This window comes from Diadema setosum, chromosome 17, assembly GCF_964275005.1.
Source record: "Diadema setosum chromosome 17, eeDiaSeto1, whole genome shotgun sequence".
Taxonomy (NCBI): Eukaryota; Metazoa; Echinodermata; class Echinoidea; order Diadematoida; family Diadematidae; genus Diadema; species Diadema setosum.
The window spans coordinates 19812211-19956389 of NC_092701.1; the positions used below are offsets into that span (position 1 = coordinate 19812211).

Here is a 144179-nt window from a genome sequence, read left to right on the forward strand (position 1 = left end):
ATACAAACCACATTACTGTGATATATGATGGAAATGTTTATCCTGCCTGAAAACTGTAAGGGTGAAAATGTGCTCCACAGACCAGTATCAATGACGTTGACATCCAATGCTGTTAAGAGTTTTCCTTAGCCACCTTCAGATCTTCTGATTTCTAAGTAACTCTCCTGGCTTTGAAACATTCAGCTGTGAAGAAGTCACATTGCTCCTTCCTTTTTTATTGCACGCTGTATGGGTGTCATCAATGCACATTTCTGGCCTGAAATCCTACCCTCCTTTAATGATTCAATGGTGTCTACTCTGCCTCATTACTGTTGATCTCATGCGCCAGTTTACAAGCAATTTCTGTTGCCTGGCTTTGGCACTACCACATGTACTTCTTAAATTCCCAAGCGAATGTCATAAACTTCTCTTAACCCGTTGAGGACGGGGTGATTTTGCTACAACACGCATTTACCATAAACACCTGCCCGAGTATACTCTGGACTCGTCCTCGATGGGTTAAAAGCGAGATACAAAATTGTACGCTGTTGTGCAATATTACGTTCAAAACACAAACAAGGAAATCTTGGGGGGGGGGGGAGAGAAAAATTTGAGAAAAAGTACATAATTCAGAGACTGCAAAGTAAATTCACAACTTAACGAGGTGAGTCATTGTACATTCTATGCATTTACACAAGAAAAAGGCAACAAAAATTACATTAAATGCATAATTATTCAATAATAGCTATTGTTCAGGCCATCACTGATCAAGAAACAATGAAATTTCAAAAATTGTGACAAAAGTAAAGCCTGTTAATAAACCTTAGGAATTGTCTAGAATTGCACATAATGTAACACTTTCGTTTCATGGAAGCTCTAAAACATGCTTTTCTTAGGGCTACTCTCCTAGGAATAAACTCATTTCCTTGAGAACATTACACACAAGAATCAAATGCCAGTAGAATAATCGTAAAGAAACACATGGCCAATATTCAGCAATCTATGCATCTCATGCCGTCTTCACTATACATGTCTTAAATAGTACTCTGGATAATAACGTTGAGAGTAACACATGTACTCATAATAATATCTCTCGAACGAAGTCAGTTTATTGTCCTTATCACGGACAGGAAAGCATACAAGTGAAAGTGAAGCAGTAACACACAGAAAAAAAAACACAGAAAAAACAGCAGGTTTTAGATTAAGTAGCATGAGCAAGGGGGAATATGATATTCCTAGCTCAGATACAGGGTCTTTTTGTGGATATTTTATTTAATTTATCCTGTTTCTATCTCTAAACAGATGTAGGGTGCTTTTGGAACACAAATTCTTCCACTAGCCATTTGAGGTTGGGGTGCCTTCCTTCTCTGTGCATCGATTACTGTATAAGCCACATATTTCGCGAGTCTACATTTTCACGAATTAAGACTTCCCGACGATTTCGCGAGTGGTTAAATTCGCGATCATGGAGTCCTGTACTGAATGGAGAAATGTGTACACGTATGTCACATTCATATCAGGATCAGAGTCAATATTTTCGCGTGTTTTTAATTTCACGAATACCAGCTGACTCGCGAAATTCGCGAAAATAAGAACCTCATGAAATATTTGCCGTATACAGTACCCCGGATTCCTCTGGTGGTTGCCTCGCAACCTGTGCTCTGGGGCACTCATCACTACCAGAACTAAGTCTGCCCTCGACTTGAGTGTACAGAAGCATCCTCCCTTTGCAGCCTAACTGTTCCTGGGCAAACCTAGACTTGAGTCTTGCCATAACAAAGATTTATATTATCATCAGCCACGGCCATGACAGCATCTTCAAAAAGGCGGTAACTTGTATTTGGCTGTTGATATGGCAGTGACTATTCTTTTTTTTAAAACGACTTTATCATTTTTTTTTTTTTTTTTTTTTTTTTGCATTGCTAGTGCATTAGGACCTCGGTCTAATACAAGTAACTCAAACGATGAACCAAGCATAATGAACCACCCATAATATGAGCAGTAACTTTGAGTTCTGGGGGGGGGGGCAGGGGGGTAACGGTGAAGGCACAAGACAGGTGGAAAGCATGAGTACATCACACAGAGAGACTTGATCAGATTTTGGCTTCCTTTGCTTTGCTCCTTCGCGGTTTTACCAGCAGTCTCCTCAATTCTTCAGCCACTCAAGGATGTTTGGGACAAAATATGTGATGATGATGTCTGCGCCTGCAGTGAGAACATCAAGAATGGAGATTTTCTAGCGTGATGAAAGAAAACTTGACTTAAGTTACCTCATTCAGAAAGTGGGGGGGGGGGGGGATAACATTTCCCATTACTTCTCATAAAAATAATATTTTGGGAGAATCTTCCTTTTAATTTTCTGCCCATTGTTTTCCATGCATGACACCATGAAGTGTTGTAGTCTTCTAATCCAATGATGCTGGTACTAAAACTTTCAAAAATGACTAACTTTTCAATGGATTGTCCAATTTTCCTCATATATTTGCCATGTGTTCTACAAAATATTGCTGCACTCACCCAACCAACATATATATTTTCATTCCCTTTCAAGGGACTGCCACCATTCGATAAAAGTGTAAAGTTGAAGAGAAAATTTCCCCTTTTTATCCAATCTAGGGCATGGTTGTTGAACAAGTCCATTATGGTTTTCTCCAGTTTTTTTTTTTTAAGGTTTTTGTTTTTTGCGGGTACCCACATTATTTTCTATGATGGTGTTGTGAGTGGTCTTCTCTCTCTTTCATTTGTTTGTGTTGTGTGCTGGTGTGTGTACATGCTTGTCGAGGTGTACTTGCGAATGTGGATTGCATGTTTGTTCTCTATTCACTTACCTGCTCTCCTCATTCCCTGCATGGCCTCCATAACGGCCCGCGGCAGCTCAAAGGCCCCTTTGCTGGCCCCGTGGTAGAGCATGGCGTACTCCCCTGACACGTGATACACAGCGAGCTTGAGATGGGGGTGCTGTTTGAATTCAAGTGATAATGATAAAAAAATAACATACCTAGAAATTGTGTCTTTAATTGTTTTAATACTCAAATAGGGGAATACTCAAATAGGGGAGGCCAGCTAGGAAAAAATTGCCCATCAGCGAATATGTGCATTGAAGCGTACGTTCATCAGTAACACTGAGTGCAGTCAAGATTCTTTGGCTGTAAATGTACCAACGGTACTTACATAGATATCAGTGATAAAGCGCTGCATAATTCCTTATGGGGGATTCTAGAATATATCCGAGCTAGACCAGCCTTCTCATTGCATGGTATCCCCAAGGTACAGGGTCTTTAAAGGACAAGTTCACCTTCATAGACATATGGGTTGAGTGCATGCAGCAATATTAGTAGAACACATCAGTGAAAGTTTGAGGAAAATCGGACAATCCGTTCAAAAGTTATGAATTTTTGAAGTTTCTGCTCAGTCACGGCTGGATGAAAAGACTACTATAGCTTGTGATGTCACATGTGTACAACGTTATATAGAAAGAATAAAGAAAATTCAACATATTTCCATTTTTCTCGCATAACAAAAGAACACACGACTTCTCTCTTTCAGAAGGCAGGGGGAATAATATTACCCTTAACATATGTCAGTAACAAGTCGAAGAAATGTGCACTTTATTCAAAAAGTAAAGTTTTGTGAAATTCTCTTTTTATTTTCCTTATATTGTTGTACGTATGTGACATCATACACTGTAGTAGTCTTCTTATCCAGCAGTGACGGCGCAGATACTTTAAAAATTCATAACTTTTGAACGGATTGTCCGATTTTCCTCAAACTTTCACTGATGTGTTCTACTAATATTGCTGCATTCTCTCAATCCTTATGTATATGAAGGTGGACTTGTCCTTTAAATGCTCATGAGCACAATACCACTGGACCTACTGATTTAGACCCCCTCTGAAGAACTGGGCTATGGGTATAAATGAACTTGTTTTTGGAAGGGCACAGCCATATATATATATATATATTTTTTTTATTATTATAACAATAAATAGTCATATTTTATGCATTGCTAAAAGTACCACAAACAGAAAGTTACCCGATAACTTGTATAACATACAGATACAGTGTATGTGATTTTAGAAAGCTACATCATAATATACTGCAAGTCTTCAGAATGTCTAGAGACAATTTTTACTTCAGGCTCAGAGAATGTTCCATGAATAGTTGGAAGGTTGATTAGAAAGCTCCTCCTCATACATCAAGAAGAAGAGAAAGACGGACCTTGTTTTTGGTTTCCCTGACGATGTCTAAGTACGGCATGGATGGTTTCACCATGAGGTAATCGGCACCCTCAGCAACATCTCGGTCCTACAAGACGTATAGAATACAAGAAAGTGATATCATAAACTTTTCACCCTCATGAATGTTTCATTCTTCTTTCAGTGGCTGACTAAAGTTACTTTGTGCATTTTTTTTGTGGGTGTACTCAAAATGTTGTGATAATTGATATAATATTATAGAATCTATACGAGGTACTTCTCAAACAGGGTACTGTAATCATCAAATTCCTCTTATTGACAGCATATTTGAAAGGTCACTCATCTTTGAAAAGAGTTCTGTTCCTCATCTTCGTGTTATGTACATCCTGAATAATGTTTTGGTTAGAAGCATTCATGTCAAGGTAACCTGATTATACTACACAATGGGTATAAGCATACAATATGCCAATGTAAGACTGATTGGGACAGAAAAAAAGAAAAGAAAAATGTGGTACACTGTAAGTGAAATAATGATAATTTTGTTCAGGACTAAAGTACAAGTGTATAGCACACTACCAGCACTGATGGTTGGTGTACATGGAATCACAAGAGTTCTTTTTCTTTGCATTTCAAGCAAATGTGATGTAAATGTAATGTAAAATGATTGTTGCAAAGTAACTTTCTAGTTGACCCTCGTTGGCATACATTTATGAAGTCTTTCATTACACCGTTATAAAACTTTCACAAATTTGTGTCGTTTTTCTGGTCATTGTCCCTCCCAACACTACACTTCAAAGCCAGTCCGTTCTTTTGTGGGGGCCACATTTGAGAACAGAATTTCAAATTCCCGTCAAAGCTAGGCAACTGACACATTTTCAATCTTACTTTAATTGCCACATTACAGTGCCAGATTACAAATGGAAACATTACAAGTAAATAAGTTCCAAAAGAAATCAACTAATCTTTTACTAGCATCTCTCACATCTTAAGCTACACATTCCAGCACGAGACATGCTATGTTTAAAGGCAGAACTACTCACCACAGCTCGCATGGCAAGACCCCGGGCTCCGGGGGGAAGCTGATAGCACCTTCTGTCACCAAACGTCGGTGCGGATTTGGCAGCATCCCGAAAGGGGCCGTAGAAACACGACGCAAATTTGGCGCTGTAGCTCATCACAGAGACCTAGAGCGATGTCAATAACAATGTAACTGTAAAAGTGGAAATTTTAGCACAATTTTTTTTTTTTTTTTTTTTTTTTTTTTTTTGGGGGGGGGGGATCTTGTCAGGGATAGAAAACTGAGCAAGCATTTCAAAAGCTCATCGCTGCCACAGCGGTATAGGGCTTTGGCAGAGCAAACTGCAGAGTAAGGTAAATGTTCTGCATGATGATAGCACTAAGCAGTGTCATTCATGCTGCAGGACTAGCAAACAGGAAAAAAACTAAAAGTAACAGTTAAACTCCTACCACTGACATACCCTGATATCAAAATATGAAATAGTACTACATATAACAAGCAATATTATCACAATTTTATAATTGCACTAGTTTCGTGGCAAGCAAAATGTGTGAAACTTTTCACACTATAGCTGGGTTACTCACAACATAAAATCTTCTTGAAAGTAAAGGGTACATTTATGATTATCACAACTGATGCACTGATGTATTAGTGCTATGCCCGATATACATACAGCACAGTTGGAAAATCACCTCTGGGCAAATAGTTTTAATCTTGCCCCTCGAAGCAGTTGCTTTCTGTAAATTATTCTGTGAACAGACATCTAGCTCACGACATAAACAGTTCAAATACTATGTTTATGTATATCAAGAGTACAATGTGTAAGGCATGCTCAAATCCATGTATCCTTGACAAGATGTTTATTACTTTTGTTTATGATCCTTATCCAGAAACATTCTTCTTCCAAAAAGCAGGGCACTGCTGTGACAAAATGATATCACTGATTTATGAAGATAATATTATGAAAGACACTAGTTGTGAGTGAGAGGGAGAAATTGAGAAAGTGGTAAGCTTGGGTTGGGTACAAAGGGGAATCTTACTCTGTTTGATAGTCCATTAGCTGCTAACATATGCTTGATTGCACCAATGCGCCCATCCATCATATCTGAAGGGGCAACCACGTGGCATCCTGCAATTAGGATAAAGAAGCAAAAACAAAAGCACTGTACACAACATCTCCATTTACTTGCAAATTGTATGTCTTGTTAATAAAGATTTCCATATACATATTGGGAATACTTCTTTCATGATTGTTCATTTAATTCAAATACAGCAAAAACAGCTGGAGACCTTTCTTTCTTTCTTTCTTTCTTTTTTTTTTCTTGCAAGAGAAACTATTCTACGCCTTAAACAGTTTTGCCTTCATTGAAACTCAACCAAAGTAGTTTGCATTCATGGGAATATAAAACACACACACACAAAAAAAAAATTGATGCAGTAAACTGGATATTGTAATACATGTATATTAGTTCAACATGGAGCCCACTGTATTTTTAAAATTATGACAGATACTGCATCCATTTTAAACTTGGGGGGATTGTAACGGCTGTGATATTACATCAATACACAAACATTAGTGCAATGAAAAGTTAATATGCACCGTTTGTTATGTCTTGCTTTTTTTATTCATCAAAAGTTCAAGATTAAACACAGAATGGGCAAGACACTCATAATAAGGAGCTGATATTAGACACTGCTCATTAGCAAAGCAATGCAACCACAAACTACATGTATGTGTTACTGGTGATGTGTTGTTTGTTGTTGTTTGTCAGTTCTACGTATATTAAATTTGAACAAGGAGGAGGTGTTATCACTGCAATGTAACTCACCAGCTTGTGCGTAGGACAGAGCAACTTCGGCAAGGCGCTGGATACTGGCATCATTATCTAGCGTGCCATCCTCGTTCAAGATGCCTGAAAAAGAAGGCAAAGAAGAAAACAAACTGACATTTTATTCTAGACCCATTCCTCACAAACACATGTATTGGTTGAATACCTGTACCATCAAAAATTTTGCTTATCTTTTACATCCATTGTACACCACATGAGCTCAAAATTCTTATCATCGGGCACACCATGAAAATGAATCATGGTTATCACAAACTAGTACTAGTCAGCAACACTAATCCATGGTTGCATTTTGCTCTGCAGTCAACAACAACACAAAACATTAGCTGTGTAACATGTCACCATTGTACTTTGCTCTCACATCTTGAATGGCCTACAGTGATATTGGTGATTTTTTTTTCTTCTCCTTCTGGTGGAGTATTTCACAAAATTCTGTGAAAGGTTTTTGTTTTTATTTTTTTTCCCCTTGCTGTCATGCTGCATAACAAAAATCAAATACACTCTATAGAAAACATCAAGCCCTAAAGGCACACACCTGAAGAGCACACAACATCTACATAAATGTAGACAATAAATAGACCACATTTAGATTTGAGCAAATGAAATACTGTAAATGTCTCTGCTTTTTTGATTGGTTTGGTAAAGCTTTCTTTCCAAACATTTTAAAATGACACCATAGAAAGACATAAATACATGTATCTGGGCATTCGTGCTGAGACCATGTATATTTCCAGATACTTACCACAATGGCCATGGCTAGTGTAAGCACACAGGCAGACATCACAGAGAATTAGCAACTCTGGGAAGTATTCTGAGATGGTGTGAATAGCCTGGATCACTGGAGTGTCTGCAGTATCTGCACACGTTCCTCTTGTATCCTAAGAAGGAAAAAATGATAATATTAATAAGGACAAAATGAATAAATGATGATAAGCAAATAATCTTCGGCTGCGAGGGCAATGGTACAATTTAACATCGCTGAGGTGATCCGCGAGGTGTCTATCAGGCCGAGCTGAAGGCAAGGGCTGATAGACACCTCAAGGATCACCGAGACGATGTTAGATTGTATCCATTGCCCGAGAAACAGGAAATGATTATTTGCTTCATATCCCACATCCATTTACAAACATGAGATTTGATAAAATTGCATTCCATCAACCACACAGATTTTTATTTTATAATCTTGCAGAATATTTACAACACGGGCGGTATAAATTCAGTCCATGGCAGTCGAATGATCGAGACTAATGTTAGATCTAAGGAGATAAAAAGCGATACTGATGTATCGATACTTATGCAATGTGCACGGAAGTGTGCCACCAGAACTTGCTTGGACTTGGTCATGGCTGATAGATGTGAGCGATACCTTTATTGATTGCAATCATGGGTATGGTAAAAATTGCTAATGAAAAGGTACATTTGTATCACATATGTGATGGTTTGTTTGTTCATTTCATTTCCATCTAAGAAGATGGCTGGATAGCCCATATTCAGCTACACTAAGCTGGTCTTCCATGGGGTTCAGTTGGATGTGAGGTGGGACCACTTCACCGGGTTAAACACCCTGCTCTTTGCGATGAATGAATGAAGTGGGATCTTTTACGGGCAGGAGTACCACGGCATGGATGTTGGAAAAAAAAAATCTCTCAGTCACGTGTTCCAAATTCAAGTAAACCCACGAGTATGGTCAAACATACTTATGTGGAATATGATAGATAAATACATGAATAGAATAAACAAACAAAGATATATATAGATAAATAAATAAATGGATTACCTTGGGTAATCCAGTCGGAACGCCAAACAGCAGCACTGCCTTCAGCCCCTTGGCCACAAGGGGTGCCAGGGCAGACTGCAGTGTGTTCACTCCATACCGGTTCACTCCGGGAAGGCTGGACACTGGCTCAGTATGATCCGGTATGTCTCTGAAAGTAGAATCATTGCTTCATCAATATCAGTCAATTTTAAAACACAGTGCACTCAGGGGATAACTGCATCAACAGGCAGTTATCTCTGTCAACAGTTGAAAAACTCAACAGCAATGTTAACTCAATGACATTATTAGGAGTGAATAAAAATGTAAATAAATATTCTCACATTTCAATGCTTGGTGGAGGCTGTCCTAAAACTGCACATACATATAGCATGGTCCTGCTGTTACAGCGTAATGATGCTACATTGTACAGACACAGTCTGTGACTGCGAATGGACGTTCCTATCTGCTAGATCACATCGTTATCATCCTACATTTGTACTCTCCCTCGGCACATTTCCATTCTCTGTATGTATTATTTCAGTGTACTTTACCACAATATAATGAAGTCCACAGCATGTGTACCTGCAGCAATTTATGCACACACTTGGAACCATCATGAAATATGGTACATGTAAAGTACTCACAATATAAACAAGGGATAGACCAAGTTGTCGGGGGTAATCGTGGTGTCCACGTTTTGCCACGCCCTCAGGACCTCATGGTGGAAAGTGCTGTGTAGGACATGCTTAGGGGGTGGTATCACTGGTGAATTCATGCCAATTTCTGAAGCACACTGGTAGAAGCCGGCTGCAGTGCGGGGCTTTTTCTTGGGCTGTAGAGATTCAGTGTTACAAAGAAGTCCAAAGCACACAGGCAAAAGTAAACAAAGGTTCTGATAATGCAAATACATGTAGGTAAATACAGAGCTTACTTGATACGGCAATCACAGTTCCAGACACACAAGTATATTTTTGTTTTGTTTGTTTTCTGAAGCTAGGGCTTCTGTAGCTCTCAGTACTTGATTCATATATCAGCTTGGCAATGTCTGTGAAAGATTGAGTAGTCCTCTAATATTAAAGTTGAAACAAATACTTACAAACATAAACATACGTGTACCTTGTGACCAAGAGAACTTAAGTTGTACAGAATACATTTTTAAACTTTCCACATCTGTAAGATGTGGAAATATCCTTCATTTTAGACATCTTTCACTGTCAAAGGAATACATTTCAAATGTCAAGGAATAAATGCCTAGCTGAAGATCAACACAGCTTGCTGGAATTTGCACTCACTACACGCCCTATTTTAAAAGGTTTTTCTTAGACTATTTGCAACATGACTCATTTCCAATCTGAATCCGTACTACAGCAGGACTTTCCATAATTATCATGTACTGCCAATAGATACAATATGAAGAGTTGATATAGATCTATAGGTTCATTTTGTATTCTTCATTTAGTTTTTAATCTTTTTTCAAGCTTTTGTTTGGGATTTTGTTGTCTGATTTTAGTAGGGCCATAAATATTGGACTAAAAGTGCACTAGCATAAGCAACTAACATGGACTTCAAATGCATCATTGTCAAGATTTCTGTGGAAAAACAAGATATGTGACAATCTCCAACTTCCAAGCTCCCACAGCTGGCAGTTCTTTGAAACAGTTTTACATTGTAGTATGAAAGAAAGTAGCCTTAAAGACGATTACTCGATCCACCTTTTAATTGAGGAATCGGGAACAGGGGGCAATCACTGTGTCATATGATTCCAGTAGGCCTACGTGTAGGACCTATATGGCATTACAAGTACTCTATTTTACTTGATACTGTCAAGGGATGAAAGCTATCAAAACATTCCAGGACAAGTGTTGTATTTGAAGAAATTGGTACATTTTAACTTTAACAGAAATGACTTGTAAGTTGTACCTTACTTGTACAAGTTGTAGGTTACAACATTTCGATAATTCATAATTCAGATATCTATGTTTTTAAGACTTTCTGGGATTGCTAAGTGTACATGACAGAAAAGCACAAATCACCATGGCAGTTGGAGATGTGGGAAATTTGGTCTTCATCTTGGGCGCAATCCCAACAGCCCCGGCTAGTGCCATTTTGGAGGGTCTCATATGAACAATAGGAATGTTGAGAGCACCAGATGCAGGGCTTTCTGCAAAATTTCCGTCCAGCAAATAGTTGTCCCCATTGCTTCCGTTGCCATTGTCCACCTGTTTCCCCTCAGCTTCCACTGCCCGTGCGCTGACCAGTGGGGATTGCTGCTGTTGTTGTGCCTGGACCTGGCCTTGTGACTTTGGAGCCCCTTTCCGCGCACGATTGTGAGGGCACGAATGGTGATGGAGCCCCCGCGTGCCGTCACGGGTCGTGTACTTAATCAGCGAACGGCATTCCACGCAGGCGACATATTCTTGTTTCTCACCGTCGACAAAGACTTGCACAAACCGGTCAAATACCGGAATTCTCTTGGTAGTGAAAGGCTCAAAAGACACGCGAGAATCGTTAACATTTTCAACCATGGCTTGCAGCTCTTTCTTCGGATAAGGACTACCCGTACGGCCATACCCGTCGTCTCGAGTCATGGTTGCAAGCGTTGTAACAGGAGCTGGACTTCCGTCTTCCTCTTCTTCCGTACCAGTGCCGACGTGCTCCCCATCGGCTGACACTCGGGGCACGTAGATCTCGCCCGATGCTCCGGAGTGGCCATCGTCACCTGCCTCACTCAGCGCCTCTGATTCCATTTTGATTTCACGCTCCTCAGCAGATTCGTCAGCTGTGTCGAAATCATCCTGAATATGTGGATCCTCGCTAGCTGAGGACATGTTTCGTTTGTTTGTTTGTTTGTTTTGCAGCAGAGAAATTCGTTGGTAATTCAGTCCAGACGTTAGTACGGAGTCGCCGAAACCGATAGTAGCACTGCACGCCGGATCCGGATGTGGAAAACGCGTTAACGCACGCTGCTCTAGCTAGCTAGCTGCTGGCAGCTGGATAACCAGTGTGATGTGGTACTCGTCTATCGGAAAACGCACGCCAAGTACATTCAGTAGTGTTATGCAAAAGTACATCGTGTAAAGGTAAAGGTCTATGGAGCGCCAAATACGAAACTAGTGTTTTATCAAACTTCGCGTAAGTCCCTCGTTTATAACAGTTGATGGAACGGGATATTGGAAATGAGATAATAACAAAAGAAACACCTAACAAACGAACAAAAAACAACCAAACAATATAACAAAACCCGTGTTAGTTCAGAAAGTAGCTAACTGGCTCAGTGGTTTATGGATTAATGGTCAGTGTCGTTGATTGTTTAATGTTATAGACCGATTCGGGTTCGTTGAGGGCAGCAGACAATTTGTGGCACTGGGCGCAACCATGAGCTAATTTTGCGGTGTCTTAGCCGACCCCCCCCCCCCTCCTCTCCCCCACCCCCGGCCCCGGGCAACATGTTTATCGCGCACTTGTAACAAAGGTTCGCGCATTTAGGGGTTACGCCATTTCCTGACCCACTTCATCTGACACACTCTTTCTGACACACTTTTTTTGCCATTCATTTTGTACACGGGGCAGTTTTCATGAGACGGGCTCTGTTATTGGCTACTGTGCTAATGAATATTCAACAGCCTTACGATTTCTTTTTCATAATGAGTCACTCGGTCTGATTCTGTGTCTGTGATTGGCTTTTAGCTATTGACTTACGCGTGGTATCGTGATATCGATCTCCTCAAGGGGGTCCATGACGATATCTGATTAACTAGTACCTGTGTGCGTGTGTGTGTCGAATTGCGTTTTAGTGTCAGTGAGTGTGGCAGAACTTCTGCAGGTCTCCTGTCCATTTCTCTCTCTTTTTCTCTCTTTTGCTTTCGTATCATCTTATCTCTGTTATTCTTAGAGTACAATCGTATTACCACAAGTGTTTTTTCCCCATTTTTGAAGTGATTTGTAAATCTCGTTTGCAACAATTTAGAGGTGAGTTTTTGTTCGAGTGTTTGTTGAGTTTTTGTATTGAACACGATGTAGATTATCTACGTATGTGCGAGAACAGTCATACTTTGTGTGGTACCCACTCGTTTGTTTTTCGTGTGCATTTTTACCGTACAGTATCTTCATTGTTCGCCTTCCAAGCAGCGGGTTTTCACCCTAGTTTTCTTCAACGTAGTTTTTTACCTCAAATTTTTTTGCGGTGCAAGATGTTCAGTGTATTTTTTTCTACTGTAAAATGCCATCGTTGATGATCTCCATGTATTCATTACTAGTTTTCCACCTCCGTTTCATTTTGTGTACAACTAACATTGATCTAAAGTCTAACGTAGTTAGCTACAAAGTCTGCGATGTCTGTACGTTTGCTGATCAAGATGTGTTTTTTGTGAGCTGGGAGTGACTATGGTGGGAATGATATTCAGGGTTTTGCTGTGGTTGAGATGATAGTGATGATGATCATAATGATTCTGGTGATGATATACGAACCCTTTTGATGATGCAGTTTATTTCGTGTGACCATGACGTTGAAGATGGCGAGAACGACACGAGTAGCCTAGCCTAGGCCAAGGACGAGAGTGACTGTCCACGGGGGCTGTTGCTCGCTCATGCACAGGAGTGGTCTAGAGACCTGCATTTCATCATTTTCTTTAAAACCTTTTGGTTGTTCACTTGGGTGAGTGCTCCAAAAATTCGTTTCTCTAAAGAAACTCAACCAAAAGCTTGACAATATAAAAAGGTTGCACCAGGGCTACTCTTTAGTAAATATTAGATCTAAATGGCGATGCTAATTTAGTTTTCATTTAGAACTCGATGATATCCCACTTTCTTTGCTCATTTTTCAAATGATAAATTATTTAGAACTGTACTTAAATTCTGATGTACTGCATTCACCATTGTAAAAATCAATAAAAAAGAGCCCGCTGAGCAGGTGTTTCATTCTATCCTTTTCATTTCCTCCCTATCGTGTTGGTTTTCTTCCTGTCACTTCCTTCTTAGTTTGACCCTGGATGGAAGAAAAAAAATCCCATCTTGCCATGTAAAGACAGAACACATACCGTCATGAAATATTATGACATTAGAATAGTTTTAAAAGATTATGTACGTCATCAAAATTCTTGTGCGTGAAAATAAATAATAAATGAAAGGTGATTTCTTACAAAGCAGTTCTTTCAAATGTCCAACAGCCTCAGAACAGCTTCGATAATGAAGCTAGTGAAATCTGAAAACTATCGTCATGGCAACAAGTGATATTGATAGAGAATTCTGACAAAAACTGTCACAAATTTGATGTTTACATTTGTCTAGTTTTATTGGATTAGGTCATGAAACTATAAATGCCACCGATAAAATCACAATCGCTCTCAATTTGAACAGAGGCAGTAGGGTAGGAATGACTCAGCAAACAGCTGATTATTTATGCGTAATATCCATGGGCAACTGCGGGGTAACTGCAAGAAGACGCACGAAGTTTAGACTTGAGTCAAGAACTATCATTTATTATTAATTTTTATTCAAAATATTTTTTTCTTTGGATTGCAAAAAAAAAGTCAAAATATTTCATATTACGCTTCTAAAATGTATTATGAGTATATGAAGTATTTTTATGGTGATTTCATGAAGAATTAGAATTATCATGAATATATTATAAATACTAGACGGGCTGAACAATGAAGTCTAATTTTGCCCCAAGAATTTGCAGCCCACCGTACCTGCTGGTGGTGCATTCCTAGCGTTCTTGCCGCACTCTCCCAGCCACGTGCACGCATGCATGCAACGGTCACACAGAGTACACGTTTAGCTACTTCACCGATCTCACTCCTGATCTCTTGCAAAGAAAACTTTCACAAGTGCAGAAAATTCTCTCGAAACTAAGCCAGACATGAATTTGGAACATACATTACAGTGTCAAGACCTTTTCAGTGGACTTTGATTTCGCTATTTGTCTGTTTAGCTCTTGAATGTAAGACTTCTTACGTCCGATTTGTTTTTTTTAACTCACCACGTGGTGCTGTTTTTTCAGCCCCATGCTTCCTCCATATGCACACATGTTGTAAACACACACAAGCCACGTACCACCGGCACCGCGATCGAAGTTTGAGCGATAGCGATAACATGTGTGGAGCAGACATGCGGATTTCAGCACAGATGAGTAGTTGAACGTATCACGATTGTAAAACAAATATTTTTCTATGTCTCTGCCGATTTGAATTAGGTTATCTAAGCATAGATCGATTACGATTTTATTCTAAAATAGATTAGCTATTTTTTCATAATTCCTTCACAGTTTATTATATCTTTTCATAAAATTCACATGAATAGTGCTGTACTGAGTCAACTTAGTGCACATTCCCACAAGTGTACATGCATCATCCCTCCTGTCGTGGGAATGACACAGGCAGTTTTTCAATGACGTATGAATACCCTTCGCGTGTAGATCGTGCCGTAGGGAAGATCGCGCCCAAGTTCACTGCCGACTTACTAGGCAGGCACGAAATTACAGATTACACAGAGGCCCAAGGGTACTGGAAGCGCACGTAGTAGCAAGGCCTACACGTGGATGAGGTTAGAAATTGCCGCGCGCCTCCAGCTCACCAGCTCCTGGCCGCCTCTTATTGGCCGGCTTTGAGCGCGACGTTCGACAAGCCATACAATAGTCTTGAATATTCATTAGCACAGTAGCCAATAACAGAAGCCGTCTCGTGAAAACTGCCTCGTGTACAAAGTGAATGGCAAAAAAAGTGTGTCAGAAAGAGTGTGTCAGATAAAGTGGGTCAGGAAATGGCGTAACCCCGCATTTAGCAAGCATTCGCGCACTCAGTACGAGACGCCCATTGGCTAAAACAACCATGCATCAGTTTTTCATTCCGTGCGCGGAAGGGGGTGGGGGAGGGGGGGGGGGGGTCGGCTGAGACACCGCAGTAATGGCGCCCATGCCAGAAATACACATAGCGCGTCACAGAATCGGTCTATAGGTTCAGTTATGCAAGAAGACCCGGGTGTTTGTACCCGACAAGATCCACGTTGCCATGGTAACTACACATTAATTTTCTTGAAAATCTTGTTAAGTGAACTACTTCCACAATTGTGAAGTAATCAAACTCACAAGGTGCTCTCAAGGTACCACACACAGACACACATACACACACACACACACACACACACAACCAAGAACCCTGGTTCAATTCTTTTTCATATAGAGTCATATGGGCTGCGGGAGCGTGGGTAGGCCCTATAGGCCTATGTAGTTACCTCCAGTGATAGTTTTAGTTTGATGATGATGATTTTTTTTTTTAGATAATAAGAAACCTCGTATGAAATGATAAATGAAAGAGCATAACATAATTCCAAGAGGAATTCAAAGCTCATTTGATGAAAATCGGTTTTAAAATGGCTGACTGAAATCCAGAACATTTAAAGCAATCCTGATAAAAGGTGGTCCTTTTGTTATGATCGCTTTGTTTTTCTTTGCTTTTTGAAAGCTCAAGCAATTCATTCATTTATTTGAGACCATTTTATTCATTCGTTTCTTTAAAGCCGATCATTTAGTAAAATACTTTGAATTTCGTTAAAATTGTGATTTCTAAGTATCTCACAAAAAGTTTTGAAAAGCTGAATTATCATCACCTCAACCAATACCATCCCTTTAACGCCGTGTGGTATAACATAGCAGTGGAATCCTTGTGGGTAACATCGTCTGGTTTTGCTCTCAATTAGGCTAACATAGGGAAGTTGTTTGTTTTGTTTTGTTTTGTTTTGTTTTCCCAGAGCTGGCTTGGCAACGAATTCAGAGTATGCACATCATATTGATATTTTCAGCAAAGGCACGGGGACCGTGTAGTTAACCTCTTTTTACAACTTTGGCGACTATGCTAACAGGTAGATCAGAGTCAAAGTCGTGCAATATGACAATGGTTTAGATCTTGACATCTTTCCTTATGTTTAAAAAATGCAGAACCGGGGAAAGCATTGTGAATTCTTACCTCTACCGCCTGTGAAACAACTACCGATCCTTCTTCTACCAGTCTGTAAAGCAAAAGAAAAAATAGTTCTACGTACGAAAGCGAATTTCTACAAGCACTACGGTACGTCCTTTATAGAAACCGCCGCCATTATCCGATAAGTGTGATAGGAAAGGATGTGGCTTATCAAAGTACAATGACCTCAATCGTCTGTGCAGAGTTTTAGCGGAAGAACACCCCCTTACAATTTCAGGAATTGATAAAGGTTTATAATTTAGTTTACTTGAATATGAAACAAGAACGGCATTATATCTTTCCTGTGTTTTATATAAATTTTTGGAAATGTTTATATCTTAATCACATATTATTCTTATTGCGAAACATTTGTTAGTAGGGGCCTATTATTAGTTACTGATTATCAATAATTGTGCCCGCACGCGATTTTTTTTTCCGTAACCCTAACGCGTCGAAATTGCCTATTGTGTCACTTGAGCAAAGACTATCAGTGTACTGGCTGGTTTTGTACGCATGCGCTTGGACTTAGTTATGCATACTGTACTGCTATACAGTATGTACACATATACCAGTGGCATGGTCGTCTGCTAACACAGAATCAGATTCGAATGTGAATGGCACGCCCTTCAAACATAACAAGTAGGTGTGTGTGTGTGTGTGTGCGTGTGTGTGCGTGTGTGTGCGTGTGTGTGTGTATGTGTGTGTGCGTATGTGTGTGTGTGTGTGTGTGTGTGTTTAAAAAAGAAGGTGATTCAGTAGCACAATTAGTGAGTGCGTAAGGCAGATATGGATTGGCTTGAAGAAAGCCTTTTCTGAGATATTCATGCAGAATTCTATGTCAAGTAACACGCTACGCATGGTATGATTTGTATATATAGGCCTATATTGTATACTGTGTGTGAGAAAAATATGATTTAGAAGCACAAGAGATAAGCATTCAGGTGCTTATTTTTGTTCAAATTCATTTCATTGTAAACATGGGCCTGATATCGATGAAATTCTAATAAAGAATATATTTTTTTTTTGTGTGTGTATTATTCTGTTGGCACTGCAAGTATACACTCAACAGTAACACGTTCCCATTAATCGAAGTTCCAGAGGAAAATGAGAAGTGAGGACACAAGTCGTACATGGTAAATTGGAGCTTTATTCGAAGACGTTTCACATGAGCAAGCCGTTTAGCAAGTATATCATTTTACAAAACTCAGCACTCGGTATATCGTGTACAACATAAGCAGGGAGGTGACTCACCTTGCTGGTATATTAGCAGGGAGGTGAGACTAAAATTCTCTCATCTCCCTGGTACACGGGAGGGTGCCTTTTTCAATCAAAGTTACAAATCACTGGTCACTTTCACTGACAGCGATCACTTGTGTTCAGATTATTTATGGGCTGCCTTACGCGGCAGCCTCAAAAGTGGAGTGAGCGTCAGGTGGTGTCCGTTGACAAGCCACGAATGATTTTTTTTTTTTTATTTTTTTTTGTGGGGGGGGGGGGAAGAGTAGGATAATAGTGCTGCATGATATAATGATGTGTACATAGGCCGTGAGGTAAAAGAAATTTCATTTCAATTCAATTCAATTCGATTTTATTGTCCGTTTCTGGAAATTTGTTTTGTTAGCATGCATACAAGTTACATCGATACATACAATATACAGAGCACACGTTTAACATGGATACACATGATAAACACGCAAGAGATATACAGCAATACAATGTCAATGTCATTGTCAGAAATATATAACATTAAAGAAATATTAATCTGTATAAATCAACGTTGTGTTGGGTGTGGTGTGCATTAACATACACAAGTGTGTAAACATGTATCAGATTTATAATAACTATATAAAACTTTTGAACAATATAAATCAATACATCTTTACGTCTAAATAAGTGATGGTATTAAAAATCTCGAAGGCTATTTATGTGCGTGTGTGTGCGTGTATATGTGTATACGTGTGTGAACGTACAAAAATGTAAGTTTATGTTTTTTGACAAAACCGTATAAATTACATCCATACGATTGTTCTTTTGCTTTTGTTTTACAACAGCTAAGATGCTGTATGATATAGTAATTTGCTAGTCAACTGTTAGGATGGCGTTAACAGCTGTCTGTGAAGGGTTAGTGTATAGGATCGCATTCTGTTGTATAACATAAAAAATCTACGGTTAAAGATGTTAAAAGCAATGACAGTATTCAGTGAAACATTGTGCCAACATCGATCCATGTGACGTTTACATGAATGGTAAGTCCACATAACTATGTGCATGTATAAGGTTGAGCCAACATTGGTTCGAAACCCAGATGTTGACTCCACTAGGAATTAATCACCTACACAGTGTTCAAAAATTCATTCTGCCCCCCTCCCCCGCAGAAAAGTGGTGTTTTGATGTGCTCGTCACTTAATTTATGAAGAGTATTTTGATAATTTGTAAAGAAATCATTGAGAAATTTATTTGAAATGTATTTTCCATGATGTTTTGATGAAGTAATAGAACTGATGTCACAAAGGTTATTTGTAAAATATTTGGAGTGATTACTATAGAGGATGAATTTGAAATGGAATACAAACATGTATTTTAAAGGTCCTGTTTACCGTTGAGAACAGTGATTTAAAAAATGTTCAAGATATCACTTTTGATGCATATTATGTGTAGGTCATTTCGTTGTATCACAAAACATCCCACCATATAAAACGTTTTCAATAAAGCATGAAATATAAGGAGATATCACTAGTTTTCTCACTAAACCATAACTGTAGACGGTTTAATCTGGAAACGTTTTTATTATAACTATTGTACACATTTTGTATATCTAAAAATACATAACATCGATGATAATGGTTCAAATATTTACATTGGTTGTTTCTATCCCTACGCACATTTAAGAACTATTTTGAAGCACCAATGCTGGGTTTTTGTTTCATATGCAAAAGGAAATGATGCCTTTACGTTAGAATATGAAATTTTGCATACATGTACTTTTTTTTTTCTATTCTCTTGTATAGGAAGTCGCTGGAAACGTCATAGATTGCCTGATTTTCTTGATCGATTATAATTTGTTGAAAATTAGAATGATGCCTTTCTTAAGAAAGTTTTCCTCAATCTTTAACCAATAATATTTTCTTATTTGCCAAGGGTTTTTTTTTTTTTTTTTTTTTTTTAAGAAGTTATCTTTAGTTTGGACTTACTTTAGGTTTCAAACACAGACATGTAAATTCATCTATTTCAACGTTTGACGTTGTATCTCAGGTCAGCAAAAGTTGTCGATTTCTACAGCCTGGATGCATTAGGAGGCGTGCAGAAAATGCACAGAAATTTGTTAGGAAAAACATATAGCACTAATAGTCATATGAGCGGTTGAATTGGCAGAAAGGGATGAAACAAACTTTATGAACATCCCAGCTGGCAGACGGAGGTCAAAAAGACTTCTCAATTTGGTTGCAACTACATGGTCAAAGTTGTCGCAAGTCTTAAAATGACAAGAAAATTACGTGATTTCAACGTCTCTTTGAAACGAATTTATCACGTCATGTTATGGACCTCCTGATGTGTTACGTCAGTTTTCCGACATATTTATTACCTAATATTGGTGACATATTGATGACGTAAAGTTTACGTCAATTTTGCGACGTAATTTTTACGTCATAAACACGTATTAATGACGCAATCTACGTTGGTTTGCAACGTATTCATAGCGTTATCTAAATGACGTCTTAATACCGTAATATATACTTTGTTTTACAACGCATTTATGACGTCATATGAGCGACGTATTAACGTGAAATTTTCTTCAGTTTTGAGACGTATTTATGACGTCATATTAGCGACGAACTAAAGACGTAAAATTCAAGCCAATTTTGTGACGTATTATTCACGTCGTATTTACGACGCATAAGTGAAGTAAAATTTACGTTGCTTTGCAACGTATTTATCACATCATATTAATGACGTATTATAACGTGAAATTTAGGCTACACTGTTTTGGGACGTATATATGACGTTATATTAGCGACATGTGAACGTTATGTTCCCGTCAGTTTGCGACGTCTTCGTGACGTCATATAATTAGGCCTACGAATTATAGAGTTTTATAGTTATATCAGTTTGCTTTGCAACGTGTTTATCACGTCATATTAATGACGTATTATAACTCTAAATTTACGTTGTTTTGCGACGTATCTATAACGTTGCATTAGCGACATATTAACGTTATGTTCACGTCAATTTTGCGACGTCTTCATGACGTCATATAATTAGGCCTACGAATTATAGTTTTGTAGTTATATCAGTTTGTTTTGCAACGTATTTATCACGTCATATTAATGACGTATTATAACGTTAAATTTATGTTGTTTTGCGACGTATTGATGACGTTATATTAACGACATGTGAGCGTTATGTTCACGTCAGTTTTGCGACGTCTTCATGACGACATATAATTAGGCCTACGAATTATAGTTTTGTAGTTATATCAGTTTGTTTTGCAACGTATTTATCACGTCATATTAATGACGTATTATGACATTAAATTTACGTTGTTTTGCGACGTATTTATGACGTTATTATATATAAGCGACATATTAACGTTATGTTTACGTACGTTTTTCGACGTCTTTATAACGTCATATAGTTAGGCCTACTAATTATAGAGTTTTATAGAGTTATATCAGTTTGCTATGCGACATGCTGTCGTCAGAATGACGACATTTTCACGTCATTACTGTCGTCAGAAAGACGTCGAAACTGTCAACAATAAGACGAATTTTTGTTCAAATGGAAGATATAAAAATGACGTCATTATTTAGACTTCAGAAAGGCGCAATAATTGTCGTTTGTTTAATGTAAATAAGCAAAGAAAGCAGACATCATTTAGACGTCTTAAACTGATGCCAGAAAGTCGTATTTCTGCTCTAATGGATGACGTCTAAAAGACGACATATTTGTGACGTCTTTCTGACGTCTGGGTTGTTATACAAAGACGTCATAAAGACGTGTAAATTACTAATTTAAAGACGAGACTGACGTCAAAAAAATCTTTTAGACGAAAATAAACAAAGATACTGGATGTCATATAAACGTTTCAAACTGACGTCAATATGTCGTATTTTTGCTCAAATGGAAGTTGTCCAAAAGACGTCATTGGTGGTCATATAAGAGTCATCTTAATGACGTGTAAATCACAATTCTAAAGACAAGATGTACGTCAGAACGTCATGAGCACGTCGTTTACACGTCAATTCATGACTTTTTAACGTATATTGGAAAAGAAAACAAGGAATACATCTGAAAGACGCCTTTTCTTCAAGAACAAGGGAAATGGACGTGATTTTGACGTCATTTTGAAGTCGTGGCCATTTGGTTTATCAGTATTTCAGTTTAAGATCTAATAAAGCGCTTGTGAGCACCTCAAGGTACAATCATGATAAAAATCTAACCTACCCTACTCCTGCAAATGTCCTAAGCCTTACATCTACGTCTACCACCTATTCATATATAGTTGCTAGCACTGTTGTATCACGTTTAAGGGGAAAAATTTGTAACGCTTTATGACATGGTTACTAAACTAGGTCACAGCAGGCTCAATCTTGAAATATATATGTGTTCATAAAACACGCTGAAGTTTGAATAACAAACATTTTTTAACAATAGAGTGCACAATTTCTGACACTTTAATGATTATGACCAGAATGTTTACTTTTTCAGACGTGAACAACGACCAGCTGTGACCTCGCTTTCAATTTCTTTCAGAATAACTCTTGATTATCATACGTTTTTTACTTTAGCATACACAAAACTTTGCAAGTAACGATATACTGCACACCTACCACACCCACACAAACACATAAACACACAAACACACATTGCACGCACTCGCACATACACACAAAGACACACACATAAAGTGCATGGAAGGTGCAATCATTGCACTTTCAGGCACCCGCCCTCGAGTTTTCGGTGCAAAGAAAACACACACACACACACACACACACACACACACACATTGCAACATTGCTGATAGATTCCGTACTTTTGTCCAGGCTTGGTATGGAGCTATATAGGTGACCATAATATGATGGCTATCATCGTTTAAACGTATATCAGTTTCCTATAAATGCATATCATAAAAACGCGTAAGTAGCGTCTGTGACTCTGAACAGATGCTTGATGTTCCAACTTAATGAAAAGACCTTAAATTTGGCTAATATCGGGTAGATTAATTTTCTTTTGGTTATCCTTCACCATTAGAATAAATGAAATTAATTGATTTTGTGCCAAATAACAACACATTATAAAACGATCGTTTCAAGTCGCTTCCACAAATGTGTATTATTACTCATAAACTCATGAACCCACCTGGGAATCTGATACCGGTTAATGCCAGGTGATTGTTTCTATAATATATCGATCATGAAGTTTCATAAAAAGTTACGAGTATAAGAAGAACTCGAGTTTTGGAGCGCGCTCGGTAACCAGCTAACACGTGTGAATGCGGCTAGTGTTCTTACAAACAAACAAACAAACAAACAAACAAACAAACAAACAAATCAGTGTTTTAATATTCAATCATGAATTATCTTCATCATTTCATTGAATCGACTTACAATAAGGGTGCTAGGCCATGTGGGCATTAAAGGGAGGGATCGAGTAGGATATATTGATAGTCGCAATGCTTTTTAGACTGATGACAATTATGAAGCTGAAAATATGCAAGAGATTTCGTGAAGTTGTTGATGGATTGGTGACATGAAAAAAAAAAGTATTGATAGTGCAATACGGTGGAGGATATAATTGCTTGTGGAAATATGTATGCGATGGTAATACGAGTAGCAATCATGGTGATGATGATGATGATAAGATGATATCCAGTTGTGAAATGATAGTAATGATGTTTATGGTCGATCCCACAGAACTCTTTTCTGTGATCGATCCCTCAGTTTTATAATCTAATTGAAGCAATGATGGTCGTGATGATTGCTTGATATTAAAGGAAACCAAAACCCAAAAGAGAAATATGGATTGAGTGAACGCAGCAACATTAGTAAAAGTTTGAGGAAAATCCGACAACCGATGCAAAAATTATTCATTTTTCTAGTTTTGGTGTTGTAATCACTGGATAAGGAGACTACTAGAGTCCATGACGTCATGTGTGGACAACAATGTAAAGAAAACATGAAGAGAATTCTACAAAGAAATCATTTTTCATGAAAATTACACATTCCATCAACTTGACATAAGTTATGTTAAAGGCAGTAATCATTCCCCCTACTTTCTGAAAGCGGTTTTTATAGTCAAATGTTCTTTCATTACGCAAGAAAAGTGAAAAAAAGTTTTATGATTTTCTTTATATTTTCTTTATGTTGTTGTCCACACATGATATCATGAACTCAAGTATCCCCTTATCCAGTTGTACCAACATCAAAACGTTAAAAATGCTTAACTTTTGCATCTTTTACAATATTGTGCGATTTTCCTTTAACTGTCACTGATGTGTTTTACTAATGTTGCTGCTTTCACTCAATCCACATTTCTCTTTGGGTTTGGGTTTCCTTCACTGATGGTCGTTTTGGTAGAGGTAACGAGGCACTTGATGAGGAGAACTATAGGGTTGGCAATGATAAAGTGAACATCCAAAAATATAGACCTCTTATATTTATATTGATAGATCAATTCAAACCGTCCGTGATATTAGAATTTTAAATGAAAATGAGTTGCTGTTTGCTTTATAAATGTTGTTTCAAAATGCCTTTATAAAGCTGATTGAATTAATATATCAATATAGAGATTTTATCGATCGAAATCAATGATTACTCTCCCCCATCTTCATCTTGGATGTTAGTGCATGAGAATTTAATCATATCTGATCTACATGAACCTGAACTAAAAAGGAGCGTATACTACGCCTTTCTGAATCATTTCTTATTAAAGCACAATCATCGTGAGGTTGGAGAAGTATAAACCCAAATTAACCAAGTAGTGTATTCATGTTACCCAATTAGACATAATGCCCACTTCGAATCTGATTCTGCGTGGCTTAATAAACATGATCAAAGTTAACAATAGCAATTGCTGCAGTTGTACGCCTACATAGGCCTATATAATACTTATATCATCATTCATTCCAAGCTTAGATTTCCAATTTACTTTTGCAAGATATTGATGAAAACTTCGAGTTTGCATCTTGTACTCCATGACTGAATTTCTCTTTTCTAATGTTTCATCGAGACGCTCAGCGCTTAGAAACATTGTAATAAGCGCTTTATAAATGAAATTTATTATTATCTTGCGAGACAAGAGGGAAAGTGTAAGCAGACGGCGAACAAACCCACAGGAATACCAGCAGACGGCAAAGCAGAACGCGATGCCGATGGCGAAATGGAAACACGCACATATCCACAACACACACACACACACACACACACACACACACACACACACACACACACACACACACACACAAAGCCGTTGTTATGACAGTTTACAAGGCGGCGTGCCATTCTCACATTCTAATCTGATTCTGTGGTTGGCAGAGGACCATGGTACTTAACACAAGTATCGCAACCAACTAGTACTCTGATAGTCTTTGCTCAAGTGCCACAATTGGCACTTTCGACGCGTTAGGGTTACGGAAAAAAAAATCGCTGCCCGCACGTATGTGCTATGATTGTCTGTATGCGCCGAGTTTGTATGCGCTGAGTTGAGCTGAACCTGGCGTTCCATAGTACAGCCAGATCTGTTTTCTTGTTGTTTTCTTTTTTTTGTGCTGATACAGTGATAGCAGAAAGCTCACCCTGATATGGCATTTCAGCGGATAAAAGCAAGTCGTTTGAAGTCAGCGGATTTGAGCCGAAAGGGGAATATCGATGAAGAGATCGTTGGTCTTGTCGAATTTATTAATCAGCAGGAACACTACTTCACGACCAGTTCATGTTCTGGAAGAACAATAGTAGTTTGCGAGGTAAAGAGCAAAGTTCGTTTCACTCAGTCCCACGTGTTTGAATCCATGTGTTGTGAATGATATGACACCAACTGCATGCAACCGCGGTTTGCCGGTACCACATACAGTCTAAAACCGTTGGAGTCTAATTTTTTAGTACATTTATTGAGACATTGTCATTGAGTAAAACTTACTGTTAATTCAACTAGATCTCGAGTCTAAGAGTTCTGCTTCTTCTCGCACTAATTCATGTTCTGAAGCACCAGCTTATCGTACGATTGGAAATTGTATCTGTTGTAAATTTTAAAATTAGGTTCGGTGTAATTTAATGATGTCGGAGGTAAAAAATGTCCGTGGTTAAAAATGTAAGAAGTAAAAATGTCAGAGGTAAAAATTCTTCTTCTTCTTCTTCTTCTTCTCCTTCTTCTTCTTTTCTTCTTCTTCTTCCTTCTCCTCCTCCTCCTCCTTCTTATCCTCCTCCTTCTTATCCTCCTCCTCCTCCTCTTCTTCTTCTTCCTCTTCTTCTTCTTCTTCTTCTTCTTCTTCTTCTTCTTCTTCTCCTCTTCTTCTTCTTCCTCTTCTTCTTCTTCTTCTTCTTCTTCTTCTTCCTTCTTCTTCTTCTTCTTCTTCTTCTTCTTCCTCTTCTTCTTCTTCTTCTTCTTCTTCTTCTTCTTCTTCTTCTTCTTCTTCTTCTTCTTCTTCTTCTTCTTCTTCTTCTTCTTCTTCTTCTTCTTCTTCTTCTCTCTTCCTCTTCCTCCTCCGGTCCTCCTCCTTCTAAGCATCATCAGCTGGCAACACTCATTGGGGGGGGGGGGGGGGTTGGGGATGCATGCACTGTAACATACAATTTGTACATAGTATAGACTCTAGACCAAAGGTGAAATGATATTTTACCAATAAGCCAGTTCATAGTTACCTCATGTACACATTGCCTCATTGGTACAAATGACCTTTCTTTTTTTTCTCAGATGGTTAGGCACTTCACTCATTTTCAAAGAGACATAATGCATAAGCTTGCCAGACGTAACAATTTATTGAATTCATATTCAAACAAAGAACGACATTTTCTTTGATATTGCCAAATACCATGCCGGCTTGCTATCAGGTGGATGTGCTGGCAAGCACCATCTACACTATATCAATAAAGGATAGGCCCTATATGAATAATCATCACATCACAGATGCTTATCTCAGTGAATTAACAAACCAAAATGCCTGTTGTCACAAATGACCTTTTTCTGCTCATGCGCAAAGTGGAACTACGAACTGGTTTATAGCCATTAAACCATTCATTGAATTCCTTACATATGTAAAGGTAGCATAAGAAAGATGCTCTGAAAAAAAGAGTACATCGTAAATACACTAGGGAGTTCAGGGTCCCCCCCCCCCCCATGATGATAATGACATAAACTTTGGAAGACCCTAGAATTTAAAAAAAAACTTTTTTATATAACTTTGGGGCAGTGTTGTAATTTAAAGGAAGCATTACAAAACTGGAAAACGGTAAAATTTAGGATTGGCCAATTACAAAAAAAAAGAAAGAAAAAAAAAAGAAAGAAAAAAAAGAATACCTCAGTTTGATGGATCTGGAGCTCACGGCAGCTGCCTCACTGGGTATTGAAAATGACCGTCACTTTGATAGTCGTGTGCGTGTGGTCTATAATTACATGTACAACCTATGTTGCTATGAAAAGTTACGCCTGTTGAGTTTGCAAAATCAGTTACCAGTACCTGCAACTGTTGATGCTGACACGCAGAGATGTCCAGCCAATAGTTAGTGAAACATTCCATCAAATCACTTTCAATTCTTTGATGTTATCCCTTTCTATTTTCAGAACTCTGATGCTCCATTGAAGAAGAAGGGTTGTCAGTGGTTGTTTGTAACACATGCGTGGGCACATACGGATGAAGTAGTAAGTATGAGACCTGCACGCACAATATTTGCATCGTGTGATCCTATTTGGGATTCAGTTCAAAAGAAAATACCACAAAAATAATGGTCTTTAAAATTGGAATGTAGAAGTATCAGCATGAATAATGTAGAGCTATGCCTATAAGCTTACTTCTTGAATGAAATTGTGTATTTGCAGAGAAATTGAATTTTGCCCTAATTTTTACAGTGTCCCTCTCGTAGGAAAATTTGCCTCCCGACTCGGTGAGCAAGAAAGAGCAAATTTGATAGTAGATAAATGTGTTTATGCAAGCACTCTTCAAAGAAAGTCATCTGAGAATGGATAAGTGCTTTGTTTCTTATATTCTTTTACAATGTATGCCTACACATGGATATCTTGATAAGCTCCTTCAGCTACACTTAACTGTGCATCCAGAGCTCTGGTGTTGTGTTGAAATGGGGCTGCAGGTCAGCACAAGAAGTTTCTTTATAGTCAAATACTCAAGCAACGGAGGGATGGAAACTATCATTCATTTCTTTGTGACCTATGTATAGTTTCCTTCAATGTGCCTAGCATGGGGAAGAATATTGACTTGGGGAAAGAAAGAGGAGAATAAAAACAAAGGTCTTCCGTTTGGACTGGCCTAATTGAGAGTGTGATGGGCCACACATGCTTTGTAATTCCTGAGAAAATTTCTCACGGAGTGGCCAAAAGAATTCATTCTTTACATGCATTACTAAAATGTGCCTTATATTCTCTCTCAGATGTCGGCACTCAAGGGCACCGATGGAAGTGCAGTCCTGAAGTTCGAGCCCTTTGTCCTTCATGTACAGTGCCAGTCTATTGACAGAGCCAGGATGATGGTGAGAATTCAAGCAGGGCTAACCATGGTAGCTATACAATGTATGAGCAATAGCCAACTAAAGGGTATCAAATGGCACATCATGCCAAATGCATCTAAAGATGCAAATGATAATGGATAGATTATTGACATCAAAATGGTGAAAGAAAATGTAGAATTCCTGCAAATGTTGTCCCCTAAACATTTTTTTTTTTTCCTGTAATGAATCTTTAAAAGACAGGGAGAGAGAGAGATCGAGATCGAGAGACAGACAGACATAAAGAATATGTCTATTTCACAAGAATCAGTCAAAGTGACTCAGATAATATCCTGTGCCTGTTTTATAGGATAGTATGCCCCTGCTTGGTCTTAACCCATCTACATGTACGTACAACACCTTTGCATTCAATTAAAAGTAAATATGTATAAAGACATTATGAATTGCAAGATCTTTGTGTGTGTGTGGGGGGGGGGGGGGAACAGAGTTTTAGTGGATGTAGAAAAAAAAAATGCAAAATTGAAATCACTGAAGATCTGTGATACTTAAAGTGTACCCTGGTGAAACTCTGTAGTTTTTCTGAATACCAATATTTTATATGAAGATCTGTCCTTGTCAGCAGAGGCCAACATAGCATTACTGTAGATTCAGAGTGGCAGTTTATACAAATGAGTTTTTTTTTTCCATATGTCACCTTGCACCTAAAAACCAACTAAAAGTCACCAGACATGGATTTGTAGTTAAGAGCAGACTTTAAAGGGACTGTACAGTACTGGTTGAGGTGGGGATTCATGTTTTGAACATTCCTTGGTGAGATAATGAGAAACCTCTTATGAAATATGAAAGAGCATGTAATTTTAAGAAGGATTCAACGTTTATTTGATGAAAATCGGTTTTCAAATGGCTGAGATATCAAAAAAAGTGCTAATAATAAAAGGCGACATGCCACAACTTTATTAGGATCTCTTTGTTTCACCTTGTTTTTGGATATCTCAGCCATTTCAAAACCGATTTTCTTCAAATAAACTTTTGGAGTCAAAAGGGGCCTGAGCTTTCGATCCTAGCAGAATCTTCGTCAGAGGCAAAATGACAAACATGCAGGGAAAGCAATCACATATAAGGACTTCACACAACAAGAACAGACAGGGACAAGCTGGGTACACAGAACAAAGAAAACAAAGGAGAGGGTGGGAGGTCATGGGCAAGGAGCCCAACAGGTAAAGGGAGGGGGATTAAAGCAGGAGGGTGGACAGACAAAAGGCAGAGGGGGGTCAGTGATGATCATGAGGATCAAGGAGGCAACCAATGAAGGAAAAGGATGAATAGGGAGGCAACATCAAAGAAGATAGGGAACACCAGAGGGATAAAGAAAGGGAAAGAGTGAAAAAAGCAACAGTAAAAGGAAGGGAGGGGGGGGGGGGGGGCTGGGCAAGCAGTGAGCCCTAAAAGGTGTACCAGGAGGAGGCAACAAAGGGAAGAAATCAAACATATCAAAGTGTATACATATACACACAGTAATAATAAAGACAATGAAATAACAGTAATAGTAATATTACTGTTATTTCATTGTCTTTATTATTACTGTGTGTATATGTATACACTTTGATATGTTTGATTTCTTCCCTTTGTTGCCTCCTCCTGGTACACCTTTTAGGGCTCACTGCTTGCCCAGCCCCCCCCCCCCCTCCCTTCCTTTTACTGTTGCTTTTTTCACTCTTTCCCTTTCTTTATCCCTCTGGTGTTCCCTATCTTCTTTGATGTTGCCTCCCTATTCATCCTTTTCCTTCATTGGTTGCCTCCTTGATCCTCATGATCATCACTGACCCCCCTCTGCCTTTTGTCTGTCCACCCTCCTGCTTTAATCCCCCTCCCTTTACCTGTTGGGCTCCTTGCCCATGACCTCCCACCCTCTCCTTTGTTTTCTTTGTTCTGTGTACCCAGCTTGTCCCTGTCTGTTCTTGTTGTGTGAAGTCCTTATATGTGATTGCTTTCCCTGCATGTTTGTCATTTTGCCTCTGACGAAGATTCTGCTAGGATCGAAAGCTCAGGCCCCTTTTGACTCCATTTTACTCCATTGGCTCACCTTTATTGGATAAGCAGTTTTCAGCAGCCTTTTTTGCTACAAATAAACTTTTGATACCCCTTAGAACTGCATGCTCTTTGACATCTCATAGAGTGGTTTCTGAATATCTCGCAAAACGTTAAAAGCTAAATCCTCACCTCGACCAGAACTGTACACACCCATTAAGCTTTAAAATGTGTATAATCAATTCAACAGGACTCTCCTAACCTATCTAAATATTTGAAAGAAGGCATGCACTTTGAAAAAGTGTTCACTGACAAAAGAGGCTCTGAAGTACATGTAGGTCTATAGGGCCCATTTAATCTCTACCAAGCCATGCTCCCTGCAATGAATGGGACAGAAAAAAAGGGGGATGTTAGACTCCATAGCAACAACAAAGAAGGGATTATGAAATCAGGCTGACAGTGAGCGTGCTCTATCAACAAATTGTATCCATCAATAATACTACCTTTCAAAGAGGTAGCATCATCCTTTCAAAAGTTATTAGTGTTGAAAGTGAAGAGTATATAAAGGGTTTTTAAGAAGTTGAAAGGAGCCTCTAAAAGACATACCTAATTACACCATTCTTCAAAAAAAGTGTTCTGGAAAAACTGGTAAAAACAAACTTTCCAATTTGTTTTATGATCCCAAAATTTAGAATAATGTAGAAGAAGAATGGCTCTTTTAAAAAGTATGAAACACTCTAGATTGAATAGGTTGACCTGTTTCAACTATTTTAAGTCCTCACATAAAATCAAGGAGTGTGACTTTTTGTTGGCTTCGTGATGCACAATCACTATGACATCCTCCTGCGTTGATTTCTTTTCTCTCCTTCTTCCCTTTGACAGCATCAGAGTGCTGTAGCGTCTGGATTCAGGAATTCCGGCATCACCATCGGGAATGGAGGAAAAGTCATGACGGTATAGAGATATTTCTCCCTGTTCATGTGTGATATGAGGGAGTGGAGGATTGCCACTGTTTGAAGAATAGAATTACAATCTGATAAATTTGATGGTCCTCATTAACACAATGTTTAAAGGCTTGTTAAGCACTGCACAGAAGGGTGTTGTTGGCTGTTCCTTAAACATTAGACAGCATTTAATGCAAATGCCAGTGTCATGTTATTTGTGTACGAGAGTTTTTCTCAAGAAGAGAGAGGAAATCCAATGAAGTGGTGATAGAGAGAGAGAGAAAAAAAAATTCTGGTTAAAATTTTGCTTCTGTCTGCTCTTGTGTCTCGTTATTTGAGCCATCATTGCCACAGTGATATCAAGGCACCATCCTCTGATGATTCTGGATGGACCCTTGGGTACTTTCAAAAGATGACCCACTATTTTCAGTGTGTTACTCACCCACACTGTGACTTGTCCAGGATAGCCAAAACTCACTTCTGGACAAGTAAAAATCTTCCAGCTCTATGCTGTTATGTAAATTAAATCAGACAGCTTGTTTCGGCTATTTGGTATTAATCATGGCCTTATCACTGGCCAGGTCAGTGGTTTTCACCTCACTCCCCCCCCCCCCCCTGATAAAAGGGAAAGAAAGGAAATGATCTCAGTGCAAAGTTTGATAATTTGCTCACGTAATGCCAACATATTATGTGAAAGGCGCTGTGGCAGAATTGGAACAAGAAGGATTACAAACACACATTGAAGCACTGTTCATGAACAGATGAAGTATTGATCAAAATTATATAAAAATTAGGGAAGTTATGATATTGTGAAATTTTTGCTGATTTTTTGCAAAGCAATTGATCTTGAATATTTGAAACAGTTGATATGAATATGCAAATGAGTGAGTTGATGAAGTCATCACCTCACAATTTTCCACTGACTGCGTAAGAAAAAAGTGATGAGAATTCAATTTCTCTGCTACAGAAATGTAGTACAATACCATTTCTTGCTGAATTACTTTAGAATAATAATTGGTTAGATTAATTACATGTAGGATTTGAGACTTGGGAGTAATCAAATTTTAACAGAAACTGGAAATTTCAGGATATGTATATGAACTGCACTTATATATATATATACACACATATATATATATATATATATATATATATATATATGTATATATATATATATATATATATATATATATATATATATATATGACCCGGTGTGAGGCAATGAAATAATTTACTTACTCATTTGCCTATCCACATTTTTTTTGTTCAAGAATTGTTTTGAAAAAATTAGCAAAACTTCCAAAGTCCATAACTTCCAATTTTATCTGATTTTTAGCATTTTTTTTTTTTTCACAGGTTTTGGGTTTTGTGTGTTTGTTTGTTTGTTTGTTTTTTTACTGTTGTGCTAATCTAAGTTAATTTGCTCTTTCTTTTGAGATTAACTTTCAACTGGTTTGGAATTCCCCTTTAACAGTTAAGCTAAACTCTAAAATGAAAACAGATGATTGATACTTGTTTTGTGCCCCTCCTTGCTATGAAGGCCATTCGAAGCACCCACGGCCTTGAGGTTCCCCTGACTGTTGGAGGAACACTGCTTGTATCTGAGGAATACATCAAGTTTGTGGTCGACCTTGCCAACAGGAAAATGAAAGAGAATTTTGCCAGGATTCAGAGGTAAACACATATTTCATGTTCCTTTGAAATAAACATTCTCCAGGGACCTGAAATCATTTTGTTCAAATATTTTCATGACAGAAGTAAATTCCTCAAACTTAAACTGTTAGTTTTCTGGATTTTTAGTAAGATTACAGGTGAAGTATACCTAATGATATCTATATTCTGTTAAAGGTACTTTAGATATATTCTGTTAGAGCAATGCAAGTTGATTTAAAACACATGGGTCAGCTATTCACAAGGGCTCTTTCATGCCTTTCTCTTTCCTGGCCAATTGCATTGTCTTCGCAAATAAATGCTAATACCATCATATTATTTCAAACTGTGTGTGGTACGATTTATGAATTTTCCTGTACTTCTATTTCATCTTATACCTTCTTGTTTTATTGTATGCTCTGTATATTTCTGATGCTTGGTGAAAATACACTAAACTTAAATGAATTTAAGAAAAATTAATTCGTTCTCAGACCAGTGAATCCCTTTGTTTAAAACTGCACCATGCCATGAATGAGTTGAATATTTCACCGTTTTCTCCCAATGCCTTTATCTTTCAGATTCTTTGACAATCTGAAGAGGATGGAGATCTCAGAAGATGCTGAAATTTGCAGCTCAGAAACCATAAAATCAAGGCGTTTGAGTAATAAGGCAGCCAGCAGTCATCGACTAGACAAAGCGGTACAGACTGTCGAGCATACACCAGGCAGACACGCCTCCTCACCAAGGGTCTGCATTGTTGGTGTAAGTGGAGAGGATTCTCGATTGGATGCAACAGAGACTTCTCCAGGTAATGACAGTAGATGTATGCCAAGGACAGAAGACCCTGAAGGGCATGCCAGTTGGACAGAAAGAGACTCTTGCGCATTGCTGGAATTGGAGGGATTTGCCACCATGTTTGCACCTTCCGAGGAGGATACGTAACCATAGTTACTTTCCACATTTGTGCAGATTAAATATAGTGAATACAGTGGACTCCCGTTATAACGAAGTCCTCGGGACCGGCAGTTTTCTTTCGTTATAACGAAATTTCGTTATAACCGAATGAATAAACAATAAAAATACATAGAGTTGATAATGTTGCGGCCCTAAATTTTATTTCGTTGTAACCGGAATTTCGTTATAACCGTGTTCGTTATACCGGGAGTGCACTGTACTTCCCATTCAGGTGTCACTTTTCTTCTTAATGTGTGCATTTGTGCATGCTTTTATCAGCTAAAATGTATTCTGTTTTAGCCTGTTGAGGACGGGCTAATTTTGCTACAATATGCATTTCTCATAGACCCCTGCCCGAGTATACTCGGGACTCGTCCTCAACGGGTTTAAAGCAGCCACAGGGGATAATGTTAGGAAAGCTCTGCTTCTAGTTGCAGGACCATGAGACATGTGAAGAATATTTCTTTTTCTTTAAAATTTAAACATGTTAAGGTAGAATACAGTCACAGAATAACAGTGGATTAGGTCATCCAAGAATACTTCCAACAAATGTCGAAGTGTAGTTACAAGAATAAATGTAACTGAAAATACAAGTCCAAACTTAGATGTAAAGTGACTCTACATATGTTTCTTTTTTTTTTTTCTAATGGAAATTGTGTCCCGTGTGTGATTGATTGTGCTAGGCCTATACAAAACAGCAGTCTCATACTAAAGATTATTAAAGTGATGTCACATAAATAGCATCAAACTACTCTATCTATGATATGATGTGTTCATTTGATATTCTATGCATATTAATTTCTTATTGCCCCATGCGCAAATTGTTAAGAGGGCAATTCTGGACCAGTTAATGGTTGCTCAGTGGTCTGAAAAGAAAGAGTAAGATTTTACAAGCACAACACTTGACAGTGAAAATTTGATCTAAATGTGATAAAAAATAAGAAAAGTTGTGAAATTGATACATTTTGCTATTTTTTTTTGAAGAATATTTTTCTTACAGTTTATATAGATATGCAAATTAGTGAGCTGTAGAATGTTATTACCTCACAACGTTTTATTGTTCATGTACAGAAAGCTGACAAAAAGTCAATTTTTCTGCCATAAAAATGTATAACAAAATATATTCCTGGTGGAATAACTTCTGAACTTATGATCAGTCAGACATACTATGTGTATTAGCATTTAATACTTGGGCATAATTTATTGCACTTGCAAAAAAGAAAGAAAAAGAAATTGAAACTGAAACAACTCTTGGGGCGTGTTTCATAAAACTTGTCATCAGTTACAAGTTGTCATAGGTGTGACAAGCTACTGAAATCCTTGCATCTGATTGGCTGAGAGCAAAATTGTCACAGAAATGTGGCAGTTGTCACTGATGACAAGTTTTATGAAACGGGCCCCAGATCTGCATATATTTATATTGACTGTTCAAGAACTGTTTTGTGAAAATCAGTGAAACCTTTTCATCTCTTCCCTAATTTTAATCCTATTTTGATCAAATTTTCACTGTTGTGCTAACAAAGCAATACTCTTTCTATTCCAACACAGGTCGGGAATTGCCCCTTAAGTACAGTACCCAATATCGTAATTGAACTGAAGTAATCAATGGCAGATCTCTTCTGTTTAATACTGAAAAATCTTTATTGTAGTTTCTGCGTACAAAAATAGTGATTATTATACACTGTATCAGATCATTTAAAAGACTTAAATTCAATTGCATAGCACATGACATAAATGCTGCTAACCATAATTTGCAACATATTAAATTCATTTAATATCATTTACTGTGAGTACACCTGTACTCCACTATGATTGTCTTTTTATAGCAACAATTCATTTCAAATGGAAAAGACTAAATAAGATTCTGTAGATTGTAACTCCACTGAAAGACAGGTATATAAACAAGTTAACGAGCATGATCAGTACATCTAATTTATCCAACTGTAACAAGCTTAGTTCAGTTTGCTTTTACAACATATCTGACAACATATCTAATGTGATCACAAGACTTAAACTCTGTGTACTGTGTAAAATAAAAAAAAAGCTGAATATATTGCAATATATTTACAACAAAAGTTAACAATCAAAATGAGATTTCACTGCAATTTGTAGGTAATAAATGCACAGTATGCATCATTTAGGGCAATGTAGCACACACATTACTTTTGCATAAAACAAGTCTGTAGTGAAAACATTTTCACAGATTAAAAATCATCCACTACATTTCTTACGATACAGAAAGAGCCATTTGCCCATTTCCTATGTTACAGAAAGAGTGAATAGATGTAAAAATATTCATTAGCATTGCACGGAAAATGATTTTGTCTTGACAAAAAAAAAAAAAAAAACTTTTCAATTTCAGAAAATCTAGGAGTACAGTATCTTAAAATTGGCTAAAACACAGAAATTCTGTTTTGCCAAGGATGTTGTACACATTAAAAAAAAAAATCTGTTACATAAAGGCACCAATTCCTGTAAATTCAATCCATTTTCCAGTTGCAATATCCATGCACACATGTACATGCAAATTATAAATTAAAATATTAAAATAACTTAGAGATAGTGTCAGAATGCAGACTGCTCCTTCACACAGTAATTACAATTTTACTACATGTACAACATAAAGAATAATTTGCAAGCCAGTTCTCTTTCATCAAATTATGACAAGATTTTTTTTTTCAGCCTAATGTTACAGAAGTATTTCTTTTTTTTTTTGATAATGTGTCAGATCAAGTAACTTTTAATAGTCCATCTAAGAAGTGTAGTGACCTTTTCTTGACACAAGTTGTAATGCTGTAAATTCCAGTTGTAGAGGTACCAACGGTAATTGTGACAATAATTTTTGTTAGTACAATAGTAATACGGGAGAGAACAAGCCTACCAACCTACTACATACCAGTGTGATAGCATTCAAGTGGTGTAGGCTTATAAAACCAGCCTCATTCAGTATTCTTGACTGTCATTAGAAATAACCATCAGCTATCAAATACCATCAACTGGTGACAATATACAGTGTAGAGGAAATTTCTTATGAAGGCAAGCCACTCGACTTTTAGTATTTAATACTGACTATTTGAAAGTAAATAATGCAATTTAACATGAAATTCTACTTAAAAGATAAGATTGTATTCCTATGTAAGCTTGGAAAATCCAAGAATATTGCACACTCTTTCAGATGCAAGTAAATTACAAGCAAACACAAACCCTGTGTTTCTGCTTCTCTTGTATGTTACCTGTTTAAAAGGAGTGTGTAATACTCAATCTTGCTGGTTGCTCAGAATATCCAGTATTTATTAAGATATAATCATTATTTGCTGTATTGAAACCATCTTTATCCATTCCTCTGTATGGTCCCTTTAATAGTTGTAAGGTGCCCGGGCGAAGATGATGCTCAGCCATGCTATGTGTATGTCTGCAAAAAATGATTGCTGCATCACGGCATGTATAATTTCATGTTCCTCCAAATTAAATGGCCACTTCCCTGCTCCTAGTTTTTGGCAGATCAGTGACGAGGCACACATTTTACGGTTGCATGGCACACATTTTACAGTCCAATATTTTGTTCTTATAGTGCCATCTGATGGTGCCACACTAAGGCTGGATCACAGGGCTGCCAATCTAGCTGTAGCTCTCATGAATCCCCCAGGGTATTTGGGCTCGTGGGATCTGGAACCTCCGACCTTGCCTGATGCTGTCATATGATTCGCTGCTCTGTAGGGTGAAGGGGAGAAAAGGTTGCATTTGTCAATTTCCATGGAAACGAACCACACTTGATGGTCAATTATTGTATGCTGAAATTTTAACGCATGAAAATATAAACAAAAAAGAACACAAAAAATCTGGCCAACACACATCTTCGCAGGCAAGGGCATTTGCATTGCAATATCAAGAGTTTGACTACAAGTAGAGTCCTAATGCCATAAATACATTAGAAGTATCTGGGAGTAATAGCTAGCTCATTTCAAGCAATGAATTAAACAAAAAAAGGTTTAATTAAGAAGTCATTTTCTTTTGAATGTTTTAATCATATAGTGTATATATTTATATATTTTTTCAATGTAATTATCATAAAAAATGCAAATACCATACTGAAAATTAATACTTAAAAAACTGTGCCATAATGAATAATGCACGTACAGCAATATCTATTATCTATCTATCCCTATCAATTAACAATCTATCCCTATGACTGTTCATGTTTTGGTTTAATAATCCCTCTGTTTAAGTTCTAACAAACAAAATACAAGCGATTCCTGCTATAATGAACATGAATACAAGATTTCCTTGACAGATAATTTTACTGTTAAAACTCATTATTTCCCTTATTTACTCTGTCCATTTCAAAGAGATTTCATTTCAACAAAAGAATTCTTGTGGTCTCGGCCATCTCTTTATGACAAGAATGCCGTTTATAAGTAATATAGGAGACAGTATGGGTAGCACCTTACAACATACCTGTGAAAGATACTCTGCCTCCCTGCCAGAAGCGATATAAGGACGCATGAACTCCGACTGACGGGGTCTTGGAGCGGGACGGCCAGCAATATTCGAGATGTGAGACCGCATCCGTTCCTGTTTGGGGGATACAGAGAAAGTAAGAGAGACATCTTGTGAGAAATTTGTGTTGTATTTTGCAGTATTTCTCTTGTCCTCTGTATTATAGATTGGAAAATAGAATCCCAGGATTAAGGGTTCTTCTTGTCGCCAAGACTTTCCTCTATAAGGTACATACATAATCATGCACTTTCTCTTCTGAGCATCCTGTGAAATACTTTACAGTTGGAAGGCAACAGGATCATATACCCCTTATTATCAAAACATTGACCATCCTTCTCTTTGCAAGGAATTTTTGAGCCATTCTTATCACATGTATATTAAAGCATTTCAGTGCTTAGAATACAGTTTGTCCTCGTGAGTATTAAAGAAGTCGACAAACCATGTAGAATGCAAGCAGTATGTCAAAAGCTGATACAAACAACATGCATGTTTGTGTACTTACATTGAGGTATGGAGACTGTGTGATAACTTCAGCCAGGTGACGCATACGCCGGTCCTCTTCTGTGTTGTGACTGAGATTGTTGGAGAAACTCTCGTCGCTGAAGCTGTCCTGACTGTCGAAGATGTCACTGGTCTGGTCACTGTACATGTCAAATTCAGAATCGACGAGGTATGATGGCAGCTTGTTGGCGGCTCCGCGGTATGGCTGATTGAAGCGCGCGGCTCGTTGCGAGTATGGCATGTTGTAGAAGACGTTGGAAGATTCGTTCTGCCTCCGCGAGTACAGTGGTTTGCCACCGTACAGGAGGTTGCGCTTGCGGTACCGCACGAGGGCGGCACACAGCGCAAGGCCAAGGAGGAAGAGGACCACAATGAGCCCGATGACGCCGAAGACAATTCCGACAATCTGGGCGTCACTTAAACCAGCTGTGGGGAACGAATCATAATGGCAGCATTAAGACAGAGTTGGATAGACCTGGTAGCATGGGAAAACACGGGTAGTCTGACTGAATTGATCTTCATGCACTGCCCACAGGATACATTCGAAAATGAAAATAGTGCCCGTCAGCAAATCTGTGCATCGAAGCGTAAGCTCATTGCTACAGTGCACTCCCATTATCAACTTACATGGTTAAAAAGGAATTCCGGTTACAACAAAGTAAAAACTCAGGCTGTACCATTATCCACTCTATGCCCGTCAGCATATTCATCTGCAATGTATTAACACATATTCAAAGTTGGGAGCAGGCTTTGGAATGTCAGCCCTGCAGTTCTCTGGACAGGAAGTAATATCCCACTCACTTTGTGGTGATAAGGTTGGGAGCGTTGCATTGACTCCTGTCGTCGCTGTCACTCCCGCTGTGGTTTCTGCCTGCGTTGTGGTAACATCCGGTGAAGTGGCTGTCGGGGGCTGCGTTGTCAAGGCGATCTCGCAGTTGTCTCCCTCATAACCGGGAGGACATCTTCACAGAGAGAGAGAGAGAAGAGAAGAAAAAACTTAGCTGAGCTTAGTGGTAGTCACATCTCCTAGTTAAATATTATGCCTACCTTCAGACAGGTTTTCAGGATTTGAAAAAAATTCTGTGAGTTTGAAGTTTGAACAGGATAAATGAAATGTGATATTCTTGGATATGGCCTGAAAGCGCTATTCCATGTATAAATCGCCTTGGACATTAAGCCTCTGAATTAGTAAATAAGAGCATTGGTTACTCCAAATCAGAGAAAAGTTTCTTGATGGTCATATCATTTCTAACACGTCAAATTTGCAATATCATAATTTTCTTTCTCTACAAAATGAAAGGGCAGCAAAAACTTGAACAAAAAAGTAGTTGTCATCAGCACTCATCAAAGCATTTTGGTTACATTGAAGTATTGCAAAGACACACACACAAAATCATATATTGTACTGTGTCATGCATGACCTCATCCTGAGGCTGCAGTCTGATTCAGAGCACAAACACTAAATCTACTTATGTACAAACAATATCATGATAAGTTGTGTATATAACCTTATATTTTTTCCAATTCATCTTACAATTTTGCAACATCTTTAATCTAGGCAGGTCAATGTTTTATAACTATAGCATTGCATAGCTTTGAAGTTGACTTTCATGATGCAGTCATCCTTATGTAGCCTGTTCTAGAAAAAAAAAAATCAGTTTAACAAAATGTTTATATACATTGTATAGTCCCACTTACTGGCACATTCTGAGGCCATTCAATAAGGAACATGTCCCTCCGTTCTGACAGAAATCGTCTGTACATTGCTGGTTGATCACTACATGACAGAGTGGAAAAAGAAGTGGAAGAAAAAAAAAAAACAGAACAGACTCAATATCAGACCAACAATGACATAATATACATAACTTGCAGGATATCATAGAACAAAATACCAAAAAACTCTTTTCACGTGCTTCTTGATGATGAATATGTCTCTGACAAATCCTCTAGTAATTACATTCGTACATGGCTACCAGCCATCTAATGAAACCTGCACAATGCATGTGACAATGTGTCACCAAAATGTTATGATACGGCTTGCAGTCGCATGATCTACTCTGCAGACAAGTAAAATCCTCCAGAATATGTGTTTGATGTCAGCGTTTTACATCATTGCCACTTTATACAATCACTGGTATTTTGTGCATAATTGATCATAATGATTTATGACTCATTTACAACTAATCTGTTCTCTTTTTCTCAACAAACTTTCTTTACATACAAACTGCTGTTCTGTTTGGCTTTTGAAAGCTAAGGATTCAGGAAAAAACCCACAACAATCTGCAGAAAATAGATATTAAAACTTTCTCACCAAGTGTCCTATGGGTGAGCAAGAAGGAATAGCAATTGAAAAAAAAAGGGAAATCTGTCTGAAGTGACACTACTATCCGAGAAAAACAGAAGTGTTGTGTTGAGTCTGTCTCCCTTCTCAAAGTCAGCCATAATACAGAGGTCATATGTAAATTCCTGCAAATCTGAAATCCCCCAACACACAATAATAAACATATTAAACAAACAAATCCAACATAGGACATAACTTTAATCATTATTTAAGTGCTATGAAGCAACATGCAAGAAGAGATAAGAGAGTCAAACTCCAAGACTCACATCTGGCAGACACAGAGTTCGTGTCAATGGTGATGTTTCCCTGTGACGCGATGCCAGTGCCGAGCTCTGCCTGGCCGATGACGCTGGCGATGGCCATCTCCGACGTGCTGACCGACTCGTTAAAGGCGAGATAGAAAGAGACCGCCACAGAACCATTGGAAAACCCATCAATGGCACACAGGAGGTAGAAATTCTGGAGGGACGGCTCCAGCAGGACGGCATACCGAGCCTGAAATACAAAAGATGTTAAAATGATATTATTTGATGTGACTTTGCAAACTTTGTACATGGATATCAGCAAACACTCCTGTTCATCTTTTGTATCATTGCTGAGCATTATGTGATCTGTGAATATAAAGGCCATGTTTGAGCACTCAAAAGCAAACCGAAACCATACTGTACTGCACCATACCATGCCAGGTTGGGAGCGTTCGAGTGCTCTATGGAGATAGGGTATCTGATAAACTGTTTTTGGACTAGAGTTGGAGGGATCACATTTTGTAGCAACAGGGTAATGCACCTGGTGCGCTTATACTACATACTGGTGTCGCAAATAAAGAGAATCAACTCTTTGTATTGTGACTTTTAAAAGTGCGTGTCACACTCACTCTTCTCATGCCAACAGCTGATACGATATACCTTTGGACCACTTTGTGTTTGAGCTAGGACTCTCTGGCATGGTACAGTAGGGTTTCCTATGCTTTTGGAGCACCATTGGAGAGTGGTCCATTTTTGACGCAGTATTGTAAAGAACGAACCGCTTTCTTAGATACAATCAACAGTCAAGTATGTGGGAGGACTGGCAATGAAATGCACTCAAGCAATTAAAATAACCATGACTACACGCTTTGTAAGAATGGAACACTCCAAATTTCAAAATACAGTGGAACCTCTTTGTGAAGGGGTCAGGGGTCAATTTCTTGACACAGTTTTTGTAGGTCTGGACACTTCATTTTTCTTTCTGTACCCTGATACATCGTTATTGTCATGGCATGCAGGTCCTCGTTATATACGTAAGAAGGTTCTCCTGTATTCTTAGACTCGGAAAATCTGACTGCAGGAGTTAATAAACAACATTTTGATTTCCGGGTAGCTATCAAATTATGTAGTTTCTAGACCAAAAGTCACCACATTGGACAGTTTTCTTGCTGTAATAATGTCTGTTACTTTTTTTTTTTTTTGGTGACATGTTGACCATAGGACAAGGTCCAGTCATACACGATTCCTGGGCATGTTCAGACAGGGCTGCCTGGGACTCACCGAATCGCAAACAAGCATAGCTAGCTGGTTGTATGCTGCACTCGTAGGATCTGTAAGGTTGGCTGTGAAGATGACTGGCTGGTTGTTGATGGTGGTGATCGTGTATTGACACAGGTAAACCTCGGCCACTGGAAATAACAAATAAAAGAAACAAGGTCAATGTTATTTTTTCATCCATACAAGTAGGCTGAAACAATATGCCATTACTTCACACTGATTTTAGTTTCTGTATAACAAACTTCTCTGAATTCTTGCCCAAATCCTTCCAAATCATCTAATTATTAGGTTGCGACACAATATCATGGAAAATATAATTTGTTCATTCTAAGAAAATGCTACTTTCTTTAATATCCTGACTTCATTATGGGTGTGTAGGTTGAATATGTAGTAAACACTGATGTTGTTATTAGCAGTCAGAGTACTGTATATGCTGAATATTTTGTGAGGTTTTTATTTTTGCGAATTTTACGGGTCAGCTGCTATTCGCGAAATTAAAAACACATGAAAATATTGATATGAATGTGACGTACGCATACACATTTCTCCATTCAGTACAGGACACCACGATCGTGAATTTAACCACTCATGAAATCGTTGGGAAGTCTCGATTCGCGAAAATTTAGACTTGCGAAATGTATGCCGTATACAGTATGACATGCAACAACAAAGACGTAAGATAATCCATCATACTTACATGTGCAGACTCCATCCCAGAGAATATACCCCATTTCTATTTGGCACTGGCAGGAGTAAGATCCAGGGGTGTTCACACAGGTTTCTCCTTCACCAGTACATGGATCCTGAAGGCACTCGTTGATATCTGTTAACATCAGTCAAAAATTAGCTCAATAGTCATGTTTTCTTTTGATGCGACCAGCTAGAACATCAATTCGTGAATATCACTTCATATCAATGTCTTATTTAGCTTCACCATTTAAGATATTGTGGCATCATAATCATTACCATAATTTTCAGAGTAATTATATTTTCACTCTATAAAAAGTCTCTGGACTACTGTACAATAACTGAATAGATTCTTACACTTAAGAAGCTTTAAAGCGCAAGGTTTGCTCGGCCCTCAACAAGTTGGAAAATTATTGTTAAGTTCTTTCCTGGCAACGAACAACTAACCAGTGCAATTTGTGAACCCGTCTCCAATGTAACCATCCATGCATGTGCAGGTGTAGTTCCCAGAGCTCCCGAGGAAGATGCAGTTGGCATTTGAAGTGCAGTTATCTGTCTGCTCAAAGCATGGATCCATAACTGTGGGCAAAGGGGGGAGAAAACTGTGCTGTAAATTATTCCTTCAAGGAGGGACGATCGGCAGTATCACTGACATTATGTAATCATGCCACGACCGTCCGATGATGCTTTATACACAATACATTAACCCGTTGAAGACTACTCACAAGTATACCGGTACTCAGGCAGGTATTTATTGGAAATGCATGCTAGAGCAAAATCAGCATGGCCTCAGTGGGTTTAATCATCATGTCCGAGTCTGTGGTTGATGTCCAGCAAAATTATATCCTCACAAAAATGTGTGTCCTACCTCTTCTTTTCGATCTACATCAATAACCAGTCCAGTTGATATGATCAAGTTAAACTCTGTTGAATTCTGTTCATTGTGGTATAACAGGCATTCTCTTTGCAACACATCTTAAAGAAGATAATTAATGTTCAAGATCTACAAAAAATGAACTTCTCATCAAACCCACTACGCGGCAACTTCATTATAACAAGCTGTTTGGGACCACAGAAATTTTCCTCATTAATATCTGGCATCCCACTGTATCAGGCATAAAAAAGAAAAAGAAAAAGAAAAAGGAATAGCGATGGGATGGGATGGGTAAAATTACCTTGTTATATCGGGAATATCGCTATATCTGTGCTTGTGAAGAGGTTCCAATGTATATACAGTTCAGCCAGCGATCAAGTTCCCTCTAGATCGCGATCATGGGCGATCAGTGATCGCATACGCGATCATGGGCGATCAGTGATCGCATATGCGATCGTTGATTGTATGCAATTCGGCATACAATCAATTGATTGCGACATATCGCGTATGCGATCACTGATCGCCCGTGATTGCGATCTAGGGGGAACTTGATCGCTGGCTGAACTGTGTAACTTTCCAACATGATTACCTACCTGGTTCGCCAGCAAAGACCGACGTCCTAAGGACGACGTTGTTTGGCAGTAGGATATCGCCGTCCCTCCCTTGGAGGCCTGCCAGGAAGGCAGCCGCGATCTCGTCGCCGACGGGGTTCGCCGTGGGGAGGAAGTCGACAGTGAAGACCACCTCGACCCCTGTGGGGAGGAGGCTGGAGGTAAGGATGGAGACTGAGGTGTAGTTGACAAGGACACTGGTCTGGAAGAGTGCATCCACCTGGTAGTGAAGTACAGCCAAGCAAACTAATTTTGTAATGTGTGTACCGTACTATTAAGAGAGGTTATTTGTTCCCGAGAGGGGAATATACATCTTATAAGATTTGGGACATAGAATGCTAATGGTACTTATGATGATGAAGATGGCAATGATTTATAATGAAAGAGAACAGGAAAGGAAGAAAAGGATAAAGAGGCTGAGAAGTAGAAAGAGGAGGAGAAGCAGGAAGAAGAGGAGGGGGGAAGAGGAGAAGGAGGAAAGGGAAAGAGGGGGAGGAGAAGAAGAAAAAGTAGCAGTGGAGGAGAGGGAGAAAAAAGAGAAATAGGAGGAGAGGGACAAAAAGGGGTAAAATGGAGGAGAAGTAGAAGGTGGAGGTTGAAAAAGAGAGGACAAGGTAGAAAAAGAGGATCGGGGGGGGGGGGTGTTTCATCAATTTAGTCAGCGCTGACAAGTTGTCAGTCTCTGACAATGTCAGCAAAATCTGTGGATGTGATTGGCGGAGATGCTCTGGTCACTGACTGTTACCATGGTGACTGCCAGAGACTGACAACTTGTCAGGGCTCACAACTTTCATGAAACGGTCCCCAGGAGGAGAAAGAGGAGGGCAAGGAGGAAAAGGAGAAGAAGGAGAAAGAGGAGAAGTACAAGAAGGGGAAAGAGGAGGAGGAGAAAGAGGTGGAAATGGAGAAGAAGAAGGTGGAGGCGGAGAGGAAGTGGACAAGAAAGAGAGAAAGGAGGAGAAGGAACTGCAGTAGGAACAGGAGAAAGAGGATGACAAGGAAGAAAAGGAGGAGAGAGACAAGTACCATGAGGAGGAGGAGGAAGAGGAGGATGAGGAGGGTAAGGATGAGGATGAGAAAGAGGAGCAGTAGAAGGAGGGAAAAGAGGAGGAAAAGAAGGAGGAGGAGGAGTGTTGCCAGCATACTCACATCTGTTTCAAGCTGTGGAATGTAGGAGGTGAAATCTTGGTAGTCGAAGAACTGGTCCAACACCGTCAAACCAGCAATACTCTCAAAGACTACAGTCAGCACCATAGACTTGGCCACTGTACAGTGAGGATATAAAGTTTGTACCAATAAGTTATGATGTTTCTTCTGGCAAAGGAAAGGGATATGTTGTTTTATTTGTATTATAGAACACACTCATCGGTAGTCCTTTTTTTTTTTTCTTCTCCTGGAAGCTAAAAGTGAATTGCTACTCCACGTTCACATTGAATTTAGATTTAGATTTGTACAAACAGAACAGTGTAAGGTTCATCTAAATATATGGCAAAAGCTAACAAAAGTTTTGAAGAATTTTAATATTTCACACATTTCTGAAAAAAAAAATAAGCAGAGAAACTAGCCTCAGTCAAAAATGCACAATGGACAAAGCAATGAAAGCATGGCCTCACTAGCAAACCCACTATCTTTTTTGCACAAATTTTTACTTGATATCCCATTCTACCAAATTCTGGTTTTAAATTGCCCAAATTGTCTGCCAGCCAAAGAGTGCTTACCCAGGCAATCGGAGCCAACCAGGTAGAAACCTGTCCTGCACACACACTGATAAGAGGCTGGAAGATTCACGCATCTCGTGTTGGCTTGGTCAGCGCATGGGTCATCGAGGCACTCGTCAATGTCTGGAGAGAGCCGGGTGGTAGCACAAGATGGGAGAGAGAGACAAAAATATTTGTAAATTCATGCAGATTATCAACAGCTGTGGTTTGTTCTTTCATGTTCCTCTATAACTACGGCAACAATTAATATAGAGCATAATTACATACAAAATGATAGTTAACTTTGAATTTCTACAAAGAAAAATCTTGCCCACTATTGGACTCTCAAGTGGTGAAAACTGCTAAGCCAGAAAAAAAAAAACAATAGATGAAGGGACACACCAAGTTTGCATAATTTTTTGTTTTTTCTGTTTTCTTTTTTTATTCATATCTCCTAAGGGTACAACAGGAACAGGTTTAATTGGTCATATACATGTACATACCTATTTATCTTTTCATATCTTCAGTTACATTTTTTGTTTCTTTTGAGGGGGATGTGTTGGTACGTCAACCCTTGAGGGAGAGAGAGAGTGTTTGTTAATGGCTTAATTCAATGTCCAAATACAAATCAATTTATTTCATATAATAATTTACTTACAGATTTTTCTCTCTTTTTTTTTTTTGGGGGGGGGGGGGGTGGTGAATGGGTAAGTTATGATTTTTTTTTAAAAATACCTTGACATTGCCCATTGGTGATCTGGTAGCCACTGGCACAGAAACAGGTAAAGGCCCCAAAGGTATTGAAGCACTCCTCAGTCACCGGGTCACAGGTGCTGATACCAAGAGTGCATTCGTCGATGTCTGCAGGAAGAGAGAGAGGCGAGATGTGAATCACGATGAACCCGTTGAAGATGAGTCACGAGTAAATTCGGGCAGGTGTCTATGGGAAATGTGTGTTAAGTGTAGCAATATCAGCCCGTCCTCACTGGGTTTAACTATTGGTAATTTCGACCAGAAAGTAGGCAGAGTGATAGAATTTTTGATGGTCTGTCTATGAACTGCAAGGATTGTAATGCAGGGGTGTGAGAAAAACTGCAGAAAAATGACGAATAAATCTGAAACTTCTGAAAAGCAGTCGGTTCTGAAGTGCATTTAACTGTGAACATTTCAATACATTTGAACTGCAAAAAAAAAAAAGAAAAAAAAAGAAAAAAAAAAAGACAGAAATTCTGAGTTTTGAGTAAAGTAAAAAAAAGTTTGATATCAGATTTAGCTCTACACTCTCACATCCCTATTAGTGGAGGAGCAATCACTGTCACTCAGCAGGACAAACCAGACAGACTTTCAATTGTAAGGTTGCTGGTTCAAGAACCCGTAAAGTAGCTGTAGTTCAATCATGCACAAAGGACGTTACAGCATAGTCCTCATCAAAGACAGCTCGGACCATACAGCAGTCGGTCAAAGTTGATCAAGTTCAAGTGCCCCTTCAATGGCTGCTGCAAATATATCCAACCTCAACTACTTCAAGAGGAATGGGGGGGGGGGGTAGGAATGGGGAAAGGGAAGGGAGGGGATGGGAAGGGGGAGGGTGAAGAATGGCTCAAGTATTAAAAAACCTGCTCACCATTGCACTGCCTTCCATAGGGCTCCTCCAGGCTGATAAACCCAGCCTGACAGGTGCAGAAGTAGCTGCCTAAGGTGTCTGTACACACCGCCAACGGATTGCAGTCATTCAGGGCTCCGTCCGAACACTCGTCAATATCTGCATGGAATCGAAACATGTTTTCCCATCATGCCAAAAAACAACTCTGATCTTTTCTCCTTTTTCTTTTCTTATGCTATTCTGAGTTACATAATACCTTCTTTAAGGTGGTCAAATTGAGCCAACAACAATCTAAACATTCAATATCAATATGTCCTCACACATACAATTGTACATGAATACCTGATGATATGATGAATATGTTTCATACAAATTAGAGTACTATGTGATGTGTAGTTTCACTGATATCATTTACTGGGGAGCTAGGGGAAGAATTTCCTGTTAGCACGAGACCTTCTTTAGTATTTCAAGCAAAAAAACAAAAACAAAACAAAACCTAGAAAAGCACTCTGAGAGCGCAGACCTCCGCCAAGCCACTACACTTTCCAATGATGATCTTGCTCTTCCATAGAGATCAGTGATTTCCACCAATACGTATGTGTGCTGAAAAATCGTCCTGATTCCCCAATATACATTTGTAGAAGGCTTTGTTACATCATAAACCCTCAGCTGCGCAGCGCGCCTCGCCCTAGCAGAAACTAGAGCACGCACTTTAGTGCGCGCATAAAAACCTCAAAAATGCGCAGCTTGAACTCCCAAGTTCATTGACCCTTCTTGCCAAAATATCAAAAATCCTTCATAAAATTCACAAAAATTTCTGAATCACTACCAAAATTTAATCATCCGTTCCTTGTGTCATGCTCAAACTTTCCTGTAAGTTTCATCCAAATCAATGCACAACTTTTTGAGTTATTTTGTACACGGACAAACAAAAAAACCAACAGTAACGAAAACATAACCTCCTCCCTTGGCGGGGGTAACTAGTTGGGGGCAGGGGTCATAGACTAAAGCTTCAAACCAATCTATCAGCCAAAATCAAATCTCACTTATGCAGTCTGTTCCGTTGGATGCGTAGCCGGCCTCACACATGCAGCTGTAACTCCCTGCGGTGTTGTTGCAGATCTCGTTGCTGCCGCAAATGTTCGGCTGCTCCTCGCATTCGTTGATATCCGTGCACTCGACGCGACCGTCGCCACGGTAACCGTCGCTGCAGGAGCACGTGTAAGACCCCTGGAGGTTGGTGCACTGCGAGTTGGCTACACACACGTTGGTGGAGTTGCATTCGTCGATATCTGTGTCATGCAAGAACAAATGTAGATTCTTAAATAGACAGGCCGGTATACACAGAATCATATGATGAAACTATATTTGATGCACTCATACTTTATTTTCAATTTATTTTTTTTTTCTTTTACATGGATTTCACTACTCAGTCTCATCAGGTATGTGTTTCTATTTCTTGGTCAGACATTGATGAAAGAGTGAATAACTTTGTTGTGGTTTGTGCTCTGTAGCAGAATGTTTAAAAATAAATCCAAACAAAACAAGTTAACAAAACTAACCTCACCCTCCCCCCAAAACAAACAAACAAGAAACAGAGGAGAGGGCAATATGACACTGGAACAAAATCTACTAATTATCAATCATAAACATCGCTGTGAGTTACAAGTATTTGTCAGCGAGAAAGACATAATAGTTTACTGCATATCTTTTCCCTACAACATGGATCGACACTGACCATTCACAGGGGGAAAAAGGGGAACAATTTTTCTTGTACCTTGGCACTGGAATCCATCGCCTGCATAGCCCGTCAAACAGGCACAACTGTAGTTGCCGGGCTGGTTGGTACACAGAGCGTTGGTATCACAATCATGCCTCATGGTGTCATTCAGAGACAGGGTACACTCATTGATGTCTGGGGGAAAGACAAGGATAACATTGGGAGTGACCTTTGACCTACACAGGACGGACTACCAGCAGCAAATTTGGCTGCCTGGAACTACTAGTTAGAATAATAGTGCAGAAAAATTATGCAAATCAGAATCAATAATAAAAAAAGTAGCATACTTAGACTTATCACAGACCAATGAGGAAACTAAATCCAGTCACTACAAATTTTTTTTTTGTTATCTTGCACGAACAAGTATCTAGAATATAAATAGCGTTTATTTGTTTTTGTCTCCAGTTTTGATCAAATCAGCAGTTTTTATAAATTGTGGCACTATGGCATGGAACTTCTTCAGAAAAAAAAAAGAGTATGGTTACTCCTTATCACTTAATCATTTATTTGAATTAGCACTGCTTATACCTTCTTCTTTTTTTTCCGGCCAATAGCCAACATTGTAATGACAAATCTGGAACAAAGCACAAGAAGAAATTTCATGAGCTTGCTAATTCATTTCAAACTTGAAAAAAAAAAATGAATATAGACAACCTTTATATATGGACAGCAGCACCTGCAGGACAAAAATAACCATCTAGTTGTTCTGTATATATATTTCATTGATTCTGGACATTCTGGATGACACAACCACACGGTGCTCAAACCTAGCTTTCAGGTATGGAGAGAGCTTAATATGCTGCCCTTTTCCCTGACTTACCTGTACACGACGTCCCTATTGAATTGTAGCCGCTGGGGCAGTCACACCTGAAGCTCCCCTGGGTGTCGACACAGAAGGCTGGAGGTGTACACACCGTGTCGTTGACGCACTCATTGATGTCTGGAGAGACAGAACACGATAAAAAAAACAGGTGTTACACTTCCACTAAACACTAAGGAAATAATGAACACTGTCCAACAGATGCTTGAATCACAGAATAAATTACTGTACATAAATATGAGCTATTCAAATTTCCCTGTAGAATGACTCTATCCCCCATTATATTCTGTGTCACATTTGCTTCGATTTAAGTGATGCTAAAGCTGTCCAACATGTGGCTGAATTAGAGAAAAAAATTACTGTACATAAATATGAGTTATTCAGATGTCCTTGTGGAATGACTTTAAATGTATTATGCCCCAATATAATCTGCATCATTTTGCTTTATTTGATGCTGGTGCATATTCTCTGTATCACTCTATGACCAAGTGAAAAGATCTATAAAACAAATAAGACACTTAAACTGGATGGTGCATTTTCTGAGAAGATTCTGTACTGCGCAAAGAGCAAATGTGATTTTGTTCTACATAAAAAATAGGCCAAGAGTTTTCTTTTTTTTTATTGTTTAATTTCAAAACAACTTTCAGCATATCATAAGTTCAGCATTACTGCTCCGTGTGAGCATCCTCGTAAACATCCTCTGTTACTTACTCTCACAGAAAGTCCCGTTGCCTTGGTAACCGCTCAAGCACGAGCAATTGTATGAGCCCACTGTGTTGGTGCAGAGGGCGTTTTCATGGCAGTCATTTCCATTCGAGCATTCATCCACATCTAGACGCATCAAAAAAAGAAACCAACAAACCAAAACAAAACTTTTAACAATGAAGCAGTGAAAAAAATGTTGCAAAGTATAGTCACAACCTTTATAGCCAATTCAATGCAAATATACAAGATATAACTTGTCATCACAGTACCTATGGAAACGACCGTGGATACAGAGAAAATGTAAACAATGGACCAGCCATGGCAAACATACTAATTCCAAGATATTGCAAGTTATCAAAAATTTCACTTTTTAATGAAATGAAATCACAAAAACAGCTAAAACAAACAATTAAAACACACCTAAATTTCCTATTTGTGATATTCATGTATGCACCTATACATGTATGTATATTCTTCTATTTCCTTTTTCAATCTACGGAATGAACAATTTGAGATGAATGCATGGTTATAAGTTTATGCAGAGCCAAATTTTCACTAAACATACAAAAAAGCATTATGTCCATCACAAATATCTACTTTGCATTGCAACATCAATTGCTGGAAAAAAAAAAGCCTGTAATGTTGAAATGTTGAAATAGATCACATTTTGTATTTGTGACACATTACCATTGTCTACACACAATATTTATGCTCCATGTTGATACTTGGTTATAAAGAGAAAAATGGGCATTTCAGAGCCCCTATTCAGAATAAATGATATTGACAGCTCTATGCCTATGCTTTGAGGTAGAGTACATGAGTTTCCTGTGGGACTGGCTTGCAGCGGGAAAAATGATGCATTTGTAAGTGAAGTAATGGTGGAAACTACCCTGTTGGAGTAAGACTGAATAAAATAAAATGAAAATAAAATTAAATAAAATAAACTTTTGTAGTTACACTCATCACAATACATGCTGTTAAGTGAGTACAGTAAATAAAGAGGGAGAAACGAAGAGAAACTTGGAGTGAATTCTTACCGAAACAGGTGAGACCGTCCCCATCAAAACCGGCCTGGCATGCGCACATGTAGCTACCTGCTGTGTTTGTGCACACAGCGTTCGCGCCACACATGCTTTGAGTTGCACATTCGTTCACATCTACATAAGATGAAAAACAAAAACCAAAACAAATGGGGAGAGGAAGAGGGAGAGAGACAGAGAGACAGAAAGAGAGAGAGAGAGAGGAGAGCATAAGAAATTTGAGTAAATGCAAATACATAAAATTGGGATGAATTTTGGGATGAATTTGTGGCCCATGTTTACATGTGGAAATTGTAGTAAAAGTTAGGGGTGCTGTAATGCATATATTAACAAATTTCTCAAATGCACCACTGTCAGAAAGATTGTGTGTTGTATGATTTAGGGACACCATACACAGACCTCCCAACCTTTCTGACTGAAAAATAGAATGATTAGGCTCAAAAGTAAGAAAGAAAGAGCAGTTCCCATAGGAGTCCGCAGAAAAATTATCAAGAAAAATAGGATATTCGTGTTGAAACAAGAGCTGGGAATGGTCAAAATTCAAGATTTTTTTCCCTCCAAATTTAGTATGGTTGGGAGGTCTGCATACAGCATGTGATCAGCAATGGAAACAAACACAATATACCGTATGTCATCAAAGCCATATACCGTACTACAGCTGCACCTGTGATGCACATTAAATACATTATACAGCTTTACTGAATTTTGTGTACCATCGTACCTTGACAGACCGATCCGTTCTGCACAAAGCCCGTCCGACACATGCAGGAGAAAGAACCGTCGTTGTTCATGCAGACCTCCGACACAGCGTCACAAGTATTGCTCCCGTCAAGACACTCATTGATGTCTGCATGTGTGACAAGGTTAGTGAAACAGCCATTAACTTTCATTTCTCCCCAACATTCAATTTCTTGGAGGCCATCTGATTTTGTCAATTAGCCCCCCATCTTACATCAAGTCCTGCCTAGAAGACTCAATGTGGGACTAGCTCTCATCCGGCTAACAAGTTACTCCAAAAAGTTATTTGGACTTTAAAAATCCATCTTCTTCCTGGAATCGTTAAATTCTGCGGTTTTTCTTGGATACAATTGTAGCAATGTGAGACGGCAAAAATGACTGAAACATTGTACCACTTACTTCGTACTCTACCTCTATCGTGATTACACATGAAATAGTCGAAATCACAAGACAAAGAGTGACAAAAATTATGACAAGACACAAGTATGACAAAGAGAAATATCAATCACAACAATGATATTGATTCAGGTGCGAGTTTCTTCACTTTGTCTCCCTCTACAAATTAAATCTGTTAAGATCGTAATCAGCAACTGCGATCTTTACAAATTTAATTTCTAGAGGGAGACAAAGTGAAGAAACTTGCACCTGAACCTTCACCCCTCTGAATGATACCTTTCTTTCAATGATAATGGTGATGATAATGATAATGCTTTTTATAACAATTATGATGAAGATGATACTCACCCTTGGCATCATCATCATCATCACCATACAGATAGAATGAACAACTCTTAATTGTATAGAATTAGCAAGCTAACAATTAATTATCAACGCTACAACAGTGTGATTAGAACACACCTCTACATAACGAGCACTGCTCATACAAAACATTGTAGCCCTGTCAACATGCACATATCTGAAGACAAAAGAAGAAAAGAAAAGGAAGAAGATTTCAGGAATAGAGCAGATGACTAACCACTGCACGTCCTGCCATCACTATTGAGGGAGTAGCCCGAGTTACAGGAGCAGTTGTAACCACCGATGGTGTTGGTACAGTTCTGGTCACACATATCAGGGAACTCCACATCAGTACACTCATCAATATCTGGAGAACATATTAAGACAGGGACAATGGTCAGATATTTGTTTCCATGTTGAACATCTGTTCAACTGTAATATTTTGACTGACATGACAACAGTAGACATTGGAAGTTCATTTGAAACAAGAAATGGAATAATGTATTAGTGGCATCTTCTTTCACTTTTTTAAGAAGAAAACTGTCATATTCTTCACAATTAAACTATAGCCACTTTTGCATCTGGGTCAAGAGGGATATCTATGGGTTAAAAATATCTTGTCTAAGGATGAAAGCACCAAAGCAGGACTTGGACTGTGGACATCAGTTTGAACGTCATGAGTCTTATCCACCATACCAAAGAGCCCCTTTGAGTCTTTTGGACTTAACAGTAATTTGGTATCATCACAAATATCATTAAATCTCAGCCTAAATATTGAAAGAGATTGTCGAACATCAAACTGAAGAAAACTGAAAGATTTGGTAAATGATTTTAAGGACTGAACGACATGAAATCCAGCTTACCAATGCAGGTAGTGATGTCGGAGGCATTGAGGCGGTAGCCAGAGCTACAGACACACATCTCCATCCCGTTCAGATTGATGCAGTCTGCGTTGTTACAGACTGTAGTGACACAGGTGGTTTCCGCTGTGAGAGGTTACAAAATTGGAGTCAGCACACTGAGATATCAGGGCAATCAAAGCTTCAAGCACAGGTCACTTAATATATCAAATCTGATCAGAGCTTTTACAATCATACATTGTACATGTCTCCTCCATGTTTAAATTCAAAGTGGAGTTTACAGTAAGACATTTTCAGATTATATATTGGTCATGATAATCTCTTTTAACCCTCTGAGGAGGAGTCCCGAGTACAGGCAAGTGTCTATGGGAAATACATGTTGAAGCAAAATTGGTCCGTCCTCAATGGGTTAAGTCTACAATACATAACATGAAAGCAAAATTCATGAGAAAAACTCAGCTGAAATCAATAGTTCTAGCAATGATTTCTTTTGAGGAAATTCAAAGTCAAATGTAAATTCCAGAAACTGCAGTTCCCTAACCACCTTTTTAGATATCTAGGATTTGCCCATCACAAGTGAAGGTGTATTGTTTCTGCTTTGTTTAGGTGTTCAGCAAAACTGAAAGATTTAACAACACAAATGACATGAGCTGTACTGGGAATATAACTTACGGACACACACTCCATCGGCGTTCTCGATGAAACCCTCGTAGCAGAAGCAGACAAATCCGTCTGGGTTCTGCTCGGGGGTTGTGTTGTTGCATTGCTGTGGGCATCCGCTGATACCAAGGGCACACTCATCCTCATCTACACAAAGGTAGGACATAGAGATTGAACTCGTCACAAAGTTGGCTAGAAGCAGGGGGGGGGGGGGGTGTGGGATTGTTTCAACAATTTGCCCAAAAGATGGTCGTGGGAGCAATTTGGCAAACTCTATAATTGGCAAACATATTTAGCAAAATGCTTGTCATCTGCAGAAAATTCATATGCCACAAGGCAAAAATTATTTTCTTAACTCTTCAGAACTACTTCATAATGATCTTTCTCCTTTTTTTTTTTCTCCTGCGGGGGGTCTATAGGGAATGTGTGATGCTGCAAAATCTGTTTGCCCTGAAGTACTTGGAAAACATTCCATAACTTAATTAGACCCATAAAATACTTTTGGCATTGATATATTTCCTCTTCAATCCTGGTCATTTCAAATCAAACTTTAATTTCCTAAACTAGATTCTTTTTTTTTTTTATTGTGGGTGTATGGGTGTGTGTGAGATGCTTTATATTACATTTTTTTTTAGAACTTACAAGGTATGGTGAGAGAAGGTCTGTAAGAGGAAGATCTCAATAAATAAGATACAACAGATATCCGAGCGTCGGGTATCATTCCCCTTGTTCTTTCAAATGACCACAACAAGAACTGCAAAGGGAATGGCACTTACCAAGACACATGTTAGGGTTGGCGGTATCAATTCTGTATCCACTGTTGCAGAAGCACTCAAAGCTACCCGGAATGTTTCGACAATTCTGTTGGCAGTCGTCCATGTCTGTAGTGCACTCATCAATATCTAATCAAGGAGGAAAGTATGTAATAGTCCATGTCATTAAAGGAAAAACATATTTTCATACTTGTGACAACTTTCAAGTACAAAACTGTGGCTAGAGCCATTCAAGCTATTCTGACAAGAATCAAAGAACTGATGAGACACAAATCAGTCATTTAGGAAGGATAACTGTTTGACACAGCAAAGTAAAATCGGAAGTTTCTGTTATTAGTGGTAAAGATTCCTTCAAGCGATTTCGTAAGCTAAAGCTAGCTAAAGCTACAAGGAGGACATTTTTCAAGCAAGCAGCAAACTTTAAGTGTGTCCACTGAGCATGCTAATATATGTTGCAACCTACATACATTTTCAATATAGACCATGTATGATATTTCAGAAAGAATAGTATACAGATCATTCAGAATTATGTGGAGGTTTGCTCAAGGTATGCAAAACAAAGATGTTAAATTTTATGACAGAGATATCAGAGAATTGGATGAATTGTTCTATAGATACATACTAGAAGCAGATGAAAACAAGGTCACAGTGGTTCACAAATCCTTTTTTTTTTCTCTAAAATTTGGTATATCTTTCAGTTCGATTGAAAGTATTCAATTCCCTCTCCTTGTTTCAGAACACCTGAATATTGAAGGCATAAAGTTAAACAAGATTGCTTTCATGTAGATCCTGTCACACCTGCATTTCTCTAATTCAGCTGTACCGCCTGATTTTACATTGACCATTACCACATCATAAATATCATATGTTTGTATGTATGTAGTTTATTCGTCTGTTTGTGATAATTTGTGCTTATATCATTTTCGGCTGTATAAATGTGAGCCATTATGAGATTTATAAAAATAAAACGAAGTTGACTTGAAGTGAATACCTGCGCAGTCTCTCCCATCCCCAGAGAAGCCAGACAGACAGCTGCAAGTGTAAGAGCCCTGCGTGTTGCTGCAGATCCCGTAGGTTGTGTTACAGTCACTCTGTCCAGTAGCACACTCATCGATGTCTGGAGACGTGCAAGAATTTGTACGAAAAGTCTGAATCATTCAAATTCATTAAATTCTTCCGTCGAGATGCTTTCATTGCAACTGATTGACAAATTGCCCTGCATCGACGTAAATAAGCACTGAATTGATCTGTGTTTTAGTAGTAGCCATGATAAAAAATCATGGGCGTACATACTCGAGCGGGATATGTACGCCCATGATTTTTTTATCATGATTACGCCAATGATTCTTTATCATGGCTACTACTAAAACACTGATCAATTCAGTGCTTATTTACGTCGATGCAGGGCAATTTGTCAATCAGTTGCAAAGTCTGAATCACGCCGACAAATATGGACATTTTCCTCTTTAATATCTTTACAGAGTTTACACTTTTAACAGAATTTACTCTTTTTAAGCATAAAACATAAGGACTGACGTCAGAAGTCTTTACAAAGGAACTCTTGGGAATTCTTCAAATTGTTAGGTGTTGAATGTGTGCCAAAAGCACCGAAAAATATTACACAAAAATCATAGGATGCAGTAAAAAATGCCAGACTTTTGATTAAGAACTGCCAGTATCATAAATCCTGATGTGTAGTCACCATCCAGACTAAACATCGTAGCTCCAAACTCTTAAAAGGTCTCATATGACAGAAATTGACATTTTCAGACCATCCCCACAAAGGTCGCTCACCGATGCAAGTGACGCCATCCCCTGCATAGCCAGCCTTGCACTGGCAGCTGAAGGAACCTGCTGTGTTCTGACACAGGGCATTCACCGAGCACACAGACACGTTGGACCGACACTCATTCACATCTGCAATAGTTCGAAGAGAGGGAGAGAGATAAAAAAAGAGAGAGAAAATGTTACATAATATCAAGTTGGTAGCACTCACAAAAGTGGGGAAAAGAGGGGAAAGTGTTCAAAGGTTGAATTACATGGTTCCTTTGAACAAATACATAAGTGTTTATGCAAGAATATTTGCTCTTATTTTAGTGGCTTTAAATTTTCATGCACTACTAAGCTGAAGTACATGATAGCGTAAAAATTGGATCACTTTTGTACAAGGAAAAGAGATATAGATCTCCAACAAAAAACAACAACAAAACAACGCATCTGTGGAATAAAAAAAAAGAAATTAGTGTTCACTGAAACCGGCCTGGCACACATGCACACAAAAATCTATTGTGCCAAAATGTTTCCTTCTTACGGTACTTACATTTTGTTTTAAATGCAAAGAATAACAAGCTGTGTTCATATCTGCATGCCTCCCATATTCATAAGTACGAGCATCACAATAGCAACGTTCAGACAGTGAGCCTTAACTTCCAAGGATAAGCTTATAGATTAAGTATGGGGGGCCAAGTGTAGCATGGTCTCTTTCATCACAAAATGACAATTTTGTGGTGAAATTGTTTTTTTGTTGACAAGATCATAAACAATGCATGACAAGGTATCACATCTTCTGGGAAAACTAAATATGCAACATATTCCTCATACCTTCACAGGTGAATCCACTGCCCGTGTATCCAGCCACGCAGCGGCACTCGTAGGAGCCCTGGAGGTTGAAGCAGGTGCTGGATTCAGCCGGACACAAGTTATCGCCGGTGGCGCATTCATCGACATCTGTCAAGCAATGAATCAGGAGATAATTAAAATTCTTGACTTCAACTCTTTGAGTGCCAAGGAATAAATCCTGTGCGCCTAACTGCGTATTCTGAGACTGCAAGGCACGAGCGCTTTAGGAAAACATTCCGATTTTCATCGCCATGTAACATTTTATAGAAGCATTTATGCTGGAAACATAGTCCAGCAAAATTGTGGAGAGAATTGTAAGCTTTGCTGTGATGTAAACTTTCTGACAAAGCCGTCTAGTGAATGGCCAATATTCAAACAAAACGAATCAGTTTGGGCATGGTCGTGCGGTTGAGCAAAACATGCAAAGTTGGCAAGCTTTTGAGAGAGTCAAGTGGGTGAACGTTGCACGCAAAGACTTTTCAAAGCATAACATTTGATTTTTCATAGAAAACACTGAAGAGTAGACAATCAAAATTTCACAGGTAAATTACTATCATGGATGCAATATGTGCAAATTCAATGCAGCACTTCAACCATTCTGTCATAATTTTTCCATGATATAGCTTTTGAACTAGAATTTCTCTGATATAATTCAGAAATACAAGGAAAACTTAGCAGAACGACCTTTGGCAAGCAAAGTCCCTCCATGATACCCAGCGTATTGTACATGTGCAAGGTACATATCGTCACCAGGGAGACAAGTCCTTGTATCTGAAATTTTGGTGAAAATGACTTTTTTGGATTAATGGTCAGATAATCAGGTAAGTGATGTCCTATCCAAATTCCAGCTATCAATACCTAAACAAAAAGGGGGGAAAAAAAAGGAAAGGCTATCCCATTTGATAAAGTGCTTTGGCTGCCATGTTTTTGTGCTCTCCTGAACATTTGACATTTTGTAGATACGAGGTCTTGTCGCCCCAGCGACGATATGCAACTCACCTTCACAGGTGATTCCGTCTCCTGCCAGGCCGCTAGCGCAGGCACACACATAGCTCCCATCCGTATCCTCACACGTAGCTCTTGTGTGGCACTGGTCCGTGCCCAGCAAACACTCGTTGACGTTCTCGCACGTCACGCCGTCCCCAGCGTAGCCCGCTGCACAGACGCAGACGAACGAACCCAGGGTGTTGGTGCAGACGGCATTGGGGTCGCAGTTGTCTACATTGCGGGCGCACTCGTCGATATCTTAGAGGACAGATCAACAAAATTCTTGAAAGTTATCCCAGCAATCTGTGGCTGAATGGAGATACAGCTAATGCATAACCACTGCTACACATCAAGAATGCAAAGTTTGTTTTCCAGGTTGTTCTGAAAGTATGTATTCTTCCTCTGATCTTACATGATACTTAAAGGTGCATGGTCCCAGTGTTTTAGTCAAATGCGTACGCGGGCGCACGGCGCAAGTTTCCTATAGAGACCTATGCTATTGACTCCTCTTTAGCGCTTACGCTTTGGCCCACTTTCCCGAGTCCGAAGAAGTCAGATTCACTGTAGTCAGTGGTCGGATCACAGTTCGGCTCATGAGTCGGCTGAGGGGGGTGACAGCTTTAGCAAACTTCTTTTGTGATGTCATAATAACAAGCACATATGCACGCACCCTGGCATTACTACAGACTGCACAGAGAAGACAACAAAGGCAACGTTACTTTCCGTAGCAACACCTACGCGCTTTACTCTTGATGACAGCTAAACTTCAGTAATCTTCGTATCAGTGCTAACGGTGATCGGCAGTATCATCAACAGCGCCATCTACACTACTGGGACTATGCCCCTTTAACACTCTTCTGTGTTTCCTTTTACTATCTATTAAAGCAATACACAGTCCTGTTACTCATCACTTCTGAAGATAGAAGTCAAACATGTATGTTTTCTCACAAGTTCAACTGGTTGTCACTACTTGATTTTAACATGACATATCACATCATAAGCTGAAATAGTTGTTGAATTGATCTTCATTGTCCATTTCTCTTCGATTCAAGAGAATGTTCCTAATATTAATATTCCATTATATATACATGTAAAGCATAAATGTCACAAAATGGATATGCTTTGTTCCTTCAGTGCAGAAAAACAAAAAACAGAAAAGAAAAGCAAATCTAAACCCCATATAAGACATGTGCATAAAACTGAAAACATAAGACAGCAAACTTAAGTATTAGATGAATTTCAGCAAGATTGCTCCTCTTAGAGATTATGAGAGGCACAACAGAAAGAATTCTTACCACCCTGTATCACTTACCGGAGCACACAAGGCCATCACCCTCGTAGCCAGCAATGCAATTGCATATGAAAGATCCAGGAATGTTTGTGCAGTCAGCGTTCGGGTCACAAACTTGCTCCAGACATTCATTAATTTCTAATGGAGTGGAAAGGGCCATGAGGTGAAATACAATCACACATAATGGGTAAAAAAAAACAACAACATGGTACTCACATTTTTCTCCAAAGTACTAGTACTTACTTGTCACTAACATATCAATCTACACATATCAATATCATATTCAACAGATATTCAAATGTCAGCCATAAGTTAAAAGAACCAGATTGGCTCTTTTGTGGAATGTCGACAGTGAATGTTACTATTTTCTAGAATTTAAGAAAAAAAAATGCTAAAACACATGGCCCAATATCAAAGCTGAAAATCATATTTGTAAAAAGTTACACATTCATATTCAGGGATTCATACACAAATAGGCTTTAGAGATAAAATTTGAAACTTGCACACATTCACTAGCAGATGTATTTCTTTGTTTTGATTAAACTTGACACATTTTACCATCAGATCTCCATGAATATATTTTCTATAAAAAGAAAAACCCTATAATGTGCATCTTCTCTTGACTTTTTGAGACATTACAATATCAAAATCACCTTTCACATAATCAACACCAACACGGCTATTCAACTCCTCTGAACTCATGGAAGACAAACAGAAAGGTAGGGTGGGGGTGGGAGAAAAAAAAACTTACTGGCCGACAGCTTCAAGTCATTGTGTGAATGCACTTTTTTTATTTGTTCTCTGCCATTTCAACATCATCAGATTCAAGCGTCATGCTCCCCGACTCTACTCACCGTCACACACGAAACCATTTCCCACGTAGCCAGTCCTGCAAGTGCAGGTGTACGATCCCAGAGTATTGGCGCAGTCTGCGTTGGTGTCGCACCGGTCAGTTTCAATGTCACACTCATCGACATCTGCATGCACAAGGCGAAATCGTTTGCTGTGCTATTATTGCATGGTCACGCAATATTTGAGCTCACATCAGTTTCAGCGTATCAAGATTACTCTGCACGCTCTGTATTTTGTGAAGATGATTATTCGCTAATTGGGACTTGTTAAAGACAATTTTGTGAAAAAGTGAAGAAAGTGTTATCACTTTCCGAGAGAAAAGTTTTAGCAACTTTCATTTTGGAAACAACAAAGAATATATGGCAAGGTGTAAAGCAATGACATCATAAACTCACTCACTGGCACATTCATACTGCCTGTTCAAGAACTGTTTCGTGAAAAGTATCTTAGCTTCACAATTTCATAACTTCCTTTAATTTTTGTCCGAATTTGATCAAATTTCCACTGTTGTGTTTTAAAAGAAATCTACATTTCTTTTCAGACTAATTCTAAATTGGTCTGGAATTGTCCCTTCAACAAAGAGTATTTGCCAGAGTTTATCATTTTAAGCAATGTCAGGATTTCTCCAACACAACTGATGACATATTTACGTACATATCTTTCATGGCTTATGCCAACCTCACATGAAAGAGGAAAGAGTTGAGGAAAGTGATGTGAAGTACATGTATGCTAGATGCAAGCAACTTAATAAGATAATGTACTCTTGGTGACTGGATACTAAACATGCTGGTACATTTTTAATAATGGCATATTCTTGATTGATGAACCAGTCACAGACAAATATTGTGTGTAAAAAAGAAAAGAAAAAGAAAAAAAGCGACTGTTCATGTCTTTCCTCACCCAAACAGGATCTCATGTCTGGGAGCAGGGAAAACCCATCGAAGCAGCCGCACTCGTAGGAGTAGAGCAAGTTGGTGCAAATCTGCTGGCAGGCTGGTCCGCCGTCCGCTTCCGAACGATTGGCCCATTCGACACACTCGTCAAAGTCTTTTTGTCAGGGGAAATAAAGTAGAAACGGAGGAAGAGAATATGTGTTGTACTTCCAGTTGAAAAAGCATACAGCTTGAAGCTGGTGATAGATAGTGCCAATTTCAGTGACATTTTCTGATAAACTTCATGATCTCCTGAATGGAGAAATGGATGTCAATACAAAAGTCATGCAGACAAGACTTCCTACATGTATGTCAAACACTTAACACATTATTTAAGAATGTAAACATAATTGTCAACATAATACAATCAGAAGCTGATACAAAACAGGTCAGGTATGGAACACAACCTAAGGAGCTGAGTAACACAACCTAAGGAGCTGAGTAACACAACCTAAGGAGCTGAGTATGATATATCACATAGTTCATAAAACGAATACTGCCTTTTGTTTTCTTTTTCTTTCGCATATCATTTTGTTTCAAAAATCTGTAACAAAGATGCTTTTTTTTTGTTGCTGAGGGAAATGAAATCAATTCTAATCAATTCAAATTGCAATAATGATGTGGTCGCATTACACCCATCTTGAGGCCAATACAGTTTGTAGGAGTTTTTAAAAAATATTTTACTCACTGCCTAGTTAACCAGCTTACGATGTTACTTGTGATGAAAAGGCACAATAAGTGTCAAGACTGCTATTGAACCATTATCTATATCACCTACCTGCACATTTGAATCCATTGCCGACCAGTCCGTCGGGGCACTCCCCGGTCCCACACTGGTTGCCGGTGCCCGGCGCTATGTTGTCGATGCAAGTGATACCAGGGAAGCAGGGATTATCGGCGCAGGCATCGAAGTCCTGCTCGCAGAAGTCTCCTCCCCATGCTGGAGAACACTCGCACACAACGACCTGTCAGAGTTAAAAGATAAAGACGACAAGCTCATACTGTATCTCTGCTCAAAATCTGCTCTCAGATCATAACATAGCATATTACAGTAAGAAAACAAAACTATTTGTTTGTTTTAGGGGGCCACACCAATTTGAAATTCTTCATTTATTTATTTTTTTTGTCCCATGTACGCACAATTCCATCACACTGCCCTGTGATGGTTTTGAGTCAGTCATAAAAACTCCATGAAGTACGTCTACAATGCTTGTGGCAATATCTGGCAGTGTGGTTTATGTATGTGTATGTGTGTGTGTGTGTGTGTGTATGTGTGTGCGTGTGTGTCTTATGTATTGTTTGTACAGGCATGAATATGCACACACTTGTGCACACACTCCATGTACCTAATATGGAGTAATCTTATCCACGCCATGCGGGCACATTAAACTGATGCTTTCATGAGGTTTTCAAGCATCTTGTGGTTCTTGATACACATGTTTGTTCATCTTTGACAGTTACTGGAGAAAAAAAGATTATCCAGGTAACGATCAAAAACATAACATAAATCAACCTTCACAAATCAAGTTTTTCATGTGGATAACCCTGACCAAAGATTTCACTTTTCAATAACATCTTCTCAGCCACTACTGCATTAACACTGCATGTGAGACCATTAGCAGCACACTCCCGTTCTTCTGAACAGTTATAACAAAACTCTCCTGACAACAAAGTGAAAAATTCAGGTCCCAAAATATCTATCCCAAGAGGTCTATATAATTCATCTTTACACACTTTATTGTTTGTTATAAATAAAGAAAATTACCTGTCCAAAGAACTTTGTTATGACCGGAGTAACTTGTATTAAAGTGTTGACAAGATTTCTCTATGTGCTCAAATCTCTGCAATCATAATATGCTCACTGTGACCATCAGTCATTGGCATTAATCACTCACCGCAAACCTGTTGTTGACAATGTCCGAGTTCTGTGTGTACTGGTCATAAGAACAGGTGCCGTTGTTCTGGCAGTCACACACCTTGACCACCGGCTGGACCTGGGAGAAGAGCTGACCGTCAGATGCCCGGATGACCAGGCTGACCAGGTCAGTAGATTGGGGAGTCCACACGAAGACTCCAGCTGTTTAAAAAAAAAGAAAAGAAAAAAGGCAGGCATAAATACACAGAAGAGTTGGCCATCACTCAGGCAATGCATGTTATAATAATATTTCAACTCTTTGTGAGAAAGTGTTGATGTCAATGACAACGGTATCAATTGCATGATTTCCTTTCCTCAAGACGTATCAGGCTTGTCATGATGGTAGTGCAATTCACGCAAAGGAAAAAAAGTATTGTAAAAGATGAAATCTTAGTCCATTGTATTATTTCTCATTCAATTAGGCAACTTGTTCTGTGCACATCTTTCATCAATCAAGAATATCATTATACATCATTCATTTTCTTTCGACCTGCATACTGTAAAATCAGAAATTTTCACATACACGAATTTCAAAAGAGCCAAGATTTGTGACATTAAAATGCACACAAACGGCATTGTCTGGTATAAGTTCTTGTCTACAGTGCATGAATTGAATGCCAAGGGCAATTCACTAAAAATTCATGCCGCAAATATTTCTGTTTTTACAGTAACCAGAGCCAATGCTACAGGAAATTTTCATCTGTTTTTTTTTTTTTTTTCATGTATGGTTGAGCAATGCGACATCTTCATAAGATATGAATATATTCTACGTGATGTCCATGTCCAATATGTATGGCTTTCATCACACCTGAAACACTGCATTCTCCTGATTTTACGATACTTGTAATCATCATTAATGCTTCAAACAAATGCAGCACCTTCCTGATAGTTGGTGCTAAAATCTGTGACTGTTACCATGCATATGTAATATATCAGCAATGTGCATTAGGTATTTCATATCAAACAGATATTTTTGGAAGACTCACAGGCAGCCCTATGTGCATATTCATTACTCCAAAAATTCTTTTTTTATTTAGTGATAACATGTCCTGTTCTTAGAGAACAGATTCGTTAGAAAAAAATTGAGCAAAAATAAGAAAAGCAAAAAAAAGATAACTTACAAGAATCGTTGATCATGGCACCGTCAATGCTATTCAGAAGGTCAAAGGTCACAACACTGCCCTCTGGGTCACTTGCTGACACTGTGAAGTTGACTTGGTCCCCAACGACTAGGTTTAGAGTGGGCTGGACGCCAGTAACGTTTGGTGGAAAGTTTACTGTGGGGGGGGGGGGGGGATGGCAGAGACCAAACAAACACTTGTTCACCTTTGCATGGATAGAATAGGTAGAAGTCTTTCCTTCTTAAAGAAGAACTCTAAATGATTTACAGACTTTTACATTTGAACAACCATGAATAACTTCTACTGGGTACAGAGTTTTAGAGTTTATAGTAATTGGGATGAGGAATGAGAATATTTTCAAACTTTATAACAAATCTCAGTGAACAAGGATGATGACGTGGCAACTCCACCACAATACTGCATGAGTTGGGGCTCAAGATAGTAGAACCAAAGAGAAAGCTTGCATAAATTCTTCCAAGGTGAAATGTAAGCAGTATTGTAAGGGAATTACATCACTACATTTTTAAAATATGCAAGTCTCCTATGACATCATCCTTTTTCAGTGTGATTTTCTTTTTAAAGAGTATTGGTTTCTCTGCTCAAGGACCACAATAAATTCCACAAATCTATACACGGAGCTGTCGATTCATGTACCACATGATGTGCGATTATGATAATCGTCTGGACTCTCCCTTTAAAACAAACTCAGATGTACAAAGTATGCTCTGGTACAATCTCACCATGTATGTACATTAGCTTGTAAAAATCAATGGTCTGCACATGGCTCACATTACGTAGTTAAATACCCAGCCATGAATAGATCTGACAATGCATTTCATGTACTACAGTGAAAGCTGTGAACAAAGACCATTCAAGGGAGGCGGAGGAGAAGTCTGTAACGATTAGACAATAATTCTTTGCAGACAGGTCCATAATCAAACATAGCATGCTCTGAAGGGAATCAAATAGGGTGGTCTTAATGGAAAGGTGGTCATGAAAGAAAGGTGGCCAAAATTTGGAGATTTTTAAGTGAGTAGTACGCAAGCTAAATACTTGTCTCTTCAGGGAAGAGATAACCAAAGTTATAGCAATATGGAAAAATCGGTGACACGACATTTGCTCCTGCAACATTCACTCCAGTCTTATTTTCTTCACGGACTTAGGATTAGGGTTAGGGCTGTGATAGGGTTTAAGGTTTAGTTTTGATGCGAGGATTGGAATTACGGTTAGGGTTATGCTTGTAAGTAGAATTCACATTTGGCTTAGTGTGTAGATAGTTCATGGGGACAATTGTCACGAGAGCAAATGTCATGGAACCAGAAAATAAAGTGCAAATTGTCATTCTTGTGATTTATGAGTGGGGTGCCAGACACAAACTGATTTGTGTGCAAGAGAACAACAGAGGGTTGGGGTGGGAAAGGATTAACCTGTTCCATACTGAATTCTGAAATCCCCATAGACTTAACCCGTTGAGGACGGTTTGATTTTGCTACAACACGCATTTCCCATAGACACTTGCCCGAGTATACTCGGGACTCGTCCTCAACGGGTTAATACACAGGCCACCAGGGGTTATGAAATGGGTTAAAAGATGTCTCACGGAGCATGTCATTGTTGATGATGAAGTTCTCTTCCGTCTGTTTGGTGGAGATGCCCACGTTCTGGTCCTTGGTCGCCAGCGTGTCGAAGAGGCATTCCTCGCTGTCCCCGCAGCTGGCCCGGGCCAGCGCCAGGAGGGTGGAGTTCGTCATCTCCGTCTCGGCGATGAGCTCGTCGAGGAAGACCGGCGTGAAGGAGGCGTTGTTGAAGGCCGCCCAGGTCAGGTTGCCGCGGCCGTAGTCGAAGAGAGATGCAGAGGCGGAGATGCGCCCTGGGAATAGGGAACAGTGAGAGCGGTATCGCATTAATGCACTGCATCAACACAGGCTGGCTACCCATAAAGGAGTATGACTGTGCATGAATATGTATGATGCGTATCATAAAAGATGAACCAAGCATCATGTTGGTGTGTAACACATATTGGCGTATGCTGAAGAGACCAAACAGGATACCATACATGTGTACAGCATAGTACTGCCTGCAAAGAGGGCAGCAAGTATTGCATATAAAAAGTCACTGACACATTACGTACAACTTGTACTTATATGCTCCATATGTACACAAATGCGTAAGTCCTTGTTCCATGCATGTTTATGCAGAGGTGGATCCAGGAATTCCACAAAGAAAAAAAAAATTAAGGGGGATGCACACACCCCACCCCTCATTTTTTTCCCTTTTTATTTCTTCTGTTTTAACAAAAAATAAAGGGGGCGCTTGATGCACCCGTCTGGATCTGCCACTGGTTTATGTACATGTATGTATACTGTCATATTTTTTACTGTCACATCTACACATAAAGATGAGATATTCTAGTTTTTTGATGCTACAAAAGTAATAAGCTTTGAGAAGCAGAAAAAAACTCACTCTAATATCATTATTTGTCTTTGATGATCAAATTACACAGGCCATTAAAAGTTGTGTCTGAATGTTTGGACATGGGCACTTTTTACCTTCGATCTACAAGTATGTCCACGAGTAGGTCACACAAGGGACGTTTAGTAAACCGGATTTTTGGCTACGCGTCCAAAGTATCTTTAAAAACTAGAAATGTCGCTACAGCGACTGGTTATACCCCCGCCAAACAACATTTCATAAGCTTTGGTCAAAACAACATTTCATAAGCTTTGGTCAAAAAACTGAGGAAGTAGTTAAATCCGCAAGATCTTTCCTTGATCTTCTGCCATTAATATGCCGTTACCATGGCAACGTACTTTCGGGTACTGTCGAAAAATGCGTCTTGCACATCTACAACCAAAGGCACACATCTGTACCAAGTTTCATGGAAATTGGGCAAAAACTGAGGAAGTAGTTTGCAACACAAAATTTTCCATCTTTTGGCTCATAATATGTGAGCTGTTACCATGGCAACATACTTTTTGTCACTGTCAAGAAATGTGTCATGCTGACCTACATCCTAAGACAAACATTCAATATGAATTCCATGAGAATTGGAAGAACACTGATGAAGCAGTTTTGCCATGAAGCATTTTGCCCTATATTTTTTACCAATAACATGCCGTTACCATGGCAACACACTTTTTGCCACTGCGGAAATATGTGTCTTGCACATTAACATATTCAGATGAACATCTGTACCTAATTTCATAAAAATTGATCAAAAACTGTGGGAGGAGTTCGCGACGCAAGATTTGTACCCATTTTTGCCCATAATATGCCGTTACCATGGCAACGTACTTTTGGGTACTGTCAAAAAATATGTCTTGCACATCTACAACCCAAGGCACACATCTGTGCCAAGTTTTATGGGAATCGGTTGAAAACTGAGGAAGTAGTTCGCGACGCAAGATTTGCAACGGACCGACCGCCCGACCGCCCCACCGTCCGCTGATTCCTATATACCCCCTTCAAACTTCGTTTGGCGGGGGTATAAAAATGATAACACTCACATGTTTCGCCAAACTCAAATAAGTCGGCATCGGTGTAATTGCCATCTGCCCCAGTGGGTGGCTGAACCAATCCATCCGCTCTCACAAAGTCATTTGAAATGTCTCCATCCCAAACACCTGTGAAAAAGGGGTTATCAGACAGAAATTGACATCACATTGTATTGATGCACATCTACATGGAACTATGCTCACATGTAGACAAATGTGATTTTTTTTTCTTAAATATGTGCCTCCTTCCTGAACCATTTTATCATTACTACTAGTATCAGCTGAGATAGCAAGAAACGTGGATCACTCATCATCTATGACAACATAATTATGTGATGGCGTCAAGCACACATATCAAGAATTTACTAATCAATTAATACTTCTTCAAAGTCAAAGCATTCAGGAATTACAGTCATCAGTGTGTAAAATTCGAAATTACATGGCTACACACCAAATACAGTCACAATCATTCTTAGTTTTTAACTATTTCTGTTAATCATGGCATATATATACTTGTATACAATTGCAGTTCCAAATTGACATTTCTTTACTCTCTTTCAATTGACAGAACATCTTTCAAAAAGATAAATGTTCTCCAAATCCAAAGAGATAGATAGAGAGTTTATAAGCTTGAATAATACTATGTTGCATCATGCTCCTCAACTAAAATTACAGAAAAGTAATAAAGCTGGTGCAAAGATTAATTGGAACAAGTTACAATGAAAAGAAACTACACATTGCCTCTGCTCCCCCTCCACAACCCCCCCCCCCCAATACACAACAAACAAAATAAATGCATGCATTCCCCAAGCCTGAAATCGAAGAGATTAACCCGTTGAGGACGAGTATACCCGGGCAAGTGTCTATGGGAAATGCGTGCTGTAGCGAAATCAAACCGTCCTCAATCCGTTAACCCGTTCCTTCCGCAATTCTCTGAGCGCCTTTAATGCCCCTAAACGAAATTCTTTTTGCCCGTCGACAGAGAGGCAGACAGGTTGGTAATCCACCCGTGTGAAGGCAGTCAAGCGTTACATTCTATCCCCCTTTCCACAGTCAACTATACGTGCCAGTGAACAATACAAATATCGATTGGGTGCGAGGTATGAGTAGAGCGTGTGCTGATGAGCTCACAGAATCTTTTGTTTTACACAAAACCAGGCACCTGAATGGGGTGACTGGGGTAAGCGAACACAAAAATCTAACTGATCTCAGCCTTGATCGCTATGTACATGATCGTACGAGTTTACAGCAGAACAAGCGAAAACTAGATCAGGAAAAAGGTAAATAATACTGTGAAATACCCATTTTTCAAACAAAAGGAGAACAAATGCTTTTTATTAAACCCACTTTTCTGGGCATTTTAACACAAAGAAACATGAATTTAGGCCAAGAAAGCAGGCACCCTTGTCTTCATCTTGGGAACCTGGTATACCAGGTTCCTGTAAGGAACGGGTTAAAAGAGATGATCTCATACCAAAGAGCCCTCTGGTGACTCCCGTCTTGAAGCTTTCGGGAGCCGAAAACACGATGTCCAGAAAGCCCTCGATGACACCGACGTTGATGGACATCCCACTCTCTTGCCAGTACGCTACGATGCGAATCGTGCCGTTATCCAAGCGCTGCTGAAGTGAGAACATCCCACTAACATATGGACCTGATACAGAAATGGCAAAAATATTACTAGACAGCATTCAATTGTCTCTTCATCTGCTAGTATCTTTCTATATAAATCATTAAGTAGTGTTCCATTTTTCTTTTTTTCTTTTTTTTTGGTGAATTTGGACTTCCTGACAATTTCTGCAGTGGTTAATCTGAAATTGTAAGAGTATGGTAATGAATGGAAAAATGTTCACATGCACATTGCACTTATGTCCAGATCAGAGTTGATATTTGTTTGAGTGTTGTTAACTTTGCAAATAGTACCTGACTTGAAAAATTGTGCAAAAATAAAACCCCTGCAAAATAATTGGCATATAGAGTATTATCTCTTCTCTCTTGTATTTCTATTCACTTATGTCTGTCTGACTGCTTGACTTTCTACCTGTCTACCGCATATCTCTCTCTCCTACAGACACACAACCACACATTTGCACACATAAACAAACATACTAAGTGTATATATATATATATATATATATATATATATATATATATATATATATATATATATATATACATATGAATAATTGTGACTACAATTAAACCCTGACCTCCTCACATGGTACTTTTTTTATTTCCATTTACAAAACACTGTATTACACACATGTCTAACATGACAACACAAATCAAAACTTTTCTACTTTACAAAGAAGGCAATACTTTTCATTCATCTACTCATGGTAAGGCTTACAAAGATTTCAGAACATTTTTGCAACCACAAGCAAAAAAATTAAATGAAAGAATAAATAAATACGTAAACACAAATATTTTCTATTCTTACCAGAAGCAAGAGATGATTTGTTGAACAACTCGCCATCTACGTAGACATCAAAGTCAGTTCCTGTCTCCAGGAGTATCATCTCCACCTGTAGACCAATTCATTCACATGGGGATGAAACAAGCATTAATGAGTGCCAAAGGTCATACAAATATTGACCAAGTTGCGTTATACACGTAGTAAGAAACTAGCTTGTACACATGGAAAAAAGGAATGAGAAACATCAAAACTGTAGGGTATCTACCCCAACTGCAAGCACTTGATTAAAAGGATGCAAATGGATAAAATTTGCAAAGAGTTGGGAAAGCTGTCCTTTGATTACAATTTAGGACAGTGAGTACTCATCAAACTCAACATAGGATAATGCTTGTTACAAAAGTCCCTACCTAACACATCCTCCTCATACTTAACATATCTTTTGGGGACACTCATTCTGCTCAACGTTTCATTGTCCATCAATTTACAATGTATGGGAATTTGCTGGTTAACCATATGGAAGAAACATACTGACTATCTTCAAAACTACAGCATTATTTTTCCCAAAGTATTTATGGGCATAGCAAACACGTTCCATCCTTTTTGTAAAATGACAGACGTGAAGAATTATCACTTAGATCTCTCTCAGTCACACGGGTTCCACTTACGAGACTTGAATTGACAGTCCGGGCGGCGAAACCCGAGAAGAATGTCGCCTTGGACAGTTGCTGCGTCTCGACATCCAGGGCCCGCATGGTGCGACCTTGGAGTGTGAACAGTTCGGCGGTGCCGTTTATCTCCGGAACAGTGACCAGGGTGTACTCTCCCAGGCCGTTGAAGGTGTAATCGTAGCCATCTAAAGTGGTGATGTGGGGGTCGCCCAACATCCAACCTGCAAGAATTTGTGATATGACAGGTCCATTTTCATATCTATCTATCTATCTATCTATCTATCTATCTATCTATCTATCTATCAATCTATCTATCTGTCTGTCTGTCTGTCTGTCTGTCTGTCTATCTAGTTTTTATCTATCTACTCTATCTATCTATCTATCTATCTATCTATCTATCTATCTATCTATCTACAGCTGTATCTATCTATACATCTACACTACCTACATCTTTTTTACACACACATTTCCCTTATTCTACTCGGCTTATATTCCACTGTACAAATTTCTGAGCAGAATTTATGATGCACCAGGTACAAAAAACAGTACAAATTCGCATGCACTACATGGGCCTGAAGTAAAAATTCTCAGTCTTTGGTTTTGCTTGTACACACAGATTATGCTTGATCATTATGCTTTATCAATCGGAATATCAAAATTTATATGCAGAGCCCACATTACTGCACTAGTGTTTGTCTCCGTACTCAGCTACCAATGACTTTTACTTGTAAAACTAATCCTTACTGATTTTACCAAGTGTCTCAAATGTCTGTCTGTGTTCAATATGATGTGAAATGAGAGAAATACTATAAAATCATGAATTTACAATGACAAGCAATGCTTTCTTGGATCTACTAATTTATTTCCCCACGACAGCTTCTGGAGCTGTACCTGAGTTTGGTGGAAGGTAGCCATCGCAGCTTCCTGCGGGTCGCTTCTCAACATAGAGGTTGCAGAAAGCCTCATCATTGGCCGCTTGGCAACAGAAGTAGCGAGGGGATAGGTCAAACACTGTGTGAGGATCAAGAAAGGAATGAAAAAAAAAAATTATGTCTTGACTTCATGACACAGGGAGCAAATAGCACATCGCAACGATTGAAAGATGCTCTTTGAATATTGTGATTTCAATAAAACAACAGGAAATATCAAGTCTGGTGTCTTTCAACATTTTTTCAGAAGCATTTTCTTTTTTTCACCTCTAAAGAGTAAGTTTGAGTCAAGCATTGTTGCTTCTCATGAACTCAAAGTTAACATCTGGATTTGTTAAAACGATAAATAAAAGTCTCATAACGTTTCAGTCATGTATATAAGGTAAAATGTTACTATTGTTTTGCCCTGTAGGTTGATTGAGTGTGTGTGTGTGAGTGCGAGTTTACTATTGCACTGAATTGGATAGTTGTCAAACTTAGATACAGAGTGTTTATGATTTTTCCTAGATTGGCAAAACCAAACCTGTACTGGCTTTGATGGCATGCTGTCCAACAAAGCAGATGATTATAGAATCAGGAACTGACTTAAGCTTTTAATACCCAATTTCAGCCAACTTTAGAAGCTGTCAAGCTACATAACATGCCTCTGTGCTGATGTGAGAGGATCAATGTGCATGGGCTTTGCTAAAAACTTTTTATCAAAAGGGGGGTGTCAAACCCCCCCCCCCCAAGAAAAAAAAAATGTTGTAAAGAAGCCTGAAATTAAGTGAAAATTGAGAAATGTACTGACATGATCAAAATTTCTACTTCATGATATGCATCACACAGATTTAAAGGGGAATAAATCGGTTGAATAGGACGACATTCTGTGTGAAGGTAACAGGTGGCATACCAAACCAGTTTGTGAACAGCTCAAAGTCGAAGGACACGCCCCAGATGAACTGGTAGCGCTCCTCAAAGCTACTGGTGAAGACTCCAGCACCATAGCCAGGGATGAGGGACTGGTCTCCATTGTAGCAACACCTCATTCCCGCCCCATTGCGGGGGACACGGCGGTCTGAAGACAGAACGGCTGGCCTACAAGGGTACAACAAAATGATGCAATCAATGGTTTCAATTATCAGATTGCGGTGGTTCATTTCAGTTGCTTTAATAAGAAAGTACCTTTACTGCTGCATAAGAAGTGGGGCTGCATGGGTAATATTTAGACAACTGTATACACCTACGTAACTGCACTATTTCATAATGAAATAAGAAATGTCAGTGTGTCAGAAATACTCATTATCACCTGAAAGCAAGCAGGGTACTGGCAGCTATTTCAGCTACTACGTTTTTAGCATAGTCAAGTTGGGGCCAACATTATCCCAAATTAAAAAAAAAAATGTGATGATAATAAAAGAGCCTTCAACAGGTTAACAACGCTTTTAACTCTTTATGTGCCATGGTGTAAGCCCCCTGTGTGCCACATTATTCTGAAACAACAATGTACGCTGTAGTCATGCTTTTGGCAAATCTATGTAACTTTTACAGATTTTTGTTACCCTGGACATGTAATGAGTAACGTTGTAGAGAATATGCCAACCTTTGTTTGTTTTTCTTTCAAATGACCAGTGGCTACATTAATTTTAGAGAAATGACTTTTGCACACAAAACATTGACAGAAACTTAGAATTTAATCGCAAGTCCAGTTTGGAACACCACTCGATAGTCAATCACCACATAAAATGCAAGCTACATGTGATAAGAATGGAATCACGAGAAATGCTTTCATTGTACTGTGTCATTTGGCGATTTATGGGTCGATTTGGGCGGATTTGTGCCTTTGAGCAGAATATGCGAAGTTGGCACGCCGTCGACTGAGTCGGGCGTGCTAACATGACACATAGCGAGTTAATTAAACTTCAGATACAGCAGGATTGCACATGACCCACAGATATACCACATAAAGAATTACACTTGTCTCTTTATTGCATACACTGTGAGTTCTCAGACATGAATGTCAACGCAGAGCATTCCTGTACATACATCTCCAAGTTTCATTAATATGCCACGTTAAAAAAATGAAAATAATTGTACAATTCAGCAGTGCATCATGTTTTTGATCAATTCAAGTCCTTGCATAAAATCTGTCCCAAAAGTTCTCCAAGCATACTCTGTTTTCTTTTTCTTTTTGATTTGTTTTGTTCTGTTGCTGAAAGCTGAGGAGATCTTGATGCGACACATACCGTCCAGACTATTAATCTGATTCAGAAGCTCAGCATCCAAGGGCCTTGCGGACGAAGAAGCTGTGACCCGGCGGCTGTTGCGACGCCCGGAGCTGAAGGAGCCGTCCTCCCCTCCCTGGCCAAAAGAGCAGGGGCAGGTACCGAGGTAGCGGTCCCAGATAGAGGGGTCCGGCTCCCCCCTGTACCAGTCCAGGCAATACTGCTTCGGGTTGATGGTGGTGTCAGTGTTGCTCTCCAAGCGGTAGATCCAGCGCCCTTTCAGACCTGTGTTGCCCACATACCTACACACCAAAAATAAGCACGCGGGTCAAGTTTGCTGGCTCTTGTACACGGCCTACAATTTTCTTTCTTTTATTTTTTTTTTTTCATAGAACTAGTCCAAGTATTGCTCCATACATATTTCCTTCACAGCAGCCCAAAGCTTGTGTGAGATTTACACAAGTCTTGTCAAATGTGTTAGATTAACCACATTTACAAGAAAAACATTGACTTCTTCTTGAAAAATTCAATTCAATTCAATTCAATTCAATTCAATTCAATTTCATTCAATTAATTTCAATTCAATTCAATTTGTGGAAATAAAATTGAATTGAATTGAACTGAATTCAGTAGAAAGGAATAATACACTAAAAAAATATATTCAGAGACCTGAAATCAAATTGACAGAGGGTTCTCTCATCACTGAAAACATTCTTATTGCTGTTACATCCTTCTACTGCATTCCTGCATCCAATAATGTATCTATTTTCTTTTCTTTTCTTTTCATTTTCTTTTTTTTTTTTTTTTTGGGGGGGGGGGTGGTGTTAATATCACGTCATGTTGATATCATGGAAGAATTACAAAAGATGAGGTCCAAGAGTTAATGAAATAAATCTTCATGCAGATGAATAAATGCAGAAAAAAGTGAAAATCTATGACAACTACCACCCCACATTGTACAATAGAAGCAAGGGGATCCACCAATATATGCAAAAAGCAACTGAGAATTAGAGTACATCAGTTTTCTTCACACAGACAAGACAATTGATATTCTCTTTCTGACTTCCAAAGTAATATGTCTTTATGTTTTTACAATCTTAAAGGGAAACAGGAAATTATCAATTTAAAGAAAACTACACAGTTCAGGAAAAAAAAAAAATTATACTGTTTCTCTTTGTTACTTTGTAAACAGCAAAACTAAAATTGGGACAAATTAAAAACAAATGTAAACTTTAGAGTCCACAATATACACGTAAGGAAATGCTGACATTTCACTAAATAACAACAGAAAGTAATAGTGAATTGTATTTGAATACACATTTCACCTCAAGACTCTTGAAAAGAAAATTCATAAAAGTCACCAAAGAGTGAAGGTGTGGACGTAAAAATAGAAAGCAGGAACACAGCACTCACTGATCTGGCCTGAATCTCTCATTGACCCCAACAAATGGACTGTCCAGGTGGGTGTTGACGTACTGCCCATTGCCGAGGTTGTAGCCGATGATGACGTTTGTGCTGGCGAGAGTCTGCGGATCCCAATTCATGTCGCCCTCTTGGTAGTTGAAGAGCACAAAGCCGTACCGCGAGTCGGTCACCAGAGCGGCTTGGAAGGTGTTTGTCTGGGCATATGTAAATTAGAAAAGCGGAATATTTTGCTACTATTTTCGTCAGGTGTTATTAAAGCATTGATGTGTCATAAAAACCAACCCATCGACCACATCAGCTTTGGGATGGTATGATTTAGAAAAAAAAAAAGTTAGCCCTTTAACAGTCTAATGTCTCTTTAAATATGAATTATCTGGATAACGGAGGATAACATATATGCCCTGCTCTGAAATTCCATTGCAAATATAGGAAACATGTACAGGGTGGATTCAGAACAAGAATAAAACTAATAACTCTCACAACATACTGAGTGGATGGTAAGAAAGAAATAATATTCATAATGTTCAAGCAACTTTTATATGTCTTTTTAATTCATAGCATCTCAGATCATCCAGGGACTTTATAGCTATGCAGTTTGTTCCATCATACACATTTCTCTATTAAACACAAGGTAAAATCATCTGTTTCCTTGAGTTTGCAGCGATAACGCATTAAACCTTCTTCCAAGTGAACTCACGTTGCTAGAGATGAACGACGGCAGGTTGCTCCACGTGATCACCAGCATCCAGGTGGCGTTGAAGTTGGAGAAGTCAGAGTCAAAGGCTTGGATCCTCTCATTAGCATCTACGAGAACGGCCGTTTCATTGGCTGTGTTGCTTTCCAAAAACTCATACACCTGTTATTGTTTGTTTAACAAACAAACAAACAAACAAACAAACAAACAACAAAACTCTCATAATCACACATAGGATTATTGACTGCATGGCAGCCAGTCGGAGCAGACCCCAAGTGTTTTGAGTAAGTTTTGTAGTAGCATCAAACATACCTTTATCAATAATGCCAACTCAGGCCTAAGTAAGCAGAGGAAAATGACCATGCATCCCTAGGATATGTACTGCAATTAATTTCTTTACACACATTACAATTTGAATGGAAAGGTTGTCATAAATCAGCACTGAAACACCACCAAAAGTACAAGATCACCACAATGTCATTTTTGTGACATGTCAAATTTGTGAAAAACTGTATACGCCATATATTTCGCGAGTCTAAATTTTCGCGAATCGGGAATTCCCGACAATTTTGCGAGTGGTTAAATTCGCGATCGTGGAGTCCTGTACTGAACAGAGAAGTGTACTCGCGTACGTCACATTCACATATGGGATCAAAGTCAATATTTTCATGTGTCTTTAATTTCGTGAATAGCACCTGACTCGCGAAATTTGCGAAAATAAAAACCTCACGAAATATTCGGCGCATACAGTACTGTATTGTGAATTCATTATGACAATTCATCTTACTGTTCCTGTAAATTTATATAATGGATGCATAATTATATCAAAAAAGCTCATAAAAACAAATTTGATTTCAAGAAAGAAATTACATAAACTGGACAGGAACAAGGCACTCTTTTTCTTCATGTGATTATTTTCCTCCACTAAGGATGTTATATCTCTGCCTAATCCAAAAGGTTTTGAATTTGGATGAAACTTAATACAGAAAGAGTTGAAAATAACACATGGAAAAGGTGATTAAATTTTGGTAGTGATCTGGACCAACGTCTGGATCAAGGAATTTTACTATTTATTCTTAAAGGATTCTTTACCACTGGCAAATATGGAGGTGTACAGTAGACTCCCGTTATAACGAAGTCCTCAGGACCGGCAGTTTTCTTTGGTTATATTGAAATTTCACTATAACCGAACGAATAAACAATATAAAACAAAGAGACAATAATTTTGTGACCTGCATTTTAATTTCGTTGTAACCAGATTCGTTATGAGCGTTTTTGTCATAATGGGAGTGCATTGTATATTATGTGCAACGAGTGTGTAATTGGACCACAGAAGGTAGAGACATTAAAAGGGTTCTGTCGTCATCGGGAAATGGGGCGACATTCAGCATAAATGTGTATATGGGTGGAAATGAGCTGCTGCTTGGCAGAGGTTTGCACTCAATCTCCGAGTGCTTATTTTCTAGTTACCTGATAGTAAACCTCTCCCCTGTTCTGGCTGATGTCAACGTCAGCCCAGAACGGGGCAATGAGAGGGACGGTGGTGCTGTTGGAAAACCCGTTGGGATACGGGTTGGGGAACCCGTACTTCTCGTCATTCTCATTGATGAAGACAATGAGGCCATTGTCCATGAACTGTGGGGAAGAGAACAAAATTTTGCATAATCAAATGTATCTGGAAAATCCATGGCCTCATCTACTCAGCCACAAGCTCTTCATCAGGACAGCTCTATCCTATTCAAATCAAACGTGACCGCCCAGCTCAAAACCCACAAAAAGGAGGACAAAATGAGTTTCTACTATTCTACATAGTTTAAATTAAGTAAGCTCTAAGCTTTTAAATGATATAAAAGTAAGCTGATAAAAATTGGATCATCCTAACCAATTCAAAAATTAAAGTGATTGAAATAGGAGAGAGTTGGGAGGTGCAGTTTCATAGGAAAGGGAGAAGAGGATTTGAAGACTATGGATCGAGAAGTTTTGTTGGAATTTTCAAAGGATTCTTGCAGGATTCTCTACTATTGGGAAATAGGGCAAACGAACGAGGGAATTCAGGCTGCATGTCCAATATATTTGAGGTGTGCATACACGCACTTAGTGCAAGCTCAAGGTGCAGCAAGAAGCTATTAAAGGTAGGGTTACTAAAAAGGGTTCTCTGTTTTCATTGGGGAATAGGGCCATTGTTGGCATATGTGTATATGGGTTCAATATGCTGCTTCGTGGAGGTCTGCAAGTGCTCTCTGAGTGCTTCTTTAGTTTCAATCATTCTGTTTAACACCCTTTGCCAATGGAACATGGGATGCGGAATCCCATCCAGACTGCCTGGTACTCACGTAAAGACTGTAGTAAAAGGTGTCGCCGAAGGGGAATCCCGTCGGGGGACGGATCGTCGGGGAGATCTCCTCCTGCGAAGGGTTCCTGGAACCATCGGGCGCTGCCGTCTCCGATGTGGCAGACAACTCGCTGTCCCCATTGGACTCTGAGTACGGGAACAGGATGATTTCTGGCACAGAGACAGAGGCAAAGACTGAAGTCAGGCTTTGGTTCTAGACCTCCTACCTGATGACATAAGTTTAACCCTTTGTGTGCCTTCAGTGTTGATTGGTAAAGAAAAGCCCACAGCCTTGTAAACATTATTCACAGTCTAAATCACGGCGAGAGTTAAGTTTACAGTGAAGTACTGGAAAAGTTAATAGCTACAGGAAAAACTGGACATGACATATCTACATGTAGATCAATTCTTTCTGTTTGCAAGGGAAGAATATACGCTACAACTTCACTACCTTTTCTTTAGAAGAGTCATTTTCCTCCTTCATTGCAATTATTGACATACGTATTTCAGTTTTGAATTGACAAAAGCAAGAAATGCAAAAAAACTGGGATAAAAAAAGAAGAAGAATTGGAGTGAAAAGCTCATCAAAGTCGACAGGTCATATTTCCTGAAGATTTGAGTACAGCATGTGTACAGGTGATACAAAACCACCCTCTACATTTTCAATGACATTTGCTAGCTCCAGTCACTCTATATTTGAAAATTTTGCTCATGCTCTTGCAGCCTGGAGTTTAAAGCTGCCTGGAGCTTGAAGCACAATTCGACCCAAGACATATCTATTACTTTAAACCACTGTAGAGCTTTTTTCTCTCATTTCTACTTTGCCTCATTTTCTAGACCAAACACTTATTTAAACATGTGGCCATCATGTTACTTCTACCAGATGGCCACAATTGAAAGGTGACATGCTGGGCAATTCTTCAACAGATAGGTCAAGCCCCACCCCCCCCCCCCCCACTTACTTGAAAAAACAAAAACAAAAAAAATAACAAAATAAAACCTTGATGGGACTTGGACGGATTCTTCCCATTTAAATCACTAAACTTGACCTCAGGATAAGTCATACAATGGTGGTACAGGAAATGTAGAAATTATATGAGTGCCACACAGTCACACAGTGACTGCTCATTGCAGATCACAAGCACGTGGTCTGGGAGTAATGAAAGAGACATCGTTTATAAGTAAATTTACCTATGCAGGTTATGCCGTTGCCGGTGAAGCCATCGTTACATCCACATGCAAAGCTGCCATTGAGGTTGGTGCAAAGAGCATTGGGGCTGCAGTCGTTCAGGGTGTCGTTCAGGCACTCATTGATGTCTAAAAAGAAGAGGAGATGTAATTTGTTTTCATCAGTTATGATGATACAATTATGATATATGTAAGGCGCTTAGAAACTATGTATCAAGTGCAGTAAAAATGCTAATTATTATTATTATTATCAGTCACTTGTATAGGGCCCTAGCTGTTGTACATATTTCAACACATGTGCAACTCTACTCTCATACACCCACAGGCCAACTTCTCCTTATGAAAACTATGCATAGGTACAGGGTGTGATTGTCTTTCACTTGTAATTCAATCTTTCATGTGTGGTTTGTATCACATAAACATAACAATTTCATATTACATTCTCACTTGGCATACCTGGTGAAAAAAAACCCCAAAACAAAACAAATGTAGGTGGAGGAAAGAGTTCCTGAACTTTGACCTATATCAATTAAAAACATCTTCCAAAAAAAAAAAAGTGACTTTGTTTGAATGTATGGATCATAATTATGATCAAGACAAATGCACAAAAAAAGGTTGACTACAAGTCAGGCATTTTCAGCTCTGACATAAAAAAGAGACAAGTCAGATTTTGATTATGGATCGAGCACCTACTGTTCTTAAAATTAATGAGACATGCCAAGAAACCATGTGACAAATACTACCCATGCAACATCAAAGCCATTTTTACCATTATATCATCTATTGGTTGGTATAATGGTGAAGAAATTCTGATAGAACTGTGTCTAAATTTACCTTGCTCACACATCGTGCCCGTCCAGCCCGACACGCACTGGCACCGGAATTGATTGACCTCGTTGAAGCACGTTCCATTGTTCTGACACGGTGAACTCGCGCATTCGTCGATGTCTGAGACGGGGGAAATAAAAATGGAAGACAGCGATTAAGCCATGTTCGTGGAATATTAGAAACTGTGCACACATCTGTGAATTTATATATATATATACATATATATATATATATATATATATATATATATATATATTTTTTTTTTTTTTTTTTAAGTTTTCAGTTTTTAGCACTAGCTGGTCATGATTACCTGTACAAGTTGGTACTGTGCCAATGGTAGTACCATCGTCGCATCTGAGGACGGCGCCCTCAGGGTTCATCTGGTAGCCCGCATTGCAGAAGAAGCCGATGATTTCGTTGTGGCTAAACACTGGACTGCTGACAGTTCTGTTTAGGCCGCCATTGTTTGGTGCCGCAGGGAGAGCGCATGTTGCTTTGAGGAGAGAAATGATGTCAAAATTTGAAAATATGCCGTGTGTAAGAGGTATCATGACATTGCACATTAATATTCTTTTTGTTTTTACCCCAGTGAGACTTACACTGTACAAAGTAGGCAAATATAGATACATGTTTTGTATACTGGCCTCGGTACTTCATTGAACACCAAAGACTGAGCTTATTATTGCATACGTGCTAAAAAAGTGGGAGGGAAAAGAAAAAAGGTGTTCAGAGCCTCTATACAGAAAGCAAAGGAGACTGAAGCCCACAATACATTTGTAATGTTGTGCAATGACATGAGATTGAAGTTTCTTCCTATTTGAATGCTATCAAAAAGGTATCCTACTCGCAATTCATTTTGTGCAAGACAAGCAGGTATACATATCACCCAGTTTCAATTGTGTGATATTCACCATGGACAAGAGCGGTCTTCTTAACCCTCAAGAAAGTTATATCATGATGAAACCTACGTAATTAGCATATGGCAAGAGAAGTACGAAAGTAAACTTCAGTGGGAACATGGGAATGACCCCCCCCCCCCCATCAATAAAATAATAGAAAGTGCAAACTAATATTAACATTTTGTTTAAAAACTGGTAACAGAGTTCTTTTCTGATGCTATGCAAACTTCTTCCTGCAGAGAAAGTTTGCAGGAGTGCAGAAAAAGACACTGGTACCAGTTTTTAGTACCATTTAATTAGTAATTTTTAATTGTTTCCATGCTTTTCTTCATTCACACATATCATTTGATCATGATAACTTCACAACATCTAGTCATGTTGTAAAATGTTTGTGGCTGAATACCTTTTAAATGTCTCACATATCATGACTTTATAAACTCTAAGGCCCGAATTCACGAATGTTGTACAAATGAAACCATGGTTTAAACCATGGACTAAAACCATGGAGCGCCAAGTGTCGCATGGAATATTTCGTTACGAAATCAGTCATTTTGTCGATGAAATCATTATTTTGTAATGTAAGACAAAATTTTGTCAATAAATGAACATTTCGTCCATGAAATGATAATTTCCTTAACGAAACGGTCATTTTGTCAACGAAATGACCAACTTCGTTACGAAATATTCCGTGCGACACTTGGCGATCCATGGTTTTTGTCCATAGTTTAAACCATGGTTTCATTTGTACCACCTTCGTGAATTCGGGCCTAAAAGAGAAAAGTCAGAGAAGCAAGGCAAGGGGCAAAATAATTTGTATAGGACACTTACCAAAGCACTCTGGGGGAGGTGGAGAGAAGGAGCTGTTCACACATGTACTATTCTCTGAACCTATCAACTGATAACCTTGGTCGCAGAGGAAAGTGACCGATGACCCACTGCGATAGAAAGTCTGGTAAGGGGTAATGATCAGCGGAGGGGAAATGTCTGGGCTGATGCAGGCATCTGGTCAAAGAGAAGACAAGCAAATGATAATTTGTACCATATCACAGTCAGGTGGTTTGATACTACACGTTTTGTACATTCTTCATTTCCAAATGACATATTGGTAATATTGTACTTTGCATGCTAGTTAGCTGACATTACAACCCAGAATGAATTCTTCGGCCTCTACAGTCTGAATGTCTTTAGATATTTAAAATAATGTGTTGGCGAGGGCTTTCCTGGAAGAAGGCTGTTGGGGGATTAAAAAGGCAGCAGGACAGAGGCAAAGCCTGAACAGTAGGGCCAATGTGGACAAATATTTGACAGGCATACGACAGCAACACTAGATTGTGTATTACTATTTACAAGGAAATGTCATGGGCAAGTGATGATTATCACTAACAAAAACAAAACATAACAAAAAGAGGAAAACAAAACAAACATATTGAAAACAAATGGCAGAAGAATACAGCAAAGCCTGAACAGTTGAGCAAATGTGGGCAAATATTTGACAGGTCGTTTTCATATTAAAGTTGGTATAGGCATCTATGACAGAAACACTGGATTGTGCAGCTATTCACAATGAAATGTCATGGGCAAGTAAAAATAGCAATATAAGAACAAAACAACTCCCCAAAACACCCCTAGAAAAGACAACAAAAACAAACAAACAAGTGATTTCAAACTGCACCTGCACAGAGTTCGGAGGATTCGTCAAAGTTGTCCAGGCAATCATACGGGTAGCCATCGCAGAGGTACGAGTTGGGGATGTAGAAACCATCGGGGCAGCGGAAGAAATCGGGCTTGGGGCAGAAGGCCGACACGTTACGAATATCTGCAGCCGAATGAGAGGTGGGGATGGAATCTCATCTTCAAGGGTGTCAGACTCAACATGAGTATTCATTTGCAAAGCATTTATGTGGATGGGAATGTGGAGTAGCCAGCAAGGATTAACACTGAATTATTATGTCGATTGAGAAAATTCATGCAAAGTCTGCATGCAAAATGGTTTTCGGCATCAGCCATGCCTTGTGAGTGCCTGGAAAAATATAAATGCTCTTCAACTCCCACATATTCATTACAACAAGCACAAAACGTTCATAGCTTGAAATATATGCTTTAAACAAATGTTTCTTGAGAGGTATAAATAATTGGTTTACGGGGTAGTTAAAGTTCTATGTATTTCAACCGATGTTTTCTTGTAGTATTTTCAAAAACATATACTCACATCATAATTATTCTTGTTTCACTCAAAATTTTAATAGTATATCATATGTATTACCCTGTAAATAATCCTATACTATGCAATAATCGTATACTGTATAATGCCATATATTTCGCCAGTCTGAACTTTCGCAAATTGGAATTCCTGATGAGTTCGCGGGTGGTTGAATACGTGATCGTGGAGTCTTGCACTGAACAGAGAATTGTACACGCATAAGTCACATCCACATCAGGATCAGAGTCCATATTTTCGCATATCTTTAATTTCGCGAACAGCACCTTACTCGCGAAATTCTTGAAAATAAAAACCTCACGAAATATTCGGCATATAGGCTACAGTACTACAAAGGGCTGATAATCAAGCCCTGGTACATATGCATATAGTGTTTTCGTTAGCACTTTGCTTTTTCTTCCGATATTGTTAAATATATTTGTTTATAATTCCATTGGGGTTTTCATTTTACAAGCACTGCTTCTTAGCAGTCTCCTCAACATTTGTAATTACATGTATATGTAATTATGAAAAATTGTTGTGATATGTTGTACAATGTATGTTTTCAATGTCCTCAATGTGGGATATGAATTTCATTTTTTGTTTCATTTCATTTCATTATGTTTCATTTTGTTTCGTCACAAAAGAAAGGCATACCACAGCAGAGCTCCTCGGAGTCGTCGTAGTCATTGAGGCAGTCGCCCGGATATGCGTCGCAGACGTAGAAGTCTGGGATACAGGTCCCTTCGGGGCAGCGGAAAAAGTTCTCCTGGCATTGCTCTGCACATGAAAAATGGTGACAGCACTACGTTAAACTCGTTAAGTTTCTGGGGGAATTATGATACAGCAATTATGGTCTTATCATCATTAGATTTTCATCTCTAAATTGACTGCATAGTACATGTATCTGATATATCGATGAAAGGTTAGATGGAGCCCGAAAACATCATTAAAGATGAGGCCATTTCAGTCTACTGATGATATTTATTCCGAAAACTAACAACGAAATGATAGCGGAGGCACTGCTTGCAGAGAGACAGCCATTTTTGAAGCAGCATTAACTGCCACAGTACCTGTATGAGATATGATGGAGTAATTTGTGCAGTATTTAGTGTTTGTCTCAGAATCAAAGTTTAATATGGCCTCTGCCATCTAGAAGAAGCCTGGCAAGTGTTTAAAGAGGCATGGTCCTAGTGTGTTCACATTCATCAGATGAACAAGAAAGATGACTGCTTCTGGGCACAATTATCATCAATCACAGCGAAGTACGTGTGTACATGTAGATGGGTACGTATGAAATCTAGCTGCGTCATGTCGCATTTCACAGTTCAGTATGAGTCCAGACGATTTAATCAAGAATATTGTAGATCCAAGCATGATGACACAGAATATTAAAGATGCTGCATATTCTTTTTCTCAGGAAGAAACAGCTTGCAAAAAAAGTGACCACACACCTAAAAAACATAACAGTCACTGAATTGCCAAAAAGGAATCGTTCAACTCACTCAGGCACGTGATGCCATCTCCTTCATAGCCTTCACGACAGAAGCAACCGTAAGCGTTGTCCCTGATCTCACAGACCGAGAACTCGCTGCAGGAGAGGGCAGCACAACTGACCCCCCCGCCAGAGATACAGGTGCACTGCTGACCACAGTCAGAAGTCAGCCAGGTCTCGCCACTCTGTACAAATGATGGGATTTCTCTTATTACGTAAATAATCTTTTGGCTCTTTTTGTAATCAGACTAAATTCGCAATATCATAGCTCTTACTGCTTGCCTATCTGCAGCAAACCTTGCTAGCTCTTTTCCCAGTAACAGTACAAATCTCCTAGAAATCAACTGTCCACAAACAGGTGAGGTATTTAACATAATCTTGATCACTTACAAATGTATGTCATATCATTGTAAATAAACTAGAGCCAAGTTGCATTTGACATACATGTACAAAATTCAGTACATTACCATCTGAGATTAGCAAAGAAAGCCTCATATTGAGGTTGCCCACTTCCTCTTGTAGCATTGCCCACACAATATGTAAATGTTGCAGCTGACTTTGTAGCAGACACATTGATATGTCCAGATAATGTACATGTACATGTCCATTGTAAATAAACGCGTCCTACAGTGTATATGCGTGTGGGTAATTGAATGTGTGTACGAATGTATTGTCCTTGTCATATTTTCCCGGTACACGTGGTTCAGTGAACAGTGTCCGGGCACTATAGCATTGGTATTCTATATTTTTTTCCCGACCTGTGTATCTCAAAATAACTACATGTATATTGTTATAGAATAGTATATCATTTACTCATTATTTATCTAGCGATCCACGTCCGACAAGCTTTGCTTTTTAGTGGATCACTATTTTCCATAATTGAATTTATTTATACAGTGTTCCTCTTTATTATTGTACATATATGTTGTTCTATAATTTGTCTCGTATATAATTACATGAATCTTTTGCAAGCGTTTGAACAATATCATTTAATGACATGTATACATTGTACTATGTTTTTGATTTTCGTTGATTGGAAATAAACTATGATTGATTGATGTATATGCCTACTAGATGTGATTATTTTCTATACCACTGAGTTGTGAGTGTGCTACACAACTGCTGCCCCTGATGGCAAATTGCATGAAAGTGTTGCACCAAATGGATGGACCAAAATATGTCATTTTGGTTGACCAACCTAAAATTTAGGGTTTGTCTTAACTGGGAGTCTTTCCTCTTACCTAATGTCAAACTTGACAAAACCGATTTGATAAAATACAAGTTTTTCCGGACTAATTCAACTTCTGTTATTTGACAAGTGCTGCTTCTATTGGGGTTTCACTGATACTTTCTACACAGCACGCCTGAGTGACCATAATCTTTAAATCTTCTTTTCTCCATTTTCTTGAACTCGCATGCTGTAACTCTCATATTTCAGTCACATTTTGAATGGTTTGGGATGGTCCAAATTCAACAAGTGATATGTCATTGTTACATTTAGAGATTACTCTTTTAAACTACATTACATATAAATGTATGCAGAAATTCATTTTGGCCTACTTTTTGTGGGTTTTGAGTTGGGCAGTTACATATGTCCTGAAGCTATTCTTGCTAGAAAATGAGCTCATTGAATATAATGTGAACGAGATGTTTTATTTGTATCAGGGCAATTACCCCCTGAAGACAATTACCCCCTACCCATCCCCCCCCCCCTTCCCCTGCTAAATACTGGTGAGTGATAAGGTTAGAGCAAATTTAGGGTTAGGGTTAGGTTTAGGGTTAGAGTTTAGGTTAGGGTTAGGATTAGGATTAGGATTAGGGTTAGGGTCAGGGGAAGGATCCGGGGTAATTGCCCAGGGGTCAATTGCCCTAGATCCGTTTTAGTCCATCAGTTTTAATCTATCATTGCTTGCAACATGTGGAGAATGGAAAAGCAAATCACTCTTACCATGTGATAGAAGCCATCATAGACACATCCACACGATTCTTTCGGGACACATTGGGTTCCCTCGAGAACGTATCCGGGATCACAGAAGCAACCTTCTGCGCTGGAGACATCGGGGCATTCCAGCAACGGGGAGGGGTCCCGCACGCTGTAGCAAGACTCTGGGCACGATGGCCCCGTGTAGCTGTATGTGGCATTGGCTCCGCATTCAACGACTGAAAGATCATAGTGTATCCGAACATACATTTTACATGGCAGATCAGTCTATATTGAAAGGAGAAATGTTTCTGTTTTTTGCAGAAACAGTTCTAATTTATGTCAACAAATGTACACAGTATACATCTATCGGCGGATCAGGACCACATACGCAATATTGCACAAGCCATTGAATATTGTAGTGATTGTATTTTCACAAATGCTGTATCATTGTCAACTACATGATATTTGCGAAATTAACCACCCCAAATACAAATAATGTATGTATATTGCCTGTAAAATAAAAATGCCATGAAGTTCTATTTTGGGATAACAAAGAAATGATACTTACATCTCTTTCTGTTGCTGTGGTACTCAATCACAAATAAAGGTGCTTGCAAATTTGTATGTTTGAGAAATTGTATTTGCAAACTCACAAATACATCATTCGGTTGCAAATATCACAAATACTTAGGCCCTCGTGCCATGACCAGTACAGTTGATACGGCAATTACTTACAGCAGAATTCTGCAGCGCGCCATCCCACGACGGCGTATCCACGTATACTGCACTCTCTGGCTGCCGTGGTGATGACATCACACACAGTCCCAGTCTGGGGGGAGGTGGCGCATGCGTCGTAGAGACAACTTTCGTAGAAGGTGGACAGCCATGAAATGTGCCGTGCGCACTCCGAAAAGGGTCCTGGCATAATTGCAGCAAGAGATATGGCTCTTCCCAGTGAGATCAAGTCATTTTTTCTTGTTTGGTTACTTTTAACCCGTTGAGGACGAGTCCCGAGAATACTCGGGCAAGTGTCTATGGGAATTGCATATTGTTAGTAGCAAAATATGCCCGTCCTCAACAGGTTAATAAATGCTTGTAAATCTCTGAACAGATACATGACATTTCAACCACAAATGTAGCATTTTAAATGCACAATCATCCCCTTTTATCTGTTTCACGGCATGAATGGTGACAAATATGATATAAAGTTGAGAAACACAGCAGTGCACTGAGAGGCAGGCATTCAAAAATGACAAAGGTTATGAAAAGATGCTTCTAAATTTGCCCTCAATTCCAGCAGGGACACGACGTACCGTACATCATGCAACAGAGGAATGAGCCCACGATGGCAACTCACCAGAACTGTTTACGAGGATGTCGCACATTGCAGTGGCTGCTGAAGCATCCGATGCGTTAAGCGCAGCACATGGTGTGTCTGACGGCATGATGTAAGGTGGACAAGAGGCTGGATTCTCAACATAGCTGGTAGTAAATTGCATGACAGAGGCCTGCATTGCACACAGAGGGCAAAACAAAATATTAATAAGTATAGATGTATGTACTATATAGTATATAATATGTGCATTTACATGTATATATAAAAATATATTTGTTATACATTTAAACCATGACTGCGAGGCAAGCAGTACAAACCGGAGATGTTCAGTAAAGATAGATGGAGGATATATCAACACAGCAACCACTGATCTCATATCAAATGTAAATAGCACTTCACATTTTGGGGGAGGGGCTCAGCATGAAAGAAGGCACTCATTCCCAGCCAACTCAATCTGATGGGGGGCAACTTCTCCTGAAAACCCATTCCCATATTCGTAAAATTTTAGGAATGTTGGCCCTGGGTGGGCTCACAACTCTGGGGGCGTATTTCACTGCTATACCAGCATTGGCATCTTACCGCATGCCTCTACTCAAATAATCACTCAGCTGGTTCAGTGTCCAGTGCATAACATCTCATACATTATGCAGAAATTTATGGAGTGAGTGAGTGAGTGACCCTGGCTGCCACCCCCCCCCCCCACCCCAAGTGATCTTAGTGTTCATTGTTATCTACAAGATGCTTTACAAACCGACTCATTACACAGTACAAGCTTTCTACAAGTCACAAGACTGGAATAAAGTGCTCATTAATCCATCGATTCTCACCACAACTCCCGTCGATGAACGCGTATCATCATTCGGATCGCCATCATAGTCTCCCGCCAAGCCACACATGAGCTCCGAGAAGGTGGAATTTAACACCATAGTCAGAGACGATGTAACTCCCCACTGCAGCTGTACGCCAAAGTCTGTTACTATTGCCTGTAAAGATAATTAAGTACATTAATAACACCACACTCATAAGAGGGTTTTTTTTTTTTTTTCTTTTTCAATCTCTCTAGTATCTGGGGACCAAAAGATCTCGAGCAACAAATTAGACATGGCAACAGATAAGATTGCAAAGTTTATCAATCATTCGGTCTGGTTGCATTTCTATTACATAATATCCGGTAATCTTCTCAAGAAGTTGTAACTACAATGAAAGCAAACACCAAAATAAGTAGTTTTTCCTGTCCAGCCTGCCAAATATTCATTGTCAAGTAATGTCAATTTTCATCTGATATACAGTGGCCTATTCTCAATCCTGGCAAGATCTAACATTATCATTTCACACAGGAGCAAATGAGTCAAGATTGATTTCCCTACAATGCTAGGCAGTTAAGTACAAATCGTCAACAACAACAACAACAACAACAACAACAAAAATGAGCTCGCGCCAGAAAGGTTGCTCTAGAAATTCGGTGAACATGTGTCCAAAAGCAGACTTACTATGAGGCCGCCAACACTTCTAACGGTGACACCAGCAACCGGTTGAGCTGGAAGAACCACGCTGATGTCATCTATCAGCACAGAAGCTCCTTGGAGAGATATGACCTTTTGCAATAAATGGAATACAGGAATGATTAGATTTGAAGAGTTTGATTGCAAAAACAGAGTAAGTGCCATTTTGAAACATTTTATAAAAGTAAATCCACCATCAGATAGAGCAAAATAAAAACAAATGGATGTCCTATGATACTGCACTCGTTGCATAACAAGAAATATTCTTTAAATATTAAAAGGCATGATTAAAGTCATCTCATATCATTGACATAAACACGTTTTTAGAATGCTGCTCTCTGAATGAGAAAAAGGTGGTGAAAATTTCCTGGAATGTTTTAATATCCATCTCATGATTTTTTTTTTTTTTTTCATTTCAAGATGGATTGTATGAAGCTTTGCTGATTTTTCTTTTCCTCTTCTCCGCACAGTTATAATGACAGGGTAGCTTTGCAACCTGCAGTAGGGCCTACTGGCTTGACCAGTTTTCAGTGCTCATTTGAAAGCTGATACCCAAATAAATCATTGTGATTGACACTTGCACTATTCACATACATTTTCTTTCTTCAACAGTAAAAGGTCTTAAGAATGGAAAGCATAGCTTCACAAAAAGTGATTGATAAGTTTGTTTTTTTTTTCCTCACCACACCATCAACGGATATCTGCAGTCCTGCAACCTGGGCATACTGTGGGGCATTTGGTGATTCGCTATTGTCAATGACCACTTGGAATCGCGGCGTACTTGCTAGACAATCTGAGGTGAAGAGGTACTGGCACTTCCCTTGGAAGTCATACGACCTTTTGTCAAAGGTCAGAAAGTGCGGATCTCCATAGACATGGGCAGTTTCCCCTGGGTGACAAGGAGAGTAAGATGTCAATATCATAAAGGCAACAAGCAAAACTTGAATACCATTCATGTAATTACAAAAGATGGTTAAATACTAATGCAATGTCTCCAAACAATGGAATATCATACATTCATTTCTTTTGGTGAGGGGAATAATAAAAGCAAATTTTATGGACATGACAAAGAATCATTCATTCCATCAACTGCATATTCCATACATAGAAAATTGAAGGGTCATCAAACAGCAAGTCACTATCATGACTACAAATTATCTATTCAAGATCCATAATATACTGAAAGCAAATCCTCAATCACAAAAATCATGACAAAAATTTGTTAGTCAAGCTTACCTAGGAATGCAGGAGTTGATGTAGTTTGTGATGTTGTACTCTCTGTAGTCACTGGCTCCATACTTGAGGCAACCCTGTCTGTTGTCACTGCATCTGCAGTAGACGTTAAAAGGGCTTGTGTGGTAGTCATTTTTGTTGTCGTTTCTTCCTTCATACCAGCTGTTGTGACGGTTTCAGTGGTTTCAGCCACAGAAGTTGAACCAGCAGGAGTGGAAGCAGCTTGGGTTGTAGTCAATTTTGTAGTTGTTTCTGTCCTTAGTCCATCTGTTGTGACAGTATCAGTGGTTTCAGCAGCAGAAGTTAAACCAGCTACAGTTGTAGTCATTTTCGTGGTTGATTCTTCCTTCATATCTACTGTTGTTACAGCATTAGTAGTCTCAACAGCAGAAGTAGAAACAGCTTGGGTTGTAGTCAATTTTGTAGTTGTTTCTGTCCTTAGTCCATCTGTTGTGATAGTATCAGTGGTTTCAGCAGCAGAAGTTAAGCCAGCTACGGTTGTAGTCATTTTCGTGGTTGATTCTTCCTTCATATCAACTGTTGTTACAGCATTAGTAGTCTCAACAGCAGAAGTAGATGCAGCTTGGGTTGTAGTCAATTTTGTAGTTGTTTTTGCCCTTAGTTCATCTGTTGTGACAATATCAGTGGTTTCAGCAGCAGAAGTTAAACCCGCTACGGTTGTAGTCATTTTCGTGGTTGATTCTTCCTTTATATCAACTGTTGTTACAGCATTAGTAGTCTCAACAGCAGAAGAAGAAACAGCTTGGGTTGTAGTCAATTTTGTAGTTGTTTCTGCCGTTAGTTCATCTGTTGTGACAATATCAGTGGTTTCAGCAGCAGAAGTTAAACCCACTACTGTTGTAGTCATTTTGGTTGATGATTCTTCCTTCATATCAGCTGTTGTTACAACATTAGTAGTCTCAACAGCAGAAGTAGAAGCAGCTTGGGTTGTAGTCAATTTTGTAGTTGTTCCTGCCCTCAGTTCATCTGTTGTGACAATATCAGTGGTTTCAGCAGCAGAAGTTAAACCCGCCATGGTTGTAGTCACTTTGGTTGTTGATTCTTCCTTCATATCAGCTGTTGTTACAACATTAGTAGTCTCAACAGCAGAAGTAGAAGCAGCTTTGGTGGTCATCACTTGCGTGGTTGATCCTTTTTGTGTACTAGGTGTCATGGTTGATCCTTTTTGTGTACTAGGTGTCGTGCCAATAACAGTGGTTTCAGCAGCAGATGTTGAACCAGCTTGGGTGGGAGTCATTTCTGTAGTTGATTGGTCTTTTATCCCAACTGTCGAAAGAGCATTTGTGGTTTCAGGTGCAGAAGTTGAGACAGCCTGAGTGGTTGTCATTTTGGTGGTTGATTCCTCATCCGTACTTTCTGTTGTGACAACACCAGTGGTTAAAGGAACAGAAGTCGAGGCAGTTACAGTGGTTGTCATTTTGGTAGTTGATTGCTCCTTTATCACATCTGTTGTGGCAGCACCTGTGTTTTCAGCAGCAGAAGTTGAACCAGCTTGGGTGGTAGTCATTTTGGTGGTTGATCCCTCTTTTACAATAGCTGTTGTGACATCAGTGGTTTCAGCAGCAGAAGTTAAAGCAACTACAGTGGTAGTCATCTTAGCAGTTGATTCTTCTGTTGTATCAACACTTGTGAAAACAATTGTTGTTTCAGCTGCAGAAGTTGAACCAGCAGAATGAGCTTCAGTGGTTGTCACTTTGGAGGTTGATCCTTTCTTCACCTTATTTGTTGTGACAACATCAGTGGTTAATGCAGGTGAAGTTGTTACATCAACCTGACTTGTGGTCATCAGAGGTGTTGTTTCCTCTGTAATCTCAACTGTTGTGGCAACATCAGTGGTTTCAGCAGGAGACATTGAGCCACTCTGGGTGGTAGTCATTTTAGAAGTTGATCTTTCCTTTGTTCGACCTGTTGTTACATCAGTGGTTTTAGCAGTAGATGGTACACCAGCTAGGGTAGTATCTATTTTGGTTGAGGTTCCTTCTGTTGTGCCACCTGTTGTGCCTACATCAGTGGTTTCAGCAGTTGATGTTAAACCAACTTGGGTGGAATCTACTTCTGTAGTTATTCCTTTCGTTGTGCCCACTGTTGTGCCTACATCAGTGGTTTCAACAGCAGATGTTGAACTGCCTTGGGTTGTAGTCATTTTAGTTGTTGATTCTTCCTTTGTTTTTCCTGTTGTGACATCAGTGGTTTCAGCAGTAGATAGTAAACCAGCCTTAGTGGTAGTCATTTTGGAGGTTGTACCTTCCTTGGTGCCACCTGTTGTGCCTACATCAGTAGTTTCAGCAGCAGACGTTGAACCACTTCGGGTTGTAGTCAGCTTAGTGGTGCCAACTGTTGTGCCAATATCAGTAGTTTCAGCTGGGGATGGTAAACCACCTGTAGTGGTAAGCATTTCAGTAGTTGATCCTTCCTTCGTTTGACCTGTTGTGACATCAGTGGTTTCAGCAGTAGATGGTACACCATCTTGGGTAGTGTCTATTTTGGTTGTGGTTCCTTCTGTTGTGCCACCTGTTGTTACATCACTGGTTTCAGTAGTAGATGGTAAATCAGCTTGGGTGGTATCTATTTCAGTGGTTGTTTCTTCCGTTGTGCCAACTGTTGTGCCAACATCAGTAGTTTCAACAGCAGACGTTGAACCACTTTGGGTTGTAGTCAGTTTAGTGGTGCCAACTGTTGTACCAACATTAGTGGTTCCAGCAGCAGATGTTAAACCCCCTTGGGTAGTAATCACTTTAGTAGTTGATCCTTCCTTTGTTTGACCTGTGGTGACATCGGTAGTTTCAGCAGTAGATGGTACACCAGCTTGGGTAGTGTCTGTTTTGGATGTGGTTCCTATTGTTGTGCCACCTGTTGTGCCTACATCAGTGGTTTCAGCAGCAATGGTTGAACCACTTTGGGTTGTAGTCACCTTAGCGGTGCCAACTGTTGTACCAACATCAGTAGTTTCAGCAGGGGATGTTAAACCACCTTTAGTGGTAATCATTTCAGTAGTTGATACTTTCTTTGTTTGACCTGTTGTGACATCAGTGGTTTCAGCAGTAGATGGTACAACAGCTAGAGTAGTATCTATTTTGGTTGTGGTTCCTTCTGTTGTACCTACATCAGTGGTTTCAGAAGCAGACGTTGGACCACTTTGGGTTGTAGTCACCTTAGTGGTGCCAACTGCTTTACCAACATCAGTAGTTTCAGCAGGGGATGTTAAACCACCTTTAGTGGTAATCATTTCAGTAGTTGAACCTTCCTTTGTTTGACCTGTTGTGACATCAGTGGTTTCAGCAGTAGATGGTACACCAGCTAGGGTAGTATCTATTTTGGTTGAGGTTCCTTCTGTTGTGCCACCTGTTGTGCCTACATCAGTGGTTTCAGCAGCAGACGTAGAACCACTTTGGGTTGTAGTTACCTTAGTGGTGCCAACTGTTGAACCAACATCAGTAATTTCAGCAGGGGATGTTAAACCACCTTTAGTGGTAATCATTTCAGTAGTTGATCCTTCCTTTGTTCGACCTGTTGTGACATCAGTGGTTTCAGCAGTAGATGGTCCATCAGCTTGGGTAGTATCTATTTTGGTTGTGGTTCCTTCTGTTGTACCTACATCAGTGGTTTCAGCAGCAGACGTTGAACCACTCTGGGTTGTAGTCACCTTAGTGGTGCCAACTGTTGTACCAACATCAGTAGTTTCAGCAGGGGATGTTAAACCACCTTTAGTGCTAATCATTTCAGTAGTTGAACCTTCCTTTGTTTGACCTGTTGTGACATCAGTGGTTTCAGCAGTAGAAGGTACACCAGCTAGGGTAGTATCAATTTTGGTTGAGGTTCCTTCTGTTGTGCCACCTGTTGTGCCTAAATCAGTGGTTTCAGCAGCAGACGTTGAACCACTTTCTGTTGAAGTCAGCTTAGTTGTGCCAAATGTTGTACCAACATCAGTAGTTTCAGCTGGGGATGTTAAACCACCTTTAGTGGTAATCATTTCAGTAGTTGAACCTTCCATTGTTTGACCTGTTGTGACAACAGTGCTTTCAGTAGTAGATGGTACACCATCTTGGGTAGTGTCTATTTTGGTCGTGGTTCCTTCTGTTGTGCCAACTGTTGTGCCTACATCAGTGGTTTCAGCAGCAGACGTTGAACCACTTTGGGCTGAAGTCACCTTATTGGTGCTAAATGTTGTACCAACATCAGTAGTTTCAGCTGGGGATGTTAAACCACCTTTAGTTGTAATCATTTCAGTAGTAGATCCTTCCTTTGTTTGACCTGTTGAGACAACAGTGCTTTCAGCAGTAGATGGTACACCATCTTGGGTAGTGCCTATTTTGGTCGTGGTTCCTTCTGTTGTGCCAACTGTTGTGCCTACATCAGTGGTTTCAGCAGTAGATGGTAAACCAGCCTGGGTGGTGTCTATTTTGGTTGTGGTTTCTTTCTTTGTGCCAATTGTTGTGCCAACTGTTGTACCAACATCAGTGGTTCCAGCTGCAGATGTTAAACCCCCTTGGGTGGTAATTACATCAGTGGTTGAACCTTCCTTCGTTTGACCTGCTGTGACATCAGTGGTTTCAGCAGTAGATGGTAAACCAGCTCGGGTAGTATCAATTTTAGTGGTTGTTTCTTTTGTTGTGCCAACTGTTGTGCCAATATCAGTTGTTTCAGCAGGGGATGTTAAACCACCTTTAGTGGTAATCATTTCAATAGTTGAACCTTCCTTTGTTTGACCTGTAGTGACATCAATGGTTTCAGTAGTTGATGGTAAACCATCTTTGGTGGTGTCTATTACAGTGGTTGTTTCTTCCACTGTGCCAACGGATGTGCCTACATCAGTGGTTTCAGCAGTAGATGGTAAACCAGCCTGGGTGGTGTCTATTTTGGTTGTAGTTTCTTCTTTGGTGCCAATTGTTGTGCCAACTGTTGTACTAACATCAGTGGTTCCAGCTGCAGATGTTAAACCACCTTTAGTGGTAATCATTTCAGTAGTTGAACCTTCCTTTGTTTGACCTGTAGTGACATCAGTGGTTGCAGCAGTTGATGGTAAACCATCTTCGGTGGTGTCTATTCCAGTGGTTGTTTCTTCCGTTGTGCCAACTGTTGTGCCAATATCAGTTGTTTCAGCAGGGGATGTTAAACCACCTTTAGTGGTAATCATGTCAGTAGTTGAACCTTTCTTTGTTTGACCGGTTGTGACATCAGTGGTTTCAGCAGGGGATGTTAAACCACCTTTAGTGGTAATCATGTCAGTAGTTGAACCTTCCTTTGTTTGACCGGTTGTGACATCAGTGGTTTCAGCAGTTGATGGTAAACCATCTTCGGTAGTCTCTATTGCAGTGGTTGTTTCTTCTGTTGTGCCAACTGTTGTGCCAATATCAGTAGTTTCAGCAGGGGATGTTAAACCACTTTTAGTGGTAATCATTTCAATAGATGAACCTTCCTTTGTTTGATCTGTTGTGACAACAGTGCTTTCAGCAGTAGATGAAAAACCATCTTGGGTGGTGTCTATTTCAGTGGTTGTTTCTTCTGTTGTGCGAACTGTTGTGCCAATATCAGTGGTTTCAGCAGGTGATGTTAAACCAGATTGAGTGGTTTCTATTTCAGTGGTTGTTTCTTCTGTTGTGCCAACTGTTGCGCCAACATCAGTTGTCTCAGCAACAGATGTTAAATCACTTTGGGTTGTAGTCAGTTTAGTGCTGCTGATTGCTGTACCAACATCAGTGGTTTCAGCAGTAGATGAAAAACCATCTTCGGTGGCGTCTATTTCTGTGGTTGTTTCTTCCGTTGTGCGATCTGTTGTGCCAATATCAGTGGTTTCAGCAGGAGATGTCGAACCGACTTTAGTAGTAATCATTTCAGTAGTTGAACCTTCCTTTGTTTGACCTGTTGTGACAACAGTGGTTTCAGCAGTAGATGAAAAACCATCTTGGGTGGTGTCTATTTCAGTGGTTGTTTCTTCTGTTGTGCGAACTGTTGTGCCAATATCAGTGGTTTCAGCAGGGGATGTTAAACCATCTTTAGTGGTAATCATTTCAGTAGTTGAACCTTCCACTCTTTGACTTGTTGTGATATCAGTGGTTTCAGCAGTTGATGAAAAACCATCTTGGGTGGTGTCTATTCCAGTGGTTGTTTCTTCTGTTCTGCCAACTGTTGTGCCTACATCAGTGGTTTCAGCAGTAAATGGTAAATCACTCTGGGATGTAGTTAGTTTAGTGGTGCCAATTGTTGTAACAACATCAGTGCTCTCAGTAGTAGATGAAAAACCATCTTGGGTGGTGTCTATTCCAGTGGTTGTTTCTTCCGTTCTGCCAACTGTTGTGCCTACATCAGTGGTTTCAGCAGTAGATGGTAAATCACTCTGGGATGTAGTTAGTTTAGTGGTGCCAATTGTTGTAACAACATCAGTGCTCTCAGTAGTAGATGAAAAACCATCTTGGGTGGTGTCTATTTCAGTGGTTGTTTCTTCTGTTGTGCCAACTGTTGTTGACTCTTGATCTGTAGTGAAATCAGTGGTTACAACAGTTGATGGTAAACCACCGAGAGTGGTATCTATTTCAGTTGTTGTTCCATCCTTTGTGGCAACTGTTGTACCAAATGTGACAACATCAGTGGTTTCAGCAGGGGATGTTATGGCACCTTGGGTTGAAGGCATTTCAGTAGTTGATCCTTCCTTTGTGATGGGAGTGACATCTGTGGTATTGTCCATGTCCATTGTAAAACTGGCTGAGGTGGCAACAGTAGTGACATCAGGAAATGTCACAGAGTTTGTGCTTGTCTCTGAGGTGAACTCAGTTGTGAAGGGCCTGACAGTTGTTTCCTCTGTTGACAATCCCACGGTACTTTGATAAAAAGTACTTGCGACATCTGTAGAAAGGAAATCTGAGGTAGAAAATTGTGTTGTCTCCAACATTTTCTCTTCAGTAGTTTGTACAGTTGTTTTGATATTCGTAGATGTATAGTCGGTAGTCAGTCCCTCTGTAGATAAGACAGTTGTTGCACCTTGGGTTGTGGCTGTCATTGTACTTTCAATATCTTCTGTGACTCCTGTTGAAAGCAGTGAAGTTGAACTGCCAATATTTGACATAGTCGTTTTGATTCCATCTGAAACAGTCTCTTCAGTTGTCTTATCTGATGTCACATTTTGACTTGTCATCAAATTAGTTGTTCCAATCTCAGTAGTAAGTTTGGTTTCACCTACTGTTCTTTCTCCCTCTGTTGACAGAAAGGTTGTCCTTACAAAGTCTGTGCTAGAATCTGTTGAAATCAGTGAAGTTGTTTGAACCTCGGTAGTGACTTCAGTTTCACTTGAAGTTCTTTCCCCTTCAGTTGACAGAAACGTTGTCCTCACAGAGTCTGTACTGGAATCTGAGGTAAACTCAGTTGTAAAGGGCGTAATACTTGTTTCCTCTGTTGACAAATCTAATGTACTTTGAACGAACGTACTTCCGGCATCTGTAGAAAGGGAATCTGAGGTAGAAAACTGTGTTGTCTGCAACTCTTTCTCTTCAGTCGTTTGTACGGTTGTTTTGATATCACTGGATGTAAAGTCAGAGGTGAGTTCTTCTGTAGACAAGGCAGCTGTCGAGCCTTGGGTTGCTCTTTGTGTTGTTGAAATTGTACTCTCAATAACTTCTGTGACTCCTGTTGAAAGCGGAGAAGTTGTTCCAACCTTGGTAGTGAGTTCTGTTTCACTTACAGTTCTTTCCCCCTCTGTTGACATAACAGTTGTCCTAATAGAATTCGTGCTGGAATCTGATGTAAACTCAGTTGTCAAGGGCCCAATACTTGTTTCCTCTGTTGAAAATCCCACAGTACTTTGAGCCAAAGTACTTCCATCGTTTATCGAGGTAGATATCTGTGTTGTTTCCAACACGGACTCTGCAGTGGTAAAGTCTGAAGTCATTCCATCTGTAGACAAGACAGTTGTTGCTCCTTGGGTTGTTACTGAAATTGTACTCTCAATATCTTCTGTGACACTGGTTGAAAGGAGTGAAGTTGTTCCCAACTTGGGCGTGAGTTCGGTTTCACTTACTGTTCTTTCACCATCTGTTGAGAAAGCTGTTGTAACAGAGTCTGTACTGGAATCTGAGGTAAACTCAGTTGTGAAAGGACTGGCACTTGTTTCCTCTGTTGACAATCCCAAGGTACTTTGAACAAAAGTACTTCCGGCATCTGTAGAAAGGGAATCTGAGGTAGAAAACAGTGTCGTCTCCAAAGCTTTCTCTTCGGTGGTTTGTACAGTAGTCTTGCTATCAGTGGGAGTAAAGTCACTGGTGAATCCATCTGTAGATAAGGCAGTTGTTGGTCCTTGTGTTGCTTCTCGCGTTGTTGTTGAAATCGTACTTTCAATACCTTCTGTGACTCCTGTTGAAAGCGGTATAGTTGTTCCAACCTCAGTAGTCAGTTCAGTTTCACTTAGAGTTCTTTCCCCATCTGTTGATATAACAGTTGTCCTGATAGAATCCATGCTGGAATCTGATGTAAACTCAGTTGTCAAGGGCCCAATGCTAGTCTCCTCTGTTGAGAATCCCACAGTACTATGAACCAAAGTACTTCCAGAATCTGTTGTCAGGGAATCTGAGGTAGATATCTGTGTTGTCTCCAATGTGGACTCTGCAGTGGATTGTACAGTTGTTTTGATATTATTGGATGTAAAGTCTGAAGTCATTCCATCTGTAGACAAGACAGTTGTTGCTCCTTGGGTTGTTACTGAAATTGTACTCTCAATATCTTCTGTGACACTGGTTGAAAGGAGTGAAGTTGTTCCCAACTTGGGTGTGAGTTCGGTTTCACTTACTGTTCTTTCACCATCTGTTGAGAAAGCTGTTGTAACAGAGTCTGTACTGGAATCTGAGGTAAACTCAGTTGTGAAAGGACTGGCACTTGTTTCCTCTGTTGACAATCCCAAGGTACTTTGAACAAAAGTACTTCCGGCATCTGTAGAAAGGGAATCTGAGGTAGAAAACAGTGTCGTCTCCAAAGCTTTCTCTTCGGTGGTTTGTACAGTAGTCTTGCTATCAGTGGGTGTAAAGTCACTGGTGAATCCATCTGTAGATAAGGCAGTTGTTGGTCCTTGTGTTGCTTCTCGCGTTGTTGTTGAAATCGTACTTTCAATACCTTCTGTGACTCCTGTTGAAAGCGGTATAGTTGTTCCAACCTCAGTAGTCAGTTCAGTTTCACTTACAGTTCTTTCCCCATCTGTTGACATAACAGTTGTCCTTATAGAATCCGTGCTGGAATCTGATGTAAACTCAGTTGTCAAGGGCCCAATACTAGTCTCCTCTGTTGAGAATCCCACAGTACTATGAACCAAAGTACTTCCAGAATCTGTCGTCAGGGAATCTGAGGTAGATATCTCTGTTGTCTCCAATGTGGACTCTGCAGTGGATTGTACAGTTGTTTTGATATTATTGGATGTAAAGTCTGAAGTCATTCCATCTGTAGACAAGACAGTTGTTGCTCCTTGTGTTGTTACTGAAATTGTACTCTCAATATCTTCTGTGACACTGGATGAAAGGAGTGAAGTTGTTCCAAACTTGGTAGTGAGTTCGGTTTCACTTACAGTTCTTTCACCATCTGTTGAGAAAACTGTTGTACTAACAGAGTCTGTACTGGAATCTGAGGTAAACTCAGTTGTGAAAGGACTGACACTTGTTTCCTCTGTTGACAATCCCAAGGTACTTTGAACCAAAGTACTTCCGGCATCTGTAGAAAGGGAATCTGAGGTAGGAAACAGTGTCGTCTCCAAAGCTTTCTCTTCAGTGGTTTGTACAGTAGTCTTGCTATCAGTGGGTGTGAAGTCACTGGTGAATCCATCTGTAGATAAGGCAGTTGTTGGTCCTTGGGTTGCTCCTTGCGTTGTTGCCGACATTGTACTTTCAATACCTTCTGTGACTCCTGTTGAAAGCGGTAAAGTTGTTCCAACCTCAGTAGTCAGTTCAGTTTCACTTACAGTTCTTTCCCCATCTGTTGACATAACAGTTGTCCTTACAGAATTCATGCTGGAATCTGATGTAAACTCAGTTGTCAAGGGCCCAATACTAGTCTCCTCTGTTGAGAATCCCACAGTACTATGAACCAAAGTACTTCCAGAATCTGTTGTCAGGGAATCTGAGGTAGATATCTGTGTTGTCTCCAATGTGGACTCTGCAGTGGATTGTACAGTTGTTTTGATATTATTGGATGTAAAGTCTGAAGTCATTCCATCCGTAGACAAGACAGTTGTTGCTCCTTGTGTTGTTACTGAAATTGTACTCTCAATATCTTCCGTGACACTGGTTGAAAGGAGTGAAGTTGTTCCAAACTTGGTAGTGAGTTCGGTTTCACTTACAGTTCTTTCACCATCTGTTGAGAAAACTGTTGTACTAACAGAGTCTGTACTGGAATCTGAGGTAAACTCAGTTGTGAAAGGACTGACACTTGTTTCCTCTGTTGACAATCCCAAGGTACTTTGAACCAAAGTACTTCCGGCATCTGTAGAAAGGGAATCTGAGGTAGAAAAAAGTGTCGTCTCCAAAGCTTTCTCTTCAGTGGTTTGTACAGTAGTCTTGCTATCAGTGGGTGTAAAGTCACTGGTGAATCCATCTGTAGATAAGGCAGTTGTTGGTCCTTGGGTTGCTCCTCGCGTTGTTGCTGACATTGTACTTTCAATACCTTCTGTGACTCCTGTTGAAAGCGGTAAAGTTGTTCCAACCTCAGTAGTCAGTTCAGTTCCACTTACAGTTCTTTCCCCCTCTGTTGACATAACAGTTGTCCTTATAGAATCCGTGCTGGAATCTGATGTAAACTCAGTTGTCAAGGGCCCAATACTAGTCTCCTCTGTTGAGAATCCCACAGTACTATGAACCAAAGTACTTCCAGAATCTGTCGTCAGGGAATCTGAGGTAGATATCTGTGTTGTCTCCAATGTGGACTCTGCAGTGGATTGTACAGTTGTTTTGATATTATTGGATGTAAAGTCTGAAGTCATTCCATCCGTAGACAAGACAGTTTTTGCTCCTTGTGTTGTTACTGAAATTGTACTCTCAATATCTTCCGTGACACTGGTTGAAAGGAGTGAAGTTGTTCCAAACTTGGTAGTGAGTTCGGTTTCACTTACAGTTCTTTCATCATCTGTTGAGAAAACTGTTGTACTAACAGAGTCTGTACTGGAATCTGAGGTAAACTCAGTTGTGAAAGGACTGACACTTGTTTCCTCTGTTGACAATCCCAAGGTACTTTGAACCAAAGTACTTCCGGCATCTGTAGAAAGGGAATCTGAGGTAGGAAACAGTGTCGTCTCCAAAGCTTTCTCTTCAGTGGTTTGTACAGTAGTCTTGCTATCAGTGGGTGTGAAGTCACTGGTGAATCCATCTGTAGATAAGGCAGTTGTTGGTCCTTGGGTTGCTCCTTGCGTTGTTGCCGACATTGTACTTTCAATACCTTCTGTGACTCCTGTTGAAAGCGGTAAAGTTGTTCCAACCTCAGTAGTCAGTTCAGTTTCACTTACAGTTCTTTCCCCATATGTTGACATAACAGTTGTCCTTATAGAATCCGTGCTGGAATCTGATGTAAACTCAGTTGTCAAGGGCCCAATACTAGTCTCCTCTGTTGAGAATCCCACAGTACTATGAACCAAAGTACTTCCAGAATCTGTCGTCAGGGAATCTGAGGTAGATATCTCTGTTGTCTCCAATGTGGACTCTGCAGTGGATTGTACAGTTGTTTTGATATTATTGGATGTAAAGTCTGAAGTCATTCCATCCGTAGACAAGACAGTTGTTGCTCCTTGTGTTGTTACTGAAATTGTACTCTCAATATCTTCTGTGACACTGGTTGAAAGGAGTGAAGTTGTTCCAAACTTGGTAGTGAGTTCGGTTTCACTTACAGTTCTTTCACCATCTGTTGAGAAAACTGTTGTACTAACAGAGTCTGTACTGGAATCTGAGGTAAACTCAGTTGTGAAAGGACTGACACTTGTTTCCTCTGTTGACAATCCCAAGGTACTTTGAACCAAAGTACTTCCGGCATCTGTAGAAAGGGAATCTGAGGTAGAAAAAAGTGTCGTCTCCAAAGCTTTCTCTTCAGTGGTTTGTACAGTAGTCTTGCTATCAGTGGGTGTAAAGTCACTGGTGAATCCATCTGTAGATAAGGCAGTTGTTGGTCCTTGGGTTGCTCCTCGCGTTGTTGCTGACATTGTACTTTCAATACCTTCTGTGACTCCTGTTGAAAGCGGTAAAGTTGTTCCAACCTCAGTAGTCAGTTCAGTTCCACTTACAGTTCTTTCCCCCTCTGTTGACATAACAGTTGTCCTTATAGAATCCGTGCTGGAATCTGATGTAAACTCAGTTGTCAAGGGCCCAATACTAGTCTCCTCTGTTGAGAATCCCACAGTACTATGAACCAAAGTACTTCCAGAATCTGTCGTCAGGGAATCTGAGGTAGATATCTCTGTTGTCTCCAATGTGGACTCTGCAGTGGATTGTACAGTTGTTTTGATATTATTGGATGTAAAGTCTGAAGTCATTCCATCTGTAGACAAGACAGTTGTTGCTCCTTGTGTTGTTACTGAAATTGTACTCTCAATATCTTCTGTGACACTGGTTGAAAGGAGTGAAAACGTTCCAAACTTGGTAGTGAGTTCAGTTTCACTTACAGTTCTTTCACCATCTGTTGAGAAAACTGTTGTACTACCAAAGTCTGTACTGAAATCTGAGGTAAACTCAGTTGTGAAAGGACCGACACTTGTTTCCTCTGTTGACAATCCCAAGGTACTTTGAACCAAAGTACTTCCGGCATCTGTAGAAAGGGAATCTGATGTAGAAAACAGTGTCGTCTCCAAAGCTTTCTCTTCAGTTGTTTGTACAGTTGTCTTGATTTCACTGGATGTAAAGTTGGTAGTGAGTCCCTCTGTAGATAAGGCAGGTGTCGGTCCTTGGGTTGTTCCTGAAATCGTACTCTCAATATCTTGTGTGACTCCTGTTGAAAGCAGTAAAGTTGTTCCAACCTCAGTAGAGAGTTCAGTCTCACTTACAGTTTTTTCCCCATCTGTTGATATAACTGTTGTCCTCACAGAGTCTGTACTGGAATCTGATGTAAACTCAGTTGTGAAGGGCCTAATACTTGTTTCCTCTGTTGACAATCTCACGGTACTTTGAACAGAAGTACTTCCGACATCTGTAGAAAGAGAATCTGAGGTAGAAAACTGTGTTGTCTCCAAAGCTTTCTCTTCAGTGGTTTGTACAGTAGTCTTGCTATCAGTGGGTGTAAAGTCACTGGTGAATCCATCTGTAGATAAGGCAGTTGTTGGTCCTTGGGTTGCTTCTCGCGTTGTTACTGACATTGTACTTTCAATACCTTCTGTGACTCCTGTTGAAAGTGGTAAAGTCGTTCCAATCTCAGTAGTCAGTTCAGTTTCACTTACAGTTCTGTCCCCATCTGTTGACATAACAGTTGTCCTGATAGAATCCATGCTGGAATCTGATGTAAACTCAGTTGTCAAGGGCCTTATACTTGCCTCCTCTGTTGAGAATCCCACAGTACTATGAACCAAAGTACTTCCAGAATCTGTCGTCAGGGAATCTGAGGTAGATATCTGTGTTGTCTCCAATGTGGACTCTGCAGTGGATTGTACAGTTGTTTTGATATTATTGGATGTAAAGTCTGAAGTCATTTCATCTGTAGACAAGACAGTTGTTGCTCCTTTGGTTGTTACTGAAATTGTACTCTCAGTATCTTCTGTGACACTGGTTGAAAGGAGTGAAGTTGTTCCCAACTTGGGTGTGAGTTCGGTTTCACTTGCAGTTCTTTCACCATCTGTGGAGAAAACAGTTGTACTAACAGAGTCTGTACTGAAATCTGAGGTAAACTCAGTTGTGAAAGGACTGACACTTGTTTCCTCTGTTGACAATCCCACGGTACTTTGAACAGAAGTACTTCCGACATCTGTAGAAAGAGAATCTGAGGTAGAAAACTGTGTTGTCTCCAAAGCTTTCTCTTCAGTGGTTTGTACAGTAGTCTTGCTATCAGTGGGTGTAAAGTCACTGGTGAATCCATCTGTAGATAAGGCAGTTGTTGGTCCTTGGGTTGCTTCTCGCGTTGTTACTGACTTTGTACTTTCAATACCTTCTGTGACTCCTGTTGAAAGTGGTAAAGTCGTTCCAATCTCAGTAGTCAGTTCAGTTTCACTTACAGTTCTGTCCCCATCTGTTGACATAACAGTTGTCCTGATAGAATCCGTGCTGGAATCTGATGTAAACTCAGTTGTCAAGGGCCTTATACTTGCCTCCTCTGTTGAGAATCCCACAGTACTATGAACCAAAGTACTTCCAGAATCTGTCGTCAGGGAATCTGAGGTAGATATCTGTGTTGTCTCCAATGTGGACTCTGCAGTGGATTGTACAGTTGTTTTGATATTATTGGATGTAAAGTCTGAAGTCATTTCATCTGTAGACAAGACAGTTGTTGCTCCTTTGGTTGTTACTGAAATTGTACTCTCAGTATCTTCTGTGACACTGGTTGAAAGGAGTGAAGTTGTTCCCAACTTGGGTGTGAGTTCGGTTTCACTTGCAGTTCTTTCACCATCTGTGGAGAAAACAGTTGTACTAACAGAGTCTGTACTGAAATCTGAGGTAAACTCAGTTGTGAAAGGACTGACACTTGTTTCCTCTGTTGACAATCCCACGGTACTTTGAACAGAAGTACTTCCGACATCTGTAGAAAGAGAATCTGAGGTAGAAAACTGTGTTGTCTCCAAAGCTTTCTCTTCAGTGGTTTGTACAGTAGTCTTGCTATCAGTGGGTGTAAAGTCACTGGTGAATCCATCTGTAGATAAGGCAGTTGTTGGTCCTTGGGTTGCTTCTCGCGTTGTTACTGACTTTGTACTTTCAATACCTTCTGTGACTCCTGTTGAAAGTGGTAAAGTCGTTCCAATCTCAGTAGTCAGTTCAGTTTCACTTACAGTTCTGTCCCCATCTGTTGACATAACAGTTGTCCTGATAGAATCCGTGCTGGAATCTGATGTAAACTCAGTTGTCAAGGGCCTAATACTTGTCTCCTCTGTTGAAAATCCCACAGTACTATGAACCAAAGTACTTCTAGAATCTGTCGTCAGGGAATCTGAGGTAGATATCTGTGTTGTCTCCATTGTGGACTCTGCAGTGGATTGTACAGTTGTTTTGATATTATTGGATGTAAAGTCTGAAGTCATTTCATCTGTAGACAAGACAGTTGATGCTCCTTGGGTTGTTACTGAAATTGTACTCTCAGTATCTTCTGTGACACTGGTTGAAAGGAGTGAAGTTGTTCCCAACTTGGTAGTGAGTTCGGTTTCACTTACAGTTCTTTCACCATCTGTTGAGAAAACTGTTGTACTAACAGAGTCTGTACTGAAATCTGAGGTAAACTCAGTTGTGAAAGGACTGACACTTGTTTCCTCTGTTGACAATCCCACGGTACTTTGAACCAAAGTACTTCCGACATCTGTAGAAAGAGAATCTGAGGTAGAAAACTGTGTTGTCTCCAAAGCTTTCTCTTCAGTGGTTTGTACAGTAGTCTTGCTATCAGTGGGTGTAAAGTCACTGGTGAATCCATCTGTAGATAAGGCAGTTGTTGGTCCTTGTGTTGCTTCTCGCGTTGTTGCTGAAATTGTACTTTCAATACCTTCTGTGACTCCTGTTGAAAGCGGTAAAGATGTTCCAACCTCAGTAGTCAGTTCAGTTTCACTTACAGTTCTTTCCCCATCTGTTGACATAACAGTTGTCCTTACAGAATTCATGCTGGAATCTGATGTAAATTCAGTTGTGAAGGTTCTCACAGTTGTCTCCTCTGTTGACAATCCCAGGGTACTTTGAACCAAAGTACTTCCAGCATCTGTAGAAAGGGAATCTGAGGTAGAAGACTGTGTTGTCTCCAACACTTTTTCTTCAGTGGATTGTACAGTTGTTTTGATATTATGGGATGTAAAGTCTGAAGTCATTTCATCTGTAGACAAGACAGTTGTTGCTCCCTGGGTTGTTACTGAAATTGTACTCTCAATATCTTCTGTGACACTGGTTGAAAGGAGTGAAGTTGTTCCAAACTTAGTAGTGAGTTCAGTTTCACTTACAGTTCTTTCCCCATTTGTTGAGAAAACTGTTGTACTAACAGAGTCTGTACTAGAATCTGAAGTAAACTCTGTTGTGAAAGGACTGACACTTGTTTCCTCTGTTGATATTCCCAAGGTACTTTGAACTAAAGTACTTCTGGCATCTGTAGAAAGGGATTCTGAGGTAGAAAACTGTGTTGTCTCCAATGCTTTCTCTTCAGTCGTTTGTACAGTTGTCTTAAAATAACTGGATGTGAAGTCAGCAGTCATTCCCTCTGTAGACAAGGCAGATGTTGCTCCTTGGGTTGTTACTGAAATTGTACTCTCAATATCTTCTGTAACTTCTGTTGAGAGCAGTGAAGTTGAACTGTAAATAGTCGATGTTTGTGTTGTTTTGATTCCATCTGTAACAGTTTCTTCATTTGTCGCATCTGATGTGAAATCTTGACTTGTCATGATATCACTTGTTCTAATCTCTGTTGAAACCTCAGTTTCACTTACAGTTCTTTCACTACCTGTTGAAAGTTCAGTGGTCATTACAGACTCTGTGCTTGCATCTGATGTAAACTCAGTTGTGAAAGGACTGTCAGTCGTTTCTTCTGTTGAAAGTCCTATGGAACTTTGACCCAAAGTAGTTACGGAGGCTGTAGATAGGGAATCTGAGGTAGAAAACTGTGTTGTCTCCAACGCTCTCTCTTCAGTGGTTTGTACAGTAGTCTTGCTATCAGTGGATGTTAAGTCACTAGTGAATCCATCTGTAGATAAGGCAGTAGTTGGCACTTGGGTTGCTCCTTGTGTTGTTGCTGAAATCTTACTCTCAGTAACTTCTGTGACTGATGTTGAAAGCAATGAAGTCGATCCAACCTTGGTAGTCAGTTCAGTTTCACTTACAGTTCTTTCCTCCTCTGTGGACATAACAGTTGTCCTTATAAAATTTGTGCTGGAATCTGATGTAAACTCACTTGTGAAGGGCCTAATACTTGTTTCCTCTGTTGACAATCCAAATGTACTTTGATCTAAAGTACTACCGACATCTGTAGAAAGGGAATCTGAGGTAGAAGGCTGTGTTGTATCAGTCACTTTCTCGTCAGTGGTTTGTACAGTAGTCTTGACTTTACTGGATGTAAAGTCGGTCATTACTCTCTCTGTAGACAATGCAGATGTTGCTCCTTGGGTTGTGGCTAAAATTGTACTATCAATATCTTCTGTTACTTCTGTTGAAAGCAGTGAAGTTGAACTGTAAATAGTTGATGATTCTGTTGTTTTGATTCCATCTGTAACAGTCTCCTCAGTTGCCCCATCTGATGTAAAATCTTGACTTGTCATACCACTCGTTCCAATCTCTGTAGAAACCTCAGTTTCACTTACAGTTCTTTCACTACCTGTTGAAAATTCAGTGGTTATTACAGACTCTGTGCTTGCATCTGATGTAAACTCAGTTGTGAAAGGACTGACAGTTGTTTCTTCTGTTGAAAATCCCATGGAACTTTGACCTATAGTACTTAAGGAGGCTGTATAAAGGGAATCTGTGGTAGAAAACTGTGTTGTATAAGACACTTTCTCTTCAGTGGTTTGCACAGTTGTGGCTATGTTACTGGATGTAGTGTCTGAAGTCAGTCCCTCTGTAGATAAGACTGTTGTTGCTCCTTGGGTTGTGACTGAAATTGTTCTCTCAATATCTTCTGTGACTTCTGTTGAAAGCAGTGAAGTTGAACTGTCAATAGTTGATGATTCTGTTGTTTTGATTTCATCTGTAACAGTCACTTCAGTTGCCTCATCTGATGTAAAATCTTTACTTGTCATCATATCAGTTGTTCTAATCTGTGTAGAAAGTTCAGTTTCACTTATAGTTCTTTCACCACCTGTTGAAAGTTCAGTGGTCATTACAGACTTTGTGCTTCCATCTGATGTAGAATCAGTTGTGAAGGACATGACACTTGTTTCTTCTGTTGACAATTCCATGGTAATTTGACCCAAAGTACTTCTGGCTTCTGTAGAAAGGGAATCTGAGGTAGAAAACTGTGTTGTCTCCAAAGCTTTCTCTTCAGTGGTTTGTACAATTGTGACAATGTTACTGGATGTTGAGTCTGAAGTCATTCCCTCGGTAGATAAGAAAGCTGTTGGACCTTGGGTTGTGACTGAAATAGTACTCTCAATATCTTCTGTGACTTCTGTGGAAAGCAGTGAAGTTGAAATGCCAATTGTTGATGATTCTGTTGTTTTGATTCCATCTGTAACAGTCACTTCAGTTGTCTCATCTGATGTATAATCTTGACTTGTCATCATATCATTTGTTTCAATCTCTGTAGACAGTTCAGTTTCACTAATTGTTCTTTCACCACCTGTTGAAAGTTCAGTGGTCATTACAGACTCTGTGCTTCCATCTGATGTAGAATCAGTTGTGAAGAACATGACACTTGTTTGTTCTGTTGACAACTCCAAGGTACTTTGACCCAAAGTACTTCTGGCTTCTGTAGAAAGATAATCTGAGGTAGAAAACTGTGTTGTCTCGAACACTTTTTCTTCAGTGGTTTGTACAGTTGTGACAATGTTACTGGATATTGAGTCTGAAGTCATTCCCTCGGTAGATAAGAAAGCTGTTGGACCTTGGGTTGTGACTGAAATAGTACTATCAATATCTTCTGTGACTTCTATTGAAAGCAGTGAAGTTGAACTGTCAATAGTTGATTCTGTTGCTTTGGTTCCATCCGTAACAGTCTCTTCAGTCGTCTTATCTGATGTATAATCTTGACTTGTCCCCATATCAGTTGTTCCAATCTCTGTAGAAAGTTCAGTTTCACTTATAGTTCTTTCACCACCTGTTGACAGTTCAGTGGTCATTACAGTCTCTGTGCTCACATCTGTTGTTGTAGCAGCATCCATTGCCGGCATGGTGGTTGATACTGATGTTGTTGATGTAACATCCAAGCTTACTGTTGCTGAGCTAGAATGTGTCACATCAGAAAGTGTGATGCTGTCTGATGTCGCAACACTCACTGTAGTTTCTTTACTGGTTTCCTGCTGACTCCAATCTGTTGCAGTTGTCTGGTCTGGAGTTGATGTTCCTAATGAACAGCCTAAATATTTAGAAAATGCAAAGGAGTGTAAAAGAAAAATCACTTGACAGCATTCAGTATATCACTTTTGCATTATGACAGTCTCATATGCAAAGGAATGCTGTGCACAAATATAAAACATGTTTAAATATATGTAGACTTTTGACTCTGTGGAGGTCACCTGTGAGCAAAGCTTCCAGGCTGTCAAAACCTCATATCCTATACCGTATATTTTGCCATCATTTCTTTTTAGGGTATGAAGTGCAGGTACAATAAAAATGATTCTATTTGGTAAATTACACTTTTGGACAAATAAAATCGGAAAACATCAAATGATGATGAAAAATTGATTATGCATTCTCAAGAAGAAGATGGATCTGACATGAACTGACATTGAATCTACTGTCATCAATATACTTACTCATGGCATTAACTCTATCACTTCTGGTTCTAGAGAAGATTTTTAAAGATTTCTAATGGGAGGGTGGTGTTTGGGCTCCCTGGGCCCCCCAAAGGAGCATGGTGCCTGTTTGAACAAATTGAGATCCTATACCCCTAGATTTTTTCAAGAAGAAGAAGAAAATATGTGACCGTGCACCACAAAACAAACAAAAAGTTGCACCCCTTGATTTATGTGAGGACTCAAAACAGGTGAAATGGGTCAACTATGTCAATCTTGAGTTTTTCATATTTTCTGAAAGAGTTATCTTTCTTCTACATTATTCTTTAGTTTGGGGTCATAACATGTTTTCAGCAGTTTTTCTACAACCCCTTTTTTGGGGAGAGTGTAGAATTATCAGGCATAAATTAGAGGCCCCTTTTCATTTCTTGAAATCCTTTGTACACTCTTTACTTTCAAGTCTGATAACTTTTGAAAGGATAATGCTACTGCTTTGTAAGTTGGCATTAATCATGGACAGAGTGAGTTAAATAGAACATGCTTAATTTCAGCTTAATCTGATAATTTTTTCATTATTGTTGCTCAAGTGGTTGACATCATGTGTCTTGTCCTTTTCATCGCACAGCTACCATGGCTTGGTGAAAGATTAAGCGCTTGAATAGACCATGTACTCCAGAGCCTCTTTTCTCAGTTCACACTTTTCTCGAGTGTGTGCTTTCTTTCTGGGTATTTAGGTAGGTTCTGGGAGTCCATTTGAATTGAATCATACATCATTTTAAAACTTAAGAGTCTGCTTTTTTCATAATCTGCCCTTAACTAAAAAATCCATATCTGACAACTTTTTGTTGGTTTTGTGATGCAGGGTCACATACAATCAATGCCCTGTTTGGACTCCCCAACCCCCCCCCCCCCTTCTCAGGCACCAAAAGGGGCACCCCTTTCTCTGTCATAAATACACAAACTGCAGTCATCCATGTACCAACTTATTAACTTTGCTCTTCAACTTCTGGTTCTAGAGAAGAAGGTTTTAAACTATTCTTTAATTTTGATCATGTCGAGTTCCTATCTCCCTATGCATGCTACCTGCCAAGTTTGGTGAAAATCCATCAAGGGATTTTCAAGAAGAAGATAAAAATGTACAATTAAGGTCCCCATTTGGGCCTCCCCAATCCCTCCTCGAGGCCCCAAAAGGGGCGCCCCTGGATCTGCCATGAACAAACTTGAAACTACAGTCATCACTGTACTAGCTTATATCATATATCATAATAACTTAGCTCTATCACTTCTGGTTTTAGAGAAGATGATTTTTTTAAAGATTCCATAATGGGGGGGGGGGGGGGGTTGGCCCCTTGGGGGCCCCAAGGAGGGGCATGATGCCCATTTGAAAAAAAAGAGATTCTAACCTCCTAGGGATGCTACCTGCCAAGTTTGGTGAAAATCCATCAAGGGGTTTTCAAGAAGAAGATGAAAATTTAGGTCCCCATTTGGGCTTCGCCATCCCCCTCCCCAGGGCCCCAAAGGGGGTACCCTGGATCTGCCATGAACAATCTTGAAACTGCAGTCATCAATGTACAGTTTGACCTTGATTATCCGGCCATGTCGGGACCGGCGCTCATCCGAATAAGCGAATTGGCCAGATATGGGAGACACAATATAGCTGCCGTCCAAGCTGCCGTCCCAGTGCACTGGCAGCTAGGCAGGTAGCGTACCCCGCAAAGGTGGTGTAATCTATGCTAGCCTGCGCAAAATTGTAGTCCCTTCTTCACAAAAATAAAGTATATGTTAAAATCATACATGTTTTACCTCATTAGATATTGAGAAACCTATCATGCACATCATATGAAATTAGTGAAAAAGATCCATGAAAGTCACTGTTTTTTCTCAATTTTTGGATGAAAAAAAAGGTCTTTAACTGCGTGAACGCGTCCGGATAATAGAGATTTCCGGATAAAAGGAGGCCGGATTATCGAGGTCGAACTGTACTAGCTCATAGTAATAACTTGGCTCTATCACTTCTGGTTTTAGAGAAGAAGGTTTTTAAAAGAGTCCTTAATTTGGGGGGGGGGGGTACATATGCAAGGCTGCATACATGACAAGGAAAACTTTGAAGATACTATCTGAATTATCACTAATTTTCATTCAGTTTCTTTGTTTCCAAATATTGAAAATTGATAAAAATGGATATAATTATCTCTTTCTTTTTTTCATAGACTATAAACTCTTATATCGTGTATTTAAGGTCATACCGGTACTATACAATATTGTTAAAGACATGTTCATGTAAGTTGAAGACAACAGTTATTAGCAACTTACCAGTGAAGACTATGATATTTCCTGTGATTTGCTCATTGCTGCTATCTACATATGTGACCGTAACATCGTAAAACACATCTGCTTCTGGCAACGTCAAAGCAGTTAAACCGCTGAAAGCGGCAGATCCTGAAGTCTGGGTTGTTATAACTGTCCCATCGTTTACTGTAGTGATTGTGAAATCCACTATCGTTGGCTGCTGAGAGTTCCATCCTAACTGTATCTCTAGAGTAGAAGCGCTTGATGAGTATATGGACAAGACGAGACCACCTGTACAATTGACACACAAAAAAAAAAGGATATAAAAATGCAATACTGTAAATCACATTTCATCAAAGCAACACTTTGGGGTTGATGCTTTCATCATCAAATGTGCTAATTACCATACATGTACATCAAGAGCCTGTCCTGACAAAGTGTACTATGCATTTTTATAAGATATATTTACTTGATGCTCAATATTTCTACCTTCAGAACTTTTTTGTCTCTTTTTTCTTTTTTTGGCAAATCAAATCCTGTAAAATCTTTAACTAGCTTCTAGTTACTTTAATTCCCAATAAATGCATGCCTCAACTTGAAAATCGACACACGAGACCACTTCTTGTACAGTACCTGTTGCCCAACTGCAAACAAAAACCCATCAAACGACTTCACAGTTTCTGCTACACGACTTGCTGCATAAGAAATAGTAATTGCATCAAAGGCCCTGCTCAACAAGTCTGCCAGACTCTAGAAGCTGCTTACTACTCCCACTGCCTGTACAGCAGACTCCCATTATAACGAAGTCCTCCGGACCAACAGTTTTCTTTCGTTATACAGCTGTATATCTAAATTTTGTTATACAGTAGCAGGACAAATCAACGATTAAAAAAAGCGGAGAGGCGATAATGTTGTAGGCTCAATTTTTATTCTGTTGTAACCCTGTTCGTTATAACAGGAGTGCACTGCACTAAATTACATGTACATGTATAGTGCAACCTTGATGATGCAGCCCTGTGTTATCCAGACTACAATACCAGGTACTGTAGATGGGCTGAGGAAGGTGCCCAATAGATCTCATCTGTCTTGGATAACCAGTCTATTAAAAATGCATGCACTAACAAAAGAGAGAGGTGAAAAACATTAAAGAAGAGCATGGAGCTGATTAATTAGGCCACTACACACAGGAGATTTGTGGCATGCCATGGTCACCGGCCCCTACATCTCATCCTAGGATCTAGGATACTGCATCTAAAGAGAGAAAGAGATAGTCCAGCAACTACCTGTTTAAAGGGATCGTATAATTTTGGTTGAGACCTAATTTCAGGTTTCTAACATTTTTTGGTGAGATAATGAGAAACCTCTTATGAAATATGCAAGAACATGTCTAAATTCTATGACGAATTCACAACGTTTATTTGATGAAAATTGGTTTTGAAATGGCCGAGATATCCAAAAAAGAGCGGTTCTAATAAAGTGTGAGACCCACACTTTATCACGATCGCTTTGTTTTACTTTATTTTTGAATGTCTCAGCCATTCCAAACCCGATTTTCATCAAATAAACTTTGAATTCCTTCTAAAATGGTATGTTCTGTACTATTTCATAAATGTTTTCTTGGTATCTCGCAAAAAGTTATAAGTCCAATTCTCATCTCTACCAATACTGTACTATCCCTTTAAAAGCTTTGATGGCCTTGATTAAGAATGATAAATTGGAGAGCTACAATGTAGGATGACCGAATTTACAATTTTAAACACTTCAACAGTTGCATGTACCCTGGTAACAGTTATACCAGATGTTTGTGTTACTAGAATGAAGAGTTACGGTACGGTATGTTGGTATGTGATCAATGCTCCCTGGAAACTTGTGCAGTAAGAACAATAAAATTGATTTGTATATCATGTGGTTGATCATTAAAGGTGAATTCAAGTGCAGTTGAAAGTTTAGTCTGAAGATGGAGTGAAATTTTCTTAGCACAATGAAAATTTGAATAAAATATTGGATGAAAAATAAAAAGAATTACGACATTCTGAAGTTTCACCGATTTTTCAGGAAACAGTTTTTGAACATACCAGTCAATAAATATGCAAATTAGAGAAGTGGAGATGTTAGATCCCCTTACAACTTGCCATAGACTATAGTTTGTACATAAAATTTTGAAATCTCCAGTTTTTCACTCAAATGCAATAAGGTGGTCCGAAGCCATGTGATGTCATATTTAGGGCCTAACTGATCATTATAGGCCTATTCTGAAGTTAGTTTATGTTTTCTGACTTTTACACTTGAATAGAATGAAGAGAAACATTGAATTTCTTCAGCTATTTTTTTTTTTTGCACATGATCAATGGAAACGTGAGATGACATCAGTTCACTCATTTGCATATTCATATCAGTTGCACAAGAACTGTTCTGAAGAAATTTGTGAAACGATTTCATAACTTAAAGGGACTGTCTAGTACTGGTTGAGGTGGGGATTCATGTTTTTTACATTCCTAAGTGAGATGATGAGAAACCTCTTATGAAATATGAAAGAGCATGTAATTTTAAGAAGGATTCAACGTTTATTTGATGAAAATTGGTTTTCAAATGGCCGAGATATCCAAAAAAGTGATAATGATAAAAGACTGCAGGCCACGCCTTTTATTAGGATCTCCTTATTTTCATCTTGTTTTTGGTATCTCGGCCATTTCAAAACCGATTTTCATCAAATAAACTTTTGATACCGGTACCCCTTAGAATTGCATGCTCGTTGACATCTTATAGAGTGGTTTCTGAAAAGCTAAATCCTCACCTTGACCAGAACTGTAGGCCTACACACCCTTTAATTGTTAGACTTTACTCTTTTAATTTTAAATATCAGACAAACTTATAATTAAATACCTGGACTAGAAATTCCTCTTCGTTCTTATTGGAGGGTGTGAGCCTAACTTGGTAATGTAACTAGCCTGCTTGCATTAGTTGCAATCCTGCACGAGCATGTACCAACTTGCAAGCAAAGGGCTAGCCTAGGGTATGTGTGACAATACTGTCTTTGAATTTAAATTACACTGTACATGTATTATAATTGATAGTGACAATCAGACCGCTTTATACGTTGTACTTTAACTCTGCAGCGATAATTGTAGAGAGGAGTAAACCATGAAAATAACACCGCCACTGACAGGAGACATATTCAGATCGATCCCAACCAGTTCTCACTTGAAATTTAATAGATTGCATTATTGTCAGCCCGTCGTACGAAATTTTAACAGAGCTTCTCAATATTTCATGTAGATGCGTCTAACAACCACGACAACGTAGTCGAGGGTCTACGCAAGGTCGAGGGAGAGTTCCGAGAGTTCCCCCGTTTTGCAGCAAGAGAAGTGAGCTGCTGCCGTAGAGATATACCGAGTCATACTGAGTCTGTAGTCATTTGCTACGTGTACAAGTATCATTACTATTATGAGTAGTACTCATATGGCTGCTGCCCATTGAGAAATGTGGGGAACCTGGGAATTGAATGCCAGCTCCACCCTTCTTTTGTATGTCTACGGATTCCCTCGGCTGGATCGTCGCTCGGATAAACACTCGCTTGAACACGAGTTTACTTACCGTCGAGTGTTGAACAAATCTACACAGTCTATTCTTCTAATTTCTTATAGCGTCCCGTCGGGCCCGGCAGCGGACAACGTACCACACTTTCTTTTTCTAAATTAATGTGCTACGGCCTCGCGGCGACTTTTTAGCTTTGCTTAAAATTTTGCGTGCGTGTGGAAGTAAAGACGCAACCAGCTGGTGCAGGTGGAGCTGCCACCACAGGCTGTGCCATGTCGCAAATAGGAGGGGGATCAGGATGAGGAGGGGCGGTATTGAATCTTTAACTATAAAAAAAAAGAAAAAAAAAAGAAGAAAAAAAAAAGATGGGGTAGGGCCTATTAGTGGTGGGTCAATCCCATACATCGGCTCTTAAAATGCGTGATTTTCGTATCCAGAGATACAGTACAATTGTACAAAGTTTTTCAACTGGCTGTGTCACTGTATGGGAGTGAGAAACTGCGATTTAGGGAATGAGCGAGCAATCCCTGAGGAGCGGGGGAGGAAATGGGTGCTTTCCGGACCACCCCCCCCCCCCCCCCATGAGCGTCTTGACTTTGGGAATTGGAAATTGTGATATTTTGCGCAAATTTATGATACAATATTACCAGCATAATCTTATCACCGCCGGCGGAACGTTTTCAAAAGTCGGGGGGGGGGGGCACTTCCGGGTTTCATGAGGTAATAAGCAAAACAACTTCAGCGCAACTTCTGCTGCCACTTCCGGGTTTCTTCAGCTGATAAGCAAAACAAACAAACAAACAAACAAACAAATCTGCGCAAAAACAGAGCCTTACACTGCAAGGTTTCTATCTACATGTATTTCTTTCTAGTGCCACTTCCGCACTTCCGCTGTAAAAAAAAAAGTGTCTGTGTGTGTGGGGGGGGGGGGAGGGGCAAAGTGGTGACACCTTATTCCTTTGTATGGTGCACAAGAATTGCACCATTTTTCATTTAGAAAGGAGAATCGCTGTAAGAATATAACAGACATGTAGGAATTCTCTACCGCAAGATATTTATGAAGATGATAACTATTATCATGCCCAATATTGAATGCCAGCGTTGATTTGTTTGTTTGGTTGGTTGTTTTTGTTTTTCCGTTTTGATTGTCTGTCTCTTTGAATAACTCACAGAGTTCTGAACGGATTTGGGTGCAAATTTCAGGAAAGAAAATTGATAATGACACAAGAATTAGATTATAAAATGTAATAGTGCTCCATTCATCGTTTGGATCCAGGAATTCCATTTGCAGATGAAACAGAAACCCAGCTCTGATAAGTACTTCAAAATAGTTCTAAAATGTGAGTTAGTGATAGAAACAACCAATATGTAAACATTTGAATTGTATAATTGATGTTGTTAGGTATAGGCCTATTTGAACAGTAGGTATAATAAAAACATTTTCAGACTATACTGAATACAGTTATACGGTTTATTGAGAAAAATAGTGATATCTCTTATATAGACTTTATTGCAAAATTTTTACATCATGGAAGTTTTGTGATACAACTGACCTACACATATGCGTCAAAATGTGATATCGCGATTTAAGAATGGGCTATTTATGAAACAAGGACATCAATGTGATTCCAGATACTAAAGGTATTTTTTGTTGGTCGAGGAATCTATACCAAATTAATGCAGATGATAGCATGTGAATCAGAAGATGACTGGAAATGAGCTGATTGGAGCTAGAAGGTTGGTGCTCACCGAGCTCCCTTCAGTTCAATCTGTTTTTAAACGGTAATGTTATGTTTCATTTGAACATTCCAGATATTCTCTAATATGTTTTTGATATTCATTAACATGCATGGAATATTTCAGGATTAAGAATCTAGGGGCAGTACACTGCACACCTGAGAAGTATAAATCATTTCTTACTTTAATTAAGTATAACAGTTTTAACCCCGGAAAACAGTGGTAATTGTAAGTTTCACAAAATGAATGTTTATTTTCGCATGATCATAAGTAGTATCTACTTTTCATTTCTATGTATTTTTAATATTCTCCTGTTAACGGGTGTTGCGGAGTTTCCATGTATACACCGTCATCATTTTGACTAACACGAGACATAAATAACGGTTACAGTTCGTTTTCCGTACATAAAAGTTCGTATTTTTTTATATTTGATAAGAACATGAAATAGGGTTACTTATTCCGAAGGTTACATAGTCATTGCGAAGGACTGGTCCGGTTTTTTTTTTTCCTGTTTTTATCATTATTCCCAAAAAGGTTCGTTAATCCGAAAAGGATATAAGGTTCGTAATTCCGAAGGTTCTTTTGTACCCAGCCTTTTTCATTTTCAGATTAACTGACCTTATTTCATTTTCGAAGTAAACGAACCTTCGGAATAACGAACCTTATTTCATTTAGGAATAAACAAAACTTCGGAATAGCAAACTTTATTTCACTTTCGGATTAACGAACCTTTAAAGGAATAATAATCCTTCTTAATTACGCACCCCCCCCCCCCAGAATAATGATCGGATTAACGAATTACCCAAGTTCATTTTCGAGCTCGAACAAACATCAACGTACACGGAATCTGTGTGTCTTGGAATAACGAAGTTTCGGAATAACGAACATCATCCGCATTATCGAAGTGGGGGCAAACGGTACTCTCACTAAAACACACATTACCAACAAAATAATTGAAGAATTTCTTCATTGAGTAGATAGATACACATGATTAAATTGTCAAAAGTATTAACACGCATCATTCCATGCATCTTCCTTCAGTGAAGTCTAAATAAATTGTCTGTTGAAACTTTTATCAAAACCGTTACAGTTTAATGGTGTTTCATTCATATGTTTTCAAAGCTTATTTTTTGTGTTTATTCTAACCTTCTATACTATTGAATAGTGCACACTGTTCGCTAAAAAAACTTTGATAGCTGTCTAATCGATTAAATTGATTAATTGAATTGTCACAGTAAATGTGAAAGATTCATGGATGTTGCTCTTTGAAAGTGAGTGGTATCAGTATATTTACATATGTTTCAAGTGAGAATCTTTAGTTTGTTAATCAATGTACTACCGACGTGGATAGGCCTTATACAGATCGATTTATTTTAGCAAAGTACTCCGGAAGCTCATAGCTTCATTTTGAAAAGTAACGTGAAATCCAAGTATTGTGGCTGTTTCATTTGACATATTGTTTGAGCCGATGAACTTGTATTGGCCCTGTAGTATACGCCTAATTATAACTCTCAAGTCAGTCCCATTTGCATGGATTTGCTCCTAGTTACACATTTCCGAATTGAATTTCCAGGCTGAAGAAGAAGAAAAAAACAGAGAGAAAGTAAATCCATTATGCAGTAACAATATTCCTTCTGGCACAATCTCGAATCGCTGTTCCCATTGTGCAGAAACTGAGGATATTGCCGATGAATGACAGAGGATATCGCAAAACGTGCATAGATACAATGACAATTCAATGACAATGATACAAAAGAAACCAAATCTTCAATTGAAGAGCAACTAATTTTTCATGAGGAAATAGCCGAAGTCGCAAGTGGACATAAAAAACAAAACAAAACAAAACAAAACAAAACGGCTCCCAGCTTATCTCTGCGAATCCCTTTGAATAGGTAGTGAATAAAGAACGTTAAACAGTACGACCTATCCTAGTATTTTGATCTATATAACCATTGATGAGTTGGTATCTTCAAATTTTCGAATTCGTCGGGCATTCGTTGGCTCGATAGGCCTACGCTGTTAGTGTAAGGATACCAGTCGGCTCGCTTGGGCGACCAAGTATGTCCTCAACGTGTAGATACAAATGTACAATTCTGTGAGTGTGGTGAGCGCATCTTCCATTGCTCAGTTGCCGTGCTATTTCAACAATGATTCTGTTCCGCACTGGTTTTCTTGACATGTTTATAGATGTTGTAGATGCTTGTACGAAGTTCTATACAAATTCCAGCACAACTACTTCTTCTGTTTTCTGTCAGGCTCCTTTGAGCAAGACTGAATTATTTTATTTTTTTTTATTGTTGTGGTTCTTTATGCCATTCCAGTATAGTTCTGTTTATTGTTTTATGTGTCTCATAATGATAACATTTGTTTTGTATTTTTTTGTTGTTTGTTTGTTTGTTTTTGTTTGTTTGTTTGTTTGTTTGTTTGTTTGTTTGTTTGTTTGTTTTTTTTTTTTGGGGGGGGGGGGCTAAGTAATATGCTTTATCCTTTTGATTTAGTCTCCCCACCTTTGTTTTCATGACTCCAAGTGTTGCAACTGATATTATTAGTATACTTTTATGTTAATTGTATTGTTCCGATTATTCTTTTTATATAAAAGTGGACAAAATATTACTGTATATTAATAATTGTAATAATCATTGCAACTGAGCTATGTTTGTTTCAAACCTTTTTAACACAAAGTTGGAAATAAATTCAAATCAAATCAATCAAGAGTGGGCAATTAAGTTATGCTATTGAACATTAGATTACCGCAAGTTGTACCTATTACAATGCTGTTTGAAAAGCTGCCGTGGATTTTGAAGTCTTACCGAAATTTGTGGTGAATGATGACGAAGTTCCGCATCCGGTGAATATATCTGAAATGAAAGTGTAAAGGGTTTTTCATACATATTAGGACTGTTTCTTCATAAAGGGAATATATCTTTTTTTTTTTGGGGGGGGGAGTTAAAATTTCCTTCTTTTTTTGTTGGGGGAGGGGTGTTAGCATTAGTTATAAACTATGTTGTTCTATATTATCATGGACCCTAGGGTCCATGGTTTCATATATATATATATATATATATATATATATATATATATATACAAGGTTGTATATGGTATTCAACATCGGATATGTGCTAAACACAGTGTCCTTACATTTTGATACCACCCTCACGGCACTGGGTTTGATAACAATGTCTAGCATCATTACTATCATATAGGCCTACACTATTTTGTTTCATCATCTTCATACAGAATACCAATCTCAATTTAGTTATGAAACAACAGCAGTTCTATTCATATAACATAAAACACTGAATTATACTTTTAATCTATTAAATAGTAGTTTTTATAGTGTAAAAGCAATAGAATAGAATTTCTTTGACGAGTTTAGAAATTATAAGCTGGCTATATTATATAAATAATGGATTTTATGTTTCCACAGTGAGTAAAAAATATTTTGCGGATTTCTCATCTATATGAATCCGTCATCCTACCAAATTAAGTATATTGCATAATCAATAATGCCAATATTATATTAAGAAGACATCTCTTTGATAAGACCGCTAAACTACATTTGGAGCTTGCTCGTTAGCACATAAGCTACACAGCTGTGTCAATTCTGTTTTCTACCTTTTCCGATTTTTTGTTCTTAAAAAAAAAATAGAATACAGGGTTCTGTGATATTTTTAAAAAAAAGTTGTTGCAGTGTATATTGTCTTCAAAGAATGTCAAATATAAGACGAACCCATTCTATCTCGTACAGTTGTTGAAGTTAGCGGAATAAAATGAATGGTGTTATCTGCTTTGCAGCATCATAATTATGAAGGTAATGTATCCTCCATGTTGTCATCGTGATCATTACTGAATTGATGATTTGTTTATGATAATGAAAACATTTTCTCTGACAAAGCCATGGGGAGATATGGCTCAATGACTCATTTGCCTTTACAAAGAATAAAATGTGCGGCAATATCGAAATGTTCACAGACCATTATGAGGGTGTGGCACCGTCTCCTCAAATCGATACTTACCCGGTACCGTGCCGACACCTTGACCGAGGCAAGTCGCCAGGGTGAGGAAGATTACGACATGAGCGATCATTGCTTCTGACCGACGACATACCGTTCCGGAATCTCGCCTAAAGATGACTTATATCATCCGTGCTTTTAAGGAAGGTATTGGGAACAAGCGGGCGCATTTCCGTCCGACCAGCTTCTTTTTTGGATGTGACAGAAATCTGTCTTAACAGAGCAAATCTTGCTCGCGCCCCTTGAGTAACGGACAAGTATAGATCTATTCCAATCCGTAGTGTCCGGTCGGCATGATAAAAGAGAAACGATGAACTCAACTCAAGTCAACAGAAAAATTGACGTCAAAGACAAAGGTATATCCATAGGCAGGGAAAGAATATCAATTCTTCCAGGCGATTTGTTGTGTGATGGAAGATTCAATCCAAAATAAGACGGAGACACTGTAGGATACAAATATACGTTAGATGGCAATCTCCAAACGCCGGCAGGTGAAGCTCTTTAACTTACAAAACTCGAGAAAAGGGGATAAAGAGGTGGGGCTTGACATGTTTTGTCTTCTCGAACTACCAAAGTTTTCAACACTCTCCGTTATCCTCGACCAGTGTGGTGTATCCTCTCCAAAAGAGAAACCTCGGACCAGGGAGGTGTCTTGGACTGTGGTTCCTCCACTCGCATGGTCTGTGACTGACCAGACGGAGCAAGAATATCCCCCTTGTTGGATGAGGGGAGGAAGAGGGGGGGGGGGGTCTGTCTGATAGGTCTTTCAGACCGTTGAAGGGGAACGGACTCGCAGGTCGGGTGTAGTCTCCGAATATAGGACCTATACCTCCTGCGCTTACCGCACGGTTTCCAGCATCAATCTTTATTCACGTAACACTTAGGATTACATGAGCATACCTCACTTTTACACTCATAAATTTTTGTACATTACTTTACTTTAAAAAGGCATCTTGCGTCGGTTTGGGAGGAAAATTTAGATGTTCGAAATCACTTACGTTGCACCAAGTAACAGACTATGGACACCCTTCTTTTTATGTCTATGCAAACATTTTCTATTGATCAACTCACTCCCCTTTCATACATGCCTTTTGTGTAAACCTCTTGTTAGAATATGTTTGATACTTTTCGAAAACTGAAGCTAAGCTCGTGCTAAGGTTCTTTCATAATCATGATCATTATCAGTTGCCGCATAATGATCATGAATAACTTTCTCCCTGTTCTACCCAAGGGTTCACCTTTCCGTAGTCATTCACGTATTCGCGAGATACGGAAAGGGCGGGTGACAAAAGAAGCGATTATTTCTGCCACAAGTATGTTTGCTTTCATTGTGCGATGAAGTTGAACAGACGTTTGTCCGTTAGGACGCAACGTAACGGACAATACCGTTTAGATGCGGGAGGGGTGCAGTGGGTAGATAATAGAACTGTAAACATGAATTTTCTTACGCGCATATGGGTGTGGCTCACCTAGGGAAGAATAGCAGCTACCACATGCGTTGTTGGAGCGAAGTAACTGTCTTTTAGATATAATCATTGCTGAAAGGATGTGCATCGCAGTGAATCGACCTCGAAGTGATTGTCATTCAAAAGCTCATGTGAAATGTGAACGATAGCGGATTAGCAGATTCTGTCATGCGCAGTGTCTGTTTGATAAAGATGAGTTTTTATACACTCTCTTTACTGTCTCGGGGTATGGAATTCTCACCGGCAGCTAACTATCGGTGCAGCAAGAATTCAAACATAGTAAATACATATGTATATATGTATATAATTATGTGTGTGTATAACAATACATAAAAGAAGAGACACACAGAGAGAGGTATGTTTATGAAAACAATTCGATATATTTCTGTAATACAGGCCTACTATACAGCCATTAGAACCGTGTATAACAAATAAAAACGAAACGAAAAATATATATAATCATTATATGTAAAATGAAATAAAATTGAAAGGAAAAGTAATGTGATGGTTTCGAATGTCAACAGAAGGATGATGATCACGCAGGAGGGACATATTGAAAATGCCACTTTGTTTACTTCTGAAACTCTTTGTTAACACATATGCATAATACAGCTATTGTATATGTTTCGTGCAAACTGTATTTTCCATGCGCTCGATCATTATCAATGCTATAACCAATTCTATAATTCATTATTGTTTGCCAGCTGCCTTGTCACTTTACCAGTGCAATGTACAAACATATTACTATTGTACTTATATGTATGTACATATATGTAGGTGTATATGAATGGAGTTCTGTTTGTCTGAAATGTGTTAAGTTATAATTTATATAAATTGTGACAGCTATATACCAATAATAAAATCAATCATGTTTGTTGGAGATCGCAAAGCGTCTAAGAAATTGGTCTTTAAGCTCGAAGAGCCGCTTCAGAACGTTTTCGTCAATTACGAATATTCTGCATATTTCGACTGTTTGCGCCCAACCCTTGTCACCGTTCAGTATTTGGCATACAGATTATTGGGGGCACAAAAACAGGCCCCCTTCAGACGATCGTAGAAGACAAAAACTAAAGAACCTCATGCGTGTTTGCGCTGGACTCGGGTTCGTTTGCTAGAAGAGAGGATTTAAGGGATGGATAGCTTAGATCAGTTGAACTCTTCTTTTTATGGAGTATGGGGGAGGACAGGAAAGAGAGAATATGAGGGGAGGGGGTGCTTGAGAAAAGGACTGAAAAGGGGGAGGGGGAAACGGACAGATAATGAACGGTAGCACTACTATCCTAATACCAATGCGGCATTTTCGGAATAACTGCAAGGTCCTGGTGAAATCTTCGATAAGGGGAACGTAAACCCAAAGAGCAATGTGGATTGAGTGAAAGCAGCAATATTGGTAGAACACATCAGCGAAAGTTTGAGGAAAATCGGACAATCGATGCAAAAGTTATGATTTTTTAAATTTTGGTGTTGGAACCGCTGGATGAGGAGACTACTAGAGGTTATGACGTATGAGTGGACAACAATACAAAGAAAATATAAAGGAAATTCAACACAAATTCACTTTTCTAGCATTATGAAAGAGCACTTGACTAACCGCTTTCGGAAAGCAGGGGGAATAACTGCTACCCTTAACATATGTCAGTATCAAGTTGATGGAATTTGTAATTTTCATGAAAAAGTGAATTTTTGTGGAATTTTATTTATATTTTCTTTGTATTGTTGTCCGCTCATACGTCATAACCTCTAGTAGTCTCCTCATCCAGCGGTTCCAACACCAAAATTTAAAAAGAAATCATAACTTTTGCATCGATTGTCCGATTTTCTTCAAACTTTCACTGATGTGTTCTAATAATGTTGCTGCTTTCACTCAATTGACATTACCCTCTGGGTTTGCGTTCCCTTTAAGGGTGGATTCACTGTAATCTGATGCTAACATTTCCGTGGTGCAAAACACACTATTTTTTACGGGAAGAGCATGTCAAATCAGTCAATAAAGACATATTCAGTGTTTGGCTTTGTTTTAACGATTTTCATTGTCTGGGTTTTGTTGTTGTTGTTTCTATGTCATTTATTTTTCTTTATTTTTCTTTTGTTGTTGTTGTTGGAATTTTATTTTATGCATTTCGCTTTTACACAAGTAGTTGCCAACGCCCTAAAGATTTGTCAGCTTCTTCACTAGTTAGCATGACAGATAGCTCAGAGATTTCGTTCCCCCCCCCCCATAAAAGGAAGATTTTTAAGTCGTTTCCGAATAAGATGAGGGTATAGTGTTTCGCTATTTTCGCATGCTAATGATATGATAATCGTTGCTCTTTTGAACGAAAGTTGGATGAGGTAAAAGGGTGTGTCGTCCTAACAGCATTGTGGTTTTTTTTTCTTTCTTCATTGGGCCATGCATGTGGACAAACAAGGTACAGGTGATTCACCTGCTAATGGCTGTAACCCGTTGATTTTACTAACAGAACACAGAAATCCGGCAAAAAATGCTTAAAAACTTGACACCAATCACTTTTAAGCAAAAAGTAGAGAAGTTGAATTTTGTACCATGGTATTGCAGTTGCCATCTGACATGCGAAATGATAAATTCTTTGTCATGTCCACGCAGACGTTGATTAATCGAAAGAAAGTCAGACGGTCAAAATCTCATCGAACGTGGAATTTCAGATTTTCAACCGTTTTTTTTTTTTAATGAAAGACATAGCTGGACCAGAGAAGGAAATTGATGTCATATCATTACAGATTCTTGGGGACAACTCACAAACCAGAGTGGATCCAGGAATTCCTTAAAGAGGAAACGCCTTTACAAAATTAAGGGGAGGGGGTTCCCCATTGTTTCTTTTTATTTCCTGTGTTTTAACAAAAAAATAAGGGGCGCCCAGGTGCACCCCGCCTGGATCCGCCTCTGCAAACTGTCCTTGATTGTTAGTTTTCTGTCTTCTTGACGGGGAAAAAATGACAAAAGCTTGCATTCTTCGAGTCAGATTGATAATGTTGACCTTTTGGGGAAGAGGATGGTTGTAAATGGCAAATCATCAACCTAATCTATATTAAGAATTCAGAGGGGCGAAGGCTCAGGTTTGAGTTTCTTCAGTTTTTCTCCCTCTACAAATCTATATTCTATGACATTTTCATGATATGTGAGAACGACTTTGTATTACATTATAACGTTTTAATTTGTCGCCGTCAAACATACATATCGTTATGGAAACGTAAGATTTTTACAGCTCTACATGTCTCCTCTCATTTATCTTGTCAGGATAATTGATCATGCAAATATGATGGTTTTATGCAAGGAATTTATCTCAGGAACCAACATTATCAGATTCACCATACTTATTATTATTACTACTTCTTAAAAAAGATGTGTTCACATCTTTCCTATGTACCACCATATAAAATTGTTGTTTATAGTATACATAGTTTCCCTAAATATTGAAAATGGTCTCAGTCCAAAAGCTAATTAGATGAGGAGGATGGTGGTTTCGTTCCATCACAAATTCGATTTGATTTGATTTGATTTGATTTGATTTGATTTGATTTGATTTGATTTAGTCTCTGTATGGTATTGCTTTACAATTACACCAATTTTTAGCAATATCCTTGTAACAATGTATATGAACATGTATAGCATTTAACAGAAGGACCTATGGTTATTTTGTACAATTTCAGGCATTTTCGTTACAATCAGCACATCCACAATTTAATCACATGCGTTACATCTTAATTTCTATAAAGAACGATTGACAAGAATAAGCCCAAATAAGCTTTATTGATAGCTAAACTTTAGTATATCTCCTTTTGGGTGATGTTCATTACTTCGAAGGTTCGTTATTCGGAAAATGAAATATAGGATTCAGGAATCCAAACACTTATGGCAGATTTCCGAAAGTTCGTCATCAATGAAATAAGGTTCGATGTTCCGAAAATGAAAACAAGGTGCGTACTAAAGAATTTCGGAACTGCAAACCTTATTTCGTTTCCGATTAATGAACCTTCGGAACATAAACGAACCTCTTTTTATTTCCGAATTAACATGATTAAATAACCTGTGGATCTTCATTCCTTTTCGGATTAACTCATATTCGAAAAAAAAAACCACGAAACTGATTTAATTTTCGGATAAACTATCCTTCAAATCAACTAACCTTATTTTTTTTTTTTCATTGCATGCAACTGATTGACAAATTGCCCTACATCGACGTAAATAAGCACTGAATTGATCAGTGTTTTAGTAGTAGCCATGATAAAAAAAAAAAAAAAAAATCATGGGCGTACATACTCGAGCAGGATTCGAACCTACGACCTCCTGATCACCGGACAGGCGTCATCTCCACTAAACCACCGAGCTTTCGCCCGACAGCAAGTGTTGGTTCTAATCCTGTATGCAGCGGGTACTGCGTAATTATTCAAATTCATGAAATTCTTCCGTCGAGGTGTTTTTCATTGCAACTGATTGACATTAGCTGTATTCAGACGGAGGCTGTTTTGGTCGGAGTAACTTCGGAGGAAGGGTCGGAGGAAGCTTGGTCGGAGTAACTTCGGAGGATGGGTCGGAGTAGTGCCCGTCTGAACAAGGTCGTGGTAACTTCCTCCGATCGGAGGAACTTACCACGACCTCTTCCTCCGAACGAGATACATGTACTCCTGAGTTTTCTCAGGAGTATCTCGCTACCACGATTAGCCGGTCGGAGTAAATTGCCCGTGCGGACAAGCCCTCGGAGTATCTATGAACTTACATACCTTACGACCAAGGTAAAACTTCCTGGGTCAAATCGCAATGTTGACATTTTGCGAGTACACGTGCAATTCTAACCAAGTCGATCGCGACGAAGAAGCTAGCGCTCATGCAGAAATTTGCCGTGCCATAAATGTTTACTCCAACTAAAAATACGTCTGAACATGGCTAAATTGCCCTACATCGACGTAAATAAGCACTGAATTGATCAGTGTTTTAGTAGTAGCCATGATAAAAAATTTGCGATTTTGTACACAGCCAATGAATAGCTGTGTTCAGACGGAGGCAGTTTTGGTCGGAGTAACTTCGGAGGAAGGGTCGGAGTAGTGCCCGTCTGAACAAGGTTGTGGTAACTTCCTCCGATCGGAGGAACTTACCACGACCTCTTCCTCCGAACGAGATACATGTACTCCTGAGTTTTCTCAGGAGTATCTCGCTACCACGACTAGCCGGTTGGAGTAAATTGCCCGTGCGGACAAGCCCTCGGAGTATCTATGAACTTACATACCTTACGACCTAGGTAAAACTTCCTGGGTCAAATCGCAATGTTGACATTTTGCGACTATACGTGCGCATGTATAGTGCAATTCTAGCCTAGTTGATCGAGACGAAGAAGCCAGCAATCATGCAGGAATTTCCCTCAACAAGAATGGAGAAGACATAATGTCACAATATAAACATAATGCCATAATAAAAAAAAAAACAAAAAAACAAAAACAAAACAATCGCATGGTCGACGTGCGCGGCGCTACCACTTCCGGAAGTTACACCCACCCTCGCTCATAAATTGGTCGGAGTTTCTTCCTACGACCGTCGTGTGGACACAAGGGTCGTGGTAAGATATGCATTAATTTGAATTTTAATTGCCGTGCCATAAATGTTTACTCCGACTAGAAATACGTCAGAACATGACTATAATCACCCGCTTTATAAAATCCAGTGTGATGATTTTGCGTATGGTTATTATCATAATGAGCACAATAAAATGATTTTGTAATATCTCAGTTACAAAGGAATGAGATATGCTAAGCAATGTTTGCGTAATGGGCATGCGGCTAATATCATAATGTATTAACTATCTTACCTGTTTACAAATTTCAAGGAAAAATGATATCATATTTGTTGTATTTTATACGGTATATTTTCTTTTTAAATGTTCACTTAGAAATTCAAATTGTAGCTTGACCACTTTGTTTGATTCTACTACAAAATAAGAATTGAACTTGAGCGATTAACTGTTGCCATTGCCTTTAACTACACTCGTATATTATTTCCTCATGATTTTATCCAAAGGGGGGAAAAGGAGATAGGTGTGAAATTCCTGAACACAAGGAACTGTACTATGCAATAATTATCTCATTATCCACTAAAACCGATAAGGCCTGTTACATCTTTATTCAAGATGGGAATTTGATAAACTTTGATACTTTAATTGATAAACTTTAATTATTTAATCATTGCCTCCAAACTTAACCCGCTGTGATATGCTTGATGGTTTTTTTTTTTTGTGTGTTTTCTACTCTTTTTTTTAACCAAATGTTAAGATGAATGCAACATCGTTTTGATAAATAAAACATATTTCCAGATATATACCGGTGTAAAGACAAACGCATGATCTCAACTGTTTTTATCTCGCCGGAATGAATAGCATTGTGGGTTAATTGATATCGAAATCGAAGTTACCATCCTCCTCTGTTCTTCGTCTACAGAGGTGTGAGATGTTACGAGTACTTAGTTTTCTTCCCCGGAGGGGTATATCCACTTTCTATTCTTCTTATTGTATCTAACTCGATATAAGGAAGGCATCCTATTATTCGGGATGTGAATGCGTGCCCTGGCGGTGTGTAGTCAGTCGTGGCAAACAGTGATTGTTTGCGGCGAAGGTCGAACAGCTCACAAAGGAATAGTCCTTTTGGTCTGTGAAAGGAAACTATTTTGGGTGTGGTTCGAGTTTCTGTGTGTGCGTGTGCGGCATGTGCATGCGCTTGCATCATTTGTGTGTGTGCGTATGAGGGCGCATCGATCAGACTTAAGTCGATTATTTGTGTCTCCACAAAATATCGTTCCAGAAGTAATCAACATGTAATAACTCTTGAGCAACAGTTATCTTAGTGTTCCTGATAACCCCCCCCCCCAAAAAAAAAAATATATATATATATATATATATATATATATGTGCCCTACTGTAAAGACCAATGACCCTAAAGATATAAATACGCATTTCGATCAACAATGAACTTTTGCTTAACCTAAAAATGAACTATAATCATTATGATGGACACAAATTTCGTAAGAATATCAATCAATAACAGGTTAATCATCCGAAGAAGATATCGGGTCATACCAATTCCCCATCGAATGGCTGCGTATTTGTTGTTGTTGTTGTTGTTGTTGTTGTTGTTGTTGTTGTTGTTGTTGTTGTTGTTTTATGCCATGTAACAACAGTTAATAATAGATTGGATTCATTCACAGACACTTGCTTGCACTGACCTCCCAGAACGGCCACGCCTTCATTAGAATCCCATCACTGCCATGTGTCCATTACACAAACACGTATACAGGGTGGATAACAGAACAAAGGACTGGTTCATTTTGTATTCAAGAAGCAAAATATCAACATGAATAATTATTTTCTACATAATTTTCTAGAACAACGGAATTGCATAATTAAATTGTTATCTCTCTCATTCTCCCTCCTCTCTCTCTCTCTCTCTCTCTCTCTCTCTCTATATATATATATATATATATATATATATATATATTTCAATGTTTCAGTATATAAATATTTTCAAGCAAGCGAATAATCATCATCTTCCTAAAAAAAAAAGAAACTAGTTTTTGCAACAGAAATGTTATGTTTACATGTCCTAAGATTTGGAATTCCTTCGATCATTCACTGAAACAAGCTAAAAACTTTAATAGCTTTAATTGTAAGATATAAAAATTGTTTATTGATTAGTATCAATAATCGATTTCATGGTAATTAAATGTCTGCACATTTCAACTGATGTTTTCTAGAAGTACAGTGTGTATGTTCATTTCGTATACTCGGATGGTTATTCTCTATTTCATTCTTATTCTAATGGCATATAAATGCACTCGGCAAACATTTTCAACATAAACCTGTACTATGTGTAACATTGCATGCAGCTGTATCCATACCAGAGTTCATGTGAGCCCTTGTACATAATGTGTATAATGTGTTTTCGTTATAACACTTTGCTTTTTCTTTGATATCATATTTGTCTGTGTTCCGTATGGGGTCTATATTTTACAAGCAGTGCTTCTTACCAGTCCCCTCCACATTTGTGAATATAATTATATGAAAAAAATAATTTCATGTCATTTCATTGATGTCAAACATGATGTAAATTGTTCTAAACATTTATAACGTAAGGAATTTTGTTTGTTCAAGATCACAGCCACGTGATTATGTCTCAAAATTTTCATTCTATTTACTTCTTTACGTCTAAATGGTCGTCGTCATCCGACAGCAAACCACTATGGGCTACATGATTGAATTGTCAGTAACGAATACAGCAAAACATTGTTGTTGTGGTTGTTTTTGTTTTTATTTCCGTATTCATATAACATTATTTAACAATGCCCCTCCCCATGAAATATTTCACCGATGTCTTGATGTGGGCTGAATTATTTCTTTAATATTCAGACGGGATGAATAATTGAGAAGTCTGTGAAAAAACCCATTGTTGAATAACTCCTATCGCGTTTAGCATGTTTAGACATAAGGGGATATTGTTAGATTCTAGGCGTTTAATACCACACAGGTAATGTGTATAGTAACTGTATAATGTGATCTGGAAATTGAATCAAGTGAAGGAAAATTATCTTTATCTATGATATTCTCATGTCATAGCGCAATTGATTGCAGCTTCAGAACATAAAGAATGAAATGAACATCTTTTTGACACCAAACATTGCTCTGTTAGGCGATGCCGTAGCTTCATCACATCATTTCTTCTGCTGGTGTCAACCGAAATAATGTCCGAAACATGATTTCCTAAATTGGCTCTAGCGGGTGAGGTATCAAACTGTCACATTATTGTACTCTGAATATTGATATCTCTGGCATAGGAACTGCCTATAAACCATAAAAGATGGTTCAAATCGAGTCGCAGGTCAAAGTTTGTTGAGAAACAACATGATGACGTCGTCGGTGTTTCAGCGGGTGCAGTTCCTTCCGTTAGTTATCTATTCGGGCAGTGATGGGGAAATCCCTACTCAATGCACGATCAATGAAAAGAGAAAGGAGTTCAATCGCAGCCGTTCACTCTAAAAACACAAATGTTGAATTAGCATTTAAAAGGGCCGAGGAGTGACAACATTTTGAAAGTGTTGGTTTTCCTGCTAGATTCAACATATAAAATGTTATTTTAAAAGTTGGATGCAACACTTCAAAAAATGCTGTCACTCCTCGGCCCTTTTAAATGTTGATTCAACATTTGCGTTTTTAGAGTGTTGTCCAAGCACTTGGTAATGGCAGACAAATGAGAGCTGCTCTTTCGTTTCCACAGTGACTGAAACCGTGCAAGGCCTTGGTACGAAGCCCTGTTACTGGTTCTCATGGAAGTTAGTCTTTGAAAGTTCGAGTATCGGCAAAGGAAATATCAACGTGTGAGGGTTGACAATGCTAAATGAGTAAGTGTCGAGAGAAAGGGGGGGGGGGGGGAAGATCCCGCCCTTTTCTCTTGTATCACTGGATCTAGCAAGGAACCTTCCTTGCGTAAGATCAGAAGAGCAATATGACTCACAAAGAGAGGTTGTTTTGTCCCCGGTTCTTATCCCTGGTTAGCGCCTATTGGCAGACACTTTTATGTCAGCATGCAGTCCTTTCCAGTGGACTTGTACAGGGATTTTGGTTTAACGTCTGCCTATTTAGAAAGCATCAATTTTCTTCCTCATAATATTCCGCGTAAAATAAGAATTTGCTGACTTGGAGTACTGACGAGAAATCTATCACACATTGTAGAATTGGGATCATATTTCACACTATGGCGGCAAAAAAAAAAAAAAGAAACGAAAAGAAAAGAAAAGAAGTGCAGCAGGAATATGTCATTTCATTTGGGATAGAGGCAATGAGGAATTACGGGTATATGTCAGCCGGGGTTTTGGTGAGAGGAGTATTTCAATTTTCTTTTGGGCATATTGGGTATTCATTACATGCAAAATGCATCATGTCCCATAAATGTATTTGATAATCCGCCCTACTGTCACCCGTCCGTAGATTTGGGAATAACATGTCGACACGTCATTGTCTGCGCCTTTCATCGTAATTCATTTTTTTTTTTAGTTTTAGTTTTAGTTTATAGCATAATGACCAAAAGAAAAAAATGACTTCATTCCATCAGAAAGCAAAAGAAACCATATTAGCCTTGAATGGTACATTGTATACCCATGAAATTACTTGAGGAAATGTGTATTTTTCATAACAATTAAAAAAAAAAATACTATGAACAATCAGACAACTCCTTTGTATCATTCCACTACTGTGTAAGCATGAAAAGTACTATTTTCTTATCCAATGAACTGATTGTCCGTGTTTCGTCAAACTTCAGTGATGTGTTATGTTATTTTTGCATTCACCGAGTGCATATAACGTTTGAGATAAATCAACCTTTATAATATTTTGTGGTGATATCATTTTATCGCAAAGCATCGACTGAGACCACAAATACCTTTGACTACCCATATCTGTAATGTGCAAACCATGAAGGGGGGGGGGGATTCGAAGGTTGCCCCCCCCCCCCCCCCCCCTTCTCGGAGCAGGGTCCACTCGGAAAAAAAAACCCGGAATATCTTGAAAACTACCTCTCAGAGATATAAATGCAACAGAAAAGTGATTTTCTAGATTTCAAAGGAAAGAAAAGTCCAAACAAATGTGAGATCAATGACCCTTGACCACCCCCCCCCTTTTACACGCTGAAGAACGATTTCGCAATTCTCATTTACCCTGGGAATCTATTTTTTCTTACATTTCTATTTGAAGATTTCCAAAATATTCCATCTAATGTGTGCACCCTATCGCTGAATCTCAATTCTACATAATATGCAAAAGCTCTCCCGTGTAGGAGGGGTTTGCCCCACCACCACCACCACCACCATCCCCCGGCTAGATAATCTCTGCGCTTAGGTAGCTTTGATTCGGGCTTTGTTTGTTTGTTTATTTCTTTTTCTCTTTTTTGATGCAACTGAAGTAAATGACTAAAGCATCGTCTTCCTTTAATAGACAAAAAAAAAAAAAATCCGAAAGGTGTGCCCTGGCTCGATGAATTTCAATAGTAAAAATGCAAGAGCTCCCTCTTGTGGGAGAGCGGTATCCCTCCCACAATCCGTGCCCCCCCCCACACACACACACACATACACACACACACACTGCACTTAGATAATGGATTTTAAGTAAGTTGATCAGTAAATTAAAACAAAAATCATCGGTTTATATCTTGGATTGAAAATTTCCATGAAAATTCCACCAACAGTGTGCACTAGAGCATTGAATTTCAATTCTAAAATGGGCATAACTCCCCCTTGTGGATCCCCTCCCGGTCCCACTCCCTCGCTTGCATGTTCTCCAAAAATATTGGACATATCTATTCTTGCACTCACCCCATGAAAACATTACAATTCTCTACATTCATTTCAAGAAAGTATACGTATAAGCAATCTGAAAGATAGATGAAAGATTAGAACAATTCATTATAGCCATGAAGGACATCAGACTGAGGCATTTCTTCAACTATTAAAGGTAAATTATTGATTAAATTTACTTTTAAAACTATACCCTCTTAGCACTCCCTCAGAAAGGGCCACTATTTCTAACTTATAAAAATCGTATAGTTACGGGCATGATGTGGCGTCAGAGAATAACCCCTCTTACAGGTCACGAGATATTGAAGTCAAAGCAAAACATTAGCAGCCAAGCTCCGTCAATTCACTTGTAGATAAAAACCTTGCAGAAAAACATCCGGGACCGGAGACTTGACAAAGGTATGTGTCCTGATGTGAGCGACAGATGGTCTCACCCCACAGACTGACTGACCTCTTGACACGAATCTCGATTGTTCCGGATGTGCCAAAAGATGTTGTCCTGGTAGGTTATTGATCTGCACAGATGAAGGGAATTACGATTTGCAATTTGAATTTTGATAAATAGAAAAAAAAAAGAATAATGATTTGTTGAGTCTCCTGGTGTCGTTTGCAAACGGGGTACCCCCCTACTTCAATTAAATCTTTTGAAAATCTGCTACTGGCACTTGTCTTGGAAAACAAACAAACAAACAAACAAGCAAACAAACAAGTTTCATTCTGTGTCCAACGTATGCGATGACATCCTCCAATCACGAGGTTGTTGCGATGGTTCCGGTAATGTTTCCATGCTATTTTTTTTTTCAGTGCGTAGAGATCGATGCTTTCACAGGCGATGAAGACACAAACGGCATCCCGTGCTTGGACGAACAAGACTGTTAGCTACCTATGCTGCGAGTTTTACTAACAGGTAAGTTCTGTATCATTCAACCTATGTCATTCAAACTCGTGGATGGATAGATGAATAACTTACCAACAAAGTGGTGACGATAAGCTCTGCTTTCCATCATGCCCAGAGAAAGAGAGTATTATGTCATAGCAATGTTCCAGTCAGGGGAGGATCCAGGAATTCCGTAAAAGGGGGCCCCTTTACAAACTTAAAAGGGGGTGGGGGTGCACGCGCCCCCAATTTTTCTTTTTCTTTTTATATCTTTTGTCTCAACAAAAAATAAATAAAGTGGTGCGCGCGCCCGATGCGCCCCCACCTGATCCGCCACTGCCGGTAATGAACTTGTCCTGCTTTTGGTGTCTGTATAGGAGTTGTGTGACAACTAAGTACGATCATGGCAAAAGCTGTGCCAGGTATTCGGTGAAAGGATGCAGGCCTAAAAAATGATGTTTATCTTTGTTGTTAAGCAGTACGTTATACTTCGTCATCATTTTAGAACCATTTTGCAACGTGTTGATATCTCCCGTTTGACTTAAAATCAAATAGAACCACGCAAAGAAATCAAAACAAACAGAAATAACTGTTCTTAAACCAAGTAGACTTCAGCCAGTTAACCCTGTGTTTTTATGTGTTTGCGACATATTGCGCCCCCTCCTGGATCCGTCACTGCTATTTGTATGTTTGGTATTAACATGTTGCTTTGGCGTATTCATATTAATCGTTTTGCTTGGTTGTGGAAATCTATCAAAATTTTGTTACATTTTTACCTGTGATAATTATAATGATTGGAAATGTTTGTATCGATCATCGATTTCTTTGAAAAGATATTATAACAAAAATGAAAACTGAAGGGAGGAATTTAATTGATAAGACTTGTAAAAGAATCAATTGGAATTAATCAGTCAGTATAATGCAAATGCAACCATGTAAGTTCTTGAATTCATGGGAGAGAAGTAAGTTTCTGCCTGCAGGAGATTATGAACAGTTTGATCGATATATGAGTTAATTCCGTTCTTGTCAATTTGCAATATTTGAGAAAAAAACCTGCTAGAAACACGGTAAGACGATTATAATGATATGTTTTTCATCACAACTTCGAGAATATTTTCTTATTATGTAAGTGAGGTATCAAAGGTTTCAGTTTGTTCGGTCCGATGATAGACTTATACTTTCAAAAGTTTAAAAATGGCGCTTAACCATTTTTGCTATAAAACTCTGTAGTATTGATAACGTGTTATAAATCCATTAAAAAAAAACAAGCAAACAAAATTATCCCATTATCAAATCATGGTTCACTATAACGTCATGCCCTGAAAGGGCACGTAGAAATTTATGTTGCGTAAATGATTGCTTTTTGTCTTCTTCTCCTTCTCTCTCTATCTCATTCAATGTAACTTTTACGTAACAAAAGCAACACTTATTATGTGAATACACCACTGTAACTTATTAGTATAAATATGTGCATTAGTATGTGTCTAGTTGGGTATGTCGAGTTGATTTGGCGAGGCTAGTATCAGGAGGTTTTTATCATCTCCTCCCCTTCCATTGTTCTCTATCTCTCTCTCTCTCTCTAACCCTTATTCCACGAGCATCATGTTGGACCCTCTTGTTTTTCTTCATTGTAATGCTGTTGGTTATCGGTTGCCAAACAGTCAAGCTTTGTGCTTATTCTTGGCAATCGTTCTGTATGCAAATTATTAAGATGTTACTCGTGTAATCATATTACAGATGTATTGTATAATTGATGAAAATGATGATAATTGTTGAAAGTATACTACCATTATTTTGTACTTTGTTAACGAAATTGCCGGAAGTTGATGTATTTGAAAAAAAAAATGGCATACAGAGAATAAATCAAATCAAATCAAATCAAATCAAATTATGGCTTCTTAAAACTATTTTAGTATGAGTATAAACTTCGGTACGACATCTAATTGTTACGGTATGAGCTACATAAGTATGATGCGGAATCTGATAGATTGATGATGTTATGAGTTGCCACTTTTAATGGTTGTGACTTCAACTATTGACAGATTTTAAAAGGGAAGCCCAGTGGCCTGCTCCTGCGATCATGCTGGTGCCGGTGATTGTAACGACTTTTATCTCACTCGCGGCCGCTTTACCTGCGACCACACCCACGCCTGTACCGAACGGTATCCGCGGATGTGCCCGTGAGTGTGGAACAGCTCCTTAAAATGTCATTTACAAATGTTTTCGTTTAAGGCAGGCAACTGAATGTCTGTCACCCCTCCTCCACCACCCGTAAATAGTGTCCTCTTTTCGTTTTCCACGTGGTTGGGTTTTCCCGCTTTTGATAGCTTAACTCTTAAAAACAAACACAAAGTTTCATTTGGGGTTTAGGGTTTGGGGTTTATTTTCTGAATTTCCGCCTATTTTCCCATCTAAAGATTAACTTTGGAAGCGTATAATGATTAAGTACAAGAAATGTTCTATCAACTTGCCATGTCTTTCAAATCCATGAAATTCTTCCGTTAAAGTGTTTTTATTGTAACTGATTGACGAATTGCCCTGCATCGACGTAAATAAGCACTAAATTGATCAGTGTTTTTAGTAGTGGCCATGATAAAAATAAAAAAAAAAGTCATGGGCGTACGTAATCGAGCAGGAAGAGGTTCGAATGATAAGTGACCGTGTCCATGCCGTGGGCCATTCTCCCATCTCCCCAGACTTAAATTGTTACGTAGGAAACATCAGTCACCACTTTTCTCCCATGTCCGATCAGCTCTGCTAGGGCGGGTGCGCGTCACGAGACCGACACTCACGCAGGAGTCATACAGCCCACTAGTTATACAGCCCACGAGTTCGACACTAAGTAAATAAAGCCCACGAGTTCGACATCAAGTAAAATAAGCCCACGAGTTATAGGGAGCGTACAGCCCATGAGTTCGACAGTACCTAAAAAAGTCTCACGAGACCGACACAACGGAAAACAAAGCTCACTAGACCGACACTTGGCAAAAAGGGCTCACGAGATCGACACTAGGCAATTATTAATTGTATAGGGTGTACAGATAAGGAAGACATGAGAAGGAAAAGGAGAGTTGCAAGGGTGTTAACCCGTTAGTTGCCCTCCCTCATCCCCTGAACTGTTCAAGATCTTTAATTGCGTTTGCGTGTGTGCGTGTTTGTGAAAATATAAACAAAATTCAGTGAAAGTGTGCATGAGATCTTTCCACATTAGTTTGGAAAATGCCCAAACACCCTCGTTTCCCTTTCAGCAAAACGTATACCGGTGAACAACTACTTAGAGAAAAAAAAAATGATGTGGACATTCAGATCAACCAACTACAAAAATACCCAGGTATGAAATTAAGTTTACAAAAAGAAATACATATTGCACCAAAAAAAAAAAAATGGTCAATGTGGCAGTGCACACCTGCTTTACATGATATGGAGAGGGAGTAGTCATCTGCAAAGGTGTTGATTTAGTATAAATTCACAGAAACAATGTAATCGTCTATGATATGATCAAGGTATAGCGTTAAGGATTCAGAAAAAGAAGATTTATCCATGAAAACAACTATTCTATTTCATGAAAAACGTACCGCTTTGAAGAGAATAATTTTACAAATACTAGCCACAAATCGAGGTGGATAGCTGAGATATATAAAACGTTTTCATCCATTTAATCTCATACATTATAGTTACAGAGATAATTACAAATTGAACTCTAAGCAAGCGGGTATTAGCAGGCGGATAGAATATAGAATAAAGCCTAATTAACTAGTGAAGCGAGAATGAAAAGGGCAAAAAACAAACAAAAACAAAACAACAACTTACATCCTGTCAACCGTCTAGCTAGAAATTGGGAAATCCTATTAAAAATAGCACGATGGCATCTAAAATAAAACCATGCATTGTTCTTGCCCTGTATTATTTTTTCATACATTTTTTTTTTTTTTGGGGGGGGGGGGTCCCATAAAGAGGACATCTTGGGTTCGAATCCCGATGGAATCCCATTTCTTTCTTTGCTCATTTTACACTAATAAATCATATTCATTTCTGGTCAGTTTTCTTCTGTTTACGTTTGTTACATACTCAAAAAGCTGCATCACTTCGGTGATCCCTCGCATTTATCCCCAAGTTGAATTATCCTTTGGGTTTATGCCAGGTTCAAGTGTGTACGTGTGTGTCATACACAAACACACTGCTATAGCTTCTGACTATTCTAACATTGGGAATTAAGGGTTTCTGAGACAAACACTAGACTAGGGCTTTCTTTAGCTCAGTCGGTAGAGCACCGGGCTAGCGATCCGGAGGTCTCGGGCTCACATTCCGATGGAATCCCATTTCTTTGCTCATTTTTCCACTTTGAAAAAAAAATCGTAACAATGTCGCTCCCCGTAGCGTGACACAACTGCCCTCTAAAGGCCACACCGCGTATAGAAATACATACTCGATGTCGTTGATATGTAGATGGTGCTGTTCAATTAATTACATTCTCTCGGTCGATAGTGTGATGAAATTCAACCACCAGTATGTAATTATCCCCTTCATGGATACTTGTACAGGTAGATATTTGTAATTGACATGTAGATGGCGCTGTTCATCCTGTCGGTCTCGTTAGCCTTCTTTGCATAGTGTCGGTTTCGTGGGCTTTCTTTGCCTCGTGTGGGTCTTGTGAGCCTTTATTGCGTAGTGTCGGTCTCGTGGGTATTCTTTGCTTAGTGCCGGTCTCGTGAGCCTTTTGTGCGTAGTGTCGAACACATGGGCTGTATGACTCGTGAGCCTTATAACTCATGGGCTGTATGACTCATGGAGCTATTTTGATGTCGGTTTCGTGGACAGTATGACTCATGGGATGACCCCGCTGAGGCATTGTCTACTGGCAGCCTTTCCAGTTTACAAGGATGATATTGTTGTCTCAACTTCTTCACGCAGAAATGGTGGGGGTCACCCCACGAGACCGACACCCACGAGTCATACGGTCCACGAGACCGACATCAAAAATAGGTCCATGAGTCATACAGCCCATGAGTTATACGACTCATGAGTCATACAGCTCACGAGTTCGACACAAGGCACAAAAGGCTCACGAGACCGACACTAAGCAAAGAAAACTCACGAGACCGACACTACACAACAAAGGCTCATGAGACCGACAGTACGCCAAAGAGGCTCACGAGACCGACACTAGGCAAAGAAAGCTCACGAGACCGACACAAAGCAAAGAAAACCCACGAGACCGACACTACACAATAAAGGCTCGCGAGACCGACAGTACGCCAAAGAGGCTCACGAGACCGACACTAGGCAAAGAAAGCTCACGAGACCGACACTAAGCAAAGAAGGCTCACGAGACCGACACTAGGCAAAGAAAGCCCACGAGACCGACACTAGGCAAAGAAGGCTCACGAGACAGACTATAGGCAAAGAAAGCTCACGAGACCGACACTAGGCAAAGAAGGCTCACGAGACCGACACTAGGCAAAGAAGGTTCACGAGACCGACAGAATGAACAGCGTCATCTACATGTCATGTACCTGTACAGGGTGTTTCATGAAGGGGAAAATTACATACTGGCGGGTGCAATTTCGTCGAGCTATCGAGCGAGAGATTGTAACTAATTGAACAGCACCATCTACATGTTAATGACATCAAGCATGTATTTCTACACGTGTGGCTTTTAGGGAGCAATTTTTGTCACGCATCGGGAAGCGACATTGTTACCAATTTTTCATTTTTAACAAGATTGTCCTGTTCAGCATGGGACCCCCCCCCCCAAAAAAAAAAAAAATGATAATAGGGGACAAGAACGATGTATGATTTATTTTTAGATGCCATCGTGCTATTTTTAATAGGCTTTTCCATTTTCCAGCTAGAGGGTGGACGTCCAGGATGTAAGTTTTTTTTTTTTCGCCTTTTTCTTGCTTCTCTAGTTAAGTAGGCCTTATTAAATGTCCTATCCGCCTGCTCATACCCGCCTGCTCAGAGTTCAATTTGTAATTTTCTCTGTAACTATAATGTATGACATTCAACGGATGAAAACTTGTTATATCGCAGCGATTCACCTCGATTTGTGGCTTTTGCTTGTAAAATTACTCTCCTCAAAACGGTACAATTTTTATGGAAATAGAATAGCTGTTTTTATGGAAGCGTCTTCTTTTTCCGAATCCTTAACTCTACCTTTATAAATTGGTCTATAGGTGGCACTGTTCATCCCGTCCGTCTCGTGAGTCTTCTTTGCCTAGTGTCGGTCTCGTGAGCCTCTTTTGCCTAGTGTCGGTCTCGTGAGCTTTGTATGCGTAGTGTCTTTCTTGTGAGCCTTTTCAGCGTAGTGTCGGTCTCGTGAGCCTTTTGTGCGTAGTGTCGAACTCATGGGCTGTATAACTCGTGGGCTGTATAATTAGTGGGCTGTATGACTTATGAGCTGTTTGACTCGTGGGCTGCATGACTCGTGAGCTGTATGATTTGTGGGCTATATGACTCGTGGGTGTCGTTCTCGTGACGT

General features: G+C 39.2%; 3 protein-coding genes across 3 annotated transcripts; 1 reads left to right on the forward strand and 2 right to left on the reverse strand.

The window, feature by feature from the left end:
- Positions 1-1064: 1064 nt before the first annotated feature.
- On the reverse strand, positions 1065-11650 carry LOC140240397 (delta-aminolevulinic acid dehydratase-like). The gene is made up of 10 exons (XM_072320167.1): positions 10830-11650; positions 9441-9628; positions 8818-8965; positions 7783-7918; positions 7023-7106; positions 6234-6322; positions 5216-5359; positions 4198-4284; positions 2808-2937; positions 1065-2184 (listed from the first exon to the last, which is right to left on the reverse strand). The coding sequence occupies exons 1-10, from the start codon at positions 11622-11624 to the stop codon at positions 2126-2128; spliced, it is 1860 nt and encodes a 619-aa protein (XP_072176268.1). The 5' UTR covers positions 11625-11650; the 3' UTR covers positions 1065-2125.
- Positions 11651-25512: 13862 nt separating this feature from the next.
- On the forward strand, positions 25513-34731 carry LOC140240842 (tRNA wybutosine-synthesizing protein 3 homolog). Its single transcript, XM_072320613.1, has 6 exons — positions 25513-25710; positions 27525-27602; positions 28346-28444; positions 31331-31402; positions 32933-33066; positions 33621-34731. Exons 1-6 carry the CDS (start codon positions 25549-25551, stop codon positions 33982-33984), a joined length of 909 nt encoding a protein of 302 aa, XP_072176714.1. The 5' UTR covers positions 25513-25548; the 3' UTR covers positions 33985-34731.
- Positions 34732-37614: 2883 nt separating this feature from the next.
- On the reverse strand, positions 37615-93165 carry LOC140241233 (uncharacterized). The gene is given in 61 exon segments (XM_072320987.1): positions 37615-37707; positions 38452-38568; positions 38996-39420; positions 39796-39956; positions 40693-40771; positions 41602-41830; positions 42862-42989; positions 43556-43681; positions 43993-44124; positions 45013-45250; positions 46180-46295; positions 46749-46871; positions 47463-47588; positions 48352-48489; positions 49377-49622; positions 50108-50245; positions 50931-51050; positions 51642-51761; positions 52673-52792; positions 53397-53522; positions 54390-54518; positions 55015-55137; positions 55684-55818; positions 56448-56573; positions 57436-57561; positions 58239-58361; positions 59046-59171; positions 60063-60308; positions 61363-61479; positions 62196-62318; positions 63094-63240; positions 63904-64090; positions 65021-65202; positions 66162-66317; positions 67762-68031; positions 69668-69784; positions 71130-71309; positions 72096-72180; positions 72737-72960; positions 73631-73750; positions 74561-74710; positions 74713-74745; positions 75894-76174; positions 77286-77491; positions 77995-78153; positions 79462-79626; positions 80325-80494; positions 81515-81640; positions 82346-82459; positions 82650-82832; positions 84067-84240; positions 84911-85054; positions 86093-86215; positions 86941-87115; positions 88879-89090; positions 89590-89772; positions 90212-90362; positions 91018-91173; positions 91681-91785; positions 92376-92581; positions 92929-93165. Coding segments are annotated over 61 exon segments (9513 nt in total). The 5' UTR covers positions 93083-93165.
- Between the last annotated feature and the right edge of the window lie 51014 nt (positions 93166-144179).

Excerpts from the sequence above, each read along its gene's own strand:
- LOC140240397 (XM_072320167.1), bottom strand. The coding sequence starts at position 11,624 with ATGTCCTCAGCTAGCGAGGATCCACATATTCAGGATGATTTCGACACA. Across the intron at positions 9,629-10,829 it reads CCACATCTCCAACTGCCATG|CCCAAGAAAAAGCCCCGCAC; the intron begins GTGATTTGTGCT and ends GAATCTCTACAG. Across the intron at positions 6,323-7,022 it reads TCTGTCCTACGCACAAGCTG|GATGCCACGTGGTTGCCCCT; the intron begins GTGAGTTACATT and ends TCCTAATTGCAG.
- LOC140240842 (XM_072320613.1), top strand. The coding sequence starts at position 25,549 with ATGGCATTTCAGCGGATAAAAGCAAGTCGTTTGAAGTCAGCGGATTTG. Across the intron at positions 31,403-32,932 it reads ATGGAGGAAAAGTCATGACG|GCCATTCGAAGCACCCACGG; the intron begins GTATAGAGATAT and ends CTTGCTATGAAG. Across the intron at positions 33,067-33,620 it reads AATTTTGCCAGGATTCAGAG|ATTCTTTGACAATCTGAAGA; the intron begins GTAAACACATAT and ends TTTATCTTTCAG.